Here is a 140,729-nt window from a genome sequence, read left to right on the forward strand (position 1 = left end):
TTTTTGCAACTGCTCGACTAAATGGGGTCAGCCCTAATCTCGATGTCCCTGTCCTTGACTCGCTCTCAGTCTCTCCTTCTCTTTGTTGTTCTCTACCGCTCTTATGTTTCTCTTTCTCGGACACCCTGTTACTTTCTGTCAGACAGGCAGGCAGGAAGGAAGGAAGGCAGGCAGACAGAGTCAGACAGGGCTAGGAGTAAGGTGCTCAGGGGAGCTTCACTAATGTGGTGGAAAACATAGTGAGAGAATTGCAGCGATAAGTAGCTCTGAGGTAAAAACAGGAACAGTAGAAGGGCTAAAGAAAACAGATGTATTATTTTTCTCTGAATTTCCCAGAGGAAAGAAAGTTGCACCTGTTCTGTAAGACACCATGTACCCTATAAAATCACACACTTACTAAATGGCTTTTCATTTCCACCTTCCCTCCCTCTTTTCTCTCATGTCCAATCCAATCAATTGAATTTACCACAGGTGGTGTCCAATCAAGTTGTAAAAACATCTCAAGGATGATCAATAGAAACAGGACTCACTGGAGCTCAATTTCGATTCTTATAGCAAAGGGTCTGAATACTTAAATAAAGAAGATACCTTATTTACATTTCAGAAATTTGCAAAAATGTCTAAAAACCTGTTTTTGCTTTGACATTATGGGGTATTGTGTATAGATTACTGTCATGTGGTTAAATCATAAAAATTGGAGTCAAAATGATACAAATTTAAAAGAGAAAATTAAACTAACGCAAGAGCACCAGCCTTTGCCATATGGACACATTGATACACTAATCCATTGGCGGCTAAAGAAATTAGCACACGGAACTCAGGGAGCCTATTGGCCTATAACTTCCATCGTCAACTAAGTAAAATGCATAGGCTTAAAGCCGACAAATAAAAACAGTACAAAATATCCTGAAGAATATTCAGGTTCTTTCAATCACATGAATCTCTCTAAGCCCTTTTATATCTGTCTTGACCTATCGCTAGTGAAATGCAACATTGTATCAACTCGGGAGGTTGGCGTGCAAGCACGCACTCCCTCAACATTATCAGGACAGAGAAACCACACACATGCTCATTGCTCACATGGAGCACTCCAAACAAAAGACAATGAAAAAATTGACAAACACCTAAATGATGGTTATGAAATAAACCAAAACTTGTTTCTCACAAGTGTAGCAGGTTGTGAACTCTGCAAACAATGTTTCCACTCCGAGAATGAGAACGGTAAATGACTAACGCGTGCATTAACAGTAATTAATGTAACCAAATTACGGGGAGAGTACATTTAATAGGCCTACTGGTTACATATGTAATGGTGAATCGAAATACTGAATCTTTGCAGTCAATTCCTAGCGCAGGATGTGTTTTCCTTCTAATAAATGTCTTGGTAAGTCACGGTATTTGACTAACTTTAAAGTACTTTTTTTAGGAGACAGTGTGGTATGCGCGCAGGTAGCTCGAGATTATTTGATTGACAGTTCTGGTCGCCTAGTGATGGACATTAGTCCCGATTCAGAAGCCTCATTCCTTTACAGACAAGCAAAAAGCCCATTCAGTGGCACTTCGAAACTATCTCCAGAGAAGGTATCGTGTTGGAATTTAAAAAGCCGTAGTGTACCCTTACAGACAAACAAACATGCTATAGGCGAGGCGCTTTCAATGGTACATGGCTGCTGTAGACCATTATTCACCATTGTAAATTGACATGGATTTTGCGGGGGTGCTTGTCATTTTAACAGAACCCCCCCCCCCCAAAAAAAATTGGTAGTTAAAACATTAAGCAACATCCCTATACAATACACAGACATATTCCACCAGAGGATTTCACATCTGCCACCGAAAAACAGAAGTGGTTTGATGCTCAGATGTTTGCCATAGTAGACACCTATGTCATGAACGATGACACAGAGATGTCCACCGCCAGCCGAGTGGAGAAAAGCCAAACACAGGACAAACAACCACAGATGCTGACCTGTCACTATCCTAGCCATCCGTCCTTCCAAATTCAAAAACAATTGAGTCACCATGAGCAAAAAGAACACAAGATATCAGTTGTCAATAATCAAGATACAATTTAAGCCAGATCTAAAAAAGTACTCCAGGAAAGGAACTTTCTAGTTTCTATACATGTGGGTGACGGAGAGAACCTGCGGGCTGTGGAAATTCAAAATGCTGAAACTGCAGTTTGATCGAGCCTTACAAAGCTCCAGTGTGTCTCATAGGACTCAGGTGAAACAGCACAGTGAATACAGGTGGTGGATCAGGAAACATAGCGTTGGACTTGAACTGCGAACACCACGTGCACCTCACAACAAACCTCATCCAACACCAAGTGGCCAATGTCCAGTTTGACATTGCACAGAAAGTCAGCAGGACCATATGAGAGCAGACAGACATTATGCAGTGATTTGATAACGATTGTGAGCTGAAGCCAGAGTCTGGAAAGCATTCAATCTCAAGTAATAATAAGTGTGCTTCTTGATCAGAAGATGTTTGCTTTGACACCTGGCAGATTCTACCCATACTTCCAGAACATCCAAATAAACATGTTGCACAAATTGGACTATGAGGAACTAGTGTTGTGGATCAACAACCACAAAAATAACAAACTGTCGGCACTCAGACAGAGGCATAAACATTGACACTTGATTTCAGATGTAGTGCTGAAACCCTAAACTGTGAATTGTTATCTTAAATGCCATAGTTAGAAAGGTAATGTAAGAAAGCGGAAAGAAGATGTAGTACTGAAACCAATGAGAATGTAGACTCACAAAATGTAGACTTAGTTTTATACCGTTACGTTCTTTGTTGCATTTGTCATTATTTTAACTTAAAATATTCTGTTAACCTTTTTTTTAACCATTTATTTGTGCATTTTCTTTTACTTACAATGTTATGGCATAAGATGGCGCCGGAGATGGCATCGCGATTAGCTCTTAGGAAACTTTGCCAGTATTTTGTTTTTTTTATGTACTATTTTTTTACATTATTAGCTCAGGAAATGTTGTGTCATTACATACAGCCGGGAAGAACTATTGGATATTAGAGCAGCGGCAACTCACCAGAACTACCAGCATTACGACTAGGAATATGACTTCCCTAGAGCAGATCCTTTATTCACTCTACCCAGAGCAATTTAACTTGTTCCGGAGGCCGACCGAAAACGTCGCCGGCGAAGGAGAGGCACTCGAAGCGGCCTGCTGGTTCGACTCTGAGCCGTACACGCCACCCACCGCTTCCGAGTATATTACTCGCTAATGTTCAGTCTTTGGATAACAAAGTTAATGAGCTGAGAGCAAGGATTTCTTTCCAGAGAGACATCGGGGCATACTTTGTTCCATGGAAACATGGCTCTCTCGGGATACTCTGTCGTAGTCGGTAAAGCCAGCAGGATTCTCAGTACGTCGCGCAGACAGGAATAAATATCTCTCCAAGAAGCAGAAGGGCAGAGGGGTGTGTTTCATGATTAACGACTCATGGTGTAATTCTAGGAAAATAGAGGCACTCAAGTCCTTTTGTTCACCCGACCTAGAATACCTCACAATTAAATGACGACCATATTATCTCCCAAGAGAATTCTCCTAAATCCTCGCCACAGTCGTTTACATCCCACCTCAAGCCGATACCTCGACGGCCCTCAAAGAACTTCACTGGATTTTATGCAAACCACATATCCTGAGGCTGCATTTATTGTAGTTGGGGACAAAGCAAATCTGAGAACTAGGCTGTCGAAGTTCTATCAACACATCGACTGTAATACTCGCGCTGCTAAGACTCTCGACCATTGCTATTCAAACTTCCGGAATGTTACAAGGCCCTCCCCCGCCCTTCTTTCGGCAAATCTGACCACGACTCCCTCTTGCTCCTCCCGTCCTAATACCAGAACTTCAAAACAGGAAGTCCCCGTGCGTTGTACCATTCAACGCTGCAAAAGCATTTCGCTACACCCACAATAACATCTGCTAATCACGTGTATGTGACCAATACAATTTGATGTACTATTAACATTCTTCCTGTTGTTGCTGTCTGAAACTTTATATAGGAAGACGTGATATGTACACAGTGATGTGTACACCGTACAAGAGCAGTAGCAACTGCTATAGCCAATTCTCTGGGCCAACAATGGGGGAAAAGCCCACACTTTCCCACTTTAAAAGTTGTGTAAAGTTTATAGTATTACACTTGATTGTTACTTATTTCATCCAAAAAAAAGGCAACTACAAGTTAATTTACAATAAAGTTTTACAATCCACTAAACTTTGATGTTTCCAAATCTTGATTATTTATTGAAGTCCAGTGAAGGAGAAAAGTGAGAACCAAAATGCTCATTATGAACTAACTAACTATGGGTGACAGGTCACATCTTGGCCCACTCTCTACTTTATATAACTGAAAATGAGTATTAGAACAAATCTTTAAGCCAAATTATTTATTTACAGTGTGTGTATGGCATACATTCTACTATTCTATATTGTAATGCCTTCATTGACTTGATTATGTGTATAGACCACACTTCTGGCAAAACAGAATTCAGTTTTTCCTCCAAGTCTTCTTCCATTTTCTACAATGTTGCAAACTAGCATACGGAACAACTCTCTACAAAATCTGTCCTACCTGGTCCGAAAACAGTGACGAACATAACATGTACCACCCCCATCCAATCAAAATCTTGCCACAGGGAGCCAGCGGACCATTCAAACCATTTTGGCTAATACAAAATGAGCAAATGTTGATTTAATATTTGTAAATACTATGATTGCATGACTATTGAGATTAATTGATTTCTCAAGCTTAGGTATTGAATATTAAAGCTTTGCTCTCAGAGTCCACTTACAACGCTGCTTATTGATCAATGTGTTTTCACTATACTTCACACACACACACAGAGAGAGAGAGCGACTGAGTTGTCTGATCGATGGACACACTCTAAAAGGGTTTGATTTTTGGATGAACTGAAAGGAAGAGAACGTGTGTTCTCAGAGAGGGATGGAAGAAAGAAGGGAGAGACAATGATGAAAAGACGCAGAGTTATTTGAAGGTGAGAGGTGGTAGAATGGAGGTACTGTGATGGAAAGAGGGTGCTTCCAAGAGAGAGAGAGAGCGAGAGAGAGGAGTGAGGGAGACGGAGAGGGCTGGGGGGAATCAGGGAGAGATAGAGAGTGGGATGAAAGTGAAGAAGAGGAGACACCAGAGTATATAACTGTCAAATGGCATCAGGACAGACAGGCTTGTTCGCCCAGGGAGGGTTCATTCGCAAGCCTGTGTCCCCTAATCATTCAGACCAGACCCACTCTCTCACTAACACTGTCCGCTCAACACAAGGGTAAGGGAGATGCAAAACATGTCTTGCAACCTCTAATGGACATAGGAAGCTTCAGTTCCCTGTATGACATGTAGTTGCTCTGTAAATATAGACAATCATTCATTCATAAAATATCAGTTTAATGGAAACAAATTCTGTGTTTAATTATTTACTAGTATATTACCACGTAACGATACATTTCATAAAGAAATTGACATTATATTTGGCTACATGGTATCGGTGCAACTTCATGTAAAGTGTGACCGTGTTTCTTTTTTTCAGTTTAGGAGGTTGGCCCTGGATTTAAAACTAATCTGGCTTCAGAAAGAAACAGAGAGAGACTCTTCTAGAGTCTAGTCTGAATATGCAGGCTACTGCAGGCTATTTCATATCAGAGTCACTCTCATTCTTGTCCTTATCCAGACAGACCTAGGAGAATATCAAAGTGTGTCAGAGGGACCCCTAAAATGAAATGACCCAGTCACTGATCGAGAGAGAGCACCTGTACAACTATTGTGATTTCATTATCACGTCAGTGGTGTCAGTTATCTGTCAGTTATCTACTTTGAAGGCATTACGTTATTCAGTTATTAACCCATTTGAGGTCAAATAGGTTACCCTGCCATGTAACCTGCCTAAGTCAAGTTAGTTAACATTAACTAAGACAGAAACAATGTAACGTCTTGAAATGTAGCTTGCACAATGTAGCCTATAATTTAGTCTGGGTCTGGGTCACCCGTTACAATGTATTTTTTGTTGTTGTTTTTTATCAATCGAATCGTCACATTCTTGAAAAATTATACACGTAGCCAACCATATGTGTTACTCAATCCAATTGCCTATCAATAGGCTATAGCCTAGCCATTATAAATAACACATCAATTGGAATTTCGCTTCAGGGAAATCCCAGAACTCCCAGAAATATCATTACCTAATGCATGTTGGTGTTGTTTAACATTATTATTAGTCTTATCCACCAATAGCATAACAAAACAACAGAATTAGACAAACTACAGCCTGCGCTCAGGTGCACCTTACCTAAAATGCGAATCCACTTTATATTCTCATGGGTTGACAAAAGGGTCTTCCTGAATAGTTGAATTTCTGTAAACCGCGAACGTGTCAAAAACCAAGGCTGGTTTCTTTTGTTAGCCACGCTGTTTATTTCGCGGCGCGCTATTGTGTGTCCTCCTCCTCGAGCCAACCTCGTTCGGTTAGAATGGTACAGCTAAAAAAACGTTTTTAGGGAATCTCTTCCAGAGACATCCGGTATCGTTCGTCCCCCCCCACCCCAAAAAAATTACAGCACCTCCTTGATGGAGTGACTTGTCTGACACCAGACAATCACGCGGGCGTAATTCTGAGGATCTAACTATTTCAAGAATTGTACAATTTACGACGTTCTTATTAAAAAATGGAGGAAGATTGTTTCTGAAGAGCTTCTCAAAAAATATCTCTCAAGTCGGCATTCACTCCCTCACCGCACAGTAGAGTATTCTGGACCAATCGAGCGCGCAGAATAAACGAATGAATAGGCTACTCTACCGAGCGTGGTCATCATCTCATCTGGGTCTTCCTCATCTATGTCGCTCTCCAGCGTGACATGTTAACGACTTGGTCTGTATCAGTCTTTCCTTGAATTTGAGCAGGAATGTATTTGAAAAGCCCATAGTCTTTGTCACATGAAAATTGCAAGGGATGCATAGATGGGCACTTTATGCATGCTGCCAGGGGCGCAACTTTAACTGGGGATGGGAGTCATGTCCCCACCACATTCTGAATTTTTTTTTTTTTTTTTTTTTTAATCATTGCAATATAATACAACGGCTTGATTTAGGACCAGGAAGACACCACAGAGGGGGCAGACAGGCTGTGTGAAGGCAACGCTTCTGGAAGGCTGGCTGAACCAGCAAAAGAGAGTTGAGCATAGTTCAGTGTGTATGTGTTGCGCTCTTTCACAGCGTTGTAATAGTATGTAGAGCAGACACTGGCTACTCTTTAGTTGACTGATGTAGCTGGCAAAGTAACTTCTGTTTAACTTAACATAAAAAAATTAACTAGTGTTTATTCGCAGTGCTGAGCTAGTATTGTAACTGACATGTACAGTAACGTTAGCTAATGTTTCATCCCCTCTCGACTGAGGTGAATGAATCAAATCAAATGTATTTATATAGCCCTTCTTACATCAGCTGATATCTCAAAGTGCTGTACAGAAACTCAGCCTAAAACCCCAAACAGCAAGCAATGCAGGTGTAGAAGCACGGCAAGCAATGAATAAGCTATGCTAGCGTGTAGTAGCTACCACAGCCAGGTCAGCTCTAGTTATCTGTCAGATAGCGATATGAGGCAGTTAGTATTACTATGTAACAGCTGTTGTTTGAACGGAAATGTTTTGTAGCCTTTGTTTTGTCCCGTTTCAGAAGTAAATGAACTTGGCTAGCTTCCGCCAGTTGATGTACCGTTAGAGAGAGAGCTGGCCAAAAGTTGGCTAATGTTAGCTATTGTTTTTTCCTCAATCACACTAGACCTGAATCAAACGATGAAAGCATCGGTTTGCCTAGCTAATTTCCTACTTTTCACACAGACACACTAATAAATAGCTCTAACGTTATAGGCTTCACAGTCACATGCGCCGAATACAACAGGTGAAGACACCGTGAAATGCTTACTTTCAAGCCCTTAACCAACAATGCAGTTCAAGAAATAGAGTTAAGAAAATATTTAATAAATAAAATAAAGTAAAAAATACATAAAAAGTTGTTGTCGTGCCCTCTTCACGACTGTCTTGGTGTGTTTGGACCATAATAGTTCCTTGGTGATGTGGACACCAAGGAACTTGAAACTCTCGACCCGCTCCACTACATCCCCGTCAATGTTAATGGGGGCCTGTTCGGCCCTCCTTTTCCTGTAGTCCACGATCAGCTGCTTTGTCTTGCTCACATTTAGGGAGAGGTTGTTGTCGACCTCCTCCTTATAGGCTGTCTCATCGTTGTCGGTGATCAGGCCTACCACTGTTGTGTCGTCAGCAATTTAATGATGGTGTTGGAGTCGTGCTTGGCCACACAGTCATTGGTGAACAGGGAGTACTGCAGGGGACTAAGCACGCACCCCTGAAGGGTCCCAGTGTTGAGGATCAGCGTGGCAGATGTGTTGTCGCCAACCCTTACCAGCTGGGAGCAGCTTGTCAGGAAGTCCAGGATCCAGTTGCAGAGGGAGGTGTTTAGTCACAGGGTCCTTAGTTTAGTGATGAGCTTTGTGGGTACTATGGTGTTGAACGCTGTGCTGTAGTCAATGAACAGCATAGGTTCCTTTAGTCCAGGTGGGAAAGGGCAGCGTGGAGTGCGATTGAGATTGCGTCACCTGTGGATATGTTGGGGCGGTCTGCGAATTGGAGTGGGTCTAGGGTTTCCGGCATGATGGCGTTGATGTGAGTCATGACCAGCCTTTCAAAGCACTTCATGGCACCGACGTAAGTACTATGGGGCAGTAGTCATTTAGGCAGGTTACCTTCGCTTTCTTGGGCACAGGGACTATGGTGGTCTGCTTGAAACATGTATGTATTACAGACTCGGTCAGGGAGAGGTTGAAAATATCAGTGAAGATACTTGCCATGCTCTGAGTACATGTCCTGGTAATCCGTTTGGCCCTGCGGCCTTGTGAATGTTGACCTGTTTAAAGGTCTTGCTCACATCGGCTATGGAGAGTGTGATCACACAGTCGTTTGGAACAGCTGGTGTTCTCATGCATGCTTCATTGTTGCTTGCCTCGAAGGGAGCATAAAAGGAATTTAGCTCATCTCGTAGGCTCGCGTCATTGGCAGCTCGCGGCTGGGTTTCCCTTTGTAGTCCAAAATAGTTTGCAAGCCCTGCCACACCCAACGAGCATCATATTCAATCTTAGTCCTGTAACGGCAGTCTACTTCATCCTCCTCCTCAGACGAGGAGAGGCGAGAAGGATCAGAGGACCAATGTGCAGCGTGGTAATTAGACATAATGAATTTAACCTTTACCGAACCTCAACCCCGTATCCGGGATCACCCCCCACCCCCCCCACACTGATTAGCATCGCTAGCATAGCGTCACAATTAAATAGTAGCATCTAAATATCATTAAATCACAAGTCCAAGACACCAAATGAAAGATACAGATCTTGTGAATAAAGCCACCATTTCAGATTTTTAAAATGTTTTACAGGGAAGACAATGTAAATCTATTAGCTAACCACGTTAGCAAAAGACACCACTTTTCTAACTCCATCAGTTTCTTACTCCATCAGGTGCTATCACCAATTCGGCCAAATAAAGATATTGATAGCCACTAACCAAGAAAAAACCTCATCAGATGACAGTCTGATAACATATTTATTGTATAGGATAGGTTTTGTTAGAAAAATTTGCATATTTCAGGTATAAATCATAGTTTACAATTGCACCCACCATCACAACTCGACTAGAATAAATACACAGAGCAACGTGTATTACCTAATTACTAATCATAAAACATTTCTTAAAAATACACAGCTCACAGCAATGGAAAGACACAGATCTTGTGAATTCAGACAATATTTCAGATGTTCTAAGTGTTTTACAGCGAAAACACAATAAATCGTTATATTAGCATACCACATGTGCAAACGTTACCAGAGCATAGATTCAAGCCAAAGAGAGCGATAACGTAATCATCGCCAAAATATATTAATTTTTTCACTAACCTTCTCAGAATTCTTCCGATGACACTCCTGTAACATCATATTACAACATACATATAGAGTTTGTTCGAAAATGTGCATATTTAGCCATAAAAAACCGTGGTTATACAATGACAATACTAGCAAAACTAGCCTGAAAATGTCGGGCGCCATATTTGACAGTGATCTTGTCTCATGAAAAACTATTCATAAACTTGACTAAAAAAATATAAGTTGGACAGCTATCGAAAGACAAATTAGTTCTTAATGCAATCGCTGAATTACATTTCTAAAATTATCCTTACTGTGCAATACAGGGTTCGCCAAGCGAAGCTATACCAAACAAAATGGCGGAATATGCGTTTAAAAATTTTCGACAGAACAACGATTTATCATCTTAAATATTTCTTACTATGAGGTGATCTTCCATCAGAATCTTGGGCAATGTATCCTTTCTTGGGTCTAATCTTCTTTTGGTCGAAAGATGTCCTCTTGTCCGTCGAAATGCCCACTAACGTTCGATCGGTACTGGAAACGTGCCCATCGCTTCAAAGTGCACCACAAAGAAATTCCTCAAAATCGCACTAAACGGATATAAATTGCTATAAAACGGTTCAAATTAACTACCTTATGATGTATTTAACACCTATAACGAGTAAAAACATGACCGGAGAAATATTACTGGCTAAACAACGCTTGGAAGGAGGCAAGTCCGATGTCCATCTTGCGTCAGGCGCAGGCAGGAAAAGAACGGTACATCCGGTCTATGGTGTTTTATAGAGGCTCTGATTGCGCAATCGACTCCATTCAAAGCGTCACCATGTACTGACGTCCAGAGGAAGACGTAGGCAGTGTTTGTTTCTCCATAGCATTTACAGGGACTTTACAACCGACCTGGGAACAGGGGCCAAGATTTCTGAAATCTCACTCCCTGTCATGAAAAGTGCTGTAGAAGGAGTTCTGTTTCACTCAGAGACAAAATTCCAACGGCTATAGAAACTAGAGAGTGTTTTCTATCCAATAATAACAATAATATGCATATTGTACGAGCAAGAATTGAGTACTAGGCAGTTTAATCTGGAGAGCAAATTATGCTAATGCGAAACAGCACCCCCTATAGTGGCAAGAAGTTTTAATAGACAAAACAAAAACACGATACAAACTGACAAAACACACTAACCGTCACAGTCCTTGCTGGTGCAGACAAAACACAAAGACAGGAAACAACCACCCACAATCCCCAACACAAAACAAGCCACCTATATATGATTCTCAATCAGGGACAACGATTGACAGCTGTCTCTGATTGAGAACCATATCAGGCTGAACATAGAAACAGACGAACTAGACACACAACATAGAATTCCCACCCAGCTCACGTCCTGACCAACACTAAACAAGCAAAACACATAAGAACTCTGGTCAGGACGTATTGTCCTGTATTGAAGCTTTGCCTGTTTGATGGTTCTTCTGCGGGCATAGCGGGATTTCTTATAAGCATCCGGATTAGTCCCTCTCCTTGAAAGTGGCAGCTCTAGATCGGTGCAGATGTTGACTGTAATTCTTGGCTTCTGGTTGTGATATATACGTACGGTCACTGTGGGGACGATGTCGTTTATGCACTTATTGATGAAGCCGGTGACTGAGGTGGTATACTCCTTAATGCCATTGGATGAATCCAGGAACATATTCCAGTCTGTGCTAGCAAAACAGTCCTGTAGCGTAGCATCCGCGTCATCTGACCACATGCGCACATGATCTCTCAGATATGGCTACTGAACTGGAAACAGCAAGAATTATGACAGTGACACTTGCTACATTTTGCATAGGCCTATAGGATATAGCCACATTTTTTAAGAGGATGATTTGCAGGCAGAGACAAATAAATGGGTAATCAATAATTATTGTAAATGAAAAGACGCAACACTCGCTCACCATAGTAGCCTAACCTATGTGCACATTGTGACTTTTCCTTTTCCATGATGATAACATCTTTTGATTGCACTTCGACTCATGTTGGTTGAGCGCCCTCCACTTCTTTCCATTATCAATATTTATTTACAGACACTGTTAATTTCATATTCAAGTTAACTACCATGTGATTCTTCGCCCATGTAGGCAGCCTACTCTATTTCAGTGAGACCACACACTAGGCACACTTGAACTCTCACGCCCATCTAGGAGAGGTAGGCTACTGAAGTTGAAGCAGCGAATTCTAAATGTGTGAATAATGCGAAAAATATGTAATTTTAATACAATAAATAGGCTAACGCATACAAAGCAGAAAGAGGACTGTTTACAAATAATATGTGGGACAACAAAAATATTTTCATCCCAACGTTGTTTGTCTGATCGCCCGCTACTGCCCGCAGCATAAAAAATTCCTGCAGGCATCCCGCAGGAAATAAAATAAAATACAATTTTATTTGTCACATACACATGGTTAGCAGATGTTAATGTGAGTGTAGCAAAATGCTTGTGCTTATAGTTCCAACAGTGCAGTAATACCTAACAAGTAATACCTTGCACATTTGTGCACATTTGTGGCCTGCTGGAGGTCATTTTGCAGGGCTCTGGCAGTGCTCCTCCTTGCACAAAGGCGGAGGTAGCGGTCCTGCTGCTGGGTTGTTGCCCTACTACGGCCTCCTCCACGTCTCCTGATGTACTGGCCTGTCTCCTGGTAGCGCCTCCATGCTCTGGACACTACGTTGACAGACACAGCAAACCTTCTTGCCACAGCTCGCATTTATGTGCCATCCTGGATGAGCTGCACTACCTGAGCCACTTGTGTGGGTTGTAGACTCCATCTCATGCTACCACTAGAGTGAAAGCACCGCATTCAAAAGTGACCAAAACATCAGCCAGGAAGCATAGGAACTGAGAAGTGGTCTGTGGTCACCACCTGCAGAACCACTCCTTTATTGGGGGTGTCTTGCTAATTGCCTATAATTTCCACCTTTTGTCTATTCCATTTGCACAACAGCATGTGAAATTTATTGTCAATCAGTGTTGCTTCCTAAGTGGACAGTTTGATTTCACAGAAGTGTGATTGACTTGGAGTTACATTGTGTTGTTTAAGTGTTCCCTTTATTTTTTTGAGCAGTGTATATTTTTTGCACCCCATTTACAATTATTATTTTTTTAAATCTCGCATTTCTGAGTAATTTCCTTACAATATTTTGTTTAGCTTTTAATACTTTTGGGTTTATGTTTTGCTTTCAATATCATTATTTTTGTTTACAATACTAAGATTTCGACTTCAGACGTTTTGCTTGATTTTAATGGCACAAAAATAACACTCACTAGGGGACGGGGTATTCAGCTCTTACACTACAATGTCTGGAGTTTGCTGGTTTTCTGTTCTACCTGATAATACATTGCACAGACCTGGTGTCCCAGGTCTAAGTCAGTCCCTGATTAGAGGGGAACAATAAAAAAAATGCAGTGGAACTGGTTTCGAGGTCCAGAGTTGAGTTTGAAGGCACAAGAGGATTGCACCAGATAAAACACAATTACTCCAGTACACTATTACTCCCTGCCACAGTTTCATTAAAAAAAAGATACAAAATAAACATTGCTACTGCAACCTGTTAACACCATCTTTTCACAAGTGAGGAGAATCATATTATTTCAACCACACATGTGAATCTGCAATTCTACATGTAAAAGTGAGATTTTGTTTTCACTTCAAGTGTGATTTTCACAGGTGAACATTTTTAACATGTGAAACTGCAGTGAAAACATGCTATTCTCCTCACATGTGGAAAGGTGGTGATATGTATAGTATGTGAAAATATGGTTTCACTTGTGAAATTTAATCTCAACATGTGTGAAAACAGCAGATCTGGGGGGGGATGGCTTTGTTTGTATGGGAAATCACCTTATATTCCATTGCTGGGAAATGTCATGAATCCGGATGGATTTAGTGATTGCGTTACAGTACATGAATCGAAAATGAGCTAAATAATCATATTGATGTCGTTGTTTTATGGTTGGATATATTGTTTGGTCCGAGCAAGGTGCTGTCACATTTCACACACACACACACACACACACACACACACACACACACACTCTGCTCACATGACCGCTGACAGCCCTGTGAGAAGATAGAGACAGAGATAGCCGGACCACTGTGACGCAGCCGGACAGAGGGCCTCTGTGTGTGTGTGTGTGTGTGTGTGTGTGTGTGTGTGTGTGTGTGTGTGTGTGTGTGTGTGTGTGTGTGTGTGTGTGTGTGTGTGTGTGTGTGTGTGTGTGTGTGTGTGTGTGTGTGTGTGAGATTGTCCTCAGGCCAAGTTAAGACACTACACACGTCTGCTTGGAACCGCGGATTACAGCCATGGAATGAGAGAAGCAGAGAGAAGGAAGGAGAGATGGAAGATGAACAGAAAGAGAGGAAGATTTGGTAGAGGGAGGAAGGGGGATGGCTATCAAGTTTGTAACATCTCCTAAGCTGAACAGGAAAGAGATGTGTCAGTGTTCTGTGTGCATGCATGTGTGCGTGTGTGTGACTGAGTGTCTCAAGGGCATGTTGGTAGTGATTACTCCTCATGACTCTGTTCCCATGATCTCTAACCCATTTAAGACGTGTGTACTGTGAGCTGATTGACTTTCACTGGATTGGAGCAGAAGAGAACAGGGGAGGTTGTACTAGTCCGCCCGCGCGCACACACACACACACAGTCTTGTACAGCTAACCTTATGGGGACACACAATTCAGTCCCATTCAAAATCCTATTTTCCCTAAACCTAACCCGTAATCTTACCCTAACCCTAACCTTAACCCAAAAACCTAACCTTAACCCTAGCTCCTAACCCTAACCTTAAAACTAATCCTAGCTCCTAACGCTAACCCTTAACGTAATTCTAACCTTAACCCTAAACCCCCTAGAAATAGCATTTGACCTTGTGGGGACTGACAAAATGTCCCTAGTTGGTCAAATTTTTGTTTGTTTACTATTCTTCTATACTCACACACACACATACACAGAGAGAGAATGGGAGAAATAGCACTAGTACACTGTAGCAGTGTGTGGTAGCCTGGCCTGAATGCAGATATTAATCTTAGTTCCATCACTGGAAATCCTCTAGTCTGTACTATCTGCTATATTGATTAATATAAGTAGATGAGTCAAGTGAAGAAGTGAATTTATATTTTACTTCACTACACTCCCAAAGAAAATAATGTACTTTTTACTCCATACATTTTCCCTGGCACTCAAAAGTACTCGTTGCATTTCGAATGCTTAGCAGGACAGGAAAATGGTCAAATTCAAGCTCTTATCAAGATAACATCCCTGGTCATCCCTACTGCCTCTGATCTGGCGGACTCACGAAACACAAATGCTTCGTTTGTAAATGATGTCTGAGTGTTGGAGTGGCTATCCGTAAAAATAAGATAAACAAGAAAATTGTGCCGTCTGGTTTGCTTAATATAAGGACTTTTACTTTTGATACATAAGTATATTTAAGACCAAATACTTTTAGACTTACTCAAATAGTATTTTAATGGGTGACTTTCACTTTTACTTGAGTCATTTTCTATTTAGGTAACTTTACTTTTACTCAAGTATGACAATTCTGTACTTTTCCCACCACTGGACAGGATGGACATGCATCTTAATTCGTTATACTAACACAACACAACTTACGCCTCACTAGGCCAGCCGATTAGCCCTTGATGCTATGTCCTGGCATTGTGCACATGAGAATTCCCTCTAGCATCCACTAGCATTGTTGCAGAGTCATGCACTTAAAGCATTAAAAGCTTAACGTTTTCTGAATGTGATGGCAAGATGTTAACGGAAGGGCTGGGAGACCCTTTCAAATCCCCTCTGTCTGTTGAGATGGTAGAAAGGACTCACCTCAGGCAATTACAGCAGGTGTGTGTGTGTGTGTGTGTGTGTGTGTGTGTGTGTGTGTGTGTGTGTGTGTGTGTGTGTGTGTGTGTGTGTGTGTGTGTGTGTGTGTGTGTGTGTGTGTGTGTGTGTGTGTGTGTGTGTGTGTGTGTGTGTGTGTGTGTGTGTGTGTACACAGCCTGTGTGTCTATACATAGGGTAGAAATCATATTATCATTGCCAATCTCTCTGCTTTCCTTGTTAAACTGGCACACGCTGGGAGAGGTGGTGAGAACTCTAACATAAACTGTTGCCTCCTGTAATGTTTCCATTCCTACCTTCCATTATGACCTTCCCATTCATAGAGCAGTATAGTATCAAAGATTTTTTATAACTAACCCAAGATAGACTAGAGCCTGTCGTTTCCAATGGTAGCAAATTAATCATAGTGAGCAGAAGAAGCAAGGAGGTGGACAGAGATAAGCACAAGCTAGTGAGATCCTTTTGGTGTGTTCTAGCATTTATTTGCATATTTCCGTTAGGGAACGCCTACTCTGTGAAGTGCGCGTGTGCAATAACTCAATTCACCATTGCACTCTTTCTAAACAATGCAATTTTGGGAAACTTTGGGAAAGGGCAAAGTCTACAAAAAAGAGTCGACTCTGTTACAGATTCTAGTTTTGGAAACAGAGAACTGTATGGAGATCAAATGTTTAATTGATTAAATAAATGTGCAATGTTCAAACAGAGTGAGCCGGAAGGCGGTTCGAGTTCTGGAGGTGAAATGGAATGGGTAGAAGGTGTTGTCAGGAGCTCGGAGCCTGAGCCTTGCATTGATGGACATGGTTATGATAAAGATACGTTTGGTCCAGTGGGAGTGAATTTTTTGAAGAGGGTGGAACCAGGTGTTGTGGCTGATCCATGGGTGGTTTCAGGTTGGGTGGAAAGATGGTGGGTGCTGTTGAGTTGGTGAATGTAACCCGAAGTAGACTGTTTTTTTCTCTCTTTCAGATCAGAGGGAGCAGGTGCTTTTGCGACGCAACTTGGGGAAAGAACTTTATCTTGCTTTCCTCTTAGGTACACCATTTGAAGGGAGTGATTTCTCGGGTAGCGCTAAGTGTGGAGGTGGAGCAATTTAAGTATTTGTGACACCCGCCATTTGGTACGAAGTAGACTTGGTGGGAAGAGTGGTGAAACAGAGGTGACACAGTCTGTTCTTTTGAGCGTTGATTCAGACTCTTTACCTGACAAAGTAATGTTAGGATATGTGAGTTATGCTGTTAGAGGTTTGGTGCCAAATCCACTGCGGTGTTGTAGGTGTCACGTTTTATAGGCATGTCGCAGCAGTGTGTAGGAGGGAGACTCCAAGATGTGGGAAGTGTGCAGGAGGACATGGGACAGAGGAATGTGTACTTTCGGTGGGAAAAGTTCTGTGTCAATTGTAGGGCTACCCATGTTGCCGGGGATTGAAGGTGTCCGGTGCGAGAGAGGCAGGTTGAGGTGGCCAGGGTCAGAGTAGTGCAGAAGATGTGGTATGTTGAGGCAGTGAAGAAAGTAGAGGAAGATGGATCAAGGGTGAGGGAGAGGTTGGGCCTATGTATAGAAAGAAGTCTGATTAGCTGTCCAGGCGCAATGCCAAGCACCGGATGGAGTGGTGTAAAGCTCGCCACCATTGGACTCTGGAGCAGTGGAAATGCGTTTTCTGGAGTGATGAATCACGCTTTGCCATCTGGCAGTCTGATGGACGAATCTGAGTTTGGCAGATGCCAGGAGAACACTACCTGCCCCAATGCATAGTGACAACTGTAATGTTTGGTGTAGGAGGACTCATGGTCTGAGTCTGTTTTTCATGGTTCGGGCTAGGCCCCTTGGTTCCAGTGAAGGGAAATCTTAACGCTACAGCATACAATGGCATTCTGCCAATTCTGTGCTTCCAACTTTGTGGCAACAGTTTAAGGAAGGCCCTTTCATGTTTCAGCATGACAATGTCCCCGTGCACAAAGCGAGGTCCATACAGGAATGATTTGTCGAGATCAGTGAGGAAGGAATTGACTGGCCTGCACAGAGCCCTGAACTCAACCCTATCAAACACTTTTGGGATGAATTGTAACGCCGACTGCGAACAAGGCCTAATCGCCCAACATCAGTGCCCAACCTCACTAATGCTCTTGTGGCTAAATGGAATAAAGTCCCCACAACAATGTTCCAACATCTAGTGGAAAGCCTTCCCAGAAGAGTGGATGGAGGCTGTTATAGCAGCAAAGGGGGAACCAACTCCATAATGCCCATGATTTTGGAATGAGATGTTCGACGAGCAGGTGTCCACATACCTTTGGTCATATAGTGTATGTGTGGGGTAAAGAGATGAGGTAGTAATTCAAAAATCATGTTAAACACTATTATTACATATGGAGTGAGTCCATGCAACTAATTGTGCAATTTGTTAAGCACATTTTTACTCCTGGACTTGACACAAGATGCCTGCACTGTAAATCTGCAACAGTTTACTAACCACTGTGCTTCCAGTAATGCACTGTAAATTGTAGAAATAAAGCATATTGCTGTGGTCAGGTGTTGCTGTAAATTTGTGTTTCAGTGAAGGTCCTGGAAATCTACAGTACTTTACTGGCTTCTGTGCTGCCAGTAATTTACTGTAAACATTACAGGAAATTGTTTACAGTGTGTGGTTCCTGAGTTAATTAAGCAATTAACATCCCAGCATGCATTGGTTGTGCCCCAAACGGCACCCTATTCCCTGTATAGTGCACTTTCTCTGGTCAAAAGTAGGTGCCATTTGGGAGGTAGCCATTCATAAATTGTTTCACCAGGCTGGTGAGCAGCGGTATGGTCTCTCTCTCGCTGGACAAAATACACTTGTTTGCTCAATCCAAGTAATATAGATTTATCTATGAGTTTATATTGCCATCCACAAGGATATAATGTGTAGTAGTGCACGTTTTAAGCAAAAACTGGAACTGCCAGTCAATCCAGGATCTAGAAAGCTTTATTTTTTATGTATTTTTTTTAACTTAACCTTTATTTAATTAGGCAAGTCATATAGGGATTTGCAGGCCCTGTTGGACATGAAAACTGCCAAAGGCAGCATCCGTGCAAGCTCTGTCATACGCTCTCCCCTGCAAGAAGTGACAGTCTTCTTCATCGGACACCACCGGCGAAGGACAGTCTTTCAGCATGGAGGCTGTGGGCGGTGCTAAGGACGTGCTGGAGTCTATCGACAAAAAGCGGGCGAAACTGGAGATGCTAGAGACAATCCAAAAGAGTATCGCAGACAGCCAGCTTGGAGTTCAGCCAAAAGGAAATAGACAAACAGAACAAGAACACATCTTTGAAAGGTGTCAGTAAACGGTGTCAGTAAACGTCGACAAAAAAGCGTAATTACATTTTTGCCAGCAGCACAGTTACAGTCACCAACGCTCTGGATAACATGAAAACAGCCTAACCAGCTCTGCTAGGGTGAGTCAAATGATCAGAGTTTGGGTGGGGGCTAAAGCTTAAGAGCTTTCTGAATGGGTGTAGACAAAGAAGACCTCTCCAGTAGGTACCAAAACATTAAAAGGCAATTTTCACAAAAAGTTAGGTTACCAGTTTATCAACTTTCAAAGCAGAATTACTATCCCATTGTTCCTTAAATGCAGTGTATGATATACCATTTTGTAGCTCTGTCTCTTTTATCCAATGTAAAAAACACCCTTTCTAATTTTGCTGCATGAGACAGAATCAAGGCGGTCGGTCAACTATAGGGAGTCGTGCAGTCAGTCTATTGAGGGAAGTGGAAGGAAATAATTAACAGCATATGATGAATGGGCTGTTTCCGTTTGGCCTCTCTATCTACTGAGGCAATACTCTAAAAGCAATCCCAAATCAGTCTGGAATACTGTAAAAGGCCTCCTGGGCACATCCATCACATCTTATCCATCTAGTGTGAAAGTAAATGGGTAAATAAAAACTAAACCTATTGACACGGCTATTCATTTTGCAGATTATTTAGAAAATAAGGTCAAAAATCTCGTACAGAATATGAGTCATCCTGTCAATGAAAGGGACATTCTTTATTCTACTGAACAAATGATGTCATCAAAATCCTGCAGTTTCACATTACCACAGGTATAAACTGATGAAGTGCTCAAATCACAAATGTGCTTACCTGAGGACACTAATCTAATCGATCTAATTGTCAACAAACTACTTTGACTAGCTTCACCCTACCACATTCATAGATGCTGACTTCTTTAGCGCCTATCAGCATCTAGCGCCTAGATGCTGACTTCTTTAGCGACAATAGTGTCTTCTGACCGGGGGAGTTTTGTTTAGAGCCCCGACGCTTGCTGTACTGTTTTGGAAAAATAAGGAATGTATCTTTCAAACAATATAGGGTGCTGCTAGCTCTCGAAAACCCTTCTTCTCCGTATGTAGGGTTTTTAGCCATGACATTTGCCCACATTTGGCTAAGTGTAAACTACAATTCCGACACTGTGTTTTAACGCTTAGAAATGTCAATAATCATCACTTTCTAAATGGTTTTCATAACATATGTGATATGCCACTTTTCATGTCAGCAAGAAATAATCTTTCAATTAAAAAAGATACACTTACTGAAGCAGTTTTGCACAGACTGCGTGTGCTTCCAGTTGACAAAGTACACTTCCTCACCACTCAAGGACATTCAGAGACTTGTCACGAAGCCACTCATGCATTGTCTTGGCTGTGTGCTTAGGGTTGTTGTCCGGTTGGAAGGTGAGCCATCGCCACAGACAGAGGTCCTGAGCGCTCTGGAGCAGGTTTTCATCAAGGATCTCTCTGTACTTTGCTCCGTTCATCTTTCCCTCGATCCTGACTAGTCTCCCAGTCTTTGCCACTGAAAAATGTTTCCCCAGCATGATGCTGCCACCACCATGCTTCACCGTAGGGATGGTGGCAGGTTTCCTCCAGACGTGACGTTTGGCATTTAGGCCAAAGAGTTCAATATTGGTTTCATCAGACCAGAGAATCTTGTTTCTCATGGTCTGAGTCCTTTAGGTGCCTTTTGGCAAACTACAAGAGGGCTGCCATGTGCCTTTTACTGAGGAGTGGCTTCCGTCTGGCCACTCTACCATAAAGGCCTTATTGGTGGAGTGTTGCAGAGATGGTTGTCCTTCTGGAAGGTTCTCCCATCTCCACAGAGGAACTCTGGAGCTCTGTCAGAGTGACCATCGGGTTCTTGGTCACCTCCCTGACAAAGGCCCTTCTCCCCCGATTGCTCAGTTTGGTCGGGAGGCCGGCTCTAGAAAGAGTTTTGGTGTTCCAAACTTCTTCCATTTAAGACTGATGGAGGCCACTGTGTTCTTGGGGACCTTCAATGCTGCAGAAATGTTTTGGTACCCTTCCCCAGATGGACAATGGACAATTCCTTCAACCTCATAGCTTGGTTTTTGCTCTAACATGCGCTGTCAACTGTGGGACCGTATATAGACAGGTGTGTGCCTTTCCAAATCATGTCCAATCAATTGATTTTACCACCAGTGGAATCCAAGGAAGTTGTAGAAACATCTGAAGGATGATTAATGGAAACAGGATGTATCTGAGCTCAATTTCGAGTCTCATAGCAAAGGGTCTGAATAATTATGTAAATAAGTCTTTCGTATTTCTGTAAGAATTTTAAAAAATACATTTGCAAACATTTCTACAAACCTGTTTTCGCTTTGTCACCATGGCGTATTGTGTGTAGATTGAGGAATTTCTTTGATTTAATTAATTTTTAGAATACGGCTGTAACGTAACAAAATGTGGAAAAGGGAAGGGGCTTGAATACTTTCCGAATGCACAGTATGCCTGAGTAAATTCTAAAACAAATCTCACAAGCTCTCATTTGTCTGGAGTAATGCAAGTGTTGGTGACCGAAAGAGACTACAGATAGCAAAAATAAGGCAGCCAGAATGGTTCTACAATATGGCTACGATTGGTCCTCCAAGGAATTACATAATGCACTCAAATGTAGAAGGAAATGTAGAAAATAATAATCCTTTTTCATAAAATTCACCCCTCTGAAAGACCAACCGCCAAATACATTGGACATGATCAAAGACAAAGACTCTCGTAACATACGGAGCAGAATCAAGGCCACGTACTGTATAGATCACCAAAACCCAAATTAGAGCTGGGAAAAACAGCTTCAGGGCAGTGAAGTCCTGGAACTCCTTTACAGAAAGTTACAAAAAAAACTTCCCAAATAGTTATTTTGAGAAATGAATTCATAGAATGTATTGAACGACTAAGAATTTACTGTAATATGTTATTTTGTATTTCAATTCACATGGGGTATGTGGGTGGTGGGGGGGTGTAACTTGTTAAATGTATTTGTAGTAGGAATGTGGATCTTTGTTTGTGTTTTTGTGCTTTTACTTTGCTTTTGTTCTATTTTAACCCCCTAGAGTCGATGTCAAACCAGTAGCCTAATTATATACAGGAAGGGTGGAAAAATAAATGGAAATTGTGTTTAAGATCAAAGCAGAGCTTTTGTTTGGTTTAAGACCGGATCATTAAACCAAAATATGGATGCCAGCGTGTGTTTATTCTCCAGTATTCATTTGCATTTGTAGAGCGCTTTTCATTTACAGAAATAAAACACAGAGCTCGAATATTATCTAATGTGTGTTTATTGGGGTGAGGGATGGCGGAAGGGTAGGTCCCTGCACTATGTAATGTTTGTAATGTATACTGTGTCCTTTTGATTGTTTATATCACTTTTGTTTATTATCTATTTCACTTGCTTTGGCAATGGCAACATATGTTTCCTATGCCAATAAAGTCCTTTGAATAGAATTGAATTGAGAGGGGAGAAATGGAGATAGGGGCGAGCGAGCAAGAACCATGTACTGTAGGTAGAGGACCTGGTCAGCAGTGGGAGAGAGAGAGCGTGAAAGCGAAGGTGTTATATCACACTGGCTAACTGTCAGGTTAAATGCACGGCATCCCTTAGGTCATAATGAAATGCCATGCAGCAGTAGACCTCTAATCAGCAGGCTGCAGCCATTGGGCTTGTCTCTGCCTGTGGCTGGCTCTCTCAGTATAGCAGTCTGACTCTGAGATGCTCTGCATTCCTTAAGCTAATACGTCTCAATACATACTCACACTCTTGTAGGTACCACACACTTGTAGGCACAGGGAATAAAATACACACACGGTCAGCCTGCATATGGTTCTTAGCACACAAACCACATAAATGCATACTTTCACTGGCACAAACACACACACAGTCAGATCTGATAATACTCGTCTTTGTGTTAGCGAGGCGTGCTGAGAGGCTACACGATCCAGACGCTATCATTCCGGGGAGTCTAATTCTGCAGTGAGACTGTGAGAGCTTGTTGATCATTCGCCATAACAACCAACCCCGCTATCGCCGTAACAACCAGCCCTAGCAGCATGACCTCCAGACATGAGTCATCAAGCTCACATTGTTGCCACGAGAGCTCTCTCTTTCTCTCTGTGTGTCTTACATATTTATACAATGGGTGGGTCTAATCCTGGATGCTGATTGGTTAAAACCGCATACCAGCTGGTGTCAATTCAACAAGTTACCACCGGTTAAAGCTATGGAGTTGAAATGTTTATTTACTCTGTTCCATCTCACTGCGCAATCCACTGTCTCATCAACCCAGCCAGATCTCCACTGTAAAAAGCATCTAGACATTATCTCCCATTTCTTTTAGAGTAGCATTTGGTTTTCAACAACGGAGGTTTGTATAAACCTTGCTGTCTGTCTCTCCGTCATTTTCAACATTGTTTCAATATTGAAATTCTATCTCCAGCTTTCCCATAGTATTGAACGTGTCGGGACGAGATAGACAGGCATACAGCTTTTCTCAGCCAGTCAAAATCATGAATCAGTTGGCATCATTTTATGGATATATATAAAGAAATATCAATAGAAAACAGGTAAAACTATCAGGACTCCAGATGCAGACACAGGAGGCGGATAGCACGAGTCTCAGAGTTTATTATAGTACAAAGGGCAGGCAAAAAGTAAGTTGAGGCAGGCAAAGGGTCGTAATCCAAATCAGAGTCAGGCAGGTACAGGACGGCAGAAAGGTCCGAACTGGGAAGACTAAGAAAAAACAAAATCTAGAGTACAGGAAACACGGGAACACACTGGTAGGACTTGACGGGACAAGGCGAACTGGCAACAACAGAAAATGCAGGTATAAATGCACAGGGGATGATGGGGAAGATGGGAGACACCCGGAGGGGGGTGGAGACAAGCACAAGACAGGTGAAACAGATCAGGGTGTGACAAAAACGAAACAAAATGCAGCTAGTATGCAGTCTTTCCAGCTTTAGTTTGAAGTGATTGTGTTCCTGACGAGGGAGCACATGTTCTATGCCAGGCGAAATCGCGCATCCTTAGCTCATTGTTATTGATGTATCCAAATAAATGTCTGTAGAAAACAGCTTAAACAAATGCAAATGCGGCTACTTTGCTGTTATTCTGGCTGCACTGTTTTATGAAAATATGTAAATCATTATTTGAATATGTTGGTAACCTGTTGTATAAAATGACAATGCCCTCGAAGCCGGTGTTTGGAGGATATATTGGCACTGTTTGCCGGCCCTCAACTTCATCTCAGGCCTAACAACACCCGTGCCAATATATCCTCCAAACACCGGCTTCTCGGGCATTATCACTTAAATAATACAGGTATTACACAATAACAACATGATGTTGTTGACACTTCAGCACTCTATGATGAGATTTCCCCTCAGCTTTTCAGGAATCTGGATGTTTGGACTACCACTCTGGTCCACATTGCATCAATATTACAATAGCATGCAGCGCAGTGTAGTACACTAACACAACCGGTGTGCCACATTCCCATTCTACCAATCTTACTCTTGCTGAGCATTTGGAAGGATTCCTCTGCATCTCATCTCCATCTCATCTCCATCTCCATGTCTAAATATAGGGATGGAAATCAAGCGTCATAAGTATCCCTGCTTGGCTGCCAAAGCACCATAGCAGATCCACCATCACAAACAGAGGAATGCATTTATTCAAACACATACAAAAACACATTTATATGATAAGGACTCAGATGAGCTTTCCTTCAAGTCTCTCCACTGAATCCCTAGTCTTATTCACACAAAAACTCCTGCATTCTACAAAGGTACATACCTTGCAGGCACGAATAAATGCGCCAAATGAAATGCAAAATATGTAGCTTACATGAAGATGTCTGAAACAAACACACCTGCTGCTACTGGCTTTACCATCCCATTTCAATCTGTATGACTATCCCTCTGAGCAATAGGGACTGACCCTAGGTCAGAGTTTAGTCTGTGAGACAACCAAAACCTTACATGCACTAACCCTACAGGCCTTATTCAATCGGATCCGCTTTAGCCGACATTCGCATAGCGGTTGTTTGGGCAGTGTTTGCGTTAGAGCTATCAAATTCACAAGCACCTCCTGGAATTATATCTAAAGCAGAAATTGACATTGGCTGCACTGAGTCGCTTTAAGAGAAATCCCATTACAAGTTCGAACACTGGAATGTAAGATGTAATTTACACCTCAATTAGGCTGGTAGAATCCTAATTTTGTTTGAATGATTTTTCCATTTGAGTGTAATTACTTCTATATAGCCTACACTTTCTTGTTCTGAACTTCTAACTCGAGTGGGGCAGGTGTTGATTTGTTACAATGATCGCAAGAGCAGCTGCTCACCGAGTTGACGGCTCCAATGCAATTCCACCTCCAACACCGCCAGAACAGCCGCTATGCTGCTGTCTGCTATCTGTGAGGATAGACACTGGGAGACGAGAAGCAAGTACAAGGAGTGAATATTTCATAAATAACGGACATGAAACAAAACAAGGACAGGGTCTGGACAGGGGGAACAAAACAAGTGACAGATATAGGGGAGGCAATCAAAGACGTGATGGAGTCCAGGTGAGTCCCATGAGGTGCTGATTCGCGTAACGATGGTGACAGGTGTGCGTAATGATGGGTCGCTTGGCGCCAGAGAGCGCCAGAGAGGGGGAGCGGGAGTACCCCCCCACCCCTCTAGGGGGCACTACTCGGCGTGGGAGCCAGACGAGCCGGCTGAGGCGTGGGAGCCTGACGAGCCGGCCGAAGCGGGGAAGCCCGACAAGCTGGCCGAAGCGGGGAAGCCTGGCGAGCCTGCCGGGGCGCGGGAGCCCGACGCGCAGGCTGAGGCGGGGGAGCCCGACGAGCCGCCTGAGGCATGACGTGGGATTGGAGTCTGATGAACCGGCTGAGGGGTGGGAGCCCGACGAGCCGGCTGGGGCATGACGTGGGTTGGGAGCCTCCCGAGCCAACCAAGGCAAGAAAACCTCTCGAGCCAGCTAAGGCATGGAAGCCCTACGAGCCAGCTGAGGCACCCCCAGTTCCTTTGGCAGCGGAACCCGGACCCGACATCACCAACCCCCCCCCTCAACAAAAAATACCTCCCTGATGCTTCCAATATTGGTGTCTGCAGTCTGTGAGGACAGACGCTGGGAGACGAGAAGCAAGTACAGGGAGTGAATATGTAATAAATAATGGACATGAAACAAAACAAGGACAGGGTCTGAACAGGAGGAACAAAACAACATTCATTCAGACACGGGGAAGAAAATGAGGAAGTGACAGATATAAGGGAGGCAATCAAAGATGTGATGGAGTCGAGATGAATCCCATGAAGCTCTGATACATGTAACGATGGTGACAGGTGTGCGATATGATGGGCTGACTGGCGCCCTTGAGCTCCAGAGAGGGGGAGCGGGAGCAGGCGTGGCACTATCTCAGGTTAATGCTTGATCTTATTGAATCTAGAACTAAGAGTCAACTGATCCCGGGTCTATCTATACAGAGCGGCTGAGAGGCTGCTTTGATGCCTCGGTCCCTGGGTCTGTCTGAGTGACAGAGAGCGTGCTGGAGACACGGGGTGCATATCAATCCACTACTTTAACATTCTGCCAGAGAAAGTCAAGAACTAGGAAGAGGATAGGATAGAAGTCTTCCTAGTTCACCCAGCACATTTCTGAGCATCAACACACACGCATAAACATATCACCCAGATTGGAGTGTATGAGGGGTGTGTGTGTGTGTGTATGTGAGTGGAGTGGAGTGGAGGGGGCGGCGGCGGGGGGTCTTCACTCATCACCTGGCAATCTTGACACATCTTCATGGTGATGGGGGCATTCCCTCTGTGTGATGAGGTAGTTAGTCATGGTCACTCTGACCCTCTAGAGCAGGAACACAGCCCTACTCATTTATGTACACACAGACAGCCTGTGTGTGTGTGTGTGTGTGTGTGTGTGTGTGTGTGTGTGTGTGTGTGTGTGTGTGTGTGTGTGTGTGTGTGTGTGTGTGTGTGTGTGTGTGTGTGTGTGTGTGTGTGTGTGTGTGTGTGTGTGTACTCGGTGGACCGTGGCAACAGGGCAGGGACTATGAGTCTAGGGTCACTGAGCCACAGGTAATCACAAAAGTTGTTCTAAAGCATTTCTGACCTCTCTTCATCACTTCCTGTTTTTCTACTTCATTCTAGCTATCACTTGCTCTCCCTCTCACTCCCTTACTCTCTCCCTCTCTCTCTCTTTCCCATCACCCACACCCCCCTCCAACAACATCCCACCCACACACACACAGCATCACCTCCTCTCTATGTTTCTCTCTATGTCCATTTCCTCTTCTCCCATTCCCTCCTTTTCTCACTCACCTTCTCCTGTCACTTTATCAATCAATCAATCAATCAAATGCATTCATAAAGCCCTTTGTACATCAGCAGTTGTCACAAAGTGCTTATACAGAAACTGAGCCTAAAATCCCAGAGAGGAAGCAATGCAGATGTAGAAGCACGGTGGCTAGGAAAACCCCTTAGAAGAGGAAGAAACCTAAAGAAGAACCATGCTCTTTCTCCATCCTTCTCTCTCTCCCCCCTCTTTCTCCTCTTACCTCTATACCTGTCCTATCTCCATCGCTCCTCTCCCTCCACTCCCCATCTCCCTTTCCCTCTCATTACCTCAGTCAGGTAATTGCCATCTCTGTGGGTGTCATTACTGAGTCGTTTAGCTGTCCCTGCCTGTTCATTCACTCTCACCCACTGCTGTTGAATATATAGTAACTGTATCCAGCCCGACAGTGCCAGTTTTAATGAATGAATAGGTGATCCGCTTTAATGAAGCTAACTGTTAGCCAAGCACGACCTGTCTTGCATTCGATAATCCCTCCTGTATGTGAAGTACATACACACAGACATATACATAAGCATGTACGCGCAAACACCAACGCGTGCACACACACACGGAACCTCACACATGGAGGTTCAAGAGCAATCTACTGTACATGGTAAACCACAATGGCTGTCGTTACTCAATACTTTTGAGGAAACCTGTTGCTCTTAATATATCTGAGTACAGTTACTTAAAGTGATTTTGTAGTCTTTACTCAAACTGATAAGAGTCACTGTGACCCTGTACGGGGATCCAGATTTGAGTGTCAGCTTGAATATTTTGATAAACGCCCCCACTAAGCCATGCCTCCAATGTAATTTGGTTTTATTGAGTGAATTGTAGAGTTATACCACCCATGATTGTATTTGTTAGTGACAGGGACATGTTGAATTCGTAAATGTTTTGTCCTTTGGCCTTCCCCAAGTGAGTTCCTAGGTGAATATTATCATGATAATTAAACTCTTTATGACAATACATTACATCATAAGGCCATATTTCGAGGCCTAGCTTGATCCTAATACAGTGGCCTGAAACTCATGGTGTACAGGCCACATCAGGCCTGCAAGTAGGGCTGAAAAAATTCCAGCAACTGTTCCAAAATTCCCAGATTAAAATGAATATCCTGGTTGGAGGTTATTCAGGAATCTTCCAACCGGGATTTCTGGAAAAGCTTGGAAATTTACCCGAATTTTGTAACCCTACCTTCAAGTCACATTATACTGGCTTGCAAAGTGATGTGTAATTCCTATTGGAATTCAGCCAGCGTTAGGATATCCAACAGTTGGAATTGTTATTCACCCGCAACCTGCATTCATAATGACTGCCAGGGTAAGGAACAGTGTGAGGAGATTACATAAGCCATTTAAACTGGAACAACCATTTCAGTAACGGATGCAAAAAATAGAAATTAATGATTGGATTCGTTTAGAAAAATGTATGTTATTTATCTTTGTGTAGCATAGGAGTATTCAATCAATCACTCAATGCACATTTTGAAAAAAACACAGATATTAAAAACAATTCCAAGAAATGGACCTGCGGTAGAGCATGCTGGCTAAAATGTTTATTTGTTATTATAAATGTAAAAGATTTAGTTGATGTGTCTTCTCATTTAGTTGAGTCAGTACCACCTAAACATTTGAAGTAATAATGACTTTTCATTGACTGAGTTCAACTTGCTAGAAGTATTTGAGTAAAAAATGCCTTGGGGTTCACAGTGTAGACAAACTTAGATCTAAGCTAAATCACCGTGGCCCAAAAACTCGTTTATTCACTGTTTCTGCAAGTTCCCAAAATCAGATGCGTCACTAAATCTGTTTTAAAACTCTGGCCCAAACAGCAAAGATGTTTAATACTTTGATAGGAGTTGGATGGAGACGAGAGGACGATGAAGAAGATTAAGTCGCCATCTGTTCCAGAGTGGTGAAGTTAGCACAACACTCACACGCTGCATACACACAAATGCCGCATACACACGCCGCATACACACAAATATACACATACAAAGTATGGCAGGTTGATAAACTAAGACGTAGGGTGTCCAATCAAAAATACATATTTTGACCAATAGGTAAAAAATAATATGTTAATTGTGTCGATAACCCTCTACAAAAACCAACAGTCCAAACCTCATCCCACTGGGCAAAAACAGGTTGAATCAACGATGTTTCCAAATAATTTCAACCAAATAATTAATTGTGATGACATTGAATAAACGTGGGAAAATGATTCGATTTGCAAAAAGTCATCAACGTAAGGAAATGTCGTCTTTTTTTGTATCCAACTTTTCACCTAAATCCAATGACATGGCGAAATGTTTTGGTGATTTCCCATTGAATTCACGGTAGTTGACAACTCAACCAAATGTAAATAAAAAACAAACGTTGAACTGATGTCTGTGCCCCATAATGTGTGTCCCGTAATGACAAAGCAAGAACAGGTTTTTATCAATTTAAGCAAATGTATTACAAACAAAAACTGAAATATGATATTTACATAAGTATTCAGACCCTTTACTCAGTACTTTGTTGAAGCACCTTTGGCAGCGATTACAGCCTCGAGTCTTCTTGGGTATGACGCTACAAGCTTGGCACACCTGTATTTTGGGAGTTTCTCCCATTCTCCTCTGCAGATCCTCTCAAGCTCTGTGAGATTGGACAGGGAGCGTCGATGCACAGCTCTTTTCAGGTCTCTTTAGAGATGTTCGATAGGGTTCAAGTCCGGGCTCTGGCTGGGCCACTCAAGGCATTCAAAGACTTGTTCCAAATCCACTCCTGCGTTGGCTGTGTGCTTAGGGTTGTTGTCCTGTTGGAAGGTGAATCTTCGCCCCAGTCTGAGGACCTGAGCGCTCTGGAGCAGGTTTTCATCAAGGATCTCTCTATACTTTGCGCCATTCATCTTTCCCCTCGATCCTGACCAGTCTCCCAGTCCGTGTCGCTGAAAAACATCCCCACAGCATGATGCTGCCACCACCATGCTTCACTGTAGGGATGGTGTCAGGTTTCCTCCAGATGTGACGCTTGGCATTCAGGCCAAAGAGTTCAATCTTGTTTCTCATGGTCTAAAAGTCTTTTAGGTGCCTTTTGGCAAACTCCAAGCGGGCTGTTATGTGCCTTTTACTGAGGAGTGGCTTCCATCTGGCCACTCTACCATAAAGGCCTGATTGGTGGAGTGCTGCAGAGATGGTTGTCCTTCTGGAAGTTTCTCCCATCTCCACAGAGGAACTCTGGAGCTCTGTCAGAGTGACAATCGGGTTCTTGATCAAGTCCCTGACCAAGGCCCTTCTCCCCCGATTGCTCAGTTTGGCCAGGTGCCCAGCACTAGGAAGAGTCTTGTGGTTCTAAACTTCTTCCATTTAAGAATGATGGAGGCCACTGTATTCTTGGGGACCTTCAATGCTGCAGAAATGTTTTGGTACAGTTCCCCAGATGTGTGCCTCAACACAATCCTGTCTCGGAGCTCTACGGACAATTCCTTCAACCTCATGAATGGTTTTTGCTCTGACATGCACTGTCAACTGTGGGACCTTATTTAGACAAATCATGTCCAATCAATTGAATTTACCACAGGTGGACTCCAATCAAGTTGTAGAAACATCTCAAGGATGATCAATGGAAACAGGATGCACCTGAGCTCAATTTCGAGTCTCATAGCAAAGGGTCTGAATACTTATTTAAATAACGTACATGTTTTTTATGTTTAATACATTTGCAAAAATATCTAAAAACCTGTTTTCACTTTGTCATTATGGGGTATTGTGTGTAGATTGATGAGGATTTGTATTTATTTAATCCATTTTATAATACGGCTGTTACAAAACAAAATGTGGAAAAAGTGAAGGGGTCTGAATACTTTCCAAATGCACTCTATGCCATTTAGCAGACACTTTTGTCCAAAGCAACTCAGTCACGTGTGCATACATTTTTACGTATGTGTGGTCCCAATGTGAATCGAACTCACAGCCTGTGGTGTTGCAAGCGCCATTCTCTACCGACTGAGCTACACAGAGAAGGGAGATGCCATTTCTTTTTTGGAGTACGACTGCACCCCATTCCATAGAAACCTTTCAGTAGCGCTAGCATTTCTAAACTACTACCCCAGCTCAGCCTGCCTTACTTCACCCAGAGAGACTACCCCTGTCTTCCCTACTACCCCACTCTCCTCATCATCAGGAAAATCCTAAAGCACTTTACAACATTTAACCCGTGAAGCGGCTCTATTGGATTTTAGGGGGGTTGCGGGACAGTGTACAGAGTTTCTGTAGGCTACATAGGCCAACCTGACTTCACCGTTTCTCTTCCCTCTCAGCGATTATCTGTCCTTGTTCTGTGTGAAAGAGATTTAATGTGAGCATCTCATCCATCCATGGTCACTGTGTTACTAAGAGAGAAAGAGAGGACGAGATAGGACTCTATCACAAACTTCTATCCATCGCCTTGAAAAATATAGAAAAATAAAACAAGTTATTGATTAAAAACGATTTATTGAGAGATGTTATGTTCTATTTATGCAGTGATCAACAATCAACATAGATGAGAACACGTAGACCTGTTAACATTCAGACAGAGCGTCAGGGATCTTATTCTCCTCCGCATGCATGGTAAGACGAGGGATAAGACGAGGGGTGGTGTTCTGTGTCTATTTGTCAATAACAGCTGGTGCGCGAAATCTAATATTAAAGAAGTCTCAAGGTTTTGCTCGCCTGAGGTAGAGTACCTCATGATAAGCTGTAGACCACTTTATTTACCAAGAGAGTTTTCACCTATATTTTTCGTAGCTCACTATTTACCACCACAAACCGATTCTGGCACTAAGACCATACTCAATTAGCTGAATAAGGCCATAGCCGAACAAGAAAATGCTTATCCAGAGTCGGCGCTCCTAGTTTCCGGTGAATTTAATGCAGGAAAACTGAAATCCGTTTTACCTCATTTTTACCAGAATGTAACGTGCAACCAGAGGAAAAAAACTCTAGACCACCTTTACTTCACACAGAGTTGCGTACAAAGCTCTCCCTCACCCTCCATTTGGCAAATCTGACCATAATTCTATCTTCCTGACTCCTGCTTACAAGCAAAAACTAAAGCAGGAAGCACCAATGACTCGCTCAATACGGAAGTGGTCAGATGACGTAGATGCTAAGCTACAGGACTATTTTGCTAGCACAGACTAGAATATGTTCAGGGATTCATCCGATGTCACTGAGGAGTGTACCACAGCAGTAACCAGGTTAATCAATAACTTCGTCCCCACAGTGACTGTACGTACATACCTCAACCAGAAGCAACATCCGCACTGAGCTAAAGGTTAGAGCTGTCGCTTTCAAGGAGCGGGACTCTAACCCGGACGCTTATAAGAAATCCCACTATGCCCTCCGACAAACCATCAGACAGGCAATACAGGATTAAGATTGAATCCTACTACACCGGCTCTAACGCTCATCGGATATGGTAGGGCTTGCAAACTATTACAGACTACAAAGGGAAGCCCAGCCGCGAGCTGCCCAGTGACACGAGCCTACCAGATGAGCTAAATGACTACTATGCGTGCTTCGAGGCAAGCAAAACTGAAGCATGCATGAGAGAACCAGCTGTTGTGGACGACTGTGTGATCATGCTCTCTGTAACCGATGTGAATAAGACCTTTAAACAGATCAATATTCACAAGACCGCAGGGCCAGATGGATTACCAGGGCGTGTACTCAGAGCATGCACTGACCAACTGGCAAGTGTTTTCACTGACATTTTCAACCTATCCCTGACCGAGTCTATAATATCAACCATGAAGTGCTTTGAAAGGCTGGTCGTGGCTCACATCAACACCATCATCCCAGAAACACTAGACCCACTCCAATTTGCATACCGCCCCAACAGATCCACAGATGACGCAATCTCTATTGTACTCCACACTGCCCTTTCCCACCTGGACAAAAGGGACACCTACGTGAGAATGCTGTTCATTGACTACAGCTCAGCGTTTAACACCATAGTGAGTGCCTTCAAAGCTCTTCAGTAAGCATTTCAAGGTTGTATTCAGTGTATGTTACAAATACAATTTGATTTGAGATAGCTTTGTGAATGGACAGTAAGGAGCTAGCATTAGCCTACTCTACATGAATGGGCAATTCTGCCCTGTGCTATCCTTTTCTGCCTCTATCTCACAGTCACTAACGAAGGCTCATGGTTCCGTCACAAGCTCACCGTCCATTTTATTAATGTTTCTATTCAGGGCCGCAACTTTCTCTGTGGACATGTACCCCCACATTCAGAAATGGCTTTTTGTCCCCCCAGTTTTATCATTGGAATGTGATACAAAACAAGGCAAATGGATAAAAAAACATTTTTTAAAAACATTATGTCTCCTCCACTTCTAAAACCAAAGTTCTATTTATCCTTTATCTAAGGCAGTGGTTCCCAAACGTTTTATAGTCCCGTACCCCTTCAAACATTCAACCTCCAGCTGCATACCCCCTCTAGCACCGGGGTCAGCGCACTCTCAAATGTTGTTTTTTGCCATCATTGTAAGCCTGCCACACACACACTATACGATACATTTATTAAACATAAGAATGACTGTGAGTTTTTGTCACAACCCGACTCGTGGGAAGTGACAAAGAGCTCTTTTAGGACCAGGGCACAAATAATAATATAATAATAATCAATAATTCTGCTCTTTATTTAGCCATCTTACATATAAAACCTTATTTGTTCAACAAAAATTGTGAATAACTCACCATAGGTTAATGAGAAGGGTGTGCTTGAAAGGATGCACATAACTCTGCAATGTTGGGTTGTACTGGAGAGAGTCTCAGTCTTAAATCATTTCCCACACACAGTCTGTGCCTGTATTTAGTTTACATGCTAGTGAGGGCCGAGAATCCACTCTCACATAGGTATGTGGTTGCAAAAGGCATCCGTGTCACATCACCCAGATAGGCCAGTCGTGTGAGAAACTCGTCATCATGCAAGCGGTTAGACAAGTGAATATTATGGTCCGTAAAGAAAACTTTAAGCTCGTCTCTCAATTTTAAAAAAATCGTCAATACTTTTCCCCTTGATAACCAGCGCACTTCTGTATGTTGTAAAACCGTTACATGGTCGCTGCCCATATCATTGCATAATGCCGAAAATACACGAGAGTTCAGGGGCCTTGCTTGGGCCTTGCTTTAACAAAGTTAACCATTTTCACTTAAGTGTCCAAAACATCTTTCAAGCTGTCAGGCATTCACTTGGCAGCAAGAGCCTCTCGGTGGATGCTGCAGTGTACCCAAGTGGCGTCGGGAGCAACTGCTTGCACACGCATTACCACTCCACTATGTCTCCCTGTCATGGCTTTTGTGCCATCAGTACAGATCCCAACACATCTTGACCACCAAAGTCCATTTGATGTCACAAAGCTGCCCAGTACTTAAAAAAATATCCTCTCATGTTGTCCTGGTTTCCAGTGTTTTGCAGAAGGTGATGGCTTCCTTAATTGACCCCCCATAAACGTAATGGACATATACCAGGAGCTGTGCCAGGCCCGCTACGTCTGTTGACTCATCCAGCTGTAACGCATAGAATTCACTGGCTTGTATGCGAAGCAGTAATTGTTTAAAAACATCTCCTGCCATGTCACTGATGCGTTGTAAAACAGTATTGTTTGATGAAGGCATTGTCTGTATAGTTTTTTTATAGGCCTTTTATAGGCCTTTTATAGGCCTTTTCCCCCAGCATTGTCCCAGCCATATCCGCAGCAGCAGGAAGGATTAAGTCCTCCACAATAGTATGGGGCTTGCCTGTCCTAGCCACTCGGTAGCTCACCATATAAGACACTTCTAGCCCCTTCTTATTAATGGCATCTGTTGCTTTTACACACGTCTTACTACTCGAAAGTCGTCTTTATTCTCGCTCAAACTCCTGTGGCTTATTTTTCAAATTGTCATGTTTCGTTTCTAAATGTCTGCGCATGTGAATCACAGTTCTATTTGGCGTACCCCCGACGGCATTGCGCGTACCTTGGGAATACCTGATCTAAGGCAAGTGTTATTGAGATAGTAGTCTGAAATGTTTCCATCTTCCCTCAAACAGAGCCCTGGCTAGTAGAACACAATAACAATATGGCCACAACATGGCCGCTTCCCCAGTTATAAAAGGTGGTGAGGGAATGATAGAAATAATAAGGTGTGAAGGTGTCAACAGAGCATTAGTGTCCTCACAACCCTCTGGGCCTGGCAGACTCTGGAAAAGGGAGCACATTATGCATCCCAAATGGCACCCTATTCCCTACATATTGCACTACAAAACTAGTAATGTGACATTTAGGGATGAAGCCCCCCCCCGAGTCAATCCAATCGGTTTCATCTTAGCAAACTCAATCAGGAATGCTGCCCGGGTTATTCTATTACAGGAGCTAGGGCCTTCACTTCCGCATTGAACTCTGGCTTTCTAAACACAGAGTGACAGCCCACCCACCTCACCCACGTCTGCTGCTCACTGTAATGTCATTCCCACAGGTTAGAGGCACAGCCTGGGTCTGTGAGTAGCCTACAGGCTGCAACAATCACATGGCGTTATTATATCATTCTACAGGTGACTAAGTCAATATACAACAAAATAATGGTTCAGGATGGCAGCTCCGGGATCTTCTAGTACTGTCTGTCTGCAACCCTAACCTGTTTTCTTCTCTGCTCTCTGAGTGACTGATAGCCTTGGAAATGGTGGAAGAGAAAATGCTTTTGTATTTTATATTTCTCAGCACGGAAAACCTTCAACTTGTTAACCTTTTCTCAATAAGTCGACAGTAGTGGCCATACATATTTACTTTTGACCACGAAAAATAGACGAGGGACCTTGATAAACATTAAATATCATTCTGCCTTCCACAGTAAGGGATAGTCTTCCTTTTATTCATTGGTTTCAAAATGTACATTCTTCCATCAAATGTATACCTAGCAATAGCTTGTTCAATAGCAAATGGCACGCAATGAAAATAGATGGCACATTTTTTTTTTACATATCGTAACACAGTTTCAAATACAGTGCAAACAACGAAGAAAAGCGACATTCATTGTTTTCGAGGGCTCAGTCAATGCAAATGCAGATCCGAACGGCAATTCTCCACAACAGTTACGGTAAATGTTCCAAAAGCATCCAAATTCACCAGCATCATCATGATCATCGTTTGTGCGCCACCAGTCAAACTACTCAGTACCATCTACTTGGAGACACGATCCTATCATGTGCTTGTGTTGTGCTCAGAGCAGCCATCGGAAAGAAAATAGACCTATTCAGAAAATAGGCCTTTTTTCTTTCTCTTTTTTTTATGACGTTCCCTTCATCCCAGCATAATAGTTCCTGAAAGTGTGCAGTGCTGGATAAAGGAGTCTCTTCTCCTCTCCTCAGCTCTGATACACGACAGAGCTGGCTTCCTGTGGACTGAAGGTGCAGAGTAGCAGTGTGCCACTGTAGACAGGGAGGGAGCATGCTTATGAAATGGCACCCTATTCCTTGTGATGTGTGCAGAGGCTTAGCACCTAGTATGCCTAGCCCCCTCGGACACCTTGTCCCTGTTTTCTACATTTCTGATATAAGTGCACTACTTTTGCCCAGGGCCCATAGGGATCTAAGTTCACTATACTATATAGGGAATAGGGTGTCATCTAAGAAACAGCCAAGGTCCAGTGACTGAACACCGGCCACAGGCTATTGTCTATGCCTCTCCTGAGTGCTGTCCCTCCTTAGAGTAAAACAATACATTAGGCACTACCAGGTCTTACAGCTTGGGGGTGCTGCCCTGTGCTTTGAGTGGCCTGGAGGGAGCAGTTCTGAACTGTGGGAGGTAGAGGGGGACAGAACTCATCCCTATCCCTACCACCGCCCCCTCGTCACTGGACTCACTAAACATAGAGTCCCGACACCCAAGTAGAGGGTTGGACTCAATGGATGAGCCCTCTCTCCGCAGAACCACCACCTCTTTGAGCAGCATAGCCCCTGTGTTTTCCTCCCTCTTCTCCTCCTCCTCCTCCTCTTCCTCACTCTCCTCCTGGTAGCCCATTCCCAGGTAATACAGGTCCTTCTCCTCCATCCCCCCATCCCTCTCTCCTCCCAGGGCCTCATCCTCCTGTTCCGACGTCTCAGAAAACTCCTCCACATAATTGTAAGAGCGTGAACGCTGTGGGTCCAGGTCCGACTCTCCGGCTCGGGAATGGGAATTCTCCAGCTCCCACAGGCCTCCGGGGAAGGAGCCGGAGATGTCAGAGTTGTTGGCGGAGAAGTTGCCCTCGTCGCTGGAGCGGCTGAGGCTGCCGTCCTGCTTGTAGCGCCGGCAGGGGTCGTCTGAGAGCAGGACCATAGCATAGGTCACTGTCGACTGGGATGAGCTCTCCACACTCCTGGGGAGCTCTGGGGGCTGGGGGGTCTCCTCCTCCTCTGGGACCTCAGGCACCTCTAAGTCCAAGAGGGATGGGGTGGAGGCTGGGATCAGGATGCTGTCCTTGTCTGGGGCTGGGGGACAAGTCTTCTCTACGATGGTGGCCTGGGAGATAGTCTCTGAGATGAGGAGTGGTGGCCAGGCTGGAGGGCCCCCTGGTTGGCGGAACAACTGCTCCATAGTCTCAGCCTGGACAGGACCACAGAACAGTAGAGTTAGGAACACAGCAAGAACAGTAGAGTTAGGAACACAGCAAGAACAGTAGAGTTAGGAACACAGCAAGAACAGTAGAGTTAGGAACACAGCAAGAACAGTAGAGTTAGGAACACAGCAAGAACAGTAGAGTTAGGAACATAAGTAAGCTATAGAGTTCATGTAGTTTATAGAATAGTTGATCTAAATAGCAGCCCTACAGTTAGCCTAGTGGTTAGAGCGTGGACCAGTAACCGAAAGGTTGCTGGATCGAATCCCCGAGTTAACAAGGCAAAGATCTGTTGTTCTGAGCAAGGCAGTTAACCCACTGTTCCCCGGGCCACGAAGAAGTGGATGTTGTTTATGGCAGCCCACAGAAACTATCTGATTCAGAGGGGTTGGGTTAAATTCGGAAGACACATTTCAGTTGAATGCATTCAGTTGTACAACTGAAGAGGTATCCCCCTTTCCCAACAGGTGATCTTAATTAGATCACCCTGTTGCAAGAGAACTATAAAAAGGCTTCTAAAGTTCGTAATTTCCACTTTGACATTTCAGACTTGATTTTCCCTTACGAATTTTTTTTATCAACTCCTACAAAAATCTCCATGAATTATAATTCACATTTCCTGTTGCTGCAGTATTATTTTCCTGTTGTATCCAACAAGCTCAAATTAAGATCCTACATCTGTATATGGATTGTGTTCTGGTAAATGTGGTGTGTTTTTCATGGTCTCTGCTATTTAGAGATAGTATGATTATATTCAAGAGTAAATGGGTTATATTCAAGAGTAAATGGGTTATATTCAAGAGTAAATGGGTTATATTCAAGAGTAAATGGGTTATATTCAAGAGTAAATGGGTTAGTTGTCCATCTCACCTTCCTGAAGTCCACCCCCTGGGCCCAGGAACAGTTGCTTGGGTTGGGAACATCCTTCCACATGAACTTCTTCATGCTGGGATTCAAACAGAATAGGAGTTAACAACAAGGCAGGGAGCCTCTCAGTCTCCAATCCAAAACCTCTCTCTCTCTCTTTCATCTACCCATCTCTCCCTTTCCCCTCTCTCTCTGCCCCCTCTCACCCCCTTTCTCCATGTCTCCCTCTTTGTCAGAACACATTCAGCCAATCACGACAGTAATTGAACCCTCGGGACATTCTTTCTATTGTTGAAATGTCATGTAGACTCTAATTACATTCCTAATCAGTGTGTCTGACTGTTCCTCAGATCAATAATTAACACCTAGAATGACCACTGTAGTCTTCACCACCTACCCAGAGGCCAAAACCATAGGTCCTCTCTTTCTTAGTGACAGACACACTACACATAGTACCTGTTATATAATTATTGAGTAATGTCCTTATGTAACAGAATACACCACTGCTATTGAGCAGTATAAAAGGTGTTTTATCAATTATATGAGATATAATCTTACTGGTTTTGGGATATGACCAGGGTGACGAAGAGGACAATGGAAAGGAAGGCGATGATCATCATCAGCATGTAGGCAGCAGGCCCAGCGTCGGCCCCCCTAAAGGCTGGAGGACAGGACAACACCATGGTAAGGCTATCAATCAATCCATATTGGATCACATTCAGAGGACCTTCAATAAATATATATCCCTAAGGGATACGCTGCAATGTACATATAACATACTTATGTCCTACTGCCCAATATACATAGACTTGAAATCACTGGCGACTTGAATAATGGAACACTAGTCACTTTAAAACATTTTTTAACTAGGCAAGTCAGTTGAGAACAAATTCTTATTTACAATGACGGCCTATCAGGAAACAGTGGGTTAACTGCCTAGTTCAGGGGCAGAACGACAGATTTTTACCTTGTCAGCTCGGGGATTCAATCCAGCAACCTTTCGGTTACTGGCCCAACGCGCTAACCACTAGGCAGATATTACTTGTTAGATATTACTGCAGTGTTGGAGCTAGAAACACAAGTATTTTGCTACACCCACAACATCTGCTAAACACGTGTATGTGACAAATAAAATACAATTTGTAGCCTACAGAGATATTGGTGTACGGGTGGATTGTATTGGTTGTATTCATCCCTGGAGGTAAAGTAGAGCTTACCTTTAGTATACACTGGCTCGCCTTCTCCATCTGCAAACACTGGATACAAGATGAACACATACTCCTCAGAGCCATAGAAATCACCTGGAAAATAAAGGCAGAGAACAGAGATGTTCAGATTCAATCAGACTGAAGCATGAATATGTATTGTCACTAGAGGGCGCCAGATATTCACAGCCAACAATCTCAAACTGGAACTCAAAGTGGACTGAAATATTCACCTCAATTTGACAAATATCAAATAGTGGTTGTGTGGGTTTATTTAGGCCATTCTAGATCCATTTAGAATAAAATGTTAAATGTAACTGAGTGTTGCGAAAGAAAAGGAGACCCAGAGAGAGAATATAATGGCGCTGGAGGGGATGGCTGCCGTTTTACGGGCTCCTAACCAACTGTGCTATTTTGTCCATTTTTTCGCATTGTTTATAAGTCATTTTGTACATAATGTTGCTTCTACCGTCTATTATGACCGAAAAGAGCTCCTGGACATCAGAACAAAGATTACTCACCTCGAACTGGACAATTATTTTTTCTTTAATGAGTCCAACGCGAAGGATATATTGCTTTGTCAAGACAAGGCCAAAATCCCCGTCACCAACGTGAAGAAAAGGGGGAGGAGGATGGGGTACCTTGTAAGAATTCGCTAACAAGTAGGTAAACCACCACTTCCCTCCGTATTATTGGCCAACGTGCAAACATTGGAAAACAAACTCGACGATCTACGATTAAGACTATCCTACCAACGGTACATTAAAAACTGTAATATCTTATGTTTTACCGAGACGCGGCTGAATGACGACACCAGCATCGGCAGGACAGAGCAGCTACGTCTCGTAAGACGAGGGGCGTGGGTGTGAGTCTATTTGTCATTAACTGCTGATTCGCGATGTCAAATATTAAAGAAGTCTCGAGGTATTGCTTGCCAGAGGTAGAATACCTCATCATAAGCTGTAGACCACACTATCTATATTATTCGTAGCCGTCTATTTACCACCACATACCGATGCAGGCACTAAGACCGCACTCAACGAACTGAATAAGGCCATAAGCAAACCAGAAAATGCTCATCCAGAAGCGGCGCTCCTTGTGGCCGGGGACTTTAATACAGGCAAACTTAAATCCGTTTTACCTAATTTCCACCAGCATGTCACATGTGCAACCAAAGGGGGAAAAAACTCTAGACCACCTTTACTCCACACACAGAGATGCATACAAAGACATACAGAGACGCCCTCCCTCACCCTCCATTTGACAAATCTGACCATAATTATATCCTCCTGATTCCTGTTTACAGGCAAAAACTAAAGCAGGAAGTACCAGTGACTCGCTCAATACGGAAGTGGTGAGATGACGCGAATGCTACTCACAGGACTGTTTTGATAGCACAGACTGGAATATGTTCTGGGATTCATCTAATGGCATTGAGGAGTGTATGTATATATATATATATATATATATATCTCAATAAGTACATCAACGACATCATCCCCACAATGGGGCCCCTAAGGGGTGCGTGCTTAGTCCCCTCCTGTACTCCTTGTTCACCCACGACTGCGTGGCCAAGCACGACTCCAACACCATCATTAAGTTTTCTGACGTCACAACAGTGGTAGGCCTAAACACCGACAACGATGAGACAGCCTATAGGGAGGACGTCCGAGACCTGGCAGTGTGATGCCAAGACAACAACCTCTCCCTCAATGTGAGCAAGACAGCAGCAACCAGTGATCCGGGTCAACAGCATCAATGTAACAGTATAACTTTAGACCGTCCCCTCGCCCCGACCCGGGCGCGAACCAGGGACCTTCTGCACACATCAACAACAGTCACCCACGAAGCGTCGTTACCCATCGCTCCACAAAAGCCGCGGCCCTTGCAGAGCAAGGGGAACCACTACTTCTAGGTTTCAGAGCAAGTGACGTAACCGACTGAAAGGCTGCTAGCGCGCACCACCGCTAACTAGCTAGCCATTTCACATCCGTTACACATAGTTACTTTACAAATTATCTCGACTAACTTGTACCCCCACACATTGACTCAGTACTGGTACCCCCAGTATAGCCTCATTATTGTTATGTAATTTTATTTGGTTACTTTTTGATTTGATTTGATAGATTTTTACTTTAGTTTGTTTAGTAAATATTTTCTCAACTCTATTTATTGAACTGCACTGTTGGTTAAGGGCTTGTAAGTAAGCATTTCACGGTAAGGTCTACACCTGTTTTATTTGGCGCATGTGACAAATAAAATGTGATTTGAAGTAATCAGAAAGATTGACAACAGAAAGAGAGGTTTAGACAGAGACAGACTGAGAAAGAGAGAGACAGACTGAGAAAGAGCGACATGAGAACGTACCATGTAGGTAGAGGACTTGGTCAGTAGGGGGGACCCTGGTCCACCTCTCCCTGCCCACTGTGGTCTGACCCTGTCTGTTCTGGTGGTTCTGACCCGACCACTCTACGACCAGGGAACACGGTATACTGCTGTTGGGCTGCAGAGACCATGACAGGACCACACAACTACTGTTCACACGGGACACACAGAACGAACGCACACACTGGCCTGGAGAGAGGGAGGACATGGGAAGGGAGAGAGGCAAAAGGAGGGAGAGTGATGGAGGGAAAAAGAAAGAAAATAGCATGTTTATATTTATATATACATTTTCCGTTACTCTTCTTCTACTACCGTGTGTTTTCTTCTAATTCTGACATGCGTGGGGATTAGCACAACAACGAGTGTTCCCCCTCTGTCCTTGACTATAAAATAAACTGAACAGCAGCTTTTTATTTTGGGCCCATCGTCAAAAAAAATTTCAATAGGAAAACTAATAGTACCAGCACTACTTGTATCACAGTTAATGGTTTCCTCTCAACTAATTAGCTATTCATGAAAATATGAATAACAGGAGAACACACACACAAATAATACGGTGTGTCACAGAGACCTGTGCTGAGAAGAGCTCCATTTTACAATCAATTCCAAACAGCTATTAGGCCTCGGAAGAGAACATCCCAAGCCAGAGATAATGGCTTTTAGTCCACTCTCAGGCTTTTAACTGACATTAACATGCCTGCTATGTCTCCCTGATGACTGCAATGGCAGCACACCTAGCATTTCAACTGACTTCTATGACATGAACCAAAAACACCAACTAATAAAAATACATGTGAAAACAAACAACCAGTTCTTAAAGATTTTCAAAGAAAGTGGTATTTTCAGATATATGTTTTCAACTACTAACTCTTAATTGACTGACTAGTAATCTGTGTATTGAGTATAACAATTCTTCAGCCCTATACAAATACATTCCCTTACGTTTGGGGTGTCTCTCCAGAGTCATGTTGATGTTCCTAGTGGAGTATCCCTGGCTGTTCTGAGCCTTGACCGTCACAGAGTGGACCTCCTCTCGCCACTCAAAGCGGTAGGAGGACACCAGGCCTATCCGCTCCTCAGTCACAATGCCCCCAGAGGCCTGGTGCTGTACTACAAGGCCCTCCACACAGTAGGTTGGCTCCACTATGGGGAAATGCTATGGGGAAGAGTTTAGAGGCTATCAAAGACTCTAATGAGGAATCATTATCCAATGTGCTACTTCCTTATACTATTTGATCAGACAAAACAAGTGTTGGGGAAGCCAACTGAATAGGATTTTCGGACTAAACTAAGGACATTAATGTAGTAAAAAGGAGAGGAGGCAACTTCACACACCTGTTCAATGAATGTAACTATTTGATGTTGACGTTTAAACCACATATTGTGTAATCTTTAATGTGTTCTCTGTAGGCTATGGACTGTACCTTGAAGAGAAGAGTGACGTTAGTCTGGTTCCTTGCTGGATCCTCCTGAAACACTCGCCAGAAATCAGGACCCTGGTCAGGAGCTGATAGAACAGAACAAAGATATTACAACTCTGTGCGTGTGCGTGTGCATGCATGCTTGTGTGTGTGTGTGTGTTTATGTACCTATGTCTGAGGCTTTCATTTTCTATCAGATCTAACCATCAGAGAAGGTCATATTAAAGTGCTGGCTGTAGCACTCAATAACAGTGATTCTGATAGACAGACACCACCCAAGGTCACTGTTCGATCAGAGTCAGAAAGAGCTTATACCGCACAACAAACCATGGATAATGACGGTTTTGAAATGACCCATCCATTGTGGTTGTGAGAGCTAATGTGCTCTTTGTACACAGTAGGTCAGACTTGATAGTTGTGGTGTGCTGGCGCAATTACAAGTAACTTTCAGGACAGCAGCTTAATTCCCTTCAAAGGTGTATTGCTGATGCGTTTTGTCAAAGCAACGTTGTCAAAACTGTTATGTACAATACATGTGTATCTTGCTGAATAGATTTTTCTCTCAATGAGACTAACTTGTATAAATGCAGTTTCAATGACATCGATGTGATGAAGACACACTGTACATACCTCTGCTGTTGTGAGGCGTGGTGTATAGAGAGTGGCTCCAGTCACTCCAGGTCCCAGAGCTGTTGATATGCATACAGCGGACCTGCACGTTGTACACCCTACATACATCTGGTTCAGGAACCTCAGCCCACGACTCTGCCTGAGAAGCCAGGACCTGCAGGACACATCCCAATTAAAGATCACATGTTAAATCACATATCCCATGATAATGGAAATATTTTCCCCTCAGGGACATTAAAGTCTATTCTATCCGAAAATATATTTTCCAGTGATTGAACTTAGATATCCGGCATAAACAGCTACATATTTATCCATCAACTCAAAAACTAAATAATTTTAGGGAAATAGAGGTCTTAATAGATATGAATGTTATGTGACCTGAGCAAGCGAAGGAGCATTTTAAATGGCAGGGAGATTTCCAAAATACTCTTGTGCCCAGCAAAAGTGGGGACATTTTCTAAAGAAAAAAGTTTTAATCAGGTAGGCCTATTCCTTTTCATATCCTTTTGGGCAATGATGCCACCCCCAGATTAGAGACAGACTAATTTATGCCAACCAGCTGAGGCTCAAGCTGCATCCAGAATGGTACCCTATTCCCTACATGAGGGCCCATACACTGCAAAACGTGAAATGTAAGCAAGCCTAAATATCTTATATTGAGTGATATTTCTTACCAAGCTAAATTATCTAATGTCATTGGCAGATAATTTATTATTTTAACCTAAAAAAGCATAATGCAAGTCATTTATATTTGTCAAGATATTTTACCTTAAAGGTCCAATGCAACTTCTCAATATCAAATAAATTCGTTTTTATTTCAATATCAAATCATTTCTGGGTAACAATTAAGTACCTTACTGTGATTTGTATTCAATTAAAACATTCAGCTAGGTCTGGGAGTGGTCTGAGTGGGGGGGCAACTGAAAACTAGCTGTTGGCATTTTTCAATTTTATTTATTTAACCTTTATTTAACCAGGAAGGGCTCGTTGAGATTTAAAATCTCTTTTTCAAGAGCGTCCTGGCCAAGATAGGCAGCACCAAGTCATTACAAAAATTACAGACAAACAACATGAAAAACTACAAGTAATCTAGTAAAAACCATAGAATTCACAAGAGTATAACAAAATCAAAAACAACAAATTAAAAAGATTGACAGGTCAGGGAATCAGTCTCAAGATCATTCATCAGTGATTTAAAAATACCAATCGGGACAAGTTCTTCCAGTTTAAAAGTATTTTGTAAGGCGTTCCAAGACGATGGCGCAGAGTACATAAAAGCCCTTTTACCAAATTCATTTCGGACATTTGGAACAGTTAGCAGGATAAAGTCCAGCGAACGAAGAGAGTACCCAACACATTTCTGAACAATAAAAATGCCCAAATAAAAAGGTAGTAAACCCAAAATTGCTTTATAAATCAGAGTATACCAGTGACTGAGCCTACGAGTGACTAGAGAAGGCCAGCCAACCCTGGTATACAAAGTGCAGTGGTGCGTAAGGGTTTTGCAGTTTAAAATAAATCTCAAAGTGCCATGGTAAAGGGTGTCAATTGATCTTAAACACTGAGCGGAAGCATTCATATATAAAATATCCCCATAGTCTAGTAAAGGCATAAATGTAGCTGATACTAGCCTCCTTCTGGCTTCAAAAGAAAAACAGGCCTTATTCCTAAAATAAAATCCCAATTTCATTTTCAATTTTTTTGTAAGTTGTTGAATATGCAATTTAAAAGAGAGGCCGTCATCAATTAAAATTCCAAGATATTTATATGAGGTTACAACCTCAATCTCCTTGCCCTGACAGGTAGTATTAGGTGAAAGATTCAGAGGTCTATTTCTTGCTTTAGAAAACCCCATTAGTTTAGTTTTGTCAGTATTGAGGATAAGCTTCAATTGACACAAGGTATGTTGAACAGTATAAAAAGCAGTTTGCAAGTTCTGGAAAGCTTTTGTAAGAGACGAGGCACAACAGTAAATAACAGTATCATCAGCATAAAAATGAAGTTGCGCATTTTGGACATTTTTGTCTAAATCATTTATATAAATAGTGAATAAGAGAGGACCAAGTACAGAGCCTTGGTGCACACCCTTAAAGACAGACAATTTAACAGACACAAGCCCATCAAATTGAGTGCACTGAGTTCTATCAGACAGATAGTTAGCAAACCATGCAACTGCATGCTCCGAAAGACCTACACTCGACAATCTCTGCCTCAGTATAGCATGATCAAGTGTATCAAAAGCCTTAGAAAGATCAATAAAAATTGAGACAGTGCTGTTTTTTGTCAAGGGCTTCAGTGATATAATTTAAAACCTTCATGGCTGCTGTAATTGTGCTATGCTTCTTCCTGAAGCCCGATTGGTACATTGATAAAATAGAGCTAGTAAATAAAAACTTTTTTAGCTGTTCAAAAGTATTTTCACCAGGGGTGCCAGCTTTGAGATTGGCCTATAATTATTTAAAAGAGTTGGCTCTCCCCCTTTTAAAAGTGGTAGGACAAATGCTGATTTCCAGATCTTTGGAATTTCATTACATTCCAGGGTTAGATTGAACAGATATGTAAGTGGTTCAGCTATGAAATCAGCTGCCAGATTTAAAAAGCAGGGATCCAAAAGATCAGGACCTGCAGGCTTTCTCTGATCTAAGGACTTCAGGGCTTTATGTACCACCTGCACTGAGAATGGCAAAAAGCTAAAAGTTTGACCAGCTCTCACTGGTTCATCCACACAGGGTTGTACAGAGACAGAGGACACTGAATCAAACAGCCTACCAGATGATACAAAGTGGTCATTGAAACAATTCAGCATTTCAGTTTTGTCATATACAGCAACAGAGTCCTTCAAAACACATGACGGTAATTAATTAACATTACTGTTACCAGACATAGACTTAATAGCCTTCCAAAACATTCTAGGGTCATTCAGGTTATCAGTGGTAACAGACATAAAATATTCAGACTTGGCCTTCCTGAGAAGAACAGAACACTTGTTTCGTAACTGCCTAAAAATAAGCCAATCAGCATCAGAACATGATTTCCTTGCTTTAGCCCAGGCTAGATTATGGTCGTGAATAATACAAGACAGCTCAGAAGAAAACCACAGATTATCCCAACCTTTAACCCTGAACCTGCGGAATGGGGCATGTTTGTTTACTATTTGGAAAACACCATCATGAAAGAATTTCCAGTCAGTTTCCACATCAGGGATAAGCTCAATCTTGCTCCAGTCAAAATAAAACAAATCATGAAAGAAAGCCTGCTCATTAAAACACTTCAAATTTCTCTTACGAATAAAACGTGGGTTTGTCTTAGGAACCTTAGTATTTCTAACAGCAACAACAGCACAATCGTCACTTAAATCATTACAAAAAACACCAATCGCAGAATATTTATGTGGAGCATTTGTCAATATCAAATCAATCAGGGTAGATTTATCTGGGCATTTAAGATTTGGGCGAGTTGGTGAATTAATCAACTGGGTAAGATTCATAGAATTACAAAACATTTTTAAATAATCAGACACCGGCTTTAACCAACACCAGTTGAGATCACCAGTCAAGACCATTTCACTGTAAAGAAGTTTAGACATAAGGTGGGTCAAAGAAGAAAATGCATCACCGAGAGCAGAGGGGGGTCTATAACAGCCAATCACAGTTATAGAGAGACCATTTGAAACCTTAATTATAAGCAAGAAATTCCAACTGTTTACAACTAGTTTCAGACTTTGCCACACTTACAGGGAATTTAGTCTTTACATATATAGCCACAGCCCCACCTTTCTTAACCCGATCAGTGCGATAAATTGTAACCACTTATACAAATATCCTTATCAAAAACAGACTTGCTGAGCGAGGTTTCAGAAAACACAATTACATCAGCATCAGTTGATTTAGCCCAAATCCTAACCCCATCAATTTTTGACAAGAGCTGCGTACATTTAAAACTTCTTCTGGCTGCAAGCCCGACGTCGGTACACTTATGACAACAGCCAGCTCAAGTGCAGGGCGCGAAATTCAAAATATATATTTTTTAAATATTTAACTTTCACACATTAACAAGTCCAATACAGCATATGAAAGGTACACATCTTGTGAATCCAGCCAACATGTCCGATTTTTAAAATGTTTTACAGGGAAGACACAATATGTAAATCTATTAGCTAACCACGTTAGCAAAAGACACCACTTATTTTACTCCACCAGTTTTTTACTCCATCAGTAGCTATCACAAATTCGACCAAATAAAGATATAAATAGCCACTAACCAAGAAACAACTTCATCAGATGACAGTCTGATAACATATTTATTGTATAGCATATGTTTTGTTAGAAAAATGTGCATATTTCAGGTATAAATCATAGTTTACATTGCAGCTACAATCAGAAATTGCACCGAAAGCAGCCATAAAACTTACAGACACCAACGTCAAATACCTAATTACTCATCATAAAACATTTCTGAAAAATACATAGTGTACAGCAAATGAAAGACAGGCATCTTGTGATTCCAGCCAATATTTCCGATTTATTAAGTGTTTTACAGCGAAAACAAAATGTAGCGTTATATTAGCTTACCACAATAGCCAGAAACACTTGGGCGCCGACGACTAGTTCACATCTACGACAGATATATGAAATAGCATCATAAAATGTTTCTTACTTTTGCTGATCTTCCATCAGAATGTTGGACAAGGTGTCCTTTGTCCAGAACAATCCTTGTTTGGATTTAGAACGGCAACTTTCCCTCTTCATTTAGCAAGCACACTAGCCAAGTGGCGCGAATCTCTCCATGTCAACAAACGGAAGAGAACGGAACACGGCAAAACTCCCGAAAAATTTTCAATAATCTGATGAAACTATATTGAAAAAACATACTTTACGATGATATGGTGACATGTATCAAATAAAATCAAAGCCGGAGATAGTAGTCGTCCATAACGGCAGCTAAACAGAAGGCAATCCCACTGTCCACCTCGCGCTCTTCAGAGTACCGAAAATGGGGGACACGTCATTCCAAGATGATGTGTTCCATCTCAGACCAAGATAATCACCTCATTTCTTCTCTCACAGCCTCTTGACATCCAGGGGAAGGTGTATGACGTGCATGTATACTAATAGATCTCATGCCCATTTATAGGCAGGAAGAAGAACAGAGCCTTGATTTCAGACTTTCCACTTCCTGGTCAGGAAATGTGCTGCAGAATGAGTTCTGTTTCACTCAGAGAAATAATTCAAACGGTTTTAGAAACTAGAGAGTGTTTTCTATCCAATAGTAATAATAATATGCATATTGTACGAGCAAGAATTGAGTACGAGGCCGTTTGAAATGGGCACCTTTTATCTGGCTACTCAATACTGCCCCTTGCAGCCCAAACAGGTTAAATGAAAAATACCAAAAACAGATCTTGATTTAAAATCAGAGGGGGGTTGGATACATTGCATATCAGGGCCAGGGTTAGGTTGCACGTTACCTGATATCAACAAAATAAGAATAACTAGGCACCTCTGTTTAATAACCTTGCACGGCTTCTCTTTTTTAAGAGACCTACTTGCAAGCGAATTCTACAAGTGAGTTTCCAGACAATACAAAACAGTCATTTAAAACCATTAGACTTTGGTAGTGACACAAATTCGTACTGGACACATCATGCCACAAATACATCGGCACTTGGACGAGAGGACAGACAAAATGTCTAATGGACATTGTCAGATGTACTCACCCAGAGAGCACATTGTCAGATGTACATTGTCAGATGTACTCACCCAGCGACAATGTTCGTTTTCTAGAGAGTTCAGTAAAGTCAGTGCACAAAGCAATACCACGAAAATTGTCATTTTCTCTGACAAATGTAAAAAATAGAGGCGAACGAAGGTAAGGGGAGAGAGGGACAGCGTGTATGTATGAGTCTGAATGTGAGTATTTGCGCGTGTGAGTAGATTGGGTGTTGAGGTCGATTGATAGAACGGGTTGGGGGTTGTTGAGCTGCCACTGACAGCCAGGCGAAGAGCAAAAAGGAGCAGCTTGGATGAGACACTCCGCGGACGAAGAAGGAACTCAGGCCAGCCAGAGATAGGGTTACTTTTGTAAACTTCAAGTAATGAAGTGCCGAGTTGAGGAGGACCTGTGATTTTTACACCAGCAAAAACAAAATAGTTTGCACTACACAACAAGGAAGTTACTCAACCATAAATAAATAGGTTATTAGTAGGTTAAAATGTACTAGTCACAGACAAACGACTTGACATGCTGCCATCTTGGATGATGATCTTGTTATTAGTCCCAACCTGGCATATATTTAGATTTGCTTAGATTTCACTTTTTGCAGTGTAGGGCTCTGGTAAAAAAGTGTGTGAAGGGAATAGGGTGCCATTTCAGACACAGCTTCAGTCTCTGTGTGGTTGACCCCTATTTACCTGCCAGTCTGCCACCACATGTCAGAGTGTACCACTACCAGTAAATGCCATGTCCTTTAGGGCAATAATGCCACTACCAGATCAGAGATAGGAGATACAGTAGATAACAAATAGACTCATTTAGTCCGACCAACTGATGCTCATGATGCCACCCGATTGCACCCATTGCTCCCATTGCCACTCTGGATAAGCTCAAGGCTGCATCTGTCTGAAAAGGCACCCTCCCTATTCCCTACATAGTGCACTACTTTTGACCAGAGCCCTATGGCCAGAGTCTTACGTACCTGCCAGAATGGATGGGCCCTGTCAGTGGAGAGGGCATAGCGAACCTGGTACTGCATATCGTAGAGGGGCAGTTCTGGGGGCACCCATGCCAGCCTCAGGACCCCATTTGGCATGCTCACTGCCTCAAGGCCCAAGGGAGGGTGGGGCTTCACTGGAGGGGGAGATGAGATGAAGGGAGATGACAGTCATCATCTTGCATGGTCAAGCAGACTGACCACTATACATGTTTTTTTTAAAGTACTTATTATTATTATTGACACACTGCTGCTGTAGGTTCCTAAAAGCCACAACAGGTAAGAACATTAATGTAAGAAAGACCAGAACATCTAAAGATGGCGCCCTACTGTATGGTTACGTCTTGTGAACTCCGACCCAACTTTTCTATTTTGTGATTCTTTTGGCGTTTAATCGTAACTTTTTTGCACTAAATGTATCCTCTAGAATTTCTTATGATCGACAAGAACTAACCTCAATTCATGATTCAATTTCGACTTTGACTCATCTACCCTGGGCTTTATGTGTACCAGGCTCCGACCAAATTTTCAGGCTACCCAAGACGAAACGCTAGCAAATAAGAGGCTGGAGAGAACGCGTCCTGGTGAGACTAAGGATTAGGGAAAAGCAGCCACCACTTCCCTCCATTCTATTGGCCAACAGTCACTTGATAATAAGATGGATGACCTCTGATCGCAGATTTGCTACCAATGGGACTCACATAACTGCAAAATTCTCAGTTTTTCTGAAACATGGCTTTCGGACAAGATACCCCCCATGGCTATCCAACTCGATGGATTCTCCATTCACTGAGTGGGCAGGACATTGGATTCAGGGAAATCCAGAGGGGAGGGGTATGTCTCTTCATCAACAACAAATGGTGGGCAGACTCTACCGCAGTTGAAGTCTAGACCTATTGTTCCCCCATCATGGAATACCTGATGGTCAAATAGCGACTCTTCTACCTCCCGAGAGTTTTAATCTGTTATCATGACTGCTGTATATATCCCACCTCAGGACAACAACAAGCTGGCACTTGACGAACTGTACAAGGTAAGGGAAGACCCCCATGAAATGGACAAAAATGAATGGCAACTTATTGGCATTGGGCGAACTATATACACAATCGCAAATACCACTCAAATGGATGGCAGTTCATCAAAACCATATTGCAAGCGGAACATGGCAAATGCCAAGTGTCAAACCCCCAAAATCCCAAAGATGTCGAGCGCGCTCCACCGTAGATTTTAATATGGCAAATGGTCACTAAGTCAGGTCCCAAGGGTGAAATTTTGAAAGTCATTTGCAATATATGGGCAGCAGGGTAGCCTAGTGGTTAGAGTGTGGACTAGTAACCGAAAGGTTGCAAGATCGAATCCCCGAGCTGACAAGGTACAAATCTGCTGTTCTGCACCTGAACAAGGCAGTTAACCCACTGTTCCTAGGCCGTCATTGAAAATAACAATTTGTTCTTAGCTGACTTGCCTAGTTAAATAAAGGTACATTTAAAAAAAATATGATCATAGGAAGTTGGCTTCCGAACCCAAATTTCAGTGAACCATGTCCAAATGGTATAAGAAATGTCCAAATGCCATACATAAGTATTGAAAGTACCAAATCAGGATGTTATGTCCATTTGCCATTATGATCATAGGAAGTTGGCTTCCGAACCCAAAAGTCAGTGAATCAAGTCCAAATGGCATAAGAAATGTCCAAATGCCATACATAAGTATTGAAAGTACCAAATCAGGATGTTATGTCCATTTGCCATATATGATCATAGGAAGTCGGCTTCCGAACCCAAAAGTCAGTGAAACATGTCCAAATGGCATAATAAATGTCCAAATGGCATTTAAGTGATATATATCACTATGTTAAGCCCTGATCCAGCCTAGAAGGTCTATTTGTCATGTTTGATCATAGGAAGTCATAGGAAGTAAGAATTTCTCGTTGATTCAGCCTGTACATTTGGTGATAGAAAATCCCCCATTAAATTAAAGCAGTGATAATGGTTCCTCTCCATCGCTCGTTGGTGCAGTGAGAGAGAAGTGGGACTCTCGTTTTTTTTAAAGATTTTGGAAAAAATGTCCAAAATGACCAGGGGCGCCCCCTATTGGATGGGCCCGGGTGCGGGGTGTGCCCTACCCGGCCATGGACCCCTTGCACCCCCCTAAAGGCATTAAAATAAAAACAATGAAATTGCTCCTGGCAACCCGTTCAGATTACCAGGTGCACGGCTGTCCATTTAAAATGTCTTACAATGTGCATTTACCATCACAAATTGGACATGCTCTAATATACTGCAGAAATGCCCAATTGACTGGCCCGTTGAACTCGGGATGGTCGAGCAGTGATAGTTGTTCCTTTCCATCGCTTGTTAGTGTTGATTTCAGCATGTCCATTTGGTGATGGTAAATCCCTCATTAAATACATTGGAAATGTACACTGTCCATTTGCAATGTCTTACAATGGGCATTTACCATCACAAATTGGACATGGTCTAATATACTGCAGAAATGCCCAATTGACTGGCTCGTTGAACTCGGGATGGACGAGCAGTGATAGTGGTTCCTCTCCATCACTCGTGGTGTTGATTTCAGCCTGTCCATTTGGTGATGGTATATCCCTCATTAAACACATTGGAAATGTATGCTGTTCATTTGCAATATGAAATGTACAATGCCAATATATTATACAGCCATCAAGTCAGCGTCAATCAGTCAATAAGATATCATTCTGAGACCAAACTGATACATACTGACACCAAACCCACTTCGTCCAACTCGTTTAGAAGCCAACTATCACATATTTCAGAGCAGGCCAAAAATTCACAGCGTCTTCTGTTAAAACCATTAAAAAAACTTTAAACACGTAGTTACGTTCTAGCAGCAAGTCCAGTTCTGACATTATGTGTAGGCCTAGCTGAGGCAACCCAGAATCCCAACCCAGAATCCCATTCTGATATGTAATTTTGGAGCCCGAGCAGCAACCTTAGTGCTGAAAATGCACTTTTTCAGAACGTTGCTATGGGGTCCCTGAAAGAGCTACCGGACAGAAACCTTAGGGTCCGTCTCTATTGGCCGAGGCGGTTTCAATGCACATAGTCTTGTGATTCTGGGACTTTTCTAAATGTCGTCATTTTCACGATGTTCAAAATGAATGGAAGTCATGCCTCGGCCTGAGAACCTTCTAGAGCCACCTAACTCACAGTGCACTATCGACTTAAGCTCTAGAACATGTATATAATGTTTCAGAGCTCTAGGTCTGACGGTTCTTTGATAGTTCCAACGCAGGTAACTATTGCAGGCTCTGTGTGTCTGTAAGCCTCACACTGTGTCACTCCCCATTGACTGTGTGAGTTCAGAAAATCACAGAAATCACGTAGAGCTCCGAAACCCGCCTTAACGGATTTGTCTGAACACGCCTCAACTGGATCTATAACGTTTTTGAAAAGAACTTACCATTTCTTTAACCATCACCAAACGGACATTGAACGATTTCTCGTAAATTACGATAGATAATGGCTGTTCTTTTTGTCCTTACACTGTAGGTTTATGTACTTTGACGTGAAGCTGACAAATTAGCGGTGTATTACTGTTTTTGACCCCTAACCTGTTTGGGATAGGAGCAGCATTTTCACGTTCGGATGAAAAGCGTGCCCAGAGTAAACTGCCTGCTACTCAGGCCCAGAAGCTAAGATATGCATATTATTAGTAGATTTGGATAGAAAACACTCTGAAGATTCTAAAACTCTTTGAATGATGTCTGAGTATAACAGAACTCATTCTCAAAACCTGAGAAAAATCCAACCAGGAAGTGGGAAATCTGAGGTTTGTAGTTTTTCAACTCATTGCTTTTCCAAGATACAGTGTAAATGGGGTCATATTGCACTTCCTACGGCTTCCACTAGATGTCGACAGTCTTTAGAACCTTGTTTCAGGCTTCTACTGTGAAGGGGGAGCGAATAAGAGCTGTTTGACTAAGGGGTCTGGCAGAAGGCCATGAGCTAAATCATGCGCGCGGCCGTGAGAGCGAGCTCTGTTCCTTTTCATTTCTAAAGACAAAGGAATTGTCCGGTTGGAATATTATTGAAGATTTATGATAAAAACATCATAAAGAATGATTCTATACATCGTTTGACATGTTTCTACGAACTGTAATATAACTTTTTGGACTTTTCGTCTGAACTTTCGCCTGGACTTGCCCGCGCCTGTTGAATTTGGATTTGTGAACTAAACGCGAACAAAAAGGAGGTATTTGGACATAAATGATGGACTTTATCAAACAAAACAAACATTTATTGTAGAACTGGGATTCCTGGGAGTGCATTCTGATGAAGATCATCAAAGGTAAGTTAATATTTATAACGCTATTTCTGACTTTTGACTCCACAACATAGCGGGTCTCTATATAGCTTGTTTTTGTGTCTGAGCACTGTACTCAGATTATTGCAAGGTGTGCTTTTTCCGTAAAGCTTTTTTGAAATCTGACAGAAATCTGAGAAGTATATCTATAATTCTGTGCATAACACTTGTATCTTTTATCAAAGTTTATGATGAGTATTTCTGTAAATTGATGTGGCTCTCTGCAAATTCGCCGGATGTTTTCGAGACAATATTACTGAACATAACGCGCCAATGTAAACTGAGATTTTTGGATATAAATATGAACTTTATCGAACAAAACATACATGTATTGTGTAACATGAAGTCCTATGAGTGCCATCTGATGAAGATCATCAAAGGTTATTGATTAATTTTATCTCTATTTCTGCTTTTTGTGACTCCTCTCTTTGGCTGGAAAATGGCTGTATGTTTTTTTGTGACTAGGCTCTGACCTAACATAATCATATGGTGTGCTTTCGCTGTTAAGACTTTTTGAAATCGTACACGATGGGTAGATTAACAAGAAGTTAAGCTTTGGCCTCCCGGGTGGCGCAGTGGTCTAGGGCACTGCATCGCAGTGCTAACTGCGCCACCAGAGTCTCAGGGTTCGCGCCCAGGCTCTGTCGCAGCCGGCCGCGACCGGGAGGTCCGTGGGGCGACGCACAATTGGCATAGCGTCGTCCGGGTTAGGGAGGGTTTGGCCGGTAGGGATATCCTTGTCTCATCGCGCTCCAGCGACTCCTGTGGCGGGCCGGGCGCAGTGCGCGCTAACCAAGGGGGCCAGGTACACGGTGTTTCCTCCGACACATTGGTGCGGCTGGCTTCCGGGTTGGAGGCGCGCTGTGTTAAGAAGCAGTGCGGCTTGGTTGGGTTGTGCTTCGGAGGACGCATGGCTTTCGACCTTCGTCTCTCCCGAGCCCGTACGGGAGTTGTAGCGATGAGACAAGATAGTAATTACTAGCGATTGGATACCACGAAAATTGGGGAGAAAATGGGATAAAATTATAAAAAATTAAAAAAAGAGGTTAAGCTTTAATTTGGTGTATTGCACTTGTGAATGTATGAAAGTTAAATATTTCAAAAAAATATTTTTGAATTTCGCGCTCTGCCTTTTCAGTGGATGTTTTCGGATGTTGTCCGCTAGCGGAACCCCTAGCCTTAATCCCAGAAAATGGGCCTTAACTCAAAAAGCGCTGAGGCCTCGACGCCATCTTGTTTCTGGGCTAAAAGCCCATTTGGCCAAACCTGTGCTCACTGAGTTTCATCCTCAAAGTCTTTTCCGTTTAGGAGAAACGGCCATGTTCGTTTGGTGATGTTTTGTCCATTTGCAATAAGCAGCCAGTCGCCATCTGGTGGAATTTTCCGGTACAGCGTAAAAATCACCCAAAATTTTACCTTTTATAAAATGGAAACCAAATGTCCGAGAGACTTTATTTGATGACTTCCCGGAAGAACGGGCCCTGGGGCACGACCTGAGGCCGTCGGCCTATTTTATTAACACTCGCGGACGTCTAGTAAGGGACCGTACATTTGCAATATGGAAATCCTCATACGGGAAATGCCACTCGCGTCCCTTATGTAGGCTATAAACAAGTAGGAAACAATGCACTAAGACACGTGATGTCCAACTTCTATCAACACGTCTCCTTCGTCACTAGGGGCGATTAAGTCCTAGACCACTGTTACTCAATCCACAAGCATGCATACAAGGTCCTCCCTCGTTCCCCCCTTCAGCAAATCAGATCATGACTCTATACTTCTGCTTCCCCACAGGCCCCAGAGGACTGGATGATCTTGCTCTCCGAAATGAGTAAGGCTTTTAATCTGGTCAACACTTGCAAGGCCTCAGGCTGGACGTATTCAAGCTTGGGACCATGGGATTGAACATCTCTTTCTGCAACTGGATCCTGACGGGCCGACCCAAGGTGGTGAGAGTAGGCAACAACACGTCCGCCACACTGACCCTCAACACGGGGAGCCCCCAGTGGTGTGTGCTTTGCTCCATCCTGTACTCCCTGTTAACCCACAACTGTATGGCCACGCACGACTCCAACTCCATCATCAAGTTTTCTGACAACACGACGGTGGTAGGCCTGATCACCAACGGCGATGAGACAGCCTACAGGGGGAAGGTCAGAGACCTTGCAGTGTGGTGCCAGGACAACAACATCTTCCTCAACGTAAGCAAGACCAAGGATCTGACAGTGGACCACAGGAAACAGGGGGGTGCACACTCTCATCCACATCAATGGGGCCGCAGTGGAGAGGGTCAAGTTCCTCTGTGTCCACATCACTGCCGAGTCTGATTGATTTTATTTGCCAGCTAAAAAAAAACATACTCACAGTACATACTTTTAAAAAACAACACATGGATATCACAAAAAAGTCTGACTTATTTCCATTGTGATCCCTACTTAACATGGTCCTCTCACAGCAGCACAATCATGAAGAAGGCACGGCAACGCCTCCTCTTCCTCAGGAGGCTGAAACGATTTGGCATGGCCCCTCAGATCCTCAGGAACTTTTACAGCTGCACCATCGAGTGCAGGTTTCTTCAAACTTTATCATACTTCTTGTGTGTTATTTTATTTTATTATATTATTACCATCACTGCATTGTTGGGAAAGAGCTCTCAAGGTAAAAATGTCACTGTACTGTTTTACACCTGTTGCATCCTGTGTACGTGGTGAATAAACTTGAAACTTGGAATTCCTATACTGCACATGTCCTAACTCACCGTGGTCCATAGGTGTGATGTAGACAGGATGTGACCTCATGCCATTGTCTGTCTTGGCCTCCATCCACAGCTTGTAGCATGAAGTCACTCTGATTGGCTGCAGAGTGCAGCTCTTCACTTCTCTAGATCTGCTGGATACACACACCGCCTGCCTGACCACACCCACTGCCCCGCCCACCTCATCCTCCGCCTCCTCCATTACATCGCAGGATAGGTCGGCCACCCTGGAGAATATAAACAGACACGCACACACACACACGTTTGTTTTACTATCCATGTGGGGACCAAACAATTGATTCCCATTCAAAATCCTATTTTCCCTAACCCCTAACCATAACCCTTACCTAACCTTAAGCTAACCTTAACCCCAAACAGAGGATTCGAGAGGAGTAGAGCGATTAGAGCGAGGAGAGGATAACAGTTTTTGGGGAGTGTCGGCCTTCTTTCCCCCTCCAATTTTGCTCTGGTACCACTCAGCTCTGGGCATGCTCTGCCCAGCATTTTTCATTCCTTTCATCATTGTTCTTTTAATTAGGCCTATTCTGTTTTATTTATTTAGCCTACCCCACCACTAATGTGCAGAGATGTTGATATGAGTCGATCAAGAAATAGGTCACACAGCCTGTGTAATTGATGGCAAGAACACCAATGAGCTCATGCAGCAGCACCGGAGACGTTTTGATTTCTATATAGGCTATCGTAAAAAAAAGAAAATGAGTCTACGTTTGTAACAGTGCTTAAGTTGACTATCAACTGTCAAATGTGAGCGCAGCAGAGCCACAGAAAAACCAATTAGTTTTTTAACACAGCGGCCGCATATCATCATGTAGGTCTTTGTTTAATAGTCTACGACACGTTTCTGAAATGTAGAAGCTTCTTACGATAGCCTACTTCAAAATCAAATGGTACAGGGCCTCCCGGGTGGCGCAGTGGTCTAGGGCACTGCATCGCAGCGCTAGCTGCGCCACCAGAGTCTTTGGGTTCGCGCCCAGGCTCTGTCGCAGCCGGCTGCGACCGGGAGGTCCGTGGGGCGACGCACAATTGGCCTAGCGTCGTCCGGGTTAGGGAGGGTTTGGCCGGTAGGGATATCCTTGTCTCATCGCGCTCCAGCGACTCCTGTGGCGGGCCGGGCGCAGTGTGCGCTAACCGAGGGGGCCAGGTGCACGGTGTTTCCTCCGACACATTGGTGCGGCTGGCTTTCGGGTTGGAGGCACGCTGTGTTAAGAAGCAGTGCGGCTTAGTTGGGTTGTGCTTCGGAGGACGCATGGCTTTCGTCTCTCCTGAGCCCGTACGGGAGTTGTAGCGATGAGACAAGATAGTAATTACTAGCGATTGGATACCACGAGAAAAGGGGGTAAAATTTAAAATAAAATCAAAATAATAATAAAAAAAATCAAATGGTACATAGTCACAATAAAAGATGGGGTGTTGGTTAAATTATCTTTTGAACCAAAAAATGAATAGAGCGATTTTTGGAATGGCATTTTTTTTCTGTGAGCGCTGAGTGATTCTTAGCAGAACGGGGGAAAGGATGTTGAGCGCCGGCGCTGTAACCCTAACTCCCTAACCCTAATCCTAAACCTAACCCCTAACACTACTTTTAACCCTAACCCTAAAATAGCCTTTTTCCTTGTGGGGATCAGCAAAATGTCCCCAACTCTCAGAATGTTCATTGTTTTACTATCCTTGTCAGGACTTCTGGTCCCCACGAGGATAGTAACACACACACACAAAGAATTTCAGGGTGAAAACGCCTTATCTCCTTATGGGTATGTTTGCCCTATGATGCCATAGCTCTCTGTTATGCAACAAGTCTAAACTTCCGTTCATTGCCTTAGTTTTGTAATCGTGGCAATTTACTAATAATTACACACAGTCATTTGAGTTTTGCTTGAGGGGTCTAAATCCATTCTGTATTGTTCTACGATCTTGAACCAGTTCCTGTCCCGTATTTCTTAGGAATACAGCACATAGACATCAAGCAGAGACACTGAAAAAGTGTCAATATTGCACAGGAGTCAAAAGTAAAGTCCTGCTGTATTCCATGCTGGGCTTGTATTTCAAAGACTCTAATAGATTGATTGGACTCATAAGATAACCAACAGTCACTGTAACTATACAGTACAAGTGTATGTGTAAGTTTTACTAGTGTATGTACAAGTATACAAGTGTATGTGTAGGTTCTACTAGTGTATGTACAAGTATACAAGTGTATGTGTAGGTTTTACTAGTGTATGTACAAGTATACAAGTGTATGTGTAGGTTTTACTGGTCTATGTACACATATACACGTGTATGTGTAGGCTTTACTGTTGTATGTACAATTATACACATGTATGTGTAGGTTTTACTGGTGTATGTACAAGTATACAAGTGTATGTGTAGATTTTACTGGTGTACATAGAAGTATACAGCTATACAAGTATACAGCTATATGTGTAGGTTTTACTGGTGTATGTACACGTATACAGGTGTTATACATGCTGTAAGTAAAAGTAGTATTGACCTGGACAGGAAGTTGATTTTAGTTTGGATGTTGTTCCACCTACAGGTCATGCTGTCCAGATCCCCATTGGTTACACAGCTGATATCTATGACCGGATCTGAAACACAGACACAAATAGAAGAGTGAAACCCTTACCCTGACATCAATATGAACCTTGAGCTTGAAACATGACCACAGCCCATTGACAGACAGATAGGGGTCATAACAAACACATGAATATGGACTTGGTCTTTTACCAAATAGGGCTATGTTCTGTATACATGACCACAGCCCATTGTGGTCTACTTTGTCACAACACAACTGATTGGCTCAAATGCATTAAGAAGGAAAGACATTCCACAAATGAACTTTTAACAAGGAACACCTGCATTCCAGGTCATGAAGCTGGTTGAGAGCATGCCAAGAGCGTGTAAAGCTGTCATCAAGGCAAAGGGTGGCTACTTGGAAGAATCTAAAATATTACATCTATTTTGATTTGTTAAACACTTTTTTGGTTATTACCTGATTCCATATGTGTTATTTCACAGTGTTGATGTCTTCACTATTATTCTACAATGATGAAATAGTAAAAATAAAGAAAAACCCTTGAGTAGGTGTGTCAAACTTTTGACTGGTACTGTATATATATATATATATATATATATATATATATATATATACACACTGTATATTACTGTTGATCCCTTAATCCCATGACCCATCCTTTTCCTGAAGTCTAAGCCTAACCATTCTCTAATCCTAACCCTACAGGATTTAATCTACCCATCCACCCATCCATCTATACCAGCTCACCTTTAATGTATATCGTTGCGTAGCGGTAGTTACAGCTATACTTCTCCCCTGAAGGCTGGCAGCAACGCAGAATGTCGTACAGTTTCTGCTCAGACGGTTGAACCGTTATCTTACTGACACGGTCGTTGACAGCAGTGTACTGGCTCTGTGGAAGGCGGTCAAGGTTCAGAAACCAGACTGCAGTACTGGCGTTCACCCTGCGGTCGTTGAACACGCAGTACACAGTCACACTGTCTCCAAGGCTGGCCACCACTCTCTCAGGGAGATATGTCACATCTGAAGCCAAGCAAAGGGAATTCAGTCAGAAAAGCAAGATCACCTGACTGACAGTTGAGAGTTGAAGTATTTTTCTGCGAGAGCATCGTGATTGATTTGATACCCTGACTGAGTTGTCTAAATTTGTTGTTTCATGCAGCAACCTAATTTAGTTACCATGGCAACAGGCGGCACCTTTTTTTCTTTCTTTCTGCGAGTTAAAGGACCACGGTAAGAAGAAAATCTATGTCAAATATGTATTTTTTAAATAACCCGAGGAACTCAATTTCATGTAGCAGTACCCAACCTCCAGACATAGTCTGAAAGAACAGATGCAAAACTGCTTCTGGAATATGATCACAAACTTCCTTCCAGTTTAAATGATTTGCTATTCATCCATGGTACATCCATGGTACATGGATGAATAGCAGACATAATATATTGACTGACAGCTAAGGGGCCATAGCCTGGGTGACTAGCTGAATGTAATAGTCTTACTGAGAGCAAATGGGACCTCAGTAATAAAAGAGTGGATGAGAAATAGAATTACATTTTATTTGTCACATGCTTCATAAACAGGTGAAATGCTTCCTTACTGGTCCTTTCAACAATGCAGAATTACAGATTTTAAAAATGAAATGGTGACAAAGGGAATAAATACACAGTGGATAACAATGAGTAAAAATAACATGGCTTCAACACTGACTATACCAAACATTAGGTAAACCTTTCTAATATGAAGTTGTACCCGTCCTGGGACAGGCCCTTTTTTGCTCTTCCGAATAAAACCCCCACCCGGGTTTTCTATCACCAGACCAGCTTACCTCGATAACGAGAGGGCCAAGGTTTGAGAGGAGACCATAAACCTAAGGTTTGAGTAGATGGCTGAATCTTTTAACCATACTACGTGGTTAAACTCAGACTATCGATTCCGACAGAATAAGAACGAGTCTTTGATATTAATTACTAGTCTGCAGCTAGGAATTCGGTATCATTGAACGCGAAGACCGACAACCGCCGAAACATCTATCCGATAACGACATGAATGAATGTCACTCTGAACTATCCATTCTAACCATGACAGAGAGAGAGAAACTCTCCAACAGAAACAAACTTTTCAACAGAGATCCCGACGACACACTGAGCGTAAATATATATATTGATTGCAATTGTTCCCGAATCAGTTAGCATACATGTGCAAAAGATTAGCATTTCAATTGTTATAATTATCACTCTGTCTAACAAGCCGCCATACCGGTTTAGCCCACTAGGGCACATCCCCCTATCATTTCTTTGTAAACAGATCTAATTTGTTTGTTTGTGTGATGCATTTCTGTGAATTACTTAGTTTGTAAATAAATGATTTTAAGACAATTGATGTATGGATGACTCACAGTGAAGACTGGGTTCGTGCAGATAACCAACAATTTACAACGTTTGGAATAAGACTAACGTGAGGTAAATAATAATTCATTAATTCGAAGACTAATTGAGCAGCTATTAAAATATCTGAAAGTTATATTAGGAAAATTATAACTTTGTAATCGGAATATTTTCCTTGGTGCCCCGACTTCCTAGTTAATTGCAGTTAAATGATTAATCAGTTTAATCGCGTAATAATAATTACAGAGAGTTATTTGATAAATAAGTCTTCAGTTTTAATGATGCCAAAGACACGACAGCACACATACAGTTGGAAGATATTCAGACCCCTTTACTTTTTCCACATTACAGCCTTATTCTAAAATTGATTAAATAATATTTTCCCTGATCAATCTACACACAATACCCCATAATGACAAAGCAAAAACAGGTTTTTACACAATTTTACAAATGTATATATATTTTTTTATATACCTTCTTTACATAACTATTCAGACTCTTTGCTTTGAGACTTGAAATTGAGCTCAGGTGCATTCTGTTTCCATTGATCATCCTTGAGATGTTTATGCAACTTTATTGGAGTCTACCTGTGGTAAATTCGATTGATTGGACATGGTTTGGAAAGGCACACACCTGTCTATATAAGGTCCCACAGTTGACAGTGCATGTCAGAGCAAAATCCCAGCCATGAAGTAAAAGGAGTTGTCTGTAGAGCTCCAAGACAGGATTGTGTTGAGGCACAGATCTGGGGAAGGTTACCAAAACATTTCTGCAGCATTGAAGGTCCCCAAGAACGCAGTGGCCTCCATCATTCTTAAATGGAAGAAGATTGGAACCACCAAGACTCTTCCTAGAGCTGGCCATCTGGACAAATTGAGCAATCAGGGGTGAAGGGCCTCGGTCAGGGAGGTGACCAAGAACCTGATGGTCACCCTGACAGAGCTCCAGAGTTCCTCTGTGGAGATGGGAGAACCTTCCAGAAGGACAACCATCTCTGCAGCACTCCACCAATCAGGCCTGTATGGTAGAGTGGCCAGATGGAAGCAACTCCTCATTAAAAGCACATGACAGCCCGCTTGGAGTTTGCCAAAAGGCACCTAAAGGAATCTGATAATGGGAAACAAGTTTATCTGGTCTGATGAAACCAATATTGAACTCTTTGGCCTGAATGCCAAGCGTCACGTCTGGAGGAAACCTGGCACCAAACCTGCTATGGGAATGTTTTTCAGAGGCATGAACTAGCCAGGATCGAGGGAAAGATGAACAGAGCAAAGTACAGTGAGATCCTTGATGAAAACCTGTTCCAGAGGGCTCAGGACCTCAGACTGGGGCGAAGGTTCACTTTCCAACAGGACAACAACCCTAAGCACACAGCCAAGACGACGTAGGGAAGGCTTCAGGACAAGTCTCTGAATGTCCTTGAGTAGCCCAGCCAGAGCCCAGACTTGAACCCAATCGAACATCACTGGAGAGACCTGAAAAGAGCTATGCAGCGACGCTCCCCATCCAACCTTACAGAGCTTGAGAGGAACTGCAGAGAAGAATGGGAGAAACTCCCCAAATACAGGTGTGCCAAGCTTGTAACGTCATATCCAAGAAGACTCAAGGCTGTAATTGCTGCCAAAGGTGCTTCAACAAAGTACTGAGTAAAGAGTCTGAATACATATGTAAATGTGATATTTCAGTTGTTTATTTTTTGAAAATTTGCAAAAATGTCTAAAAACCTGTTTTTGCTTTGTCATTATGGGGTATTGTGTGTAAATTGAGAAGGGGAAAAAACAAGTTAATACATTTTAGATTAAGGCTGTAACGTAACAAAATGTGGAAAAAGTCAAGGGGTCTGAATACTTTCCGAATGCACTGTACATACACAATCCATGTCTCAATTGTCTCAAGGCTTAAAAATCCTTCTTTAACCTGTCTCTCCCCTTCATCTACACTGATTGAAGTGGATTTAATAAGTGACATCAATAAGGGATCATAGCTTTCACCTGGATTCACCAGGTCAGTCTATGTCATGGAAAGAGCTCTTAATGTTTTGTAAACTCAGTGTACAGGGAGTACCAGTACCGCGTTGATGTGCAAGTGTACAAGGGAATTGAGGTAGCTATGTACATATACGTAGGTAGGGCTAAAGTGACTAAGCAACTGGATAGGTAATAGACAGTAGCAGCAGCGGGTAGCCATTTGATTAGCTATTTAGTCTTGTTTAGCAGTCTTCTGGCTTGGTGGTAGAGCGAGAGAGAGAGAAAGAGAGGAGAGAAAGGGAGATTAACTACACTACACTAAAATGCAAATCAGCCCTTTTGTAGCGATTCTCGTTGGTGGAAGGAGAAGAGGACCAAAATGCAGCGTGGTAAGTGTCCGTCATAATTTTAATCGAAAACTGAACACTACGCAAAATAACAACGAGGAGAAAACGAAACAGACAGGTGAACAGACACTAGACAGAAAATAAACACCCACACCTAAAATGGGGAAAACAGACTACCTAAGTATGATTCTCAATCAGAGACAATGAACGACACCTGCCTCTGATTGAGAACCATACTAGGCCAAACACATAGAAATAACACAACATAGAAAAAGGAACATAGACTACCCACCCCAACTCACGCCCTGACCAACCTAACACAAAACATAAAAAAGGAACTAAGGTCACAACGTGACACCTTTGACGAAGAACTTGAATAATGTCCCCTTCATATTCATTAACTAATATTATCTTAATATTGTTGGGTTCTTATTTTTCAGAGTAAATAACTCACGGACACTAGAGAAGCTTTAACCAAGTTTATTCTTCCCAAAGGTTCTGTACAGCTGAAATCAGACAGCAAAACATTTCAGACATCACAGTTTATATGCATCCTACTTAAGACACTCCTCCTCCTTGCAGTTTATGGCTCCACAGGAAAGAAGGTAACCAGATAGCAACCCTGATCACTCCCTTAAGGGGAACTGACCTCACCTCTCACCTCCTGACTCACAGATATCCATCTGTTTTCCCTATATCAACACATCGCTCTCCTCTCCTCCATCAAACACATTCCAAAGCCTTCTGGCTTTTTACAAACTCTTTCTATTCAAGGCTTTGTCTCTATCATTTATTTAATATCTCAAAGTTCAGCCGATTCCAACAATATAATCCATCTGGCTCCCTCTTCTCCACCCTGCTCCATTCTGATCCTGTCCTCATATTTGACATTTCATGCGGTAACTTCACAGTTCAAACATCCAGCGTTTCCAAATCTGTTTGCTTAGTAACCCAGTGTATATTTAATTTAACTAGGCAAGTCAGTTAAGAACAAATTCTTATTTACAATGACGGCATACTCAGGCCAAACCCTCCCCTAACCTGGACGAGGCTGGGCCAATTGTGCGCCGCCCTATAGGACTCCCGATCACGGCCGGGATCGAACTCAGGTCTGTAGTGACTCCTCTAGCACTGCGATACAGTGCCTTAGACTGCTGCGCCTTAGACCAGTCCCCCTATATTGAGTGCATGGAAATGCAATACATATCTATGAATCATCCATCGTCACTAACGGTATGGTACGCAGCAGGTACAGACCTATCCCAGTCTCAATACTATAATAGCTAGGTGTGTTTGTGCCCACACAATCTGTCAACCACAGATGATTTATGACTTCATTAAAAAGTCTCCTCTTAAAGTGTGCTAGGGAAAAAGAGTATTATTTTGTTTCAATCATGGGTGAACAGCCACTGACCATGGAGATAACCTCTGACCTCTAACTTCTCAACTCTGCTTCCTACATAACATAAGCAGATGAGCAAGTTTAATTGGTTTGTTTTGGTGTTCAGATTTTTGCACCCTATCTCCCCTTGGAGATAATAGAGGTCAGTAGTTGAATCACACACACCGCACCCCACCACACCACACACACACATCACAATTGATGAGACATTTGTCCTCCACGACTCTCTCTAAAACAAATGCCACTGTATCATTAGAATAACAAAACTTTGAAGAACGAAGAAGCTAATTCTGTTGTTTTAGTTCCCACAGGGCACAGATATCAATTGAACGTCTATTCCACATCGGTTCAACGTAATTTTATTGACATGGCGTGGAAACAACGTTGATTCAATTGGTGTGTGCCCAGTGGATTTACTGGAACAAATAGCACCCTATTCCCTATAAAGTGCACTACTTTTGATCAAAAGTAATGCACTATGTACAGAATAGGTCCCCTTTTGGGAAGCACACTTTTAGTTTACTGGAATAACAAGCAACTTGCTACCATCTAGGAGATGTGACACAAGTGCTGATGCGTTTGTGCCAGAGTAGCTCGCCTGCAGACTCTCTCACTCCTACTGCGTCAATTTCAGAAACATTCAATCAGGCTTCTGTAGATGAATGGGAGCAGTAGAGGGAGGAAAATAGACTTGAGTGCAGGTAGTAGCTGTCCATTGAAAACAACCTCTTTCATAGACCTACGTGTCATGCTCAATACTTAACCCGGGACAAAAGACAGTGGGAAAGCCAACCCTAGCACTGCCTACAGCCCAGTTAGATGATCTGGAACTGGGGAAAGGTTGTTTCTGCTTGCCATTAACCACTTTCTAAGTTACTGTAGATGTTTTGTTAACCTTTTCACATGTGAGTTCCAAATATCTCTAACGGTCACCTTCAGCGCGAGTTGTTTTATGCACATAATGTCAGAATACACTCACTGTTCCAAAATGTGATTGTTTACGCAACAGGACAGTTAACACGCTCTGATTGATAATTATCTTTAAGCTATGTTCCAACTTGTCAATTTCAAATCATTTTTTACATGTTTTATTTTCTAAGTGTTTGAATTGAGGTGTGTTCCACCTCCTCATTAATTCACATAGAAGTAGGCCATTTCAGTGTTATTTTTTTAATTTTTTTTATTTTTAAAAATAAATTTTATCCCCTTTTCTCCCCAATTTTCGTGGTATCCAATCGCTAGTAATTACTATCTTGTCTCATCGCTACAACTCCCGTACGGGCTCGGGAGAGACGAAGGTCGAAAGCCACGCGTCCTCCGAAGCACAACCCAACCAAGCCGCACTGCTTCTTAACACAGCGCGCCTCCAACCCGGAAGCCAGCCGCACCAATGTATCGGAGGAAACACCGTGCACCTGGCCCCCTTGGTTAGCGCGCACTGCGCCCGGCCCGCCACAGGAGTCGCTGGAGCGCGATGAGACAAGGATATCCCTACCGGCCAAACCCTCCCTAACCCGGACGACGCTAGCCCAATTGTGCGTCGCCCCACGGACCTCCCGGTCGCGGCCGGCTGCGACAGAGCCTGGGCGCGAACCCAGAGACTCTGGTGGCGCAGCTAGCACTGCGATGCAGTGCCCTAGACCACTGCACCACCCGGGAGGCCCCCCATTTCAGTGTTGCGCACAATTTATGTTTGATGCTTTACTGAGCCGGACAAACTCTCTTCAAGGAGAGCCCAAGCACTTCATCAATGTTTCCGCAGATCAAGTATGCAGACATTTGCTCAGGCTTGCACAAATTGAAACATTTTCTGTCTGGCGCTCGCATTGCCTTCCTTCATGTTTTCCTTACAAATAATAACTTTGGACATGTGTGCGTTCCTATCAAAGTAAGTGCCTTATTTTTTGTATTGTGTTGTCGTTTCTACTGTACCATACTGTATGTATGTATATTTTGTATGTATAGAGCATAATGTATTTACAGTTCTATTCACATGTTTTCAAGTACTGATGACAAGTAATGCATTCCAATTATTGCATAGATTGTAATGGACACCTATGATGTGTGTAAAATATTTTTTGGAAGGTTGTACTGATTATAATGAGCTAATGCTAAGCTATTTGCCAGCTATGTGTGGTGCCATGTTTGTTGACATTATACAATGCATTCTGGATGTCACGTAAACGTCTGTCAGACCAAAGATGTTATAATGAGGTTAAAGGTAAATTTCCAGAGGTGAATGAAGGGAAGTGAATGATCGTAGACGACACACCCCCTTCAACATGCATACTGCAAACAGACCAAACTCATCTTGTCTCCTCTTATTATCTTTGGGTGACGCAAAAAAACAAACATGGCGGCACGCACAAACTACCCATCGTTGGATTACTTTCGATTTCAAGAAAGTGTTTTACACAATTATTTCGATCAATAGTGAGCTCACCTGTGATGTGATGAATTATAAATAGTAATTGCTATTAGCTTATTCATATTGTGGTTTCTGACAGCCGAGAGTTATCTAAACATGACCGCTTGTGTTATGCCAATCTTTCCTCAGTTAGCGCTAAGACTAATTTAGCCTATATTTTCCGGTTTGGATGATTGTGTTATGCTGTAGATACTTCTGTGAATGTCTGAACATTGCATCCCCCAAAAAACTGGTCACATTCAGGACATAACTTTGTAAGGACTGTATTTTTGCAAAACGTTTCTGTGAAAAAACAGAGTGGCCAGCTTAAAAGCTGATTGTTGCGTCAATCGAAACTGGACGTTCTAAATAAGCTTTTTAATCACACCGGTTTGAGCGTATGCTGCAAGGATCACTGTAGAATAATCACACCCATTTGTTGATACATGTGAAAAGGTTAAGGCAAACAGTAAAGCTAAGCATATGTGTACATTGCTGTACAGCCAGAGGTCTTACTGTGTAGTGTACTGTATGTGAAGGAAATATATCTGAATATCTGTATGTCTATTGTACGTAAGTAGAGCATGGCAGAGGTGTTACTCTGCAGGTAGATGTGAGTGGAGTATGAGTGGAGTATGGCGGCAGGTAGCCTTGCTGTTAAGAGCGTTAGGCCAATAACTGAAAGGTTGCTGGTTTGAATCCCAAGCTGACTCAGTGAAACATCTGTCGATGTGCCCTTGAACTAGGCACTTAACCCTAATTGCTCCTGTAAGAAGCTATGGATAAGAGCGTCTGATAAATTACTCAAATGTACAATTATAAGTTAACTCTATGTTTAGGGTGTTTCTGTGCCGGCAGAGGTCTCACCTTCCAGGTAGATGTGGTGTGGCTGGCTCCAGTCACTCCACAGGTGGGGCAGAGCAGGGTGGTGAGAGTGGATCTGTACAATGTAGTGCAGACCTGCCCTCAATCCAGTCAGAGACACCCACTGGTCTCCAGTCACCTCCACATGCTGAGCAAGAGGAATAGTGGAGAGAAACAAGATGTTACTCTACCTGCAAATGCAAAATTTGACACAAATACACAATGCCATTGTGTTGACTGAGAATATGACTAATAAAATATGAGTGGTCTTAAGAATCTCACTTAACGTGTTTGCTCTTGTTCTCTGATAAATGATGTTTGTCTGTATTTGTTGTAAGACCTGTACTTAGATATTGTGTTTGCTCTGAGGCAAAAGGTGTGGTCTTACCTTCCAGTTGGGGTTAGAGGTGTTGTGGGAGGTAATGTATCGGACCTCATAGGCCAGTGGGACAGGGCTGGCATGGGGCTGTGGGTTGCTCCAGCTCAGAACTAGCTCTCCCTCTGCGGTCTGGGTGTGTGTTAGGTTCACTGGGGGGCTTGGTTTATCTGTATAACACACACACCACAAGCAATACATACTAGATAAATCATCATTTGTGATTGTTAGCCAGAGCATCATCACCATCCTCCAAACTATGTAACATCATCATCGCAATGCCATCCAATACGCCTACACATTGTTCCCTCTAACTGTTTTCATCACTGAGCAAATTTCTTGTCTGCTGAGCGCAAACTTGAACATTGTGAAAAGTCTGTGCAACTTCCGATGCGTGTTTACTGTGAACACTGAGGCTGTACCAGCTTTAAGTTAGTTTTAACAGTGGTCATGTAGTGCTACCCTCTGCCTATTAGCTACTTAGCTTGTTCAAGCCTCTCAAAATACAACACTGCCCCTTTAAGACAAACATCTTTACCTGACTGGCTTTTCAAAGATGTCTAGAAATGTACAGTTTTGTGCTCTTGTAGGAAACAATCACTCCCCCATTGTAGACTACAAATTATCTATAACTAGGCTAATATCCCACTAACAAGAAAAGGATATGAACAAATGTGCACACGTTGCTACATGTAGCTTTCATTTTTATCTCAAAACAAGCGCTACTACTCACGAACGCTCATACTGTAAACACAGTCCAGTTCAAAGTGAATGGCACAGATCCATATATGCCAATGGTCTATTTGCATATAGGCCTACTGCAGTTCTTATTGGTTATGGCACATAGGTCTGTGTAGAGTCCTGCATGTCAATGCAATAGAATCCTACTCCGATGCGTTCTGCCGACAACAACATTTCTTGTATAGTTAGTTTTTCATAATAAGTCTTGCATAGTTAATTTTGTTTTGGTATGTTGCGTTGAAAGTGGCTAATATTGCTTTGATTCGATCACAATTCCCACAGCAAACGGAAATGTTGATAGTGTTAACTAAATGGGAAAACTCCAGAAAGTTTAGTGAAGTTCAATCCCGTGCCTCTCTGAGCACTCTGAGGATATTTCGTCTGCGTGGCAGTCCCAGGGAGCTGCACGCCCGCACACACGTTCAGCTTAGAGGGAACATTGCCCCTACAATGATCAAATATCTCTATAACGCAGCGTCAACAATGGCCTCAGGCACAAACAGTAATGTAACAGCCATTGGAGACACATTGATTGTCCCTGATAACTGCATTGGTTATAGACTCCCAGCGGCTTCATACAGGGCAGCCAGATAAGGAAATCAGCAGAAACATACAGTGGCAGTATTCAGACCCCTTGACTTTTTCCACATTTTGTTACATTACAGCCTTATTCTAAAATGGATTTTAAAAAATCTACACACAATACCCTATAATGACGAAGTGAAAATACATAAGTATTCAGACCCTTTGCTATGAGACTCGAAATGGAGCTCAGGTGCATCCTGTTTCCATTGATCATCCTTGAGATGTTTCCACAACTTGATTGGAGTCCACCTGTGGTAAATTCAATTGATTCGACATGATTTAAATAAAGGTTAAATAAAAAAATAAAAAATAAAGTCATGAGGTCGAAGGAATTGTCCGTAGAGCTCCGATACAGGATTGTGTCGAGGCACAGATCTGGGGAAGGGTAACCAAAACAATCTGCAGCATTGAAGGCCAGAGGAAGCCAAAACGCACAAGACAGCCAAGCGTCACATCTAGAGGAAACCAGCCCTACGGTGAAGCATGGTGGTGGCAGCCTCATGGTGGGGGATGTTTTTCAGTGGCAGGGACTGGGAGACTAGTCACGATGGAGGCAAAGATGAACAGAGTAAAGTACAGAGATATCCTTGATGAAAACCTGCTCCAGAGTGCACAGGACCTCAGACCGTGGCGAAGGTTCACCTTCTAACAGGACAACAACCCTAAGCACACAGCCAAGACAACACAGGAGTAGCCCAGCCAGAGACATCAACCCAATCAAACATCTCTGGAGAGACCTGAAAATAGCTGTGCAGCAACGCTCCCTATCCAACCTGACAGAACTTGATAGGATATGCAGAGAAGAATGGGAGAAACTCCCCAGATACAGGTGTGCCAAGCTTGTAACGTCATATCCAAGGAGACTTGAGGCTGTAATCGCTGCCAAAGGTGCTTCAATAAAGTACTGAGTAAAGGGTCTGAATACTTATGTACATTCGTATAAATTAGCAAAAATGATTAACAACCTGTTTTTGTTTGTCATTACGGGGTATAGTGTGTAGATTGATGATGGGGAAAAACAATGTAATAAATGTTATGGTCTCTGGACTTATACTGATTACCGATCAATAAGGCCATGCTCCTCATGTCAGGAAAATCAATACCTCAAAATTGAATTAGTCACTGAAATCGCAATCCATTACCAGGGCAGAGTAGAGTTATAGTTTATAGAAGAGAGCCTCAAAATTTCTTCCTGGTATTTGACAATAAGATGTAAACTCAGCAAAAAAAGAAACGTCCCCTTTTCAGGAAATAACTTCACAGATCTTCATTGTAAAGGGTTTAAACACTTTCCCATGCTTGTTCAATGAACCATAAACAATTAAAGAACATGCACCTGTGGAATGGTCATTAAGACACTAACAGCTTACAGATGGTAGGCAATTAAGGTCACAGTTATGAAAACTTAGGACACTAAGGAGGCCTTTCTACTGACTCTGAAAAACACCAAAAGAAAGAAGCCCGGGGTCCCTGATCAGCTGCGTGAACGTGCCTTAGGCATGCTGCAAAGAGGCATGAGGACTGCAGATGTGGCCAGGGCAATAAATTGCAATGTCCGTACTGTGAGACGCCTAAGACAGCGCTACAGGGAGACAGGACGGACAGCTGATCGTCCTCGCAGTGGCAGACCACGTGTAACAACACCTGCACAGGATCAGTACATCTGAACATCACACCTGCGGGACAGGTACAGGATGGCAACAACAACTGCCCGAGTTACACCAGGAATGCACAATCCCTCCATCAGTGCTCAGACTGTCCTCAATAGGCTGAGAGAGGCTGGACTGACATGTGCTCTGGAGCGGGATTGATTTGGAGGTGGAGGGTCCGTTATGGTCTGGGGAATTGTGCCACAGACCACATCATCATTGCAGGCAATCTCAACACTGTGCGTTACAGGGAAGACAGCCTCCTCCCTCATGTGGTATCCTTCCTGCAGGTTCACCCTGACATGACCCTCCAGCATGACAATGCCACCAGCCATACTGCTCGTTCTGTGCGTGATTTCCTGCACGACAAATATGTCAGTGTTCTGCCATGGCCAGCAAAGAACCCGGATCTCAATCCCATTGAGAAAGTCTGGGACCTGTTGGATCGGAGGGTGAGGGCTAGGGCCATTCCCCCCAGAAATGTCCAGGAACTTGCAGGCGCCTTGGTGGAAGAGTTGGGTAAGGAGGAGATGCACTGCAGTACTTAATGCAGCTGGTGGCCACACCAGATACTGACTGTTACTTTTGACCCCCCCTTTGTTCAGGGACACATTATTCAATTTCTGTTAGTCACATGTCTTTGGAACTTGTTCAGTTTATGTCTCAGTTGTTGAATCGTGTTATGTTCATACAAATATTTACACATGTTAAGTTTGCTGAAAATAAACGCAGTTGACAGTGAGAGGACATTTCTTTTTTTGCTGAGTTTATCTTTCTGCGGTGTTGTAGTACTCGAGACAGAGTCCCGGTCTACATATTGAGTGAGTGTCTCAGGCTTGTCTTGGTGGATACATTTTTACTCGGTCTTGGACAGTGAGCACACATCCAGCGGAGTAAAAAACTCCTAAATTCAGGTTCCATTCAGTCAGCGCATAAAAGGCTTCACCAGGCCAAAGATATGCACTGCATTCTTGAAAAATGTATATCTTAACAATTTGAAACCTGGGATTCCTACTTTACTCGTAACATTACTGTCCTTTACTTTCATTGAAAAATATCCTCAAACCTTGTCCAAATTTATTTTATTTTCATTGAAAAATATCCTCTAACTTTGTCAGAATTTCCTTGACTAGCTGGTAGGGAAGAGTGGGGGAAGTAAGGAGAGACAGGGGGAAGTTGTAACAGTCTTTATATCTATTATAGACATGTTTGTGCAGTGGGGAACTTATTGGACCTAGGCTTTCAGTGTGTGACAGGCTCGTGATGCTAAAAGGATAGAAACTGTAATACATTAAAGGGATGGCTTTAGGGTTCCCGAGTGGCGTAGCGGTCTAAGGCACTGCATCTCAGTGCTAGAGGTGTCACTACAGACCCTGGTTTGATTCCAGGCTGTATCACATCCGGCCGTGATTGGGAGTCCCATAGGGCGGCGCACAGTTGGCCCAGCGTTGTTCGGGGTAGGCCGTCATTGTAAATAAGAATTTGTTCTTAACTGACTTGCCTAGTTAAATAAATTAAATGTAGGAGAGTGCACTTTTTGTAAAACACTAAAGGGCAGTGGTGTAGTGGAGGCTATACGCAGGTGTAAGCCATATACCCAGTGGGCATTGCCTATACTCACTTCTTAATCCCTTCTGTTGCATATCAAAGTAGTGTAGTGGAGGTATACAACATATTCATTATGTAGTACAATAGAGAAATCATGCACAACGTAGCCTACACAATCACAAAGCACGTGAAATATATTCCCATGCACACAGCACACAAAGCCTAGTTTCAGCAGAATATAATATTCAGGCAGCAAGAGTGCTCAGCTCTCAACTGGTTGTGGCATGGAGCAGCTCTCCGAAGAATGACATCGGTAGCCGATAGGTAGGAAAGACGTTTCAACTGATGATATTTACCAGTAAATGCTAACTAAGCCAACAATGGGTATGCAAACCTGGTATTGAAAAAGTTTAGTCTTTAGTCTTGGTTAGTAGGCTATTTGCATTCAGCATGCTCTGTTTGCATGGACATTTCTAAAGGCTGTCCCAAAAAACCTTCCCAATTATATGTTGACTGCAATGTAGACCTACCTGACAGAATGATATCATGCTGATTTGTATCAATTTGGAGGGCATTTGTTTTGCTCAATTGAATTAAAGTGTAACCACACCCTCCAAAAATAAAATGTTTTTATAAAACGGTCTCCTGATGTGGTTTAAGCATTGTTGTGGACTTGTTGTGCTTGAGAGGATCGTCATTCCGCATTGTTGTGGAGTGAAAATCTGACACATCTATGGGAAAACATAGGATGTTTCACACAGGGCGCCTTTCCTTCACACAAGACCCACTACACCACTGCATAGGTCCGATGGAAAGACAGCAGTCCATTCACTCGGACATAATAAGCCAGTAGGTCCCAATCATAAGAATACAAAAACACAACAATTAGGCTAAGAATTTCTCAACTGAAATGTACAACTATTACTTCCCATTGCAAAAAACATTGCACGTTTGGCACACAAAGTAACCGGTGATCTAAAGTATAAATGCAACAATGTTTTACACACACACACAGTATATATGTATGTGGACACCCCTTCAAATTAGTAGATTTGACTATTTCAGCCACACCCGTTGCTGACAGGTGTATAAAATCGAGCACACAACCAAATAATCTCAATAGACAAACATTGGCAGTAGAATGGCCTTACTGAAGAGCTCAGTGACTTTCAACGTGGCACTGTCACAGGATGCCACATTTCCAACAAGTCAGTCAAATTTCTGCCCTGCTAGAGCTGCCCCGGTCAACTGTAAGCTCTGTTATTGTGAAGTGGAAACATCGAGGAGAAAACAATGGCTCAGCCGCTAAGTGGTAGGCCACACAAGCTCACAGAACGAGACCGATGAGTGCTGAAGCGCGTAAAAATTGTCTGTTCTCGGTTGCAACACTCACTACAGAGCTGTGAATTGTCTCTGGGAGCAATGCCAGCACAAAAACTGGTTGTCGGGAGCTTCATGAAATGGGTTTTCATGGCCGAGCAGTCGCACATAAGCCTAATATAACCATGCGCAATGCCAAGAGTTGGCTGGAGTGGTGTAAAGCTTGCCGTCATTGGAAACTTATTCTCTGGAGTGAACAATCACACTTCACCATCTGGCAGTCCAATGGACGAATCTAGGTTTGGCAGATGCCAGGAGAACGCTACCTGCCCGAATGTGCCAACTGTAATGTTTGGTGGAGGAGGAATAATGGTCTGGGACTGTTTTTCATGGTTCGGGCTAGCCCCTTTGTTCCAGTGAAGGGAAATCTTAACGTTACAGTATACAATGCCATTCTAGATGATTCTGTGCTTCAAACTTTGTGACAACAGTTTGGGGAAGGCTCTTTCCTGTTTCAGCATGACAATGCCCCTGTGCATAAAGCGAGGTCCATACAGAAATGGTTTATCCTGCACAGAGCCCTGACCTCAACACCATCAAACACCTTTGGGATGAATTGGAATGCCGACCACGACTGTGAGCCAGGACTAATCGCCCAACATGAATGCCCAACCTAACTTATGCTCTGGTGGCTGAATGGAAGCAAGTCCCCGCAGCAATGTTCCAACATATAGTGGAAAGTCTTCCCAGAAGAGTGGAAACTGTTATAGCAGCAAAAGGGGGACCAACTCCATATTAATGCCCATGATTTTGGAATGAGATGTTCGACGAGCAGGTGTCCACATACTTCTGGTCATGTAGTATAAGTTATTTTGAAAGACATGGCTAATAACAGGATGCAAGCTGCAATAAAAAGCACAGTTCCACTCACCAGATTTGCTGAAAAGGGAGACGCTAATAAATTAGCAACAACATCCTCTTCGATAACACCTGATGCAGCCGCTGCAAACTAGCCTAAAACAAAATCTAGCTAGCTAGACCGTGGGAAAACTACTGCTCGCTATTGCTTCGAGAAGGCAGAAGTTTCCATACGTTTTTGTAAAAACGGTTCCACCCATTACAAGCCAATGTGATTGGTTGATTCCACTGTAACCAGTACGATGCCCTCTCACTCCACGGTAAGCACGGGGAGTTGGCTCAGGTATCCTACCCGGCTTTGCCACACTCCGCGTGTTCCCCCCCCCAAGACATTTTTGGGTCTGACTCTCGGGCTCCCAACCGCGTCGCCGCGCTGCCTCCTCATACCAGCGCCTCTCTGCCTTCGCTGCCTCCAGCTCCGCCTTGGGACGGCGATATTCCCCTGGCTGAGCCCAGGGTCCTTTGCCGTCCAGGATCTCTTCCCATGTCCATTCCTGTGTCTGTCTCTGCTGCTGTCGCTGCCCGTTTACACTCCGCTTGGTCCTAGATTGGTGGGTGGTTCTGTAACGATCGTCGTAATCCTCCTCCTCATACGAGGAGGAGAGGCGAGAAGGATCAGACCAATATGCAGAGTGGTTAGTGTTCATATTTAATGAAAATAGACTGAACACTTCAAAATACAAAACAACAAACGTGACAAACCGCAAACAGTCCCGTGTGGTACTAACACAGACACGCGATACAACCACCTACAAAAACCACGTGAATCACCGGCTGCCTAAGTATGATTCTCAATCAGGGACAACGATTGACAGCTGTCTCTGATTGAGAATCATACCCGGCCGAACACAAACATCCCAACATAGAACAAACACATCGACAACCCACCCCAACTCACGCCCTGACCAACTAAAATAATACAAGAGAAAGGAAAAACAGGTCAGGAACGTGACAAAACGGCTTTGTTAATTTGAGTTGCTTGCGCTTACTCCCAGCGATTGACTTGACACAGGCGTTGTTTGTAGCCCATCGAATGAAATGGAAACGAGACATGTCATCGTTATGAGACGCGTTGATGATGATTGGCAGGGGGGATAATTGAGTATTATAATGACAATGTCACCGCCTAGCCGACAGAAAGAGAGAATGGATTAATTAGCATTATCTTTTTAAATTTTCTGTTTCATTATAAAATAAATTAGCACTCTCAGACATTCATGTCTCATTAAACAGGCTGTGAATGTGAAATAACTTTTTACTGTAGATTACGGAATGAATGTCAATTAACTTCATGTTGGTTGGACACTAAGGGGACTATTCAGAATTGAGATACAGAGCATTCGGAAAGTATTCAGACACCTTGAATTTTCCCACATTTTATTATGTTACAGCCTTATTCTAAAATGGATTAAATTGTTTTCCTCATCAATTGTTTTCCTGAAATTTCACACAATACCCCATAATGACAAAGCAAAAAAGATTTATAGAAATGTTTTCCAATTTATTACAAATAAAAAAATGATAACATATTTACATAAGTATTCAGACCCTTTACTCAGTACTTTGTTGAAGCTCCCTTTGCAGCGATTACAGCCTCGAGTCTTCTTGGGTATGACGCTACAAACTTGGCACACCTGTATTTGGGGAGTTTCTCACATTCTTCTCTGCAGATCCTCTCAAGGTCTGTCAGGTTGGATGGGGAGCGTCGCTGCACAGCTATTTTCAGGTGTCTTCAGAGATGTTCGTTCGGGTTCAAGTCCGGGCTCTGGCTGGGCCAATCAAGGACATTCAGAGACTTGTCCCAAAGCCATTCCTGCATTGTCTTGTCTGTGTGCTTAGGGTTTTTTTCCTGTTAGAAGGTGAACCTTTGCCCCAGTCTGAGGTCCTGTGCGCTATGGCACAGGTTTTAAATCAGGGATCACTCTGTACTTTGCTCCATTCATCTTTCCCTCGATCCTGACTAGTCTCCCAGTGCATGCCTCTGAAAAACATCCCCACAGCATGCTGCTGCCACCACACTTCACCGTAGGGAATGGTGCCAGGTTTCCTCCAGACGTGACGCTTGGCATTCAGGCCAAAGGGTTCAATCTTGGTTTCATTAGACCAGAGAAACTTGTTTCCCATGGTCTGAGAGTCCTTTAGGTGCCTTTTGGCAAACTCCAAACGGGAGTTATTGACTAACTCTCTAGTTTCATTATGGTCCAAATGGCTCCCTAGATACAGCTAGCCTACATAATGAACAGTGCCAGCCTGCCAGGCAGCACGCTGGTACTTGGCATAATGAACGCACCAATTCCACGTGTTTCTCTGTTGCTCATTAAGAAAAATGAAATGTCAGTCTTGAAATAACATTTCTACAAACTTCAAAGTGTCTTCTTTCCAATGGTACCAATTATATGCATATCCTGGCTTCAGGGCCAAAGCAACAGGCAGTTTACTTTCGGCACGTCAGTCAGGAGGAAATTGAGGAAAAAAAGGACCCTAGCCCTAACAACTGCCCTTAACCAACAATGCAGTTTTAAGAAAAATACAAAAAATAAAATAAAAGTAACAATTATTAAAGAGCAGTAATCAAATAACAATCGTGAGGCTATATACTGGGGGTACTGGTACAGAGTCAATGTACGGGGGCACCGGTTAGTCGAGGTAATATGTACATGTAGGTAGAGTTATTAAAGTGACTATGAGGGCCTCCCGGGTGGCGCAGTGGGTGGCGCCACCAGAGTCTCTGGGTTCGCGCCCAGGCTCTGTCGCAGCCGGCCGCGACCGGGAGGTCCGTGGGGCGACGCACAATTGGCCTAGCGTCGTCCGGGTTAGGGAGGGTTTGGCCGGTAGGGATATCCTTGTCTCATCGCGCTCCAGCGACTCCTGTGGCGTGCCGGGCGCAGTGCGCGCTAACCAAGGGGGCCAGGTGCACAGTGTTTCCTCCGACACATTGGTGTGGCTGGCTTCCGGGTTGGAGGCGCGCTGTGTTAAGAAGCAGTGCGGCTTGGTTGGGTTGTGCTTCGGAGGACGCGTGGCTTTCGACCTTCGTCTCTCCCGAGCCCGTACGGGAGTTGTAGCGATGAGACAAGATAGTAATTACTAGCGATTGGATACCACGAAAATTGGGGAGAAAAGGGGATAAAATTTAAATTTAAAATGTAAAAAAAAAAAAAAAAAGTGACTATGCATAGGTAATAACAGGGAGTTGCAGCATTGTAAAAGAGGGGGCGGGGCAATGCAAATAGTCTGGGTAGCCATTTGATTACCTGTTCAGGAGTCTTATGGCTTGGGGGTAGAAGCTGTTTAAAAGCTTCTTGGACCTAGACTTGGCACTCTGGTCACGCTTACCGTGTGGTAGCAGAGAGAACAGTATACGACTAGGGTGGCTAGAGTCTTTGACAATTTTTAGGGCCTTCCTCTGACACCACCTGGTATAGAGGCCCTGGATGGCAGGAAGCTTGGCCCCCAGTGATGTACTGGGCTGTACACACTACCTTCTGTAGTGACTTGCTGTCGGAGGCTGAGCAGTTGCCATACCAGGCAGTGATGCAACCCATCAGGATGCTCTTGATGGTGCAGCTGTAGAAGCTTTAGAGGATCTGAGGACCCATGGCAAATCTTTTCAGTATCCTGAGGGGGAAATCGGTTTTGTCGTGCCCTCTTCACGACTGTCTTGGTGTGTTTGGACCACATTAGTTTGTTGGTGATGTGGACGCCAAGGAACTTGAGGCTCTCAACATGCTCCACTACAGTACCTTAGTGTTCTTGGGTACAGGGACTATGGCATGACCGATTAATTAGGGCCGGTTTCAAGTTATCATAACAATCGGTAATCAGTCTTTTTGGGCGCCGATTATGGCCGATTACATTGCAATCCATGAGGAAACGATGTGACAGGCTGACCACCCGTTATGCGAGTGCAGCGTCAAAAGGACCTTGTGGCTGCAATGAGCCAAGGTAAGTTGCTAGCTAACATTAAACTTATCTTATAAAAAACAAACAATCTTCACATAATCACTAGTTAACTACACTTGGTTGATGATATTACTAGGTTAACTAGCTTGTCCTGCGTTGCATATAATCAATGCGGTGCCTGTTAATTTATCATCGAATAACAGCCTAATTCAACTTCGCCAAACAGGTGAGAATTTATCAATAGCGCATTCGCGAAAAAAGCACATTCATTGCACAAATGTACCTAACCATAAACATCAATGCCTTTCTTAAAATCAATACACAGAAGTATATTTTTTTAAACCTGCATATTTAATTAAAATAAATGCATGTTAGCAGGCAATATTAACTAGGGAATTTTTGTCACTTCTCTTGCATTCAGTGCAAGCAGAGTCAGGGTATATGCAACAGTTTGGGCCGCCTGGCTCGTTGCGAACTGTGTTTCTTGCTAACAAAAACCGTAATTAATTTGCCAGAATTTTACATAATTATGACATAACATTGAAGGTTGTGCAATGAAACAGCAATATTTAGACTTAGGGTTGCCACCCGTTTGACAAAATACAGAATGGTTCCGTATTTCACTGAAAGAATAAACGTTTTGTTTTCTAAATGACAGTTTCCTGGATTTGACCATATTAATGACCAAAGGCTCATATTTCTGTGTGTTTATTATAATTAAGTCTATGATTTGATATTTCATAGAGCAGTCTGTGTGAGCGGTGGTAGACAGCAGCAGCAGGCTCGTAAGCATTCATTCAAACAGCACTTTACTGCGTTTGCGAGCAGCTCTTAGCAATGCTTGAAGCACAGCGCTGTTTATGACTTCAAGCCTATCAACTCCCGAGATTAGGCTGGCAATACTAAAGTCACTATGAGAACATCCAATAGTCAAAGGTATATGAAATACAAATGGTATAGAGAGAAATAGTCAAAGCGTCATAATTCCTATAATAACTTCAACCTAAAACTTCTTAACTGGGAATACTGGACAACTGGGAATATTGAACCACCAGCTTTCATATGTTCTCATGTTCTGAGCAAAGAACTTAAACTTTTTTACATGGCACATATTCCACTTTTACTTTCTTCTCCAACACTGTGTTTTTGAATTATTTAAACCAAATTGAACATGTTTCATTATTTATTTTAGACTAAATAGATTTTATTTATGTATTATATTAAGTTAAAATAAAAGGGTTCATTGTTCATTCAGTATTGTTGCAATTGTTATTATCACAAATATATATAAAAATTGCCTGATTAATCGTAATGGCTTTTTTTGGTCCTCCAATAAATCAGTATCGGTATCTGCGTTGAGAAATCATAATCGGTCGACCTCTACTTGAAACATGTTGGTATTACAGACTCAGACAGGGAGAGGTTGAAAATGTCAGTGAAGACACCTGCCAGTTGGTCGGCGCATGCTCGGAGTACACGTCCTGGTAATCCGTCTGGCCCTGTGGCCTTGTGAATGTTGACCTGTTTAAAGGTCTTACTCACATCGGTTGCGGAAAGCGTGATCACACAGTCGTCCTGAACAGCTGATGCTCTCATGCATGTTTTAGTGTTATTTGCCTTGAAGCGAGCATAAAAGTAATTTAGCTCGCCTGGTAGGCTCGTGTCACTGGGCAGCTCTCGGCTGTGCTTCCCTTTGTAGTCTGTAATAGTTTGCGAGCCCTGCCACATCCGACGAGCATCGGAGCCGGTGTAGTATGATTTGATCTTAGTCTTGTATTGATACTTTGCCTGTTTGATGGTTAGTCGGAGGGCATAGCGGAATTTCTTTTAAGCTTCCAGGTTAGAGTCCTGTTCCTTGAAAGTGGCAGCTCTACCCTTTAGCTCAGTGCGGATGTTGCCTGTAATCCATGGCTTCTGGTTGAGGTATGTACGTACAGTCACTGTGTGGATGACATCATCAATGCACTTATTGATGAAGCCAGTGACTGATGTGGTGTACTCCTCAATGCTATCGGAAGAATCCCGAAACATATTCCAGTCTGTGCTAGCAAAACAGTTCTGTAGCTTAGCATCTTCTTCATCTGAACACTTTTTTATTGACCAAGTTACTGGTGCTTCCTGCTTTAATTTTGCTTGTAAGCAGAAATCAGGATTATGGTCAGATTTGCCAAATGGAGGGTGAGGGAGAACTTTGCGTGCATCTCTGTGTGTGGAATAAAAGTGGTCTAGAGTTTTTTCCCTCTGGTTGCACATTTAACATGCTGGTAGAAATTAGGTAAAACGGATTTAGGTTTCCCTACATTAAAGTCCCCAGCCACTAGGAGCGCCGTCTCTGGATGCCAGCATTGGTTTGTAGTAGTAAATAGACAGCTACAATGAATATAGATGAAAACTCTCTAGGTAGATATTGTGCTCTACAACTTATCATGAGATACTCTACCTCAGGTTAGCAAAACCGAGACTTCCTTAGATATCGTGCACCAGCTGTTGTTTACAAATATACATAGACCACCACCCCTCGTCTTACCAGAGGCTGCTGTTCTATCCTGCCGATACAGTGTATAAACACCAGCTGTATGTTATTCATGTTGTCATTCAGCCATGACTCGTTGAAACTTAAGATATTACAGTTTTTAATGTCCCATTGGTAGGATATACATGCTTTTAGTTGGTCCACTTTATTATCCAGCGTTTGCACGTTGGCCAGTAGTACCGATGGCAAAAATATTGACCTAACACAAGCAGTCATATTTAGCTAACTTTCACTTGACAGAAACCATCATATGAATTAGCTAATAGAAATTACTATTTACAATTCATCACATCACAGGTGAGCTCACCATTGATCGAAATAATTGAGTAAAACACTTTCTAAAATTAATCCGATGATGGGTAGTTTGTACGCGCTGCCATGTTTGTTTTTTCAGGGTCATCCAAAGATAAGAGGAGACAAGATGAGTTTGGCCTTTTTCAGTATGCATGTTGAAGGGGGTGTGTCGTCTACCATCATTCACTTCTCTAAATTCACTTCCGGAAGTTTACGAAAGATGAGTGAACCATCCCTCACCTCATTTGTTATAATATCTTTGGTCTGACAGACGTTTACGTGACACCCAGAATGCATTGTATAATGTCAACACAGCTGGCAAATAGCTTAGCATTAGCTCATCATAATCAGTACAACCTTCAAAAAAGTATTTTACACACATCATATGTGTCCATTACAATAAAATAAATCTGAATAAATGTGAATAAAACAGTAAATACATTATGCTCCATACATACATACAGTATGCTAAAGTAGAAACGACAACACGATATACAGAAAATAAGGAACTTACTTTGATTGGAACGCACAAATGTCCTAAGTTATTATTTGTAAACAACAATGAAGGCGATGCGAACGCCAGCCAGAAAATGTGCCAGGGGGGGAAAGTTTGTGCTAGACTGCGCAAATGTCTGCATACATGATCTGGGGAAACACTGGGGAGGTTTCTTAGGCTCTCATCGAAGAGAAGTTGTCGGTAAAGCCTCAAACATAAATTGTCTGCAACAGTGAAATGGGCTACTTCTATGTGAATTTATGAGAAGGTGGAACACAACTCAATTAAAACTTCTAAGAAAATCATTTCAAATTGACAAGTTGAAATATAGTCTATAGATAATTGGAAGGCAGCGTGTGTCTTAGTTTGAGCGCAGCGCAGGTTAACTGTCCTGTTTTCTGTTGCGTAACAATCCCATTTTTGGAACAGTGAGTGCATTCTGACATCACGATCATAAAAAAAACTCAAGCTGGGGCGATCGTTAGAGAAATTTGGAACTCATATATGAAAAGGTTAAAGGAATAATCAATTCAAAAACAATCAAAAACTAAAGCAAATTGTCACTAGCCACATCATCATGATGATGCATGACAATTTGCTTTTTGTAAGTTCTATATCTTGAAAACTTGATTGCAGACATGCAAAACATTTTGGGGATTGTATCAACAGTGGACTAATGAAAAGAAGTTTAAGTAATATCCATTAGCCTCTGAATTAGAGGTCCAGATAGATAAGCCACCTGGCCATTAAATCAATTAACATCCTCTATCATCTTCCGACAAGAGGGTGAAGGAGGGATCAGATGTATTTACCACTCCTTACCGAGACGCGGAGGGACGATGAGAATCATCAGAGGACCTGCTGTGGTGTTGGACACGTTGGCTGTTACAACGACGACACTGCTGACCGCGAGGATGACGATAGAACAGGTGATGGAATCCTTTCCCACACAGTCCATGCTGTCAGTCACATGTGTGGTGTTTACCTCTCTGTCAGGCTGTGCTCTGAAAAAGACAGGAGATATTTATTTACTTAACCAGATCACCACATGGTCTGTGTCCCAAATGGCATGGTATTCCCTACAGTTGAAGTCGGAAGTTTACATACACCTTAGCCAAAAACATTTAAACTCAGTATTTCACAAATCCTGACATTTAATCCTAGGAAAAATACCCTGTTTTAGGTCAGTTAGGATCACCACTTTATTTTAAGAATGTGAAATGTCAGAATAATAGTAGAGAGAATGATTTATTTCAGCTTTTATTACTTTCATCACATTCCCAGTAGGTCAGAAGTTTACATACACTCAATTAGTATTTGGTAGCATTGCCTTTAAAATTGTTTAACTTGGGTCAAACGTTTCAGGTAGCCTTCCACAAGCTTCCCACAATACTTTGGGTGAATTTTTGCCCATTCCTCTTGACAGAGCTGGTGTAACCGAGTCAGGTTTGTAGGCCTCCTTGCTCGCACACACTTTTTCAGTTCTGCCCACAAATGTTCTATAGGATTGAGGTCAGGGCTTAGTGATGGCCACACCAATACCTTGACTTTGTAGTCCTTAAGCCATTTTGCCACAACTTTGTAAGCATGCTTGGGGTCATTGTCCAATTGGAAGACCCATTTGCGACCAAGCGTTCCTGACTGATGTCTTGAGATGTTGCTTCAATATATCCAAATAATTTTCCATCCTCATCATGCCATCTATTTTGTGAAGTGCCCCAGTCCCTCCTGCAGCAAAGCACCCCCACAACATGATGCTGCCACCCCCATGCTTCACGGTTGGGATGGTGTTCTTCGGCTTGCAAGCCTCCCCCTTTTTCCTCCAAACATGACGATGGTCATTATGGCCAAACAGTTCTATTTTTGTTTCCTCAGACCAGAGGACATTTCTCCAAAAAGTATGATCTTTGTCCCCATGTGCAGTTGCAAACCGTAGTCTGGCTTTTTATGGCGGATTTGGAGCAGTGGCTTCTTCCTTGCTGAGCGGCATTTCCGGTTATGTCGATATAGGACTCGTTTTACTGTGGATATAGATACTTTTGTACCTGTTTCCTCCAGCATCTTCACAAGGTCCTTTGCTGTTGTTCTGGGAATGATTTGCACTTTTCCTAACAAGGTATGTTCATCTCTAGGACACAGAACGAGTCTCCTTCCTGAGAGGTAAGATGGCTGCGTGGTTCCATGGTGTTTATACTTGCGTACCATTGTTTGTACAGATGAACGTGGTACCTTCAGGCATTTGGAAATTGCTCACAAAGATGAACCAGACTTGTGGAGGTCTACAATTTATTTTCTGAAGTCTTGTCATGACTCCCACCGAAGGTGGCTCCCCTGCCTGTTCGGGCAGCGCTCGGCATCGCCGGTCTACTAGCCGCCACCGATCCCTTTTTCCTTTTCTGTTTGTTTGGTCTTATTGGTTGCACCTGTCTCTTATTTTGTTTCTTGATTTATGTCTATTTAAGCCTGTTAGGTGCGGGATTGTTTTCTGTTAGTCAGGGTGTGCGTGTTTGTGTGCCTGTCCGTTTGTGCCCTGTGTTGGGTCAGACTATATTTCTGTCTATTTTTCGCCTATGGTTTTGGGCGTTCGTTTGGGAATCCAAATAAAGACGGTTTTCCCCAGTATCCTCGGCTCTCTGCAATTGACTCTGCACCCACCACTCCAGGCGATTGTGACAGGTCTTGGCTGATTTCTTTTGATTTTCCCATGATGTCAAGCAAAGAGGCACTGAGTTTGAAGGTAGACCTTGAAATACATCCACAGGTACACCTCCAATTGACTCAAATTATGTCAATTAGCCTATCAGAAGCTTCTAATGTCATGACATAATTTTCTGGAATTTTCCAAGCTGTTTAAAGGCACAGTCAACTTAGTGTATGTAAACTTCTGACCCACTGAAATTGTGATACAGTGAATTATCAGATTGAAATAATCTGTCTGTAAACAATTGATGGAAAAATTACTTGTGTCATGCACAAAGTAGATGTCCTAACCGACTTGCCAAAACGTGTTAATTAACAAGAAATTTGTGGAGTGGTTGAAAAACGAGTTTTAATGACTCCAAACTAAGTGTATGTAAACTTCCGACTTCAACTGTAGTAGTGCACTACATAGGGAATAGGGTGCTATTTGGGGACGCAAAACATGTTCTCATCACAAATGCCAGCCTAAATAAATATACGTTCATACAGTAAAGATAATAGGCTAGTGTAGTGTGGAAATCATAGACAAAGCACAGGTCAGGGTGCAACCTAGCCTGGTCCCAGATCTGTTTGTGCTATCATGTCAAATTCCTTGTCATGCCATGTTTGAAATGATTGCACAAACATCTGGGACCAGGCTAGGTGCAATCCACATGAAAGCAATGAGCAAGTGAAAGCACTTTGGCTGCATTTACACAGGCAGCCCGATTTTGATCTTTTGCCCAATTATAAGCAAAAGATTTGATCTGATTAGCCAAAAGACCAATTATTGGCAAAATATCACAATTGGGCTACCTGTGTTAACACAGTCTTTGTGACAACTGCTGATACATTTGATTGATTGACAAGTTGACATTTAACCATTCAAACATTAAAACATCAAACACTGTTTGAGTATGGAACAAAATGATCCTGTTTGAATGACTGTATCAAAGGCTTATTGAGTGACAACAGTAGTGTGTTCTTGTTGTCTGTTTAGCACAGTGCCAGCAATCCCAGTTATCTTGGTGCTGGTGTGTTATCAACCAGCCAATACTTGATCTGCTGCCTGCACAGCAGTAGATTCACCTACAACCACATGCTTAACCCTGCTGTGGGAGATGAATAGGCTCATAGCGCACACACACACACACACACACACACACACACACACACACACACACACACACACACACACACACACACACAACTGTGCTCTTATTGCCTCAGGTAGGTTTTTGGCCAACACTAGACAGGAATAACAAAAAGTAATGGGAGAGGAGAGAGACTAGAGAGTAGCAGCAAGTTAAAATAACTGATCAGTGAAAATATCACTTTTAAAAGTTAATATTCTGTTAACTCATACCCAAGCAATATTGTTGACTCATCCTATACTTGTATTTGTGGCCAAAGCATACATTGCATGAAAAAACACTTAAAAAACCCCACCTCCATCTTGTATCTCAAATGGACCGTTTCAAAAATGCTTGCTCTTTCCTCATAGAGGATGATGTCATTCTATTTCCCTCATAATGTAATAATTATAGGTCATATTTAATAGAAATCTGGTAACACTGGACTGTTACTTTAAATTTAACTTGATACTCACACCAAGCGCTGCAAGCAAATTGTCACCGACCCAGGAGTGGAGTTGTCTGAAGAAGTGGCGCGGTGCTTTAGATCACATATTACATTTTCCCAGGTCTCATCGACACGACACAGGATGTCCCAACAGGTGGCTGGAGAGAGATTCAATTAGCATGTTTGCATCAAGACTGTCTGACTGTCTGTCTGGTCGCTGTAAAACCCAATCTACACTCCATGACCAACAGTATGTGCCCCCCATGCTCGTCAAACATCTCATTCCAAAATCATGGGCATTAATATGGAGTTGGTCCCCCCTTATCTGCTATAACAACCTACACTATTCTGGGAATAGTGCTGCGGTGACTTGCGAGGTCGGGTACTGACATTGGGCGATTAGGCCTGGCTCGCAGTTGTGGTTCCAATTTATCCCAAAGGTGGTCGATGGGGTTGAGGTCAGGGCTCTGTGCAGGCCCCCCAAAAAACAACTTTTGAACGGTAGTGTATACCGGAGGTACACAATACCTGCGTTAGACAGAGTTATTTTGATAAGAGGGGGTGAATGAATTAATAACATCTTCCCATTCACTGTTTGTTTAATTCATCAAAGTGGATCCTGAGATAATATTGGCCAGATTCAAGGTCTATTTTTCAGAATATGTTCCATGGCTTTTTTGCTATGACTGTCCTAATTGGGTGTGGGTTTATTATTTATTTAACTAGGTGTGTGTGTGTATGTGTGTGCACCGGGGCCTCCAACTCCTCTTTCTATTCTGGTTAGAGACAGTTTGCACTGTTCTGTGAATGGAGTAGTACACAGCGCTGTACGAGATCTTCAGTTTCTTGGCAATTTCTCGCATGAAATAGCCTTCATTTCTCAGAACAAGAATAGACTGACGAGTTTCAGAAGAAAGTTATTTTTTTCTGGCCATTTTGAGCCTGTAATCGAACACACAAATGCTGATGCTCCAGATACTCAACTAGTCTAAAGAAGGCCAGTTTTATTGCTTCTTTAATCAGGACAACAGTTTTCAGCTGTGCTAACATAATTGCAAAGGGTTTTCTCATGATCAATTAGCCTGATAAACTTGGATTAGCTAACACAAAGTGCCATTGGAACACAGGAGTGATGGTTGCTGATAATTGGCTTCTATACGCCTATGTAGAAATTCCATAAAAAATCTGCCGTTTCCAGCTACAACAGTCATTTACAACATTAACAATGTCTACACTGTATTTCTGATCAATTTGATGTTATTTTAATGGACAAAAAATTTGCTTTTTTTTCAAAAACAAGGACATTTCTAAGTGACCCAAACTTTTGAACAGTAGTGTATACAAAGCATCTCTGAGGAGGAGTGCTGATTAAGGAGCAGGTCCCCAACTCCTATTCATTATGATTTAAAAGGCAGAACTGATCCTGGCTCAGCACTGCTACTCTAAGATGCTTTGTGAATACGGGCCCAGGTCTTGCAGAGAGAACTATCACCCAGTAACTGTAATGTCATTAAAACAGAGCAGGACTCTGACCTCCACTGGGATTTGTCTCCTGGGGAGGTATTAGTGTGCTTGTGGAGTTCCTAAAGAGGCACTGGGGTGTGTGTGGGTGTCCCGGATCAGATGGTGCCCTCCTGGACCCTGCAGACCCTTCGTCCTCTCCCTCTCCCCCATGATGAAGCTGGGCTGGGGGTGAGGCACAGCAGAGCTCTGTCTGCCAAGGGAGGTCTAGAACGTCTCCATGGGGGGATTCTTGCATAGGCTCCAGAGACACAACACCTTAGGCAGAAATGGGAAGTTTACATGGTTGACAGGAAATGACATCAGACACAGGGCAGAAGCTGTGGCATGATGATGCTGGTAACACCAGAGTTGTGGGTTTGATTCTTCACATGGTATTCCATCCCCACAATATTTATTTCCAACCGTTACAATAGCATTTGTTCCTAGGCAGAATCAAAAATATTTAAATGGAGGTCATTGATGTAAATTGATAATAATGATACATTCATCAATTAAAAAGACCAATCATTCAAGACATGTTCATGAAGTTGGAAAAAGTATTATAAAAAAGGCAATACTATTGTTCAGAGAACATCAGTGGAATAAACTCTGGTAACCTCAGTCTTTACCAGAGGGATTCTATAGCTTAAGGATACAGTTGAAGTCAGAAGTTTACATACACTTAGGTTGGAGTCATTAAAACTTTTTTGCAACCACTCCACAAATTTCTTGTCAACAAACTATAGTTTTGACAAGTCGGCTAGGACATCTACTTTGTGCATGACACACGTAATCTTTCCAACAATTGTTTACAGACAGATGATTTCACTTATAATTCACTCTATCACAATTCCAGTGGGTCAGAAGTTTACATACACTAGGTTGACTGTGCCTTTAAACAGCTTGGAAAATTCCAGAAAATTATGTCGTGGCTTTAGAAGCTTCTGATAGGCTAATTGGAGGTGTACCTGTGGATGTATTTCAAGGCCTACCTTCAAACTCAGTGCCTCTTTGCTTGACATAATGGGAAAATCAAAAGAAATCAGCCAAGACCTCAGGAAATGAATTGTAGACCTCCACAAGTCTGGTTCATCCGTGGGAGCAATTTCCAAACGCTTGATGGTACCACGTTCATCTGTACAAACAAGAGTACGCAAGTATAAACACCATGGGACCACGCAGCCGTCATACCACTCAGGAAGCAGACGCGTTCTGTCTCCTAGAGATTAACTTACTTTGGTGCGAAAAGTGCAAATCAATCCCAGAACAACAGCAAAGGACCCTGTGAAGATGCTGGAGGAAACAGGTACAAAAGTATCTATATCCACAGTAAAACGAGTCCTATATCGGCATAACCAGAAAGGCCGCTCATTAAGGAAGAAGTCACTGCTCCAAAACCACCATAAAAAAGCCAGACTACAGTTTGCAACTGCACATGGGGACAAAGATCGTACTTTCTGGAGAAATGTCCTCTGGTCTGATGATAGAAAAATAGAACTGTTTGGCCATAATGACCATCATCATGTTTGGAGGAAAAAGGGGGAGGCTTGCAAGCCAAAGAACACCATCCCAACCATGAAGCACGGGGGTGGCAGCATCATGTTGTGGGGGTGCTTTGCTGCAGGAGGGCCTGGTGCACTTCACGAAATAGATGGCACCATGAGTATGGAAAATTATTTGGATATATTTTAGCAACATCTCAAGACATCAGTCAGGAAGTTGAAGCTTGGTCGCAAATGGGTCTTCCAAATGGACAATGACCCCAAGCATACTTCCAAAGTTGTGGCAAAATGGCTTAAGGACAACAAAGTCAAGGTATTGGAGTGGCCATCACAAAGCCATGATCTCAAACCTATAGAAAATTTGTTGGCAGAACTGAAAAAGCGTGTGCGAGCAAGGAGGCCTACAAACCTGACTCAGTTACACCAGCTCTGTCAGGAGGAATGGGCCAAAATTCACCCAACTTATTGTGGGAATCTTGTGGAAGGCTACCCGAAATGTTTGACCCATGTTAAACAATTTTAAAGGCAATACTACGAAATACTAATTGAGTGTATGTAAACTTCTGACCCACTGGGAATGTGATGAAAGAAATAAAAGCTGAAATAAGTAATTCTCTCTACTATTATTCTGACATTTCACATTCCTAAAATAAAGTGGTGATCCTAACTGACCTAAGACAGGGAATTTTTACTAGGATTAAATGTCAGGAATTGTGAAAAACAGAGTTTAAATGTATTTGGCTAAGGTGTATGTAAACTTCCGACTTCAACTGTAAATACTGAACATGGTCCTATTTCAACAGGTGAAACAATGTGACTGACACAATATGAAGGCACGTCATAGGGATACAGTGCCTCAGGGAGACATAGAGTATTTTTTATCACCTTTATTTAACTAGGCAAGTCAGTTAAGAACAAATTCTTATTTTCAATGACGGCATAGGAACAGCCTTGTTCAGGGGCAGAACGACAGATGTTCACCTTGTCAGCTCGGGGATTCGATCTTGCAACCTTTCCGTTACTAGTCCTCCTCCAAGACCATGATTCATTCCACCCATTAGAAGGATTGTTGCCTTACACATTGGATGACGTCCAACATTAAAAGGATGGGTAACCGCAGAGAACAGCGTACCTCTATTTCGATCACACAGTGTCACACCAATGAAATGCAACACTTAATGGCCCTTTTGATTTTGCCAATAATGGACTGTATTGTAAGTAGCTAAGGGGTGTGATAGTTTGGGAAACGCTGCATTACACACTATGTCCTCGGGATCCCAAGGGCTGCACGTTTTGTTGTTTGCCCTAACACTACACAGCTGATTCAAACGATCAAAGTTTTGATGATTAGTTGATTATTTGAATCAGCTGTGTAGTGCCAGGGAAAAAAACTAAACGTGCACACCATGGTGTCCCGAGGACCGAGTTTAGGAAACCCTGGTGTAGTGGATGTGATAGTATAGGAAGAGGCCCTGTGTTTCTGTGTATACAAATACAAGTGCACTGTACTGTATTTGCTGACATGGGTAGGCCTAGTTCCGGCGAAAAGCTGCTAGGGAACACCACGTAACATGTAACTGCATGTGGCGTTGCTTCTGAAATGTTTGAGTGAGTGAAATTGTGCGATTACAGGCATAACCCCCTTTACGATCCGTGTGGGCACACGCACAAAGCACTCGAGGCAAAGCAGATTAAGCGCCGCCTTCGCCCAATCCGGAACTAATGCTGCTCTGATCTCACGCATCCCATTCAGTCCTGGCAGATTCTCTCGGTCTACGCGAAGCAATCTGCCCACGGGAGGTTGTAGGGGAGGTAATGTGGATGGACGCAGTGAGATAGTTACGATTCTTCTAATGGGGAAGGAACTCAACTCACCACGGGAGATGATGAGGATATGCACTAGGAATGTTAGCATTGCAGACAGGATCCTGCAGAGATAGAGAGAGAGAGGAGGAAGAGGGAACGAGAGTGAGCGAGGGAGAGATAAAATGTTTACATCTTCTATCAGTTATGAGAGATGGTATGGGGAGTAATTTAGAGAGGGAAGGGGGATCAGGTGAGATGTACAGGTGAATAAAAAGAGAAACGGATGAATAGAGAAAGACAAGATAGAGAACATGAGATAAAAGAGAGAGACAGAGAGATAGATAAAGAGAGGAAAGCAGAGAGAGTCTTGTCAACCCAATGCTGACTCAACCCAAAACTAGTTTCACAGGAGAACAGGAGAGTGTTTTACAGTAGGTACTTAAGTCAGCAGTGTCACTGAGCTTCATCAGGGCCTTTAGTCACAATGTTGAGTCACTGTTCTTCCTGTCCGGTTTTGCATCCCCTCAGGCTAGTGCGGTAGGGGAGATCTTTGTGGGCTATACTCTGCCTTGTCTCAGGGTCTGTTGATATCCCTTTGGCAAAGTGGGTGGGGTTATATTCTGCCTGGTTGGCCCTGTCTAGGGGTATCTTTGGACGGGGCCACAGTTTCCCAGAGTACCTATGCGGCAATAGTCTATGTGCCAGGGGGCTAGGGTCAGTCTGTCCTATCTGGTGTAATTCTCCTGTCTTATCTGGTGTCCTGTGTGATCTTCAGTATGCTTCCTCTAATTCTCCCATCTCTCTCTCGCTCTCTCTACCTTCCCGGAGGACCTGAGCCTCAGGACTACATGGCCTGACAACTTCTGGCTGTTCCTGTCTCCAGTCCACCTGGTCGTGCTGCTGATCCAGTTTCTGTTGTTCTACCTGTGGCTATAGAACCGTAACCTTGTCCCGGACCTGCTGTTTCGACCCTCTTCCTCCCTCTCCCTCCCCCTCTCTCTCTCTTTACTGCACCTGCTGTCTCGACCACTGAATACTAAAGGCCTGGGTGTTGCCCACAATCATACTTACATTGTCTTCATGAGTTAGAGTTGGCGAGCATGGCCTCTACTGCGGTTGTGATGACTCTCACTGAGGAGAGAGCAAAGGTAGAGAGAACCTTAGAGACTATTTGGGAAGACACAACACATTTTACATTTGAGTAATTTGGCAGACAGTCTGATCAAGAGTGACTTACAGTTTGTGCATTGATCTTAAAGGACTAATCCACAAAAAAAATCATATGATGCAAAATGCATCAAAACTTGACTGCTGACATGCAAAATATTTTAGGACTGTTTCAACAATGGACTAATGAAAACATACCAAAGGATAGTTTTTGAGTGGATTTTTAGTCTGTACTTTAATAAATCATGTTGATTTAAAAATGACATGTCACTGCAACTCAGATAATAATACGCCATTTCAGTTTCAAGTTTTATTAGTAATATGTACAGGATACACATGGTATACAAAGTCCAACGAAGCGCTTACTTGCAGATTCCTTACTCGACAATGCAACAACAATAAGAAATAATAAAATATAATAATTTAGCCCGAATTTACCCCGTAGTGCCGGAAGACGCAAAGGAAGGAGACGGCAGGACTTAGAGAACCGATCCACAACGACCAGGATCGTGGTGTTACCCTGTGAGGGAGGAAGATCCGTGAGGAAGTCCACCGATAGGTGCGACCACGGCCGCTGTGGAACGGGTAAGGTCTGTAACTTCCCTCTGGGCAGGTGCCTAGGGGCCTTGCACTGGACGCACACCGAGCAGGAGGAAACATAAACCCTCATGTCCTTGGCCAAGGTGGACCACCAGTACTTCCCACTAAGACAGCGCACTGTCCGACCGATGACAGGATGACCAGAGGAGGGTGACGTGTGGGCCCAATAAATCAAATGGTCGCGGACAGCAGACGGAACATACAGACGCCCAGCTGAACACTGGAGGGGAGTGGGCTCTGTACGTGATGACCACTCGATGTCCGCGTCCAGCTCCCACACCACCGGTGCCACCAGGCAAGAGGCCGGAAGTATGGGAGTGTGATCTATGGACTGCTCCTCTGTGTCATACATCCGGGACAGTGCGTCTGCCTTAGCGTTCTGGGAACCTGGTCTGTAGGACAGGGTGAAAACAAAACGGTAAAGAACATGGCCCACCTTGCCTGGCGAGGGTTCAGTCTCCTCGCCACCCGGATGTACTCCAGATTGCGGTGGTCAGTTCAGATGAGAAAAGGGTGTTTAGCCCCCTCAAGCCAATGTCTCCACGCCTTCAGAGCCTTGCAAACAGCCAACAGCTCCCGGCCCCCCACATCATAGTTTCGCTCCGCCGGGCTGAGCTTCTTCAAAAAGAAAGCACAGGGGCGGAGCTTTGGTGGCGTACCCAAGCGCTGAGAGAGCACGGCTCCTATCCCAGCCTCGGACGCGTCCACCTCCACTCCGAGGTAAACAGAGCTCTCAGGTGACCAAAAGCCCTGTCCGCCTCAGCCGACCACTGCAGTCGCACCGGTCCCCCCTTCAGCAGTGAGGTAATGGGAGCCGCTACCTGACCAAAGCCCCGGATAAACCTCCGGTAGTAGTTGTCAAACCCTAGAAACCGCTGCACTTCCTTTACCGTGGTGGGAGTCGGCCAATTACGCACGGCTGAAATGCGTTCACTCTCCATCTCCACCCCTGAAGTGGAAATGCGATACCCTAGGAAGGAGACGGACTGTTGGAAGAACAGACATTTCTCAGCCTTGACGTACAGGTCATGCTCCAACAGTCGACCAAGCACCCTGCGCACCAGGGACACATGCTCGGCGCATGTAGCGGAGTATATCAGAATGTCGTCGATATACACCACTACACTCTACCCGTGCAGGTCCCGGGAAAATCTGGTCTACAAAGGCCTGGAAGACTGATGGAGCATTCATCAACCCGTACGGCATGACAAGGTACTCAGTGCCCTGAGGTGGTACTAAATGCCGTCTTCCACTCGTCCCCCTCCCGGATACGCACCAGGGTAGGCCCAGCACCACGGGAAACGCAGGAGAATCCATAAGGAAAAGACTAATTCTCCCCTTGTGACCATCTGCGTAACCATGCCCATTGGAGCGGTGGCCTCCCTAATTAGCCCTGACCCTAATGGTCGACTATCTAGGGCGTGCACAGGGAAGGGCATATCCACAGGAACAATGGGGATCCCTAAACTATGGGCAAATACTCTGTCAATAAAATTCCCAGATGCGCCTGAATCTACGAGCGCCTTATGCTGGGAATGCGGGGAAAACTCAGGTGCCGACTCACCTGGGGTGACACGAGAGTGCCCTGCCTGCTGCCTTGACTCCCAGAGGAACCTCGCCAGCACCGACCAGCAGTGTGCCCTCTGCGGCCACAGATGGTACAGAGAACGGCCCCTCCTCCGGTCGCCCTAAGCGCAGCACCTCCCAGCTCCATGGGCGTCGGAGCGGTGATGCTGGGGGATGGAACTGACTGGCCCCGATCCGGACGTCCGTGGGTAGCCAGCAGGTTATCAGGACAGATGGACAGGTCCACCAGCTGGTCAAACGTGAGAGTGGTGTCCCTGCAGACCAACTCCCGATGGACGTCCTCGCGCAGACTGCACCGGTGGTGATCGATCAGGGCCCTGTCGTTCCATCCCGCGCTGGCGGCCAGGGTCCGGAAGTCCAAGGCGAACTCCTTTGCGCTCCTCGGCCCCTGCCTCAGGTGGAACAGACATTCACCCGTCGCTCTACCCTCAGGCGGGTGGTCGAAAACTGCCCGACAGCGGCGGGTGAACTCCGCGTAATGGTCCAACACCGCTTCTCCTTCCCCCCATATGGCGTTGGCCCACTCCAGGGCTTTCCCTGAGAGACAGGAGACGAGGGCGGACACGCTCTAACGTCCCGAAGGAGCCGGGTGAACGGTCGCCAGGTAGAGTTCCAGCTGGAGTAGGAACCCCTGGCACCCGGTAGCCATCCCATCATACTCCCTCGGGAGCGCGAGCCGAATCCCACTGGGACTGGGTGAAGGAGGGGTGAACAGGTTGTAGTTGTAGTGGTGCTGGTGGAGGCGCTGGAAGAACTCCTCCTCTCTCCCATCGGTCCATTGTCTGCAGCACGCGATCCATGGTGGTGCCGAGATGTTGCAACATGGTCGCATGCTGCTGGACGCGCTCCTCGACCGCAAAAGGGGGGTTGTCTGTTCCTGCTGACTCCATTATTTGGTGCGTGATTCTGTAGTGGTCTGGGTGTAGCTGGTGCAAAGGAGTCAGGCGCAGGACAGCAGAGATGAGTAAGACTAGTAACTTTACTCAAATATTCCAATAACATGTCGTAATACCGAGCCCACAAAAACGGACCGAACATACATAAAACAATCACGCACAAAAACCATGGGGAAAACAGAGGGTTAAATAATGAACATGTAATTGGGGAATTGAAACCAGGTGTGTAAAACAAAGACAAAACAAATGGAAAATGAAAAGTGGATCGGCGATGGCTAGAAGGCCGGTGAACGCCGCCTGAACAAGGAGAGGGACCGACTTCGGCGGAAGTCTGGCACGCCTTAGGAAGTAAAGACGCTGTTGCACCCTCTTGGTCCATGTCAAGTCCTCTGTGACATGGATGCCGAGGAACTTAAAACTGCTGACTCTCTACTAGAGGACGACCGATTAATCGGCATGGCCGAATTTTATCGGCGTGGCCGATTAATTAGGGCCGATTTCAAGTTATCATAACAATCGGTAATCGGCCTTTTTGGATGCCGATTATGGCCGATTACATTGCAATCCATGAGGAAACTGCGTGGCAGGCTGACCACCTGTTACGCGAGTGCAGCGTCAAAAGGACCTTGTGGCTGCAATGAGCCAAGGTAAGTTGCTAGCTAGCATTAAACTTATCTTATAAAAAACAATCAATCTTCACATAATCACTAGTTACATACACATGGTTGATGATATTACTAGGTTAACTAGATTGTCCTGCGTTGCATATAATCAATGCGGTGCCTGTTAATTTATCATCGAATAACAGCCTAATTCAACTTCGCTAAACGGGTGATGATTTAACAAGAGTGCATTCGTGAAAAAAGCACATTCGTTGCACAAATGTACCTAACCATAAACATCAATGCCTTTCTTAAAATCAATACACAGAAGTATATTTTTTTAAACCTGCATATTTAATTAAAATAAATGCATGTTAGCAGGCAATATTAACTAGGGAAATTTTGTCACTTCTCTTGCATTCAGTGCAAGCAAAGTCAGGGTATATGCAACTGTGTTTCTTCCTAACAAAGACCGTAATTAATTTGCCAGCATTTTACATAATTATGACATAACATTGAAGGTTGTGCAATGAAACAGCAATATTTTGACTTAGGGTTGCCACCCGTTTGACAAAACACAGAATGGTTCCGTATTACACTGAAAGAATAAACGTTTTGTTTTCTAAATGACAGTTGCCTGGATTTGACCATATTAATGACCAAAGGCTCATATTTCTGTGTGTTTATTATAATTAAGTCTATGATTTGATATTTCATAGAGCAGTCTGACTGAGCGGTGGTAGGCAGCAGCAGGCTCGTAAGCATTCATTCTAACAGCACTTTACTGCGTTAGCAAGCAGCTCTTACAATGCTTGACACATAGGCTTGAAGTCATAAACAGAGCTATCAACTCCCGAGATTAGGCTGGCAATACTAAAGTGCCTATAAGAACATCCAATCGTCAAAGGTATACGAAATACAATTGTTATAGGGAGAAACAGTTGACGCGTCATAATTCCTATAACTACAACCTAAAACTTCTTAACTGGGAATATTGAAGAACTGAATATTGAACCACCAGCTTTCATATGTTCTCATGTTCTGGGCAAGGAATTTAAACGTTAGCTTTTTTACATGGCACATAAAGCACTTTTACTCTCCAACACTGTGTTTTTAAATTATTTAAACCAAATTGAACATGTTTCATTATTTATTTGAGGTAAATAGATTTTATTTGTGTATTATATTAAGTTAAAATAAAAGGGTTCATTGTACATTCAGTATTGTTGTAATTGTCATCATTACAAATATATATAAAAATCGTCCGATAAAATCGGTATCGGCTTTTTTTGGTCCTCCAATAATCGGAACCGGTATCGGCGTTGAAAAATCATAATCGGTCGTCCTCTACTCTCTACAGCAATCCCGTTGATGTGGATCAGGGCATGTTCCCTCCTCTGCTTCCTGAAGTCAACAATCAACTCCTTTGTTTTGCTGACATTGAGGGCGAGATAGTTGTCCTGGCATCACAATGCCAGTTCCCTTACCTCCTCCCTATAGACTGACTCGTCGTTGTTGGTTATCAGTCCTACAACCGTGGTGTCGTCATCAAACTTGATGATGGAGTTGGTGTCGTGCAAAGCAACGGAGTTGTGGGTGACAAGGGAGTACAACGGCTGAGGACACACCCCTGCGGGGCCCCTGGTAAGAGTCAGTGTGGAGGAGGTGTTGTTGCCAATCCTCACAGCTAATGGTCTGTCCGTCAGGAATGCCAGGATCCAGCTGCAGAGGGTGGAGTCAAGACCCAGGGCTCTGAGCTTGGTGTCGCGCTTGGAGGGAACAATAGTGTTGAATGCTGAACTGAAGTCAATGAACAGCATTCTCACATAGGTGTTCCTCTTGTCCAGATGTGTTACGGCCGTGTGAAAAGCGATGGAAATGGCATCTTCCGTGGATCTGTTGGAGAGGTAGGCAAATTGGAGTGGGTCCAATTTGCTTTGCTTCCTGCTGAGTGCCACAACAACAGCCTTCCATTTAGTTTTTAGTGTTTCCATCAATGCCTGGATTGTGTTGAGGGGTACCGTGTCTGAAAGCCAAGGTAGGCACAGGAGGCAAGTATTAAGAAAGGAAAACATCTCAATAAACACCATTATAAGAACAGTGGAAGTCGGTGCCGTTAGAGATGAGGGAGGATGATTATTTTTTTATGAACATGGCCTTATTTCTATTACAGCGTATTGGATGACTGTCATTCATATTCCATTCACCCAGCTCAATGTAACATCGACAGATTTAGGCTACTACATGATACTAAATTGTTCCCTATACCCATCATGTTGTTGCTACAACCTAGCCTATGAATAACATTTTACAACGTACTTGTCACGACTCCCACCGAAGGTGGCTCCCCTTCCTGTTCGGGTGGCGCTCGGCGGTCGTCGTCACCGGCCTATTAGCTGCCACTGATCTCCCCCCCCCCCCCCCTTGTCTGTTTATTAGTTGCACCTGTGTTTAGTTAGGTTAATTGGTTGGGCTTTATTTACCAGCCGGCCCGCCTCCTGGTTGTGCGGGATTATTTTCAGTATACGTTTGTACTCGACTGTACGTCACGGTTGTTTGTGTATGGTGTTGTTTGCTGAACTGTTTAGTTCCCCCTGTTTGGGGCATTTGTTTTGAGTTGGCGTCATTTGCACCGGTGTGGTGTAATAAAAGTATCGCTACCCTGAACTCGCTGCTTGCTGCGCCTGACTTCTTCCTCCACTACACCCCGGACGTTACAGAATCCCGCACCCCGAAAGAATGGAGTCAGCAGGAGCAACTGCCAACCCCCTTCCATCGATGGAGAAACGTGTCCTCCACCACACCGGCGTTCTCCATCGGATCGGATCCGCGATGGACCAGATGATGGAGAGAATGGACCGACGGGAGAGGAGTGGTCTCCTCTCTCCACCTTCGGTTTCCCCAGCTCTGGACCCCTCTTCTCCTCTCTTCCCATCCTCCGGCTTCAGCGCTCTCCGTCTTGCGCTCCCGAGGGAGTATGATGGAGCGGCGGCGGGGTGACAGGGGTTCTTGCTCCAACTGGAACTGTACCTGGCGACCGTGAGGCCCACTCCCTCTGGAGCGGAGAGGGTGAGTGTCCTCATCTCCAGCCTGACGGGTCGTGCTCTGGAGTGGGCAAACGCGGTCTGGAATGGCCCAGACTCGGCGAAGGAGCACTACCCGGAATTCACCCGCCGCTTTTGTGCCGTGTTTGACCACCCTCCAGAGGGCCGAGCGGCTGGAGAGCGACTGTTCCACCTTAGGCACGAGAAGAGGAGCGCCCAGGATTACGCCTTGGAGTTCCGGACCTTGGCCGCTGGGTCTGGGTGGAACGACAGGGCTCTGATAGACCACTACTGGTGTAGTCTCCGGGAGGACGTCCGCAGGGAGCTAGCGTGTCGGGACAACGCTCTCTCCCTGGATGAACTTATCGACATGTCTATGGACAATCTGGACAATCTGCTGGCTGCCCGCGGGTGTTCGGAGAGGGTCCTGTTCGTTCCACCACCTAGCACCCCCGCTCCCATTCCTATGGAGTTGGGAGGGGCCGTGCCGAGGGGTACCGGAGGAGGGGGCTCCCCCTGCACCAGCTGTGGTCGGAGAGGACACACGGCCGATCGGTGCTGGGGGGGCCCGTCTGGGAGTCGAGATGGCCCCTCTCTGTCACCCCAGGTGAGTCAGCATCAAACTCACCCAGAACCCCCTGTTGGTCACATGTTTGTCTTGATTTTTTTTCTTGAATTTTTCCCCTCTTCCCAGCATAAGGCTCTAGTCGATTCAGGTGCAGCTGGGAATTTTATGGATCGCGGACTCGCCATCAAGCTGGGTGTTCCGCTCGTGCAGATAGATTCTCCCTTCCCTGTGCACTCCCTAGATAGCCGGCCATTAGGGTCAGGGTTGATCAGGGAGGCCACAGTTCCACTGGACATGGTGACGCAGGGGAATCATAGGGAGCGAATTAGTCTCTTCATTATCGATTCGCCTGCATTTCCAGTGGTGCTGGGGCTTCCCTGGCTGGCTAGTCACAATCCTAAGATTTCGTGCAGACAGGGGGTTCTCCAGGGGTGGTCAGAGGAGTGTTCTGGAAAGTGTCTGGGAGTTTCCATCGGTGCCACGTCGGTGGAGAGTCCAGACCAGGGTTCCACGGTGCGCATCCCCCCGAATATGCCGATTTGGCAATCGCTTTCAGTAAGAAGAGAGTGACTAAATGAACACCTCATCAACCGGGGGGGGATTGTGAGATAAATCTCCAGGTAAACGCTGCGCTTCCCAAGAGTCACGTGTACCCATTGTCCCACGAGGAGACGTTCAAATGGCCTACAAACCTGACTCAGTTACACCAGCTCTGTCGTCGGCCTGACATCAAATTATGTCAATTAGCCTATCAGAAGCTTCTAAAGCCATTACATAATTTTCTGGAATTTTCCAAGCTGTTTAAAGGCACAGTCAACTTAGTGTATGTAAACTTCTGACCCACAGGAATTGTGATACAGTGAATTATAAGTGAAATAATCTGTCTGTAAACAGTTGTTGGAAAAATGTCTTGTGTCATGCACAAAGTAGATGTCCTAACCGACTTGCCAAAACTATAGTTTGTTAACAAGAAATTTGTGGAGTGGTTGAAAAACTAGTTTTAATGACTCCAACCTAAGTGTATGTAAACTTCCGACTTCAACTGTAGCTACTAGCAGTTACACAGGCGGGGGCCCCAGTGGCAATACATTTATAAAACCAAAAGCTTACCTTGACTTGGAAGAGTTCCGGAAACTAGCTGTCCTCCAGCTACACAATGGTGCTACCTTACAGAGTGCTGTTGAGGCTACTGTAGACCTTCATTGCAAAACAGTGTTTTAATCAATTATTTGATGACGTGAACACATTTAGTATAGTTTTATCTAAAAAGGGTAACTTTTTAATGTTTCACTATTTTTATTTCTCAGAAATTCACTTAGGAGGATGATCCTCCCCTTAATCCTCTGAGGAACCTCAAACTCTTCCCAAAAGTAAGCTCCCCTGTCGCTGCGGCGATCATTTATAGGCTCATTCCCAAACTATTACCAGGGGTCCCCTGCACGCAGGCACACTTTACAACCCCCCGGAGCGGACAGAGAAATACAACTTCACTCTATCCAATCAGAGCAGCAGGATCAACGTACAGCCCGCCCTTCTCTTTACAGACAGGCAAACTAGCCAGTTGAGTTAATTAGACCGCCCATGGATGACTCAAATCATTCTGGAATGATAACTCAGATTAAAACTGGGAAAAGCAAGGGAAAATATAAACAAAGACATTACTGTAATGAGCTGACCTACAGGGGATATGGCTGAGACAAGAACATGTAGCCAAATCACGGTCTGCTTTGACATTGGACATGCATCTCTGTCCTAGCATTCGCAAACTGTTTGGAGTGTTTTCGGGAACCAATGCGACATATAGCCTAATCAATTAGACATTAGTGGCAACAAATGCTGTAAAACATTCAGCAGGATGTTTTCAGTATGTAGCGTGAGATAGGCTACACATTTTGTCCGACCTTTGTCTGTGTGAATTGGTATGTAGGGGAAATGGCACGCTTTTTACAGTCACGGCGCAGCATATGATGAGCCCGTCATCAGACTGCTCAACAAGCACATCCAATTGGTAAATGTAAATGAATTGTTGTGTGTGGTTAACTTCGTCTTTTCTGAAGCTAAGGCGGTCACAGAGCTAGGCCTATTCGACTCACTTAGTAATTGAGAAGGTGTTGTCACCTGGTCTAGGAACCTGATTCCCATACCAAACATCAATAGCCTCCGACCCTTAGCATGCAAGTTCATGAAAAGTCATTCATGAAAATTACTCCAAACATGAACACAGATTAATGACTGCATCCATTCATTCATTGGTTCTCTGGATCAAAACAGTACGATGGACAGCGGCCCAGCTCTACCAAGTGGCAACCTGCAGATGAGAGCTGAGTGGCCTAAACCATCCATAGGAATGACTTGTGTTACTGAGCGATAACAATCAGGCCTAGGTGTTATTCAGTGAGATATAACAATGTGTGTGTGTGTGTGTGTGTGTGTGTGTGTGTGTGTGTGTGTGTGTGTGTGTGTGTGTGTGTGTGTGTGTGTGTGTGTGTGTGTGTGTGTGTGTGTGTGTGTGTGTGTGTTATATCAAACGACTATCAGCATAATGATGAGAAGGAAGCACTGGGCACGATCAGGCTCTACATTAAAAACAAAGGTGAATCCTTTCAATGACAGCCCGTGCTGGTACACACAAGCCTCATGCCTGATTTTCATTAGATCACATATCAAAACAAGTTGTATTCTGCAAGTAACAATAACAAGATATGACAGCAGGCCTGTCACAAATAATCAAACTACCAGAAAACTAATGAATGTCAATCTAGATCTGATCAACAAATGTGGCCCACAATGGAATAGGCACCTCATGCATATTTACGCATAGACCACTGGCCAAATCAAATCTCTCAAATCTAATTTTGGTTGCTGATTGAATTTCAGCCAGAGCCAGAATGGCAATGTAGATTAACCTATAAAGGTGTGAAGCCTGTTTTTTGTCACACAAATCTCAGCCTCTCGATTGCATGCCCCTGGGAGTATAGCTTAATAACCTACTCCACCAAGCCAGTGTGAGTCACAGTGTTATCTTGGTTACTCACAAGTAAAACTCTTGGGAATGTTGTCACTTCCCAATTAGTCAGGGGTTGAACCAGTTCCAAACTCTGTGTTCTGGGGCTTGCATTACCGGGAGGAAATCCTGGTTGATTTCTCAACTAAAGCAGTTCCACAGTTCCCTCCTCTCAAGGGACTTCCAAGACATTCTTTACACATGGAGGAACTGACCGCTGATTCCCGGTACCTCAGTGGCATATATTCATAGATGCCAAGGGAAGCCAGGCTTCCCCCAAAACTTGAACATTTAAAAAAAAAACATTAAATAATGTATCTTTCGTCTCTCTGTGTTTCAGAATTTTCCTTCAATTCACAGCACGCTGAATGTATCTCACTGGATAAAGCATCCAAGTGAGCAAAACAGCGCCCCCCTGTCTCTAAATGTGTAGCCCATCTATCTGATGCTGTCTGGTCAAAAGGAGTATGACATTGTTGCCTCCCGTAGCATTGAATGCAAGGGAAGCCAGCGAGCATTTGGCCTCCCTTGATAAAATAATATATAAAATAATAGCCTATCAGCGTAAACTGAGAGAGCTCAACTGTGAATGGTCCTGGCGCGCCCCAAAGAAAGTGTTAAGGGAAGCCAGTTTGGATTTGGATCCACACCAATCACATCACATTAAAAACCAAACGTCATTGACAGGAAAAAATGCAATTGTTGCATCTCGTTGTGTTGTTGTTCTACGGTGGCAGGCTAGCTTTTTATTTATTTATTTAACCTTTATTTAACTAGGCAAGTCATATTTTACAATGACGGCTTACCCCAGCCACACCCTCCTTTAACCCGGACAACGCTGGGGCAATTGTACGCCACCCTATGGGACTCCCGATCACGGCCGGTTGTGATACAGCCCGGGATCGAACCAGGGTCTGTAGTGACGCCTCTAGCATTGAGATGCAATGCCTAGCTACAATGGTCTCTTTCCTAAATTAGCAATGGATGGAGATAGGGGTTTGAACTTTACTTGGTTTTACTTAATTCTCCGTGCTGGCCAATGATTATACTGCTGATTTTGACGGCGATTCTTGCCTGAGAGGATGTAAGTTCAATATGTGGCTAGATGTAGTAGATGAATGTTAACTACCTGGCTCATCGTTGCCCATGAAAGGAAGTTAGGCTAGCGAGCAAGCATTTTAGCCTGGTAGGCTAGGACAACAAAAACTAAAAGTGTGTACTGTATGACAGAGTCATAGACCGTTTTGGCAACATGAAAGAGAGGAGGACGGCATTGGCTTCTCTACAAGTAGGTTGAGTCAACATGTTTTTCTACTTGCAAGCGCACACACACACACACACACACACACACACACACACACACACACACACACACACACACACACACACACACACACACACACACACACACACACACACACACACACACACACACAAATCAGTACCATGGACATATTCATCATATTTAGCTTATGTTGATTGGACTAAATTCTGTTTGGTATCTTTTAGTTGTCACTGTATTAGACTAAGCATAGGTGAATTGATGATGTTGAAATGTTAAAGTTGAAATTGTGCTGGAATATTGGAGGCAGCTCCTGTTTGCCACTTCCGGTAGCCTAACTCTCCATGGTTCTAAATCAATAGTTAATTAGTAGTCTGAAAATGTCAGAAAGATGAACTTGCTTGACCATGCTGTAAGTCATGTAACTGTTTGTTACATGCAATATGCTTCGTGGACTCCACCGGACTGATGTTGCTCTCCGGTTTTGTGATGAAACACAGATGTGGTTGAATTTATTCTGCCAATGTGTCTTATTTGTCTCAGCCTAAAGCCTATATATCACAGTGGCAAGGTATATGAACTAACAGGTTATAGAGCAAACAACGCAATTATCACAACATGGGTTGTAATATGGCAAGAAAAAAATATATATGACTATTCAGACAGCTCAATGTAATATCAATAGGTTAGGCTACTACATGATACTCTAATTTTCTCTACATCCATCATGAGGTTGCTACCTCCTAGCCTATGAATAACCTTTTACAACGTAGGTGCACAGGTGGAGAGAAATTTGAGTAATCAAGGTGACAGCCAGTGACACATTCAATACCGCCTTGCACAATCATGCCTGCATCTACTGTAGCTGATCTAGGGTGTAATCATTAGTTCAACAGTTGCAAACATGAGTTTCTATTGGACAAATTCAGTTATGTTTATCCCCGTTTTGTTCTGTTTGCTTCCGTTTAAGAAAGGTTTTTCAACAGAATCGACAGAATGAATACACCCCTGATCACACGCAAGAACAGTTCACTTTCATATAGGGATGTGCTGAATAGTCGGGCAAAACGAGTATCGTAACAGATATGGGATATTTTCTGGATACGATTAAGATCCGAGTATTTTTTGTAATTATCCGTGATTGGGGGAAAAAAGGTTATTTTCGGGTGCCAGCAAGCATCTTTCTCATGTCAGTCAGTCACAGAGTTTCTAAACCATACCGTACTGTCTTTGAGTCATTAATGCGCGGTCTAAATAACTAAACGGGCTAGTTTGCCTGTCTGTAAAGAGAAGGGCCGGGTGTACGTTGATCCTGCTGCTCTGATTGGATAGAGTGAAGTTGTATTTCTCTGTCCACTAGCGTCATAAATTCACCCGATCGCTTCTCCTTGCATGTTTTCAGTCTTATCATGTACATTGCAGCTGCCTGTTACTATGATAAATCACATGGCAAGGATGTTGCTGTCAAGCTATCAACGTGCATAACATCTAACAAGTGGTGCAAGGGTACCGAAAAAAAAATATGAAACTTGTTAGCCCGCTGCAAGATTGGGACACAGACACAGACAAACACACCCACCCTTCTCCAGCTAGGTAACATAGCATCCCTCTCTGTTTGATCCAGGTGTTTGAGTAAGATGAACTAGCTAGCTGCATTCACTAGTTAAGTAAGGGACAGTGAAAGTGAAAAAAATAAGAAATATAGCTCTCTCTCTTCCGTTCCTGTAACGGTTGTCCTCCTCCTCTTCGTCCGAAGAGGAGGAGTAGGGATTGGACCAAAGCGCAGCGTGATAAGTGGACATAATGAAGTTTATTAAAGTAAAGACGAAAACCGAAAACACTTCAACAAACTACAAAATAACAAACGAACGTAGACAGACCTGAACTATGAGAACTTACATAAAACACGAAGAACGCACGAACAGGTACAGACTACAACAAACGAACGAACAAACCGAAACAGTCCCGTGTGGTGCAACATACACAGACACGGAAGACAACCACCCACAAACAAACAGTGTGAACAGCCTACCTATATATGGTTCTCAATCAGAGGAAACGTCAAACACCTGTCCCTGATTGAGAACCATATAAGGCTAATTACTAATGACCTAAACAAAGAAACACAAAACATAGAATGCCCACCCCAACTCACGCCCTGACCAACTAAACACATACAAAAATAACAGAAAACAGGTCAGGAACGTGACAGAACCCCCCCCTCAAGGTGCGAACTCCGGACGCACCACCAAAAGTCTAGGGGAGGGTCTGGGTGGGCATCTGTCCACGGTGGCGGCTCAGGCTCTGGGCGTCGTCCCCATCCCACCATAATAAATCCCCGCTTCTTTAGCCTCCTCCCAATGACCACCCTCCAAATAACCCCACCTAAATTAAGGGGCATCACCGGGATAAGGAGCAGCACCGGAATAAGGGGCAGCTCCGGACTGAGGGACGGCAGCTCCGGACTGAGGGACGGCAGCTCCGGACTGAGGGACGGCAGCTCCGGACTGAGGGACGGCAGCTCCGGACTGAGGGACGGCAGCTCCGGACTGAGGGACGGCAGCACCGGACTGGATGGCGGATCCTGACTGGCTGGCTCTGGCGGATTCTGGCTGGCTGGCTCTGGCGGATCCTGGCTGGCTGGCTCTGGCGGATCCTGGCTGGATGACGGCTCTGGCGGATCCTGGCTGGATGACGGCTCTGGCTGGTCATGGCTGGATGACGGCTCTGGCTGGTCATGGCTGGATGACGGTCACCGGGCTAAGGACACGCACCATCAGGCTAGTGCGGGGAACAACAACAGGGCACACTGGACTCTCAAGGCGTACTATAGGCCTGGTGCGTGGTACCGGCACTGGTGTTACCGGGCTGAGGGCACGCACATCAGGGCGAGTACGGGGAGAAGGAACAGTGCGTACAGGGCTCTGGAGACGCACAGGAGGCTTGATGCGTGGTGCCGGAACTGGAGGCACTGGGCTGGGGACACGCACCACAGGGAGAGTGCGTGGAGGAGGAACAGGGCTCTGGAGACGCACTGGAAGCCTGGTGCGTGGTGTAGGCACTGGTGGTACTGGGCTGGAGCGGGGAGGTGGCGCCGGAAATACCGGACCGTGCAGGCGTACTGGCTCCCTTGAGCACTGAGCCTGCCCAACCTTACCTGGTTGTATGCTCCCCGTCGCCCGACCAGTGCGGGGAGGTGGAATAACCCGCACCGGGCTATGTAGGCGAACCGGGGACACCATGCGTAAGGCTGGTGCCATGTAAGCCGGCCCGAGGAGACGCACTGGTGGCCAGATATGTAGAGCCGGCTTCATGGCACTTGGCTCAATGCTCAATCTGGCCCGGCCGATACGAGGAGCTGGTATGTACCGCACCGGGCTGTGCACACATACAGGAGACACCATGCGCTCTACTGCGTAACACGGTGTCTGCCCGTACTCTCGCTCTCCACGGTAAGTACAGGGAGTGGGCGCAGGTCTCCTACCTGACTTCGCCACTCTCCCTTTTAGCCCCCCCCCCAATAAATTTTTGGGGTTTACTCACAGGCTTCCTACCGCGTCGTCGTGCTGCCTCCATTCGCCGGTATCCCTCCTCGCACTGCGCCAGAGAATCCCAGGCAGGCTCCGGCACTCGCCCTGGGTCGATCGCCCACCTGTCGATCTCCTCCCACGTAGTGTAGCCCAGATCCTTCTCCTGCTTCCGAGCTAACTCCTCGAAACGCCGCCTCTCTGCTTTCGCTGCCTCCAGCTCAGCTTTGGGGCGGCGATATTCTCCTGGTTGAGCCCAGGGTCCCTTTCCGTCCAATATTTCCTCCCAAGTCCACGAGTCCTGGTTCTTTGGCCGCTGCTGCTGGTTCCTCTCACGCTGCTTGATCCATGGTAGGTGGGTGGTTCTGTAACGGTTGTTCTCCTCCTCTTCTTCGGACAAAGAGGAGGAGAACAACCGTTACAGTTCCTTCATTTTTGAAGAAATTAATTTGTTCAAACATGTTCAACTATTGTCTTTCTCTCTCTTTGAGTCAACTACTCACCACACTTTATGCACTGCAGTGCTAGCTAGCTGTAGCTCATGCTTTCAGTAGTATATTCATTATCTGATCCTTTGTTTGGGTGACAACATGTCAGTTCATGAAGGAGGGTCTGATAGGTTGGAGGATGTCCTCCGGAAGTTGTCATAATTACTGTGTATGTCTATGGAAGGGGGTGAGAACCACAAGCCTCCTAGGTTTTGTATTGAAGTCAAGGACGGAAACTAGCTGTCCTCCGGCTACAACATGGTGCCACCCTACAGAGTGCTGTTGAGGCTACTGTAGACCTTCATTGCAAAACAGTGTGTTTTAATCAATTATTTGGTGACGTGAATATATTTAGCATAGTTTTATCTAAAAAGGTCAACTTTTTTAACGTTTCACTATTTCACAATTTTTTATAAAAACGAACTTTCTTCCAAAATGAAGGAAAAGCAAGAGAGAGAGAGCTATATATGGTTGTATTTGTTTTTACTTTCACTTTCACTTAGCTAGCAGATGCAGCTATCTAGTTTAGCCTACTCAAACACCTGGCTAAAACAGAGATGGATGCTATGCTAGCTAGCTGGCTATGACTATCCAACACTGGAACTCTTCCAAGCCAAGGTAAGCTTTTGGTTTTATTCATTTATTGCCACCGGGGCCCACCAGTGTAACTGCTAAACTGATTTCTGACCGTACACTGTACTGCATGATTGTAGCGTGTTAACTAACACGTTAGTTCAAGTAGCTATGTTGACTATGACGTTAATATGGTGACAACGATGTAGGCTATGTGTAGCAGTTAGCGGTCATGATATGGCATGGAAAGGTTTTATCGTCTGGTCACAGACAGCTGATGTGTCGTGCACTGAAGTCCACAAGCGAAGAGAAAAAGTGAGAGGAGAGGGCGTGATCATGCTGTTTTTTTATGTGGCTGCTATGACTTTGTCCAATGGAAAGTCTCATTTTCAACTTTTGGACTAATGATTACACCTTAGATCAGTTAGATGTGCACCTATGTTGTAAACTTTCATTAATTGGCTAGGTTGTAGCAACCTCATGATGAGTATCATGTAGTAGCCTAAACCTATCCATGTTACATTGAGCTGGGTGAATGGAATATAAATGAGAGTCATCGGCACCGACTGCTACTGACACACACACACACACTCGTGCTACACACACATCACAACTGCTGCTACCAGTCTCTTGTTATGATCGATAAATACTGCACAATTTAAACACATGCCCCCCAATCCCCCCTTCCTCTAAATGTGAGAGGATGACACAACAGTAGCAGGCTTGATTACCAACAACGATGAGACAGCCTACAGGGAGGAGGTGAGGGCTCTATGAGTGTGGTGCCAGGAAAACAACCTCTCACTCAACGTCAACAAAACTAAGGAGATGATAGTGGACTTCAGGAAACAGCAGAGGGAGCACCCCCCTATCCTCATCGTCGGGACCGCAGTGGAGAAGGTGGAAAGCTTCAAGTTCCTCGGCGTACATATCACTTCCAAACTGAAATGGTCCACCCACACAGACAGTGTGGTGAAGAAGGCGCAACAGCGCTTCTTCAACCTCAGGAGGCTGAAGAAATTTGGCTTAACACCTAAAACCATCACAAACTTTTACAGATGCACAATTGAGAGCATCCTGTCAGGCTGTATCACCGCCTGGTACGGCAACTGCACCGCCCACAACCGCAAAGCTCTCCAGAGGGTGGTGCGGTCTGCCCAACGCATTACCGGGGGGGGAAATTCCTGCCCTCCTGGACACCTACAGCACCCGATGCCATAGGAAAGCCAAAAACATCATCAAGGACATCGACCACCCGAGCGACTGCCTGTTCACCCCGCTATCATCCAGAAGGCGAGGTCAGTACAGGTGCATCAAAGCTGGGACCGAGAGACTGAAAAACAGCTTCTATCTCAAGGCCATCAGACTGCTAAACAGCCATCACTACCACATCAGAGGCTATAGGAGATGCCTATAGACATAGATTAGGAATCACTGGCCACTTTTAGAAATGGATCACTAGCCACTTTAATCATGTTTCCGTATCGAGCATGACTCATCTCATATGTATAAACTGCACTCCACAATATTCTATGTTATCTTAGTCACTTTTAAATTGTGTTTACATATTGCATCACCCATCTCATATGACCAATACATTTGATTTGAATATAGGACTATAAATTGTGCAGTCCTGTATTATACTTATGCTAAAATGTTTATTCTACTGAGATATTTACTTTATGTTTATATTTTATTATTTATTATTATTGTTGCATTGTCGAGAATGAACCTGCAAGTAAACAATTCGTGGACGTGTATACCATGTGTATCCCGTACATACGACTAATAAAACTTCAAACTTGAAATTGCAAATGGCTATAAGAGTTTGTTTTACTTGCAATCTTTAACCAAAAATAAATGTAGGCCTATGCATATATACGCTATAGGCAAACAGCCTGGATAAATGAGAAGACTCAAATAAAAAGGCATTTGTTTAAACACTTTATAGATAAGCAGAAACAAGCAGCTGAGATGAGAGACTTCAAGAGAGATTGAGATGACGATCCGCTTGCGTTCTCACACCTGGACCACAAATATTCATAGAATGTTGTGGTGATCTTGAGAGTAGCGGATAGTAGTCTAGGCTATATCTCACAAAAAAAATGTCGAAGTGAGAAAGAATGAATAGTTTTTCCTTACTTGATATCTTGGTTCCTCTCTGAATCGCCAGTGTTCCGCACAGTAACCGATAGTTATCCGGTCCGCGAATCACTAGGGTACAAATACCGAAGTTACGAAGTTTGAGTCTTTATAAGTAGCCAATAATTTTCCTTGATCTATCACAAATACAAATGAGAGATAATACGTTACTTTGTTATAGACTGTATAAAAAATAACGGTTATAACATTGTTGGAAGGCAGCTACAGTTCCTTATCATTCAAGTCCGTTGTGTCTCACCAGAGCTGTCCCCTATACACGACATGAAGGTTACTGAAAGGCGCCACAGCGAACGCTATTTGGAGAAGGGAGTGGCATAGTTATGCGTGAGCCAATACCGTCACCGGAACAATCCCGCACCAAATAATAACACCTGCAATACGCATTAAAAGCACTATTATAATAAAAAAACATGTTCAATACAACATAACATCATTAACAAATCACAATTAAGTAGTAATTAGTCTAATAAAAATACAACGTATTAATATAATGTTGCCCCATAGGCATTTACAATAACATAATCAATTATCATGAAATTGCTTTTGAGTACGATGTCGCATTATTAAAATGGCAAAAAGGTTCATTTGTATAGGCCTATACTTACCTTACATCAGTGGAGTGATCTCATCCTCAAGGTGATGTCATCGGACAATTTCATAGCTGACTCATTGAAGTTTGTAGCTTCAGTAAACATTTCGTATTTTGTGTACTTAATGGGTAGCTGAAAGGTATAGTCTACACGTGTAATACATGGTAGTGGTGTTAGTCTAACTGGCATATAGTAGACAGGAATAATAATGAATATTTTGACCATATTATTCTGAAGGGATGCATGCTTATGGACTAATGTTTACCCTGAGGTGATGGTTATTTATCACATTATTCTATAATATTCATCATATTCCCTTGAAATTCCCCTTTCAAATCTTCTTCCAAAAACTACCTGGGTGATAGCTATTGTAGCTATTATTGTCGGATGAAGCATAAACCGAAGGATTACATTGATGTGTTGCATCACCCAAAACAAAGATCGGGGAAGAAGAAGCAAGGACACCAGCTTCCAGGCTCTGTTGTACTGTTCTCTGCAAGATATCAAGAGACAACCCTGCCTGGAATTGAAAAATGAACCTCGCACTGTGGAGGTGGATGGCTGATTGGTTATATTTGAGTACACAATTCCTTGCTTTCACCAAAGTACAATTTCAGTCCTGAGCAACCTGAACAACTCATTTAAAATCTGTCCATCCCAGACCCAGTTGTGTTGCTGGATCTGAAAGTAAATAGACAGACAGGGCGTATATCAGGGTCTCAATGCCTGGCATGGATGGACAGTCCCAGCTGGTCTGATTTAAAGTGAGGACAGAGGGTTCTGTCCCAACTCCTCTCTCAAAGAGCCACTGAAGTCGGTCAGATAGATTTCCCATCCGCGTTGAAGTCCTAAAACTAGTTTCTCTCACCATAGTAACTGGCCAAAAGCACAGTGTAGACCACAATTCAAAGGAGAGGGAAGAAGTTCCTACAGCCTAAAGTATGAAGCGTATCTCTTCAATCCCATATGATCTCCCTAGACTAATTCTTCAGATTAGAAACATATTTATTTGATCAAACAGGTGTTTTATTAAACTTGCAAATGACAGAAATCATTCTGAACAGCGCATCCTCTCACAGTGCGCACGCACAAACACCCACACACCCACACACCCACACACACACAGAGAGAGAGACCTAACTAAACATGAGAAATATCAGATCACATGACAAATGTACATAATAGGTAATATACATATCAGAGTAAATAAGTATCCTATCTCTACCTGGTGCTCTGTGAGGCATTAGAGACATTAGATACTACATGTGGATAATAATAATTGGTCTAGGACAATTCATCTCTAATTCCTTGGGTGATTCAGTATGAGAGGCACACAGCCAAAGCAGGGGTAGGTGTCTGTTCTCAGCAGGTTGTTTGTTCCCTGACAGAGATGACAGTCTGCTTTATCAGTGAAACACAGTGTGACACCTGGAGCCTAGTCCTTGTGTAACAAAAGACTGTTTCGCATGTAAGGACACAAAACAATTTTCCCACCTTTTCACAAAATCTTCTAAATGTTTTCCTTGTCTTACAGTAAGCAGATGTGGTTGCATTGTAAAGTTTGACTTTGACAGATCTTTGTCAGGTAACGTGTCCCTCTGTGTGTGTGTGTGTGTGTGTGTGTGTGTGTGTGTGTGTGTGTGTGTGTGTGTGTGTGTGTGTGTGTGTGTGTGTGTGTGTGTGTGTGTGTGTGTGTGTGTGTGTGTGTGTTTCAAGATTCTACGTTTATTCACAACATGCACAGGGTACAACAGGTGTAAAACAGTACAGTGAAATTCTTACTTGAGAGCTCTTGCAGTGATAATAATAATAAAACATACAATTTTAAAAAACACGCACAATATAAGTTGGAGAAACATGAGAATGCAAGTATATACAAGTCAGTGCCAGTACCTTATTCAATGTGCAGGGGTACTGGAGTGGTTGAGGTTTATACATACAACGTGACTGGTAGTAGGATATACATTGCCTTCAGAAAGTATTCACACCCCTTGACTTTTCCCACATTTTGTTGTGTTACAGCCTGAAGTTAACATTTATTAAATGGAGATGTCGTGTCACTGGCCTACACACAATACCCCATGATGTCCAAGTAGAATGAAGTTTTTATAAATTTTTTCTAATTCATTCATTATTAATGCTTACCAAGACTATATTGAATGTTCCTGAGTGGCCTAGTTACAGTTTTGACTTAAATCGGCTTAAAAATCTATGGCAAGACTCGCAAATGGCTGCCTAGCAATGATCAATAACCAACTTGACAGAGCTTAAAGAATTTTTTAAAGAATAATGTGCAAATATTGTACAATCTAGGTGTGCAAATCTCTGTAATTGCTGCCAAAGGTGATTCTAACATGTATCCTGTCGGGCTGTATCACCGCTTGGTACGGCAACTGCACTGCATGCAACCGCAGGGCTCTCCAGAAGGTGGTGCGGTCTGCACAACACATCACCGGGGGCAAACTACCTGCCCTCTAGGACACCTATAGCACCCGATGTCACAGGAAGGCCAAAAAGATCATTAAGGTGCATCAAAGCTGGGACCGAGAGACTGAAGAACAGCTTCTATCTCAAGGCCATCAGTGTTAAATTGCCATCACTAGCCGGCTTCCACTCGGTTACGCAACCTTGCACCTTAGAGGCTGCTGCCCTATATACATAGACTTGGAATCACTGGCCACTTTAATAATGGAACACTAGTCACTTTAATAATGTTTACATACTGCTTTACTCATCTCATATGTATATACTGTATTCTATTCTACTGTATTTTAGTCAATGCCACTCCGACATTGCTCGATCTAATATTTATATATTTCTTAATTCTGTTCTTTTACTTTTAGATTTGTGTGTATTGTTGTGAATTGTTAGATACCACTGCACTGTTGGAGCTAGGAACACAAGCATTTCGCTACACCCGCAATAACATCTGCTAAATATATGTATGTGACCAATAAAATTTGATTTAATTTCATTTAGAATTTCACCTTGTTCCTATATTGTCCTTTTGTCTGTTTGATGACACTGTGGAGGTTGTAGCGGGACTTCTTGTAAATGTTCGTGTCAGCCGTAGCCTTGAGGTTGGATGCGATAGCTCAGTGTGCGGTAACTTTCTGGAGGACCGAGTTTTGAAATCAGTGGAAATAGAGTATGATAGCTAAGGTGATGGAGAAAACACCTGTCTCCGGATTACATCTTCAAACTAAGGGCAACCATGGCATCTGTGGCAAGGAGAAACTTCCATTAATGATGTATACGGGTAAGATAGTCTAGCTAGCTACATTTTCAGATATGACACGTTTCTAATTTTGACAGAAAGTAATTTTAATTTCAAGTTAAAGTGTGCTGTTAGCTAGCTAGCTAACGTTAGCTGGCTGGCTCACTAGCTAACATTGCATGCATGATCTTATTATTCGTATCTCAGAGCCATTTGCTTTGCTAGTTATAGCCTAATGTTAGCTAGCTAACAGTGAACCTGGTTGGTTAGCTACCTGTAGATTCATGAAGGCTACTAACACCATGAGTTGGGATTATGGTTAATTGTTTACCTAGCTAGCTACATGGCTCAACAAAAGACTCCACTATGCAAGTAACCATTTCAATAGAATGTCACTGCGACAACTGATAGACGTAGCTGTTAAATTCACTCTGGCTATCTACTCCGATTTCAAAGAACTCTCTGAGTGTGCCAGAGCACAGAATAACCGATGAATTTACGATCGCTCAACACCGGTTGAATATGGCCGGTGTCAGTAAACGTTGGCAAAAAGCTTACATTTTTGCCAGCAGCACAGTTGCAGTCACCAACTCTCTGGATAACATAAAAACAGCCTAACCAGTTCTGCTAGGGTGAGTAAAATGGTCAGTTAGCTGTTCTCTCAGTTGTGTCTGGAAGTAGCTAGCAAGCTAGCCAATTAGCTTGGGTGCTTGACTGCTGTTGTTAGAACAGAACACACAGATCAACCCTTAAAGAGATGAGTGGGGCGAAAGCTTAAGAGGGTGTGAACGATGCTGAATGGGTGTAGACAAAGAAGAGCTCTCCAGTAGATACCAAATGATTCAAAGGCCATTTTCTCAAAAGTGAGGTAACAAGTTAATCAACTTTCAAAGGAGAATTACTTTCCCATTGTTCCTCAAATGCAGTGTATGATATACCATTTTGTAGCTCTGTGTCTCTTTTATCCAATGTAAAAAACACCATTTAAAATTTTAAGACCGAATCAAGGCTTGCCATAACAAAGGGGTTGAATACTTATTGACTTAAGACATTTCAGCTTTTCATTTTGTATTCATTTGTACACATTTCTGAAAACATGAATCCACTTTGTCATTATGGGGTATTGTGTGTAGACCAGGGACACAAAATCTCAATTTAATCCATTTTAAATTCAGGCTGTAACACAACAAAATGTGGAAAAAGGCACTGTATCTACTGTATGTCATCAAGGGGCAGGAAGAAACTAAAGGCAGACAAAGCCTGCAACTCCTATACTTGTCTATACTAACACCATTATTCCACACAGTACTCACTGAGATATTTACCAATGTGGGGTGGGTTTCCCAAAAACATAAAGATCCTTTTTAGCATCAAGATCATCGTTAGTCCATCATACCATTAATCATTTTAGGGTCAATACTTATCCGAGTTAAGCGCGTAAATGGAACATAATTCCCTTTTTATTCACTTTTCTCTCTACACGTATTCTGACCTTGAATATAACAATGAGAATAGCATGCTATACACCGGCAATTTTTGGGGGGTGGAGATTAAGGTGTGTCTACAAATATGTCTACATATTCTGGCCTGGACTTAATTCCCTCATGATTCTATCACCTTTACGTGCGAGGAAACGATGAATAAATCCCTGATCTGTTTCACCTGTTTCGTCTTGTTCTTGTCTCCACACCCCACCAGGTGTCTCCCATTTTTTCCCATTATCCCCTCTGTATTTATACCTGCGTTTTCTGTTTGTCTGTTACCAGTTCATCTTGCCTTGTCAGGTCATTCCAGCGTGTTTCCCGTTTTTTCTGTATCTCAAGTTTTGTTTTCTAGTCTTCCCGGGTCTGACCATTATGCCTGCCCTGACCCTGAGCCTGCCTGCCGTTCTGTCCCTGATTGACTCTGACTTGGATTACTGACCTCTGCCTGCCCTTAACCTGCCATTTGCCTGCCCCCTGTTTTAAAATAAATTTCTGACATTATAACTGTCTGCCTCCTGTGTCTGCATCTGGGTCTTATCCTGAGTCGTGATATTACAAACTGGCCATACTGACCCGGCAGACTGGGACCAGCTCTGCGACGCTGTCTCCTCCCAAGAAGCCACCATTGGAAGACACAAGGAGCTACTTCAAAACCTTATGAAAGTACTCCAGATCTTAGCGGAACGCCAATACCATGCGTTCCGAGGGCACACAGTGGGTTGTGAAATCTGTTAATGTATTGTAATGTTTTAAAAATTGTACAAACTGCTAATGGGGATCCAAAATAAAAACAAATACATTGATCCCTAATATTCTGAACCGTTTTCTCCATATATTGTAGGAACACCAAATTTAAAGGTATGGCTTTAGGGTGCCGCAGCGGTCTAAGTTACTGCATCTCAGTGCTAGAGAGGTACCTGCGGAACCTGGTTCAATTCCAGGCTGTATCACAAACAGCTGTGATTGGGAGTGCCATAGGGTCGGCGCACAATTGGCCCAGAGTCGTTAGGGTTTGGCCGGGGTAGGCCAATTGGCCCAGCGTCGTCATTGTAAATAAGAATTTGTTTGTTACTGACTTGCCTAGTTTAATAAAGGTTAAATATAAAAAATAGATACAGTAAATGTACTGGAAACTCTATGGAACGAAAACTCCACGTGAAAATCTGTTGGCCAGCAAATGGGAGGGGTTTCAGCAGTCGAATTACATTTTTTCAGCACGCACAAAGGAACCACGCCTGCAAAGCCTGTTACCCACCTCGATAAGGTAAGTCTGAATACCAACTACTGAGAATTGCGTAGGAAAGGTGTACGTTTGTCTGAATTAGGTCCCACGTGCATAGTAAAACAAATAAACACTTGAAACAAATAAACACTATAAGACAATTCAACATGGTAGGCTTGTGTAGCCTGCAGTGTATAGTTCACTCTCAATAGGCTACACACAATCACATTGGATAAGATCATGGTTTGGATTTGATTTGACCTAGGAGGGAGACAGCTGTCAAAGAGCATGTGTGAGACAGTACTGTAGGCTACATTACCAGCCAGGTCACCCGTGATTACAAGCTTAGATTATTGGATGTCCATCCATGTCTGAGTATGTTGGGAGATGACGTGGAAACCGCCCACTAACCGCCCACTAGGGGCACCAGTGAGTGTTGAGAAACATGGATGAACATCTAATTCTGATGTGAGAATGTCAGAGCTTGTTGACATTACAGTATGCTAGAATGGGTGTCAGGATTATCCTTGCATCCATAATAAGGGGGTGACATCATTCTCCTCTCACCAGGTATCATCCCACTGCATGTAAGAATGATCTCATCCTCCCAGGAGAGTGGTCACATGGTGCACTGCATGCGGACTAATAATTAATTAACAGATTCCTCCATTTGAAGTGCTGAGCAGACAGCCATAGCCTATATTAGGGTTGAATATTGTCCTGGTATTTTACAAATGTTCCATCCCGACAATAAATCACATTTCTCCTGGGAAACCCGGTATTTCCCACCAAAACCGGAAGTGTCATTCTGAAGCATATAAAGCATATAAATACGTCAGGATTTGATTAGAGCTTTGCTGGGCATGAAAATTCAAGCCTGATGCTACCTGAGCCTGATGAGCCATAAGTTAAAGACATTTTATGAGCCATATTAAAGACATTTTATGAGCCCTACGTTAAAGACATTTTATGAGCCCTACGTTAAAGACATTTTATGAGCCCTACGTTAAAGACATTTTATGAGCCCTACGTTAAAGACATTTTATGAGCCCTACGTTAAAGACATTTTATGAGCCCTATGTTAAAGACATTTTATGAGCCCTATGTTAAAGACATTTTATGAGCCCTACGTTAAAGACATTTTATGAGCCATAAGATAAAGACATTTTATGAGCCCTACGTTAAAGACATTTTATGATCCCAAGGCCAAAAAAGCCCAAATGATTGTGCCGTTCGTTATCCAATATATAGCCTATGATACACAGTAGGCTATATGCTACCGCACATTCCTCGCAACAGGAAAACATAAAAGCCCACAGATGTAACTATGCTCTCTTGGTTAAATAAATGAAACAAGCTCCCGTAGGCACATTTTGTGGACTGAATTATTTGGACTGGAATTACTCACCTTGTTCAAACCATGAAGCTGGGAGAGAACCTGCGTTGCTGGTGCAGGACATGCAGCCTACAAAGTTCATATGCTAGAGCGAATTTTATAAACATTTTGAAATATTACAGGGCCTATTTTACATTTTTATACTTAGTAGGCTGACGCATATACTGTCATAATATTTCCCCTAAAGTTGTGCGATATGCATATTAGCCTCATCTCTCTATTGTTGCCTCATCCCTTCCTCGCTTTCAGCAGTTAGATGAAGTACGTTTTGCTGCCCTTACACCAAATCCTGACACTCAACAGTAACCAGGATTCACCTGACCAGGTGATGTTTTTCCACTACTCAATTGTAAAAGTGTTGGTGATCATGTGCCCCCATGGAGCCACTTCTTGTTTTGAGCAGAAACCAGTGTGGTCATCTGCCGCAATAGTCCATCCACGACAAGGATCAACAAGTTGTGCATTCCAAGATGTCATTCTCACACATTTGACATTTTAGTCATTTAGCATTTAACATTTTCATACTTTCTTCATATTGGTTTCCCATGGGAATTGAACCCACAACCTTAGCATTGCAAGCACCATGCTCTACACAGGACACTAGGGACAACCCGCTGTTGTACTGCGCTGTTATTTGTCTGTTTGTGGCCCGCCTGTTAGCTTGCACAATTCTTGCCATTCTCCTTCGACCCCTCATCAACAAGCTGTTTTCCTCCCACAGGACTGCAGCTGACTGAATGTTTTTTGTTTGTCGCACCGTTCTCGGTAAACCCTAGACACTGTCATGTGAGAAAAGCCCAGGAGGGCGGTCGTTTTCTGAGGTACTGGATCCTAAATCACTAGTTTTGCAAATTCTAACGTTCTATCGAACAGTAAATTAATGCCTCGACACTTGCCTGTCTGCTTTACATAGCAAGCCAAAGCCACGTGACTCACTGTCTGTAGGAGCTATCCATTTTTGTGAGACGGGGAGATGTACCTAATAAACTGTCCGGTAAATGTAGGTGCGTCCCAATAATGTATCCTTTCTCCTGAAGTGGGAGGAAGGAGAGATTATTGTACAGTAGCCTATGAGGCCCAGACTGGTGTTGGAGATGTAAACTCAGTTTAGCAGTGTCATGACTGCAAACATGGACAGAAACATAAATTCCTTGACATACTATTGATTAATAACCTCTACAAGTCTAAGCATGGGGGGGTCTACTAAGCTAAGGTATGGAATTATTTTAAAATACCATGGATCATTAAGCTATTTGATTATTAATTTTAGGACCCCTGTATGTATAAAAAAGACAGTTGAAGTCGGAAGTTTACATACAGTTAGGTTGGAGTCATTAAAACTCGTTTTCAACCACTCCACAAATTTCTTTTTAACTAACTATAGTTTTGGCAAGTCAGTTAGGACATCTTCTTAATGCATGACACAAGCAATTTTTCCAACAATTGTTTACCGACAGATTATTTCACTGTATCACAATTCCAGTGGGTCAGAAGTTTACATACACTAAGTTGACTGTGCCTTTAAACAGCTTGGAAAATTCCAGAAAATTATGTCATGGCTTTACAAGCTTCTGATAGGTTAATTGACATCATTTGAGTCAATTGGAGGTGTACGTGTGGATGTATTTTAAGGCTTCCCTTCAAACTCAGTGACTCTTTGCTTGACATCATGGGAAAATCTAAAGAAATCAGCCAAGACCTGAGATTTTTTTTTCTTTCCTTCCAAATGCCTGAAGGTACAACGTTCATCTGTACAAACAATAGTACGCGTGTACAAACACCATGGGACCACGCAGCCGTCATACCACTCAGGAAGGAGATGCGTTCTGTCTCCTAGAGATGAACGTACTTTGGTGCGAAAAGTGCAACTCAATCCCAGAACAACAGCAAGGACCTTGTGAAGATGCTGGAGGAAACAGGTACAAAAGTATCTATATCCACAGTACAACAAGTCCTATATCGACATAACCAGAAAGGCCGCTCAGCAAGGAAGAATCCACTTCTCCAAAACCGCCATAAAAAAGCCAGACTACGGTTTGCAACTGCACATGGGGACAAAGACCGTACTTTTTGGAGAAATGTCCTCTGGTCTGATGAAACAAAAATAGAATTGTTTGGCCATAATGACCATCGTTATGTTTGGAGGAAAAAGGTGGAGGCTTGCAAGCCGAAGAACACCATCCCAACCGTGAAGCACGGGGGTGGCAGCATCAAGTTGTGGGGGTGCTTTGCTGCAGGAGGGACTGGTGCACTTCACAAAATAGATGGCATCATAAGGAAGGAAATTACGTGGATATATTGAAGCAACATCTCAAGACATCAGTCAGGAAGTTAAAGCTTGTTCGCAAATGGGTCTTCCAAATGGACAATGACCCCAAGCATACTTCCAAAGTTGTGGCAAAATGGCTTAAGGACAACTAAGTCAAGATATTGGAGTGGCCATCACAAAGCCCTGACCTCAATCCTATAGAACATTTGTGGGCAGAACTGAAAAAGCGTGTGCGAGCAAGGAGGCCTACAAACCTGACTCAGTTACACCAGCTCTGTCAGGAGGAATGGGCCAAAATTCACCCAACTTATTGTGGGAAGCTTGTGGAAGGCTAACCGAAACATTTGACCCAAGTTAAACCATTTCAAGGCAATGCTACTAAATACTAATTGAGTGAATGTAAACTTCGAACCCACTGGGAATGTGATGAAAGAAATTAAAGCTGAAATAAATCATTCTCTCTACTATTATTCTGACATTTCACATTCTTAAGGGGGGGGGGGGTGCAACTAAATATTAGGAAGGTTTTCTTAATATTTTGTACTCTCAGTGATACTCACCCTATCCAGTTCCTGTTATCGGGTTGTTGAATTTTGCATCCCTCAACCACCCCTGCCTTCTCCCTTCTCTGATCTTCTTTACAGTGTTTTTCCAGGATCCATAAGGGGGATTAACTTTACACCGAAAAGCAGAGACCGCAAGGACTCCCACCCCAAAACTCAGTCTTCATCTCCCCCTCCCGATCCTGCAACGACCAAGCAACAAACATCCCAAACCATCAAGCTCCTTCAACCATCCTGAAGCATCAAGCTGCCTCAACCATCCTGAACCGTCACGCTTCTTCAATCATCCAGTCTGCCTCTCTATCCTACACCACCACCTCTGACGACTCCTATCAAGACTCTTCCAATCTACAACCACCTAACTGTCATCCAACATCATTGCAAGCTCAAGCTCAAGCTCATTCTGCATAATATAATTCTGCATTCATACCTTGTAACCTTCCCCGCATTAAGCTATCTCAAAAATGTTGAAGGTGTGGTCTATACCTAGTGAAGTAGTAGTAGTAGTAGTAGTAGTAGTAGGCATGTGTGTGTGTGTGTCTTTAGTCTCAACGTCAACAGTGAAGAGGCGACTCCGGGATGCTGGCCTTCTAGGCAGAGTTGCAAAGAAAAAGCCATATCTCAGACTGGCCAATAAAAGATTAAGATGGGCAAAAGAACACAGACACTGGACAGAGGAACTCTGCCTAGAAGGCCAGCATCCCGGAGTCGCCTCTTCACTGTTGACATTGAGACTGGTGTTTTGCGGGCACTATTTAATGAAGCTGCCAGTTGGGGACTTCTGAGGCATCTGTTTCTCAAACTAGACCCTCTAATGTACTTGTCCTCTTGCTCAGTTAATAGTAGTAGGCATAGTAGTAGTAGTGAAAATCACATTTTATTTTATTTACATGCTTCGTAAACAACAGGTGTTGGCTGACAATGAAATGTTTACTTACTGGCCCTTCTCAACAATTCAGAGAGAAAAAAATGTAAATAGAATCAAAAATAGTAGTAGTACTGCTAAAAGTCTTTCCATCCTGTGCATAGCTTGGAGATGAAGTGTCTGGTGCGCAAGACTACTCTAGCAAGGGCTTTACAACTTTCCCAATATTCTAACTAGTGCTCTAACCTGAATGAATGAATAAGTAGTTGAAACACATAACAGTAACAGTTGTTTATTACATTGGAGGGTTCAGGGAAGGCACTTTAATTATGGCATGGCTGAGATAAACACTGCTGTCTGACTCAGAGTAAGTAGCAGACAAGAAAAACAGCTCTCATACAAAAGCAATTTAACCAAAACATCTCCCGGAACTAAACAACTTAAAGCACGGAGGCTTAAAAGTCCTGTATTTAATTGCAATGCGTTTGTTCCCGATTACAATCCCGTAAGACTTTTTGGATATTGGTTTAAATTTACATTTCAAAAGAACACGACACCCTGTTTAGCCTAATCTTTCCTCTGAAGTATGAATACATAATGTACTCGAGCACAATGCAATACATGTAAGCCTATACATACAGTATGTCCTAAAATACTAGGCTAAATTACTGAGAATTTGGGGTGTTCCTGCATGTGGGCATTCCTGCATCTGCTGGAACCCCTCTTTATACTTCTATTTGTCCATTTTTAAGGTAGTACTCCGGTGCACAGGCGGGAGGCGGGGGCACTCATGGACAGTATGTGGCGGCAATGCACCATAACGTTGGACGCCAACCACTGATAAACCCAACAGAAAAAGAAGGACACTGTGCACTAGCCAGCTACAACTCCGGTACACAGCAGGCAGGAGTGACACCGGTAGCTAGCTTGCTAGGACACCGGTAGACAGCGTCCTTCAACCCTGCCTGTCGGGCACTGCTTTCCCGCAGTTCTGTTAACGATGGCGAGGGAAGGTGGGAGCGATGGATTCTGTGTGCTAGCTAACTAGGTAGGACTCCGGTAAACAGCAGGCAGGAGGTGGGGGTGACACCAGTAGCTAACGTAAACTCACGTAAACTCGTACATCGCCTTGGTCCGTACAATTGCCCTTATTTTAGCGCCCCAAAAACGTAATACTTCCAGATCAACTGTAATGTCAATACCATTGTAAAGCACAATTTCTCCCATTTCCAACAAAATCAATTACATGACCTAAACACTGCCCGTTTCTGCATAATTCAAGCAGGCAATGAGCGCCGTCGGGTCTTTTTTTTAAATGGCGGGTGGGGAAGCGAAACTAATGCATGATAGTGAGAAGGACAGATGTCGTATGGGAAAATTGCTTTTTTCACTTGATCTGTCCAACTTATCACCCTATCGCCTATAAAATTTAAATAAAACACTATAAAGAGTTTATATAATGCGTCATTACATACCTATTTGAAGATTTGTGTCGAATTTGAATCGGGTTTTTAGGGCGGTGCTAAAGTGATCTTAGAAGTAAACAGCGGCTTTGAGAATGATGATCGCATGCAATGATGCCGAAAAAAATGACTAGGTATCCCCCCTTACCCCCGTCACTGTCCATTTCTTGTTTTTAAACGATGAGAAAAGTGCTACACCTGGTGGAGAGAGATTGTAAGACAGAAATAGTTGCTTCATGCGTGCTGTACGTTACGACATGACACGTCAAGATGTAATGGAGGGTTAGTTTTTTCAACTTTTCTCCAATACTATAGAGCCATTACCATGTCGATCAACGCTTGAATAGAAACCTAGTTCACACCACCGATTTTGAAGTCAACACAGTCACTACAGTCCCATTAGTTTTCTTTGTAGCCTCGTTTGAATGTCGCGGGTACGCACATTTGTACGGAATGGGGTGAGTTTACGTTAGCTAGCTAGGACACCGATAGACAGTGGTCATTTCAGATTTTTTGTTTTGTTTTATAGTATGTGACATTTCAAAAATGGAGTATACTTTGTCCGGATGTCATACTCATTTCGGCTTTGACAACAGCCGATAATCAGATATGGGGATGTGCTACCGAAATTAACTGATAATGCTAAACAACGCACTCATGCGTGACAAATATGTTTTATAGTATGTGAATTTTCGAAAATTGAGTATGGTTTAAAGGGCCAGGAGGTTACTCATTTCGGTCTCTTCATCTAGTAGAATTCAATGCACACTTTCCACAATACATTGGAAGAGGTGGGCCCTAGTTCTCTTCAAGGAACCTAACAACAAAACTAGGCTACTTAATTGGGAAGATGCCGAATAGCGAAGCTTCTGCAGCGGTGTTCAAATGTAGGCTAAGTAGTTTTTGTTCTCCTTAAAATGATCACGAGTATTGCATCGGAGGCTACATCTTTGAACTTCCAAAGTGGATTTCTGTTTTCTCATTGAAAAGTGTTTATTGTTCTCATGGCCTTCGTCAGAACTATTCAACTAAATACTGAACCATCTTTTGATTTCTGAATGTGTCGGCACCAAGGACTCGGGATGTGTCTGCGTTTCCTGTGCAATTGCCTTTTGATTTTGAATATTTGAAAGGTTGTAATGTGTGAACTAGGCTAGTTGGTTTAATGTATATATGTTACAGCACTTTGGTTTCACTAATAAAGACAGTATGTATACAGTATCTCCGCATGTGTGGTTCCCACCATGAAGCATGGAGGAGGAAGTGTGATGATGTCAGGGTGCTTTGCTGGTGACACTGTCAGTGATTTATTTAGAATTCAAGGCACACTTAACCAGCATGGCTACCACAGCATTCTGCAGCGATATGCCATCCCATCTGGTTTCTTCTTAGTGGGACTATCATTTGTTTTTCAACAGGACAATGACCCAAAACACACCACCAGGCTGTGTAAGGGCTATTTGACCAAGAAGGAGAGTGATGGAGTGCTGCATCAGATGATCTGGCCTCCACAATTACCCAATCTCAACCCATTTGAGATGGTTTGGGATGAGTTGGACCACAGAGTGAAGGAAAAGTAGCCAACAAGTGCTCAGCATGTGTGGGAACTCCTTCAAGACTGTTGGAAAAGCATTCCAGGTGATGCTGGTTGGGAGAATGCCAAGAGTGTGCAAAGCTGTCATCAAGGCAAATGATTCCATACGTGTTATTTCATAGTTTTGATGTCTTCACTATTATTCTACAATGTAGAAAATCGTTTTTTTTTTTTATAAAAAATGTATTTAGTAGCTGTGTCCAAACTTTTGGCTGGTACTGTATATATATGTTTAAGAATGGACACGGTCGGCACTATTTCATAATGATCTATATTGAGCATTTGGCCGGCCCGGTTTTCTGACTGGCAGAGCTGAGGTGGTGCAAATTCACATTCACTCTGACTGTCAGTCACTCAGTCAAAACAGAAAAACGGAAAGGTGGTGCCGAAAAAGTTATAGACCAAAAAAGGGCTCTGAGGACGACGATGTAAAATGTGTGAAGTTAACCGACTTATTTACTAAAAGTTCTGGTTCTACTGGTCCAAGTGACAGATCAGCTGCTGTGGTGCCATTGATGTAGGAAGAAAACAAAGACACAGTCACATTTGTGGCCTGCTGGAGGTCATGCAGGGCTCTGGCAGTGCTCCTCCTGCTCAAAGGCGGAGGTAGCGGTCCTGCTGCTGGGTTGTTGCCCTCCTACGGCCTCCTTCACGTTTCCTGATGTACTGGCCTGTCTCCTGGTAGCGCCTCCATGCTCTGGACACTACGCTGACAGACACAGCAAACCTTCTTGCCACAGCTCGCATTGATGTGAAATCCTGGATGAGCTGCACTACCTGAGCCACTTGTGTGGGTTGTAGACTCCGTCTCATGCTACCACTAGAGTGAGAGCACCGCCAGCATTCAAAAGTGACCAAAACATCAGCCAGGAAGCATAGGAAAAGGAACTGCCAGAATTTCTCTCCCTCAGTTTTCTTCTGTTCAATTCAACATTCACTAGTTCATGTGGATGCGGATAGATTTCCAGCGTTGAGCTTTGTTTGACAGTGCCGCACGCGTATGAGTATCTTTCTCCCAAGAAGTGACGGGCCTTTCAGCGAATGAAATCAACAGGAGATAGGCGGGACTTTCCAGCCTTCAGTACAGTGGCTAGGTAATGTAATTCGACACCAGAGTTACCTGTTACTATAGCTCGTAAACTAGCTCACTGGGCTGAAGAGACGGATACAGAGGCAGTGTTCTAAAACCTTTCCCCGGTAGTGTATGTAATAGTAATTAACCCTTAGCATGGGGTTAGCATGGGGGGGGGGGGGGGGGTCATCTATTAGGCATTTATTCAGTATCTTTCATCTTTATCTAACAAATGTGTGTATTCATTCACAACTAGGATGTTTCTGCACAAGCAGTGTGGTGCCCTGGTCTTCTGGTATCAGTGCTGTGGGAAAGGATGCTAGGCTTAGCAGAGACAGCTCAGAGGTCAGTGCAGTTGGAGGTACAGTAGGAAGAAAACAGAGAAACACATGTAATGCCAGCTCCTTAATATGTTGGCTCTATATGTAATCGCGATGAACTCTTACTGTAGGAGTGACAGACAGTGACAACAGAGAAGAACAGGGAGAATCACAGACAGACAGAGAGAGACAGACTGCACAACAGGGAGGCAACAGAGGCACAGGTATAGTGGTGATTTGTATCTCCAGTGGTGCTTTTACATAAGCTGGTTAAAAAAGGAGGACTATGTTTCACAGGTCACTGGTACAGTAAAAGTTAATAAATGCGGTACTATAGTTGCCTATGTTGTGTCAGTAGCATTACTGCCTGTGTGTGTAACTATATTTGTTTGTCCCTGTCCTCCCCTGAGTGGACCAGATGCTTAGAAGAATCTAACCATAGAGCTCTTACACGAACACAAAACTCCACCCTAGAAACCCTGGTCTCGTAGAGTAGACGTAACATAATAAACTTAAATACGGGAAATACGAGAAACTCAAATAAGTATGATACAGTATGTTAAGTTTGGTATGGTTACTTAACCAATAAAACAAAAGGAGGATGGTTGGTCGGAGTATAACATGAACGTCTAGCGTCCAAAAGGTTGCGTGTTCAAATCTCATCATGGAAAATTTTAACATTTGAGCTAATTAGCAGCTTTGCAACTACTTACTACTTTTTAGCTACTTTGCAACTACTTAGCATGTTAGCTAACCTTTCCTCTAGTCCTAATCCTTTAACGTAACCCTAACCATAACCCTTAAACTACTTAGCATGTTAGCTAACCTTTCCCCTAGTCCTAACATTAACCCTTCAACCTAACTCCTAACCTTATCCCTTTAACCTTACTCCTAACCCTAACCTTAACCCCTAACCCCTAGCCCAGCTAATGTTAGACACCTAGCTAACATTAGCGTTAGACACCTAGCCACCTAGATAGCATTAGCCACAACAAATTGTAATTTGTAACATATCATACTGTAAATTCGTAAGATATTGTACGAATTGCAATTCGTAACATACTGTATCGTACGAATTGCTATTCGCAACATATCATCCAAAATGTAATTACGTAACATATCATCCACAAATGAATACATACCATACTTAATGTAACATAACATACTAAATGGAGCGTCTGGGATTTACGTACAGAGTAATATAAAATGCTATGAGACAAGGTAGCCCCGGCTCACCAAAGTGCTCTCCTGCTTCCAAACCCATGTGCATAATAAGAAATATTATTGACTGAATATGGACTTTAAATGAGTTTACTGTGTATGTGTCAAAAACCAAAGTTCTTTAGGATCCACAAACACAGGAAAGAGGCAGACAGTCAGTTTTACTGTTCTTTTATTGTTTATTTAACTTCTTTTTTTCCCAAGGCCGTTACAATGGATACATGTTTTTAATTTTAAAAACAGACAGGCCCGGGCACACTCGCACCACATACACACATACAGAGTCCATGGTTGAAAATGCATTTGTCATCCCGAGAGTGTAATCATGGTTTGTCCGGGTAGACGTCTGGAGAGAGGGGAGAAACCTTTGTCAGTAACGTAATCATACTGGAAACCGTAGGCTTCACTCACACACATCAGATCGTTCAGCTCTTCATCCCGAGCAGGATCGTTCCTTTTGGCTCTTCTAGAGCAGGGTCACATTCATCTGGTTCCCCTTCCCCAGACGCAGCGGTCGTGGTAGTGGTAGTGGTAGTGCTGGTGTTGGTGTTGGTGGTGGTGGTAGAGGTAGAGGTAGAGGTGGTGGTGGTGGTAGAGGTAGTGGTAGTGGTAGAGGTAGTGGTAGAGGTAGAGGTAGTGGTAGTGGTAGAGGTAGTGGTACTGTTGGTGGCTGAGCATGGCTGTTGCTGGCTTCAATCTCCTGAACATTGTCTGAGAGCTGCCTTTGTGCTGGGAAAGCTCATTAGCCCCAATGTTCCTCCGGTGAGGGGAGCGTGGCTCAGGTCCCTGATTAACACACTCATTCATTTACACAATGAAACAAACACTCAAAAGGAGGCTAACCAATTCATAATAAAGGAAGTCACTCAAATAAGGGAATGAGAAATAAACCAAAACACAGCACACAATAGGAATAAATACATATTTAAAGCACTTTAAGTAAATTAAGCAAACATGAGGGAATAAGGACTACATATAATCATAGGCAGATGTAACGGACAAACACCGAATGAAGTGTACCACTGCGGCCATGCATGACCATGCGTTGCGTTAATTATTAGTAGTTCATTGTAGCTCTATTGATTGTTATAAAGCATTAGTAGCAATTCATTTTTCCTTTTAAAGGATGAGGTTCTCCAGTTGAGCTATTGGAGGAGGAACCCAACGTCCAGGAAAGAGAACAATGCAGAGAAAACAACTAGCTCTCACAGTCTCACGTCAGCATCAGACGTTCATCCATGTTTCTCAAAAACACATTTCGAAGTTCTTGCAAATGTCACATTTCTACGTGTTTAAGGTTAACTTTAGGCATTAACTCCACATTTTTAAGGTTAGGGTTAAATTTAGGCATTAACTCCGAACTCTTAAGGTAAGGCATTAACTCCAAATGGTTAAGGTAAAGGTTAAGGTTTGGGATAGGCTTAAAACAAAAATGACTTTTTATCGTTGGATTCAAACTTGCAACCTTTGGAATTAGGCAGATGCTTACGCCCATCTAGCATCCCTGTCCACAATGCTCTAGCAAAACGAAAACCTACTTGGAGGTAACAGCGCTCACTGTTGTCCCTACTGGCCGGTTTCCACGTCATCTCCCGACGTCCTCAGACATGGATGGACGTTGAATGCTGACTTGTATCACGGGTGACCCGGCTGGAGAAAAATTAAGCACAAAGTCACTGATGTGACTCATAGCAAGCAGAGTGAAAGGACAGAGTGAAATTCAACCTTGGTCCAGCGATGCCGACCTTAGATGATCTATTGAAAATCCTGAGGCCACTGGAGAGCATGTTGACAGTCACTTTCTTCCCGCTCACTCTCTGTCTCTGATTGACACACACACTCACCCGTGTTTTCGGCACAAAATAATAATCAAAGCTTAACTCTTATAAACAGAGCCAACTGTGGAGGGGGGAAACTGAGGAAGAGTCTCAGACCTAATTTGACACCTGCCACTGGCAAGTGGGAGAACAGTAGGGAGGGTGGATCAGAGATTGAACCCCGTTCTCAGAGAAGCATATGTGACAGTCCAGGAGTGTTACCACTAGACTGCAGGCTCTACACCTGTCCCAATTATTTTGTGTGTGGATTCACTCTGAAATTGGTGATTTTATTTTTTGCTAAACGTTAATCAAACAACTTAAAGATTAGAAGGAAAGTACAGATTGTGGAAAAACAATATTTAAATCCAAAACCATCCATTGAGGTAACTCCAAATACCTGTGCCTGTTTAGCCTTGTTAGCTTGAGATGCACCCTCTCTCTCGCTCTCTTTGTCCCTCTCTCTCTCTCTCGCTCTTTCTTTCGCTCTCTCTATTTCTCTTGTTCTCTTCCCATCTATTTCTCTCTGTGTCTTTCTCTCTCTTGCTCTATCTCTCTCTCCCTCTCTCTCTTTTTCAGACACAAACACATTGCTACCTGTGGAGACAGTGAGTCAGATAGATTAGAATTTTGCATGATGGTCTACGTGGTCGGGACAAATACTCTGGGCAGCAGTTTTCATCCATCATTAGAGATCATTAGAGATTCCTCCTACAGAAGTGCGTCAGTCGTGGGGCCTTTGGGCTCAGGGCAGGGTGGGTGGGGGTGGGAGTCTTTGGGCTCAGGGTAGGGTGGGTGGGGGTGGGAGTCTTTGGGCTCAGGGCAGGGTGGGTGGGGGTGGGAGTCTTTGGGCTCAGGGCAGGGTGGGTGGGGGTGGGAGTCTTTGGGCCAGGGCAGGGTGGGTGGGGGTGGGAGTCTTTGGGCTCAGGGCAGGGTGGGTGGGGGTGGGAGTCTTTGGGCTCAGGGCAGGGTGGGTGGGGGTGGGAGTCTTTGGGCTCAGGGCAGGGTGGGTGGGGGTGGGAGTCTTTGGGCTCAGGGCAGGGTGGGTGGGGAGATGAAGAGTGAGACGCAGCTGCACCCACAGTGAAAGGTGAATCACAACGGAATTTTCTAAAGTGGTTTCCTTCCTTTACAATCATCTGCTTGAGGCGAAAACTATTTCCGGTAGCACTTTATATTAAGTTGCCCCTATTACTACAGTACATAACTACACAGTAATAACTGTAGTAACAACATAGTAGTTACCTAGGTATTACTATGTAAATACATGTAATAGGGTTGCGTGCTCAGGGGGTCCCAAACCCCAATTTTTTTTTATATATATTTTTTCGGGGGGCCTTGAAAAACTGTGCTATGCCACTAGTAGCAGTATCAGTTATTGCACAATTGGAACTGTATAAGTACACATCCACTTGCTGACGGTTATTCAACACGTGTAATTACTGATGCTATTACACTTTTTATTTTCCCACAATGTAACTTATATTTTGTAATTTCACGTTAGAAAGTCACATGTGAATTACCATGTGAATAACTCAAACCAAAATCTGACATTGTTACATGTAACTACAAGGTGCCACTACCATCGAATCTACATGTAATACCAGGGTTGATAAATAGTCTAAAACCTGGTAACAACAGTTGTAATAAAGCACACCCTGTCATTAAATACCGGTCATTTTCTATTTGTTTTTTTCTATGTTATGACCTGACTCAAAGGCAACACAGAATCAAGTGTGACGTAAGAACAATGTAGGTACATAGGATATACTTGTAATGATCATGTACCTATACAGGAGCAAGCAACTTAATGTAAAGTATAACCCAGTGGGGTATAACCTTTATAATTATTATGTTATTACAATGTAACAACCTAACAAGGAGGAATTGGGAGACAGGAGACTATTAGGTATAACCCTTTCAGTTACATTGTATTTACAATGTAACAATCTTTAACAACCAAATCTGTAATTACAATGTTGTTACAATGAATATACATGTCTATGCAATGTACTTGCCCAGGAACAAGCTACTTAATGTAAAGTGAAGTGACATTTTTAATTACTTTGTAGTTACAATGTAACAACTTTTACAGATAATAGGCTAACCATGGGAAATATAGAGACAGGAGAACATTTTACAGTTTGACTTTAAAAAATGTATATTTACAAAGATTCATATTCAAACCATTGAAATTCATTTCCCCATTTCAGACTCAAAGCAATAACTAGCTATTTGAGTCAGTAAAACGTAAATAGCATTTCTCCAGAATTCACTAATGTAGCAAGCTAGCTAGGCACTGGCACAATGCCAACACGTTTTCCAACTCGGTCAATAAACTTGACTAAATCGTCATTAAACTCATAAAACATTTATTCATCTTTTCACATTAAAAACCTTTAAAAACGTGACAAATTAAGAGACAGAAATAGCATGTGGGTTCCATTTTGGCTGCATAAGAGGTTGTATCGCATTAGTGGATACTCACTGCTGAGAAGTGACTTTTCATAGCAAGTTAGGAGAACTTACGCAGCAGGTTAGAGTAATTAATGTGGCAGGTTAGGAGAATTAGGTTACGGTTAGGAAACGGGTTAGATATAACTAAAATTGTAAAACTGTCCCAGATGCGACTCGAGCATAGTATATATCTATCTACAACTACGCCTGCCCTGAGAACATTCTTGTTTTCCACTAATGTAATGATGTGCCATTGTGCTGCGCCAGAGAGGAAGAGGCGAAGCAAGAGGTTGTAGGCCACCCAAAACCTTTACACAAAGAAAATACGGAGGTCACTGAGAGAGTGCCAAATTTGGTCAACAAAATATTGAATTGCTAATTTGCTACTTGGGGTTTATTTGATCGAGTAGAAGGTTTGTAATGGTTAGGTTGGCCACCTAATCATCCCCAGCTTCCAATTGGCTTATGCTCTAAAACAACATTGGAGGCAGCTTATGTTAGCAACATCTCTGGTGGACAATCCTGCATGCCAATTGCATGCTCCCTCAAAACTTGAGACATCTGTGGCATTGTGTTGTGTGACAAAACTGCACATTTTAGTGGCCTTTTATTGTCCCCAGCACAAGGTGCACCTGTGTAATGATCATGCTGTTTAGTCAACTTCTTGATATGCCACACCTGTCAGTTGGATGTATTGTCTTGACAATGTTGAAATGCTCACTAAGAGGGATGTAAACACATTTCTGCACAACATTCGAGAGAAATAAGCTTTTTGTGCGTATGGAAAATGTCTGGGATCTTTTACTTCAGCTCATGAAACATGGGACCAACACTTTACATGTTACGTTTATATTTTTGTTCAGTATGTATCAAATCTCTGTGGTGCAGCATTTAGTTGTGGATATTATTAATAGTCTACAATCAGCTACCATTACAGGTTCTCCCCTTAAAACAAGCTTACCTTTTTTGCTGTCAAAATATGTGAGTCTATGGCATTATTTAGGATGCTTAAAACAGATTATACTGCACTAAATAAAACAAATAGTTTGAACAACAATGTGTTTCACATAAAACGACTTTCAAGATGTTGTGATTTCGCCATGATTCCACCCCATTCCCTGTCATCTGTGAGCGTTCTCTACCTGCTGAGCTACCGTTCAGGTAATTTGACTGGAAAAAATCCTAACAATAATGTAAGTACAGCACAGTGTCCAGTAGAGGTCAGTGTCTGAAAGCAACTAGGAATCGAAGAAAGCACCGGAACATTGGTGAAAGCAGTGGAATCTCACATTTTGCGACACCACTGCGCTACAGTGGCGTATATTCATGGATGCCAAGAGAAGCCAAGAAAAAAGTAAAAAACAAAACAAATAATGTATCTTTTGTCTCTCTGTATTTCATAATTTTCCTTCCATTTGCAAGAGGCTGAATGTATCTCACTGGAGAAAGCATCCGAGCGAGCGAAACAGCGCCACTCTGTCTCTGTATGTGCAGCCCATCTATTTGATGCTGTCTGGTCAAAAAGAGTATGATATTGTTGCCACCCGTAGCATTGAATGCAAGGGAAGCCAGCGAGCATTTGGCCTCCCTTGATAAAAAAATTATACAATAATAGCCAATCTGTGTTGAGTAAGCTCAACTGTTAATGGTCCTGGCGCACCAAAATAAATCACATCACATCACATCACGCAAAACATGTCAAACCAAAATCAGGAGTGATGTCAGATATACTGTACTGTTTGCTGTGATATCAAACCTCTTTGGAGAGACCTGAAAATAGCTGTGCAGCGACGCTCCCCATCCAACCTGACAGAGCTTGGGAGTATCTGCAGAGAAGAATGGGAGAAAGTCCACAAATACAGGTGTGCCAAGCTTGTAGCATCATACCCAAGAAGACTGAATCCTTCATTAAAAAATATATACAGTACCAGTCAAATGTTTGGACACACCTACTCATTCAAGGGTTTTTCTTTATTTTTACTATTTTATATATTGTAGAATAATAGTGAAGACATCAACACTATGAAATAACACATATGGAATCATGTAGTAAACAAAAAAGCGTTAAACAAATCAAAATATATTCTATATTTGAGATTCTTCTAAGTAGCCACCCTTTGCCTTGATGACAGCTTTGCACACTCTTGGCATTCTCTCAACCAAGCTTCATGAGGTAGTCACATGGAATGCATTTCAATTAACAGGTGTGCCTTGTTAAAAGTTAATTTGTGGAATTTATTTCCTTAATGCGTTTGAGCCAATCAGTTGTGTTGTGACAAGGTAGAGTTGGTATACAGAAGATAGCCCTATTTGGTAAAAGACCAAGTCCATATTATGGCAAGAAGAGCTCAAATAAGCAAAGAGAAAAGGCAGTCCATCATTACTTTAAGACATAAAGGTCAGTCAATCTGGAAAATTTCAAGACCTTTGAAAGTTTCTTCAAGTGCAGTCACAAAAACCATAAAGCGCTATGATGAAACTGGCTCTCATGAGGACCGCCACAGGAAAGGAAGACCCAGAGTTACCTCTGCTGCAGAGGATAAGTTCATTAGTTACCAGCCTCAGAAATCAGCAATTAACTGCATCTCATATTGCAGCCCAAAGAAATGCTTCACAGAGTTCAAGGAACAGACACATCTTAACATCAACTGTTCAGAGGAGACTGCGTGAATCAGGCCTTCATGGTCGAATTGCTGCAAAGAATCCACTACTAAAGGACACCAATAATAAGAAGAGACTTGCTTGGGCCAAGAAACATGAGCAATGGACATTAGATCAGTGAAAATCTGTCCTTTGGTCTGATGAGTCCAAATGTGATATTTTGGGTTCCAAGCGTCGTGTCTTTGTGAGACGCGGAGTAGGTGAACGGATGATCTCTGCATGTATGGTTCCCACCGTGAAGCATGGAGGAGGTGTGATGTTGTGGGGGTGCTTTGCTGGTGACACTGTCTGTGATATATTTAGAATTCAAGGCACACTTAACCAGCATGGCTACCACAGCATTCTGCAGCGATACACCATCCCATCTGGTTTGCGTTGTCATCAAGGCAAAGGGTGGCTACTTTGAAGAATCTAAACTCTAAAATAACACTTTTTTTGGTTACTACATGATTCCATGTGTTATTTCATAGTTTTGATGTCTTCATTACTATTCTACAATGTAGAAAATAGTCCAAACAAAGAAAACCTTTGAATGAGTAGGTGTGTCCAAACTTTTGACTGGTACTGTATGTAAATGTCATATTTCAGTTTTTCGTTTTTTAATAAACGTGCAAAAATGTCTAAAAACCTGTTTTTGCTTCGTCATTATGGGGTATTGTGTGTAGATTGACGCAGATTTTTTTTTTAAGTCCATTTTAGAATAATGCTGTAACAAAATGTGGAAAAATTCAAGGGGTCTGATTACTTCGAAATGCACTGTATATTTGCTGTTTGCTTATTTCACTCACCTCGACATCGTCGCTTTCTAAGTGCAAGTACGTGTTCGAATCCGTATCACCAACCAGCATAGACACAGCCTCTTCCACAGTGAAAAGTGGTGGCCACTTTGGCGCCGTCATTTTGAGCAATTAAGTGATTTTTTCCCCCTGTTAAAAATCAAATGACAGCGAATACGACAACAGGTTGTTTGCAAGATAATTTTGCAACATTGACAAAGATATTATTGTTAGAAAAACAAGGCCACTATAGTAACTTCAAGAAAGTCAGCTGTAACCGCTATGGGTTCTAAAGAGTTATTAATATTGTTTTTTATTTCCGATTTTTCAGGTGTTGCAGCACCCTCAGCACCCCTACTTCCTGATGCTATGCTTACTAGTTAGTATGTTTTACTAATAATTCTTGCTTTAAGTCTGAAATGGGTCATTTAATTAGAATGGTTTGAACATTCATCTTTGTCAAATCCATTAAAGAAAAGTCTAACTTATCTCCTTATTTCTGCTGGTTAGCAACGGTTGTTACATTGTAACTACAAAGTAATGAAAACGGTCACTTCACTTTACATTAAGTTGCTTGCTCCTGGGTAAGGACATTGTAAATACATGTCTCCTGGTTAGCCTGTTTTACATTTTACATTTACATACATTTAAGTCATTTAGCAGACGCTCTTATCCAGAGCGACTTACAAATTGGAAAGTTCATACATATTCATCCTGGTCCCCCCGTGGGAATTGAACCCTGGTCCCCCCGTGGGAATTGAACCCACAACCCTGGCGTTGCAAGCACCATGCTCTACCAACTGAGCCACATGGGACCTTTGTTGTCTGCAAAGGTTGCTCAATTGTATCTTCATAGTGATTATAAATGTTATACCCAACTGGGTTTCACTTTACATTAAGTTGCTTTCTCCTGGGTAGGTACATGATAATTGTAAGTATATCCTATGTAAATGCATTGTTCTTACGTTACACTTGATTCGGTATAGCCTTTGAGCCAGGTCATAACATAGAACTTAACTACTCGAAAATGACTGATAGTTAATGACAGGTGTGTCTTGTTACAGTTGTTGTTTCTAGGTCCTAGACTATTTATCATCCCTGGTATTACCTGTAGATTTGATGGTAGTGGCACCCTGTAGTTATATAACAATGTCACTTTTTGGTCTGAGTCGTTAACATGATAATTCACATGTGACTTTCAAACTTGTGATTACAAATTATTAGCTACATACTGGAACAAGAAAATGTGTACTAACATCAGCAATTGCACATGTGGAATAACCTTCAGCAAGTGGATGTGTAATTATACATTCCTTTTCCCAATTATGTAATATCTGATAGCGCTAAACCCAATTACCATGCAATTACATAGTAATACCTATGTAACTACTATGTTGTTACTACAGTTATTACTGTGTAGTTACATAGTAATAGGGGAAACGTAATGTAAAGCGTTACCCTATTTCCTTTGGGACAGTGATGAGGACGGGTCTGGATTTGGTTGACAGCACACAGAAATCTTACCTATCCATTCAGAGAGACATGACAGGAGGTACAGTAGGAACATAAAATGCAATGTGCCTGAGCCCATAGCAGCTCAATACCATACATTTCTAGCATCCTCAACATAAACATGTATTCACGTCATTGATCAGTCATAAGGCAGGACAAGCAGAGGGCGGATACTCTAAATTGGCCTACCACTGTCCTCTAGTGGTCAACATGAATTACTCAAATGTGGTTCCAGATGTGATTACTGTAATAATCTACTGAAATCTTAAAAGTACATTTTCACAAATATAATTAAGATGGATATATCAATATATGTATAATGCATGCATAATAACAGTCCTGACAAAGATTGAGCCTCACAAAAGTCCTTGAAAGGGGCCGTGAACACTGTAGCTGCAGAATACATTTGTCGGAAAATAATGAAAACAGACACATTTTATTTGTTTGTTGTTTCTCACTCCATGTTCTACTTCTCTATTTACTTGTGCATTGCACTTCATCACTTCATCACCATGTACATCCTGTGAGGGTAAACAGAACCCACAAAGAGAAACACAGAAACAGAAGTGAACACTTTTAGTAGTAATGCTTTTACAGCAGACAAGCAAACACGTACAGTAGTTGTATCCAAATCGTATCACATCCTCATGTACATACGGCAGGTTTCAACAACACACATCCACTATATATAGAGGTTAGCGTTTTAGCATTGCCTTAAGATTGCAGGTAGACAGAGGTTTCAATCAGCGAGGGAGCGTATAGGGCTTATCTCACAAACACACACACAACCTCGGTGTACATACATACTACACAGCCACAACTCCTGCCATTGGTATAGTCACCAGAAAACGTATCGGAGCCTACAGCGGACAGACAGTCTCTTTAGTTC

At 43.1% G+C, this 140,729-nt stretch overlaps 1 protein-coding gene across 1 annotated transcript; it reads right to left on the minus strand.

Moving 5' to 3' along the window:
- Positions 1-36,416: 36,416 nt before the first annotated feature.
- On the minus strand, positions 36,417-113,572 carry LOC120052654 (leptin receptor-like). The gene is made up of 20 exons (XM_038999695.1): positions 113,321-113,572; positions 94,912-94,971; positions 93,910-93,962; positions 90,563-90,808; positions 89,058-89,187; positions 85,592-85,773; positions 70,798-70,955; positions 70,413-70,557; positions 61,785-62,060; positions 60,993-61,089; positions 58,487-58,710; positions 51,370-51,521; positions 44,676-44,829; positions 44,049-44,131; positions 43,567-43,780; positions 42,607-42,813; positions 40,252-40,335; positions 39,593-39,695; positions 39,038-39,113; positions 36,417-38,154 (listed from the first exon to the last, which is right to left on the minus strand). Exons 2-20 carry the CDS (start codon positions 94,920-94,922, stop codon positions 37,309-37,311), a joined length of 3,441 nt encoding a protein of 1,146 aa, XP_038855623.1. The 5' UTR covers positions 94,923-94,971; positions 113,321-113,572; the 3' UTR covers positions 36,417-37,308.
- Positions 113,573-140,729: the final 27,157 nt, after the last annotated feature.

Source organism: Salvelinus namaycush, chromosome 8 (assembly GCF_016432855.1).
Source record: "Salvelinus namaycush isolate Seneca chromosome 8, SaNama_1.0, whole genome shotgun sequence".
NCBI classification, from domain to species: Eukaryota; Metazoa; Chordata; class Actinopteri; order Salmoniformes; family Salmonidae; genus Salvelinus; species Salvelinus namaycush.

Excerpts from the sequence above, each read along its gene's own strand:
- LOC120052654 (XM_038999695.1), bottom strand. Across the intron at positions 70,956-85,591 it reads CATCGTCCCTCCGCGTCTCG|ATAAACCAAGCCCCCCAGTG; the intron begins GTAAGGAGTGGT and ends TGTGTTATACAG. Across the intron at positions 39,114-39,592 it reads CTGGTCATATCCCAAAACCA|CATGAAGAAGTTCATGTGGA; the intron begins GTAAGATTATAT and ends TTTGAATCCCAG.